Source organism: Triticum urartu, chromosome 1A (genome assembly GCF_056163025.1).
Source record: "Triticum urartu cultivar PI428250 chromosome 1A, HENAU_Tu73, whole genome shotgun sequence".
Lineage (NCBI taxonomy): Eukaryota > Viridiplantae > Streptophyta > Magnoliopsida > Poales > Poaceae > Triticum > Triticum urartu.
In genome coordinates this window covers 577,337,884-577,482,062 of record NC_141873.1, presented here as the reverse complement: position 1 = coordinate 577,482,062, position 144,179 = coordinate 577,337,884, and the positions used below count along the sequence as shown (strand labels likewise).

The following is a 144,179-nucleotide window of genomic DNA, read 5'->3' as shown; positions in this document are numbered from 1 at the left end:
GGCCCATGACCCCTGGGGGCATAGGTTTAGTCTGGCGTGCTTGACCTCTCTATTAAGCCTAGGTCGGGTTGCGGCGTATTGTTTGGCCGAGGCCAGGCATGACCCAGGAAAGTGTGTCCGGCCGGAGTTAATCGAGCGTGGTGGGTAAGGTGGTGCACCCCTGCAGGGAAGAAAACATCTATCGATAGCCTGTCCTACGGTAACAGACACTTGGAGTTCTATCCCGATCGATACAACTAGAATTGGATACTTGTGATGAGAAATGAATTGTGAATGAGAAATGGATAGTATGGCTCTGGGATTGTTTTCTCGCAGGGAGTCAAGAAAGGATCTCTGGCCGAGGTTGATAACACTACTACTACTTTACATTATGTTGATCTGTACTCTTCTAAATGCTGCAAGATGCTTGAAGATGCTTAAAGATGCTAGTCTTCGATAGGCTAGGCTTCCCCCTTCTCTTCTGGCATTCTGCAGTTTAGTCCACAAATACAACCCATTTCCTTTGATACAGATGCATACTTAGTTTAGATCTTATGTAAGTCTTGCGAGTACTTTGGATGAGTACTCACGGTTGCTTTGCTACCTCTTTTTCCCCCATACTCGATTGTTGCGACCAGATGACAGATCCCAGGAGCCAGACGACACCACTGATGATTACCACTACCCCGAGGGTGTCCGCTACTACGTGATGGCCGCTGACGACCTGGAGTAGTTAGGAGGCTCCCAGGCAGGAGGCCTTGCCTTTTCGATTGTTGTTATTTTTGTGCTAGCCTTCTTAAGGCAAACATGTCTAACTTATGTCTGTACTCAGATATTGTTACTTCCGCTGACTCTTGTGTTTTCGAGCTGATGTATTTGAGCCCTCGAGGCCCCTGACTTGTAATATAAAGCTTGTATTATTTTAATTTGTGTCTAGAGTTGTGTTGTGATATCTTCCCGTGAGTCCTTGATCTTGATCGTACACATTTGCGTGTATGATCAGTGTACGATTGAATCGGGGGGCGTCACACACCCTCCTGGGCGCGCCTCCCTGCCTAGTGGACAACCCGAAGATCCCCCTCACTTGTTCTCGACGCAGAAACCTCTTATATATACAGAAACATCTAGAAAGAAACCTAGATCGGGAGTTCTGCCGCCAGAAGCCTCCGTAGCCACTGAAAACCAATCTATACCCATTCTGGCACCCTGCCGGAGGGGGGAATCCCTCTCCGGTGGCCATCTTCATCATCCTGGCGCTCTCCATGATGAGGAGGGAGTAGTTCTCCCTCGGGGCTGAGGGTATGTACCAGTAGCTATGTGTTTGATCTCTCTCTCTCTCTCTCTCGTGTTCTTGAGTTGGCACGATCTTGATGTATCGCGAGCTTTGCTATTATATTTGGATCTTATGATGTTTCTCCCCCTCTACTCTCTTGTGATGAATTGAGTTTTCCCTTTCAAGTTATCTTATCAGATTGAGTCTTTAAGGATTTGAGAACACTTGATGTATGTCTTGCATGTGCTTTTTTGTGGTGACAATGGGATATCACGTGATCCACTTGATGTATGTTTTGGTGATCAACTTGCGAGTTCCATGACCTCGTGAAGTTATGCATAGGGGTTGGCACACTTTTTCGTCTTGACTCTCCGGTAGAAACTTTGGGGCACTCTTTGAAGTTCTTTGTGTTGGTTGAATAGATGAATCTGAGATTGTGTGATGCATATCGTATAATCATACCCACGGATACTTGAGGTGACATTGGAGTATCTAGGTGACATTAGGGTTTTGGTTGATTTGCGTCTTAAGGTGTTATTTTACTACAAACTCTAGGGTTGTTTGTGACACTTATAGGAATAGCCCAACAGATTGATCGGAAAGAATAACTTTGAGGTGGTTTATACGTGATACGTCTCCAACGTATCTATAATTTTTGATTCCTCCATGCTATTATATTATCTATTTTGGATGTTAATGGACTTATTTTTACACTTTTATATTACTAGCACACTTGTCCGTGCGTTGGAACGGGAGAGAATTTATTAGGAGAAGCAACGGGAGAGAAATGATGAGTGCTCCGAAAACAGTCTCCGCAGTGGAGGCCGACGGAGATAGGAGCTGCGATTTCTCGTGGGTCATGTTTGGCGTACGAGATCTCCATAGTGGTGGGGTTTGTTGGCATCTCCTATCATGGTGTAACTGGATGCATTACTAATGGCAGCACATAAATCCAAGACCCGACGATGTGCTGCTAGCTAATCGAAGAAGCACGTCCTAATAACCAATGGCCAGCGTGAAGCGTCAGTTTTGAAACATTTTTTGAATTTTTTGAACTTATCATAAAAAATAAGAATGAATTTGCGTATATTCTCCGAAACTTGAAGAATTTTTCAAATTCCAAATAGCTTTATGAAAATTCTGAATATTTCAGAAAAATGTGAACAAAATTTTAAATTGGAATATTTTTTGAAATTCACAAATATTTTTTGAAAACATGAAGCTTTTATAATAACTTAAAGATTTTTTGAATTAGCGAACAATTTTTTAAATGGTAAAATGTTTGAACATTCAGAACAAATTTGAATTTTTTTTATTTAATAAAATTATTTAGTTTCATAAAAATTTCGGTAAAACAACAACATTTTCAAATTTGAAACATTTTTTCGAATGCAAAAAAAATATTGGAAATAATGAATAATTAAGGAAAATAAAAACATTTTTTGAAAATTGGGAACATTTGTTTATATGAAAAAAGTTAGAAAAAAATAATGTCCTTAACATTTTTTAAAATAGAAATATTTTTAGAATTTGGAACATTTACCGAAAACTTAAAAAACTGAATTTTGAGATTTTTTGAACAATTCAAATTTACTAAAAAAGGAAAAATGAAATTAAACTTGGAATGGGAAAAAAGTAAAAAGAAATAGGAAAGAAAAGGAGAAATGAGCTGAAAAAAACACAGGATAAAACAAAACTGGGCCGGCCCAGTACTGGGCATCCTGTGCGAAGCTTTGAGTATTTGATGCTCCGTGCACTAAATAGGGTTCTGCGAGCTGTATGGGCTGGAAAATAACGGTCTGGCTTGGCTGGGCCTCAGCGCACGGCCCAAGTACGAAATCTTGGACAATCCTTTTTTTCTTTTGCACAAAAATTTAATACCACCTCGGATAAAATATATGTTTTCGTCGGTGAACGGATGAAAAAATCGGAGAAACGCACCTTGCTTTTTTAGTAGAAGATTTTTGGGACTAACCTATTGTAACGCCCTCGATGCGGCTATATCTCCCACGTGTCAAAGCACGACTTAGAGGCATGACCGCGTTGAAAGCAATGTCGCAAGTGAGGTAATCTTCGCAAACAACCCATGTAATACATAAAAGGAAAGACATACATAGTTGGCTTACAATCGCCACTTCACACAATACATGAATAAAGCATTACATCATCCAAATACACTCAAGGTCCGACTACGGAACCAAAATAAAAGAAGACTACCCCAAATGCTACACAGATCCCCGATCGTCCCAGCTGGGCTCCACTACTGATCAACTGAAAACAGAACAACACAAAGGACAAGATCTTCATCGAGCTCTTCCTTGAGCTTGGTTGCGTCACCTGCATGGTCTCATCGGCACCTGCAAGCTGGTTTTGGAAGTATCTGTGAGTCACGGGGACTCAGCAATCTCACACCCTCGCGATCAAGACTATTTAAGCTTATAGGTAAGGTAAAAGATATGTGGTGGAGCTGTAGCAAGCGAGTAGCATATATGGTGGCTAACATACGCAAATGAGAGCGAGAAGAGAAGGCAAAAGCACGGTCGAACAACTATGATCAAGAAGTGATCCTAGAACAACCTACATCAAACATTACTCCAACACCGTGTTCACTTCCCGGACTCCGCCGGAAATAGACCATCACGGTTACACACGCGGTTGATGTATTTTAGTTAAGATCAACTTCAGGTTTTCTGTAACCGGACATTAACAAATTCCCATCTGCCCATTACCGCGAGCACGGCTTTCGAAAGATCAAATCCCTACAGGGGTGTCCCAACTTAGCCCATCACAAGCTCTCGCGGTCAACGAAGGATACTCCTTCTCCCAAGACAATCCGATCAGACTCGGCATCCCGGTTACAAGACATCCTTGACAATGGTAAAACAAGTCCAGCAAGACTGCCCGATGCGCCGACATCCTGAAAGGAGCTGCACATATCTCGTTCTCAGGGCAACACCGGATGAGACATCCTACGAGTAAAACCAGCCCTCAAATTTCCCCGAGGTAGCCCCGTAGTCTACTCAGTTCGGACCAACACTTCGACAAGCACTGGCCCGGGGGGGGGGGGGTTAAAATAAAGATGACCCTTGGGTTGCCTAACCCAAGGGAAAAAAGGCTAGGTGGCGAATGGTAAAACCAAGGTTGGGCCTTGCTGGGGAGTTTTATTCAAGGCGAACTGTCAAGGGGTTCCCATTATAACCCAACCGTGTAAGGAACGCAAAATCCGGGAACATAACACCGATATGACGGAAACTAGGGCGGCAAGAGTGGAACAAAACACCAGGCATAAGGCCGAGCCTTCCACCCTTTACCAAGTATGTAGATGCATTAATTAAATAAGAGATATTGTGATATCCCAACAAAATATCCATGTTCCAAGATGGAACAAACTCCAATCTTCACTTGCAACCAACAAGACTATAAGAGGGGCTGAGCAAAGCGGTAACATAGCCAAACAACGGTTTGCTAGGACAAGGGGGTTAGAGGCTTGGCTTAACAATATGGGAGGCATGATAAGCAAGTGGTAGGTATCGCAGCATAGGCATAGCAAAAGAGCGAGCAACTAGCAAGCAAAGATAGAAGTGATTTCGAGGGTATGGTCATCTTGCCTGAAATCCCGCAAGGAAGAAGAACGAGTCCATGAAGAAGACAAACGGACGTAGTCGAACGGGTCCTCACAAACGCGACATAATCGGAACCAACCCGAAGAAGCAACACCGGAAAGAAGCACACAACATAGTAAACAACCAACACATGAACATGGTATGATATGCGGGATGCGGTATGCGGTATGCGGTGCATATGCATGATTTGGAAAGGAATGATAGAACCTGGCCTCAACTTGGGAATCCAAGAGTGCCACTGGAAAGGTGAGGTGATTTCGGTTGAAATCGATATAAAGATCACCGGAATCGGATGCACGGTTTGGAAATGACAAGCAAAACAAAATGGCACCGGTCTGCGATAAACATCAAGTAGCCATCTAAATGCATCAAGATAATTATGCTACAGCACTCAAACATGGCAATAAAATACATGGAAGGGATCCACTCATGATGCTTGACAAAAGATGAACACTGAGCTACGGCTAATTCAATCATTAACAGGTTCAAACAAGCATGGCAAAAGTGCAAATGATAACAGGTTACAGACTTAGAGTAATAAGCAACATGTTAGGAATTTATCAGCAGGAAGCAATCTTTAGAGCACGAAAACTACATGCTACAGGAACATATGATGGCAAAGAAAGGCATGGTATGAAGCTACTCAAAACATATAACAAAAGTCCCTTAGTGACCATGGGCCAAAAGGGATCAGAGAATACAATTGCAAGCATGTGAACATAGCAAAAACATAAACAGATTCAGACTTAGTGAAAAACTGGAGCATGCAAAACAGATTAACAAGTAGACATGTTTACGAGCTCGATGCAGTTACTACAGAGCATGGCATGACAAACTAAGCATACACCCATCAAGAAAACATGGCATAGAAGCTAGACATGTCAAGAACAACAACATAGCATGCACGGATCAATAGCAACATCCTCCGCAAAATCGCTAAACATGTCAACAATCTGTCAGGATCATTTTATAGCAAAAGTAGAGCTCGATTGACTCAAGCTAGGGTGCTCCATAATTGCAAACAAAGACATGGATGGATGGAGCACCACAATGTTAACAAAACATCCTTACTGATCATCTTCAAAAGAGGCACGGATCACTAGGAAACAACATGAACATATGACATAAAGACAAAAACAGGACATAGCCCTCTTCCAACAGCATTTCGGGCATCCAGATGAGCTCAAATGAAAATGATGCAGTAATATGAAATGATGTACTCGTCGAGGCGAATATTTTGATATGCTACACGCACGAAACGGAGCTACGGATGCAGAGTTATGATGCGATGAATATGCTCAAAAAAATACTGAAATCTAGGGTACTTAGTGAAATTTGGACCTTTCCGGAAAAAGTCAACCCGGGACGAAGCGGTACGGGACGGAGAGATCCGGATCTGGACGGAGGCTGTTTGGATGGAGGGTGTGGTGGATCTCATCCATCTTCTCCGGATCTGACCTGAGAAGAACTCCGGCGAGGCGTGGTCTCCGGCGAGGCGCTCCGGCGACGGGGCGGCGCGGTTCAGCGGCCGGAGAAGGAGCGAGGCGGCCGACAGAGATGTCGAGGTGGCGCGGCACTCAGGGCAAGAGGCAGGCGACCGGCGACGAGGCCCGGCGGTGAGGGGCGGCGCGGCTTGCCGGCGAAGGGCGGCGGTGGACGGAGCAGGCGACCCGCGGCGGAGGAGGCAGCTCGCGACGGCTCGGGCGCGGCTCGGGCGGAGCCTGGTGGCGGAGCTGACTCCGGGTGGCGGTGCGAGTAGATGGGCCCCGCGGGCCCGATCCGGGCAGCGCGGGCCGGGGGCGGGGCTGAGGAGAGAGAGAGGGCGGCGGGAGGTGAGGTGGCGGCGCCCGGTTGGTTGGAGGCAGTGGCGGGGTGACGTGGCATGACGCCACTGGTCGGAGCGAGGTGGAGGGCGGACATGTCTGTCGGTGGAAGAAACGTCCGGGAGCGAGGTGGAAGAGGACTAGGGTTTGTATCGCGAATTTTGGGGAGGGGATCGCATATTTATAGGTAGAGGGAGCTAGGAAAGTCCAAATGAGGTGTGGTTTTCAGCCACGCGATCGTGATTGAACGACCGAGATGATGGAGGAGGTTTAGGTGGGTTTTGAGCCACTTTGGAAGGGTGTTGGGCTGCAACACACACAAGGCCTTTTCGGTCCCTCGGTTACCCGTTGGAGTATCAAACGAAGTCCAAATGGCACGAAACTTGACAGGCGGTCTATCGGGGGTAAACCAAGGCCGCATGACAAGTCTCAGTCCAATCCGAAAACGTTTAACACCCGCACATGAAAAGAGGTAGAAAGAGATATCGGGTGACATAGGAGCACCAGATTGCAAAACAGACAACGGGGAAAATGCTCGGATGCATGAGAGGAACATGTATGCGAATGAAATGCACATGATGACATGATATGACATGCATGACACGCAAGCAATGACAAGGCAATAACAGCGAATAACTGGAAGACACATGGCACATCGGTCTCGGGGCGCTACAACACTCCACCACTACGAGAGGATCTCGTCCCGAGATCTAGAATGGTACCGGAGGGAAAACGAAAGAGAAAGAGAAGAGGTACAACTAAGTTGCTTCTTTGACAAACGAGTGAGACCAAGGAACCTTGAAAAGTTGAACAACTTGAAAGGAAGAATGCAACTAAGAAGAACAAAGTTGCAACACTCCGTTAGAAAAGAGGAACAAGGATCATTATGGGAACCTTGTAGGTTGACGGACATAAGAAAAGGGTTTCAATGGACAAGAAGTACATGCAAGCACTCCGGTTGAAACAAGATGTACAAGGAATGATAAAGATCCATTACGGCAACACTCCGGTTGGAAATGGAAGTAATTGAACATGATATTGACAAGATGAGAGGATACTTGAAAAGAGGACGCGACACTCTGGTTAAAAGGATAAGCATGAAAAGAATAAGGTCCTGACAAGAACAAGAAGAAGAGTTGAAGAGAGCAACATCACAATGCCTTCGGAAGAAAGAAATATAAGATAGACAATTGAAATAAAAGAATGGAGAAGATAATGCCAGCTTCTGCCACAAAAGAGCTTGAAAAGGCATCCTTAGGAGAAAGGTCGAACGGAGTTGTTTGAACACCAACAACGGAAGGACAAGCTTGAAGTGGGCTTATAGAAGGCATCTCAACATTATGAGGTGACAACTTGCCACTCACAGAAAAGATTTGATTGGATTTATAAGACAAGGAGACGAGAAACTATTTCACCGGGATGAAAGATGAAGAACTTCGGTCATTTATGAGCACCATAAATAGCAATAATCCTTAGGGAAGGCTTTAGGTGAACTATAACCCAAGATAACTCCAAAGAAGAGAATGATGGATTTAAAATACCTCATTCTTAACCACATGTGAATCATGAAACATGAACTCAAATTATCAAGAATGACATAATACCACCTCCAATGACACGGAAGAAAGAATTGCACTCCGGATTGCAAGATGAAGAAAGCTTGAGCTTCTTAGAAAAGAATCTCGATGAAAAACTTGGAGAAGGAATTAAATCCTTTATGAACCATCATGTAGAGCCTCCATGAAGAACTCCGGTAACAAAAGAATGATCAAACGGGAGGAAAGAGAAGTTGAAGACACAAGGTGAAACCTCGTAACGATTTGGATGGATCTTCGCGATGAAATAATTGAGAGAACTTGGAACTCCGGGAAAAGAAAAGATGAAAAAATGGAAACAAGAATTTGATGAGCCTCCTAAATAGGAAATTGAGTTCACTCGATGAAACAAGAATAAGAATTACATTATGCTTATCCTTCACCAATTAAATTGATGACAATCAACGGATTTGACATATTACTCATTCTCGTAGAAAAGATTTAGATAGATATAGCGCAAACTTAATGGACCACCGGTAGGATTGAAACAACGAATGAATTGATACAATAATAAAGGAAGAGAAATCTTGAACGAACCACCGGTAAGAATTGAAAATGAACGAAGAAAAATAAAGAAACACCGGGAAGAATTGGAAAACGAATGACGATACTTGAGGGGATTTGCTACATGAGGACGAATAGATCGCGAACTAATTAGAGAATACTTGAATGATGCACCGGTAAGATTTGGAGAATGTGAGTAGAAGGCTGAAAATGAATAAACCTGAACTGATGGACTCCGGATAACAAACTCGTAAGACTCTTGAATTGCTCCGGATAGGTGAAAAGAATTCTCACAATCAAAACAAATTATAAGAGGATGGCAACAAGCTAGAATCACGAATCTTGAAGAGAATGGAGCAAGATTGAGAGAAAAATCTTATTCGGTCTTCCAATCTGAGAATGACGACGAGAAACACCACCAAGAATTATTGAGGCACACCGGAATGAAGAATGGAAAAGGTTGAGCCAACGATGAAAAGATTTTGAAGGATCTTGGAGAAATACATATGACTGATGATGAATCATTCTTACGTCAAACTTTAGAAGATTTAAGAATAGCTCCGGGAGAATCAGAAGAGTCAGGTAAGATCCTGGGAAAAGACCTGTGGGTTAGGGCCCACTCAAAAGATACACTGTTGAACGATTTTGAAGAGAGATTGCGCCGGTTGAGTAAAAGGCTTGAATGAGATAACCTCCTCGAAAGAGTTTGAACGAAAGCAGAGTGAAAATACGAATCTCCGAAATATCTAGAGCACTCCGGAACAATTAAATAGCGAGAAGTGGATGATTAAGAGGTGCACCGGCACGAGAAAACATTTGAAACAAGGAAAAGGATATGATCAAGAAAGTTTGACTTGAAACCACCGGAGAAGAAAGAGAACGAATAATGATGAACTTGAGGCTCCGTTAGGATCTTCATGAGAATCACCGGATAAGAACATAGAAAGAAAATAATGAAGAGACTTCACACGAATAAAATGGATACTTGATTAAGAAATATGAGTCCTTGAAGAAAAAGGGGTGGGTGGGTGGGAAAACAAAGGCAACTTGGAATGAATGAAGCAAACACCATTGAGAAGAACTGATAATTGATCTTGGTAATGTTGAAATGATCGGATCCACTTGAAAAGAAACATGCTGGTGAAAAGGATTGAGATGACAATCTCGATTATCAAGAAGGATTGGTATTCACATCGGAGTATGAGAACCTCGCTTAGGAAAGGTATGGGATCAATATTTGACATCGAAGCAACTCGAATACCACAACTAAAAAAACAAAGTATTGGCTAGCAAAAAAAGCCGGAACAAACATATGATAGAGATTTTGTCCGAAGTTTTCGTGGTGGGGCCTACACGGGCTCGATCGTACAGCACCATCATGTACAAGGCAGTGCACATGACATACGAAGCGTCCCCGAGTCGGCATAGCCAAGGACTCTTTAAGACACAACGAGACCACTGTAAAACCAACCGTGGATAGGCGAACCACTAGATGTCGAACCCCAATATCATATCATACATTTTTCGGAAAGATATCCTAAGAGCTACTTGAATTCCCACTTATAAACTCTCGAAAATTTCCGGTTATGCAATCAGGTGTTGGGGATACAGGGGAAGCATAATATCTCACCCAAAACTAGCAAATCCTACATCCAGCTGTATCCATCCTTCAACACATAACCAAGATGTTGGAAATATGCCCTAGAGGCAATAATAAATTGGTTATTATTATATTTCCTTGTTCATGATAATCGTTTATTATCCATGCTAGAATTGTATTGATAGGATACTCAGATACATGTGTGGATACTTAGACAACACCATGTCCCTAGTAAGCCTCTAGTTGACTAGCTCGTTGATCAACAGATGGTTACGGTTTCCTGACCATGGACATTGGATGTCGTTGATAACGGGATCACATCATTAGGAGAATGATGTGATGGACAAGACCCAATCCTAAGCCTAGCACAAGATCATGTAGTTCGTATGCTAAAGCTTTTATAATGTCAAGTATCATTTCCTTAGACCATGAGATTGTGCAACTCCCGGATACCGTAGGAGTGCTTTGGGTGTGCCAAATGTCACAACGTAACTGGGTGGCTATAAAGGTACACTACAGGTATCTCCGAAAGTGTCTGTTGGGTTGGCACGAATCGAGACTGGGATTTGTCACTCTGTGTAAACGGAGAGGTATCTCTGGGCCCACTCGGTAGGACATCATCATAATGTGCACAATGTGATCTAGGAGTTGATCATGGGATGATGTGTTACGGAACGAGTAAAGAGACTTGCCGGTAACGGGATTGAACAAGGTATCGGGATACCGACGATCGAATCTCGGGCAAGTATCATACCGCTAGACAAGGGAATTGTATACGGGATTGATTAAGTCCTTGACATCGTGGTTCATCCAATGAGATCATCGTGGAACATGTGGGAGCCAACATGGGTATCCAGATCCCGCTGTTGGTTATTGACCAGAGAGTTATCTCGGTCATGTTTGCATGGTTCCCGAACCCGTAGGGTCTACACACTTAAGGTTCGATGACGCTAGGGTTATAGGGAATAGATGTACGTGGTTACCGAATGTTGTTCGGAGTCCCGGATGAGATCCCGGACGTCACGAGGAGTTCTGGAATGGTCCGGAGGTAAAGATTTATATATGGGAAGTCCTGTTTTGGTCACCGGAAAAGTTTCGGGGTTTATCGGTAACGTACCGGGACCACCGGGAGGGTCCCGGGGGTCCACCAAGTGGGGCCACAAGCCCCGGAGGGCTGCATGGGCCAAGTGTGGGAGGGGACCAGCCCCAGGTGGGCTGGTGCGCCCCCCCACAAGGGCCCAAGGTGCCTAAGGGGAGGAGGGGGGCAAACCCTAAGGGCAGATGGGCCTTAGGGCCCATGCCTGGTGCGCCTCCCTCTCCCCTCCACCTGGCCGCCACCTAGATGGGATATGGGGGCTGCCGCCACCCCTAGGAAGGGAACCCTAGGTGGGGGAGCAGCCCCTCCCCTCCCCCTATATATACTTGAGGTTTGGGCTGCCCAAGACACACGAGTTCCTCTCCTTCTGGAGTACCACGCTCCTCCACCACCACCATGCCATTGTGCTGCTGCTGGATGGAGTCTTCCTCAACCTCTCCCTCTCTCCTTGCTGGATCAAGGCATGGGAGACGTCATCGGGCTGTACGTGTGTTGAACGGGAGGTGCCGTCCGTTCGGCACTAGGATCTCCGGTGATTTGGATCACGACGAGTACGACTCCTTCAACCCCGTTCTCTTGAACGCTTCCTCTTAGCGACCTACAAGGGTATGTAGATGCACTCTCCTTCCCCTCGTTGCTGGTCTCTCCATAGATAGATCTTGGTGACACGTAGGAAAATTTTGAATTTCTGCTACGTTCCCCAATAGTGGCATCATGAGCTAGGTCTATGTGTAGTTTCTATGCACGAGTAGAACACAAAGTAGTTGTGGGCGTTGATTTTGTTCAATATGCTTACCGTTACTAGTCCAATCTTGATTCGGCGGCATTGTGGGATGAAGCGGCCCGGACCAACCTTACACGTACGCTTACGTGAGACCGGTTCCACCGACTGACATGCACTAGTTGCATAAGGTGGCTGGCGGGTGTCTGTCTCTCCCACTTTAGTCGGATCGGATTCGATGAAAAGGATCCTTATGAAGGGTAAATAGCAATTGGCATATCACGTTGTGGTTTTTGCGTAGGTAAGAAATGTTCTTGCTAGAAACCCATAGCAGCCACGTAAAACATGCAAACAACAATTAGAGGACGTCTAACTTGTTTTTGTAGGGTATGCTATGTGATGTGATATGGCCAAGAAGAATGTGATGAATGATATGTGATGTATGAGATTGATCATGTTCTTGTAATAGGAATCACGACTTGCATGTCAATGAGTATGACAACCGGCAGGAGCCATAGGAGTTGTCTTTATTTATTGTATGACCTGCGTGTCATTGAACAACGCCATGTAATTACTTTACTTTATTGCTAACCGGTAGCCATAGTAGTAGAATTAATAAGTTGGCGAGACAACTTCATGGAGACACGATGATGGAGATCATGATGATGGTGTAACACCCCAGATGTAACTTTCCCAATTTGTACTCCAACTCTTGTCGTTTCCGGCGTTAAGTTATATTTATTTTCTCGGGTTCGGGTTTTTGTCTCCGTGTGTTTTTTTCGTTGTCATGCATCTCATATCATGTCATCATGTGCATTGCATTTGCATACGTGTTCATCTCATGCACTCGAGCATTTTCCCCGTTGTCCGTTTTGCATTCCGGCGCTTCGTTCTCCTCCGGTGGTCATTTCTAGCTTTCTTTCGTGTGTGGGGATTAAAAATTTCCGGATTGGACCGAGAATTGTCATGCGGCCTTGGTTTACTACCGGTAGACCGCCTGTCAAGTTTCGTATCATTTGGACTTCGTTTGATACTCCAACGGTTAACCGAGGGACCGAAAAGGCCTCGTGTGTGTTGCAGCCCAACACCCCTCCAATTTGGCCCAAAACCCACCAAACTCTGCTCCATCATCTAGAGCGTTCGATCATGATCGCGTGGCCGAAAACCGCACCTCATTTGGACTCTCCTAGCTCCCTCTATTCCTATTTAAAGACCCCTCCATTTTCGGATCTCTCCCCCTCTCCGAAACCCTAAAAACCACTCGCGCCGCCGTCGGACATGTCCGCCTCCTAGCGGATGAAATCGCCGCCGCCGCCTCAGCCAGTCCGCTGCTGCCACGTGGCCCCTGCGCCGCCTCCCACCGCCCGGGCCCGAGAGCCCAGATCTGGCCCCCGCGGCCCGTCTTCTCGCCGCCGCCGCCCGCGGGAGGCGCGCCACCGGACGCCGCCGCCTCTTCCCTTGCCGGCACCGCGCCCCGCCGCCTTCGCTTCCCCGCCGACGAGCCGTCGCGCGCCGCCGCCTCTCCACGTCGGCGACGAGCGCCCCAACTCCGCCACCCACCGCCCGGCAAGCCGCGCCGCCGCCTCGCCGGCCGGTCCCCGCGCCGCCACGCACGGCCCTCCTCCTCGTCGGGAGGCCCGTCCCCGGCGACCCCTTCGGCCGTCTACAGCTCCGGCGAGCTCAGACCCGCCGCCGCCTCGTAATCCGTGCAGATCTGAGATCTGTTTATTTTTCGGTTGACTTTTGTCTCTCTAACCCTAATTTTTTATGCTATCTTTGACCGGCTATATCTCCGCATCTGTAGCTCCGATTTGGGCATATAGCATGTCAAAATGTTTGCCTCGATGAGTACATCATTTCATTCCATTGCATCATTTTCATTTGAGTTCATCTTGATGCCCGAAATGCTGTTAGAAGGAGCCTTGGTGAGTTAATTGTCAGATCTGCTAGTTCATCTTAGACATTTGTCATTTTTGCCATGATTATTGTGTGCATGCTATGCCCGTGAGTCCTTCATATGTTTTGTTAAGGGTTTTTTCATCTTTCTAGAGGTGCCACCCATGTATTTTTAGGATGTGTGTAGTGTCTTGTGCAAGCTTGCAAAGTGAGGCACCCGGTAAATCTGTTTTCTGGGACTTAGTAGTTTTCACTAAGTCTGGGTTTGATTAGTTCACGATGCCATATGTTCATGCTGTTTCCTAGTGATCCGTGCCTCTTTGGAGGATGATCAGTAAAGGAGTTTTGTTAATATTGTAGTGCTATATCCATACATGCCTTTTTTTGCAATTATGGAGCACCCTAGCTTGAGTCAATCAAGCTCTACTTTTGCTTCGTTGTGAATCTGGGCAGATCGTCAACTTGTTTGCGATTTTGCCGATGTTGTTGTAGTTGATCCGTGCATGTTATGCCATTGTTCTTGCCATGTCTAGCTTGAATTTTGTGCCTTCTTAATGGATGTATGATTTCCTTGCCATGACTTGCACCGTAGTGAGTGCATCGAGCTCGTTAACATGCCTTCGTGAGTTATATTTCAGCATGTCTCAGTTTTCACCAAGTGTGAAAACTGATTATGTTTTAGCTATGTTCGTGTGCTTGTTAGTATATTTTGTGATCCCTTTTGGCCCAAGGTCACTTAGGGACTTTTGTTAAGATTGATGAGTAGCTCCATGCCATGTTCTTCTTTGTCTTAATCAGGTCCTGTAGCATGTTGTTTTGTTGCTCCGAAGAGGGCTTCATGATCTGAAATTTCAGACAAGTGTTAATTTCACTAAGTCTGAGATCTGTTTACCATTTGCGTTTTTGCCATGCTTGTTTGAACCTGTTAATGGATGAATTGGCCGTAGCTCAGTGCTAGTATTTTGTTAAGAATCTTGAATGATTCCCTGCCATGTATTTTGTTGCCATGTGTGAGAGCTGTAGCATGTTCATTTCGTTGCATTTAAAGGCCTACTTGCTGTAAATCGCAGACCGGTGCCAATTTTGAATCGCTTGCCATTTCCAAACCGTAACTCCGATTCCGGCGTTCTTTATATCGTTTTCAAGCGATTTCATCCCATCTTTCCAGTGGCATACTTGGTTTTACAAGTTGAGGCCAGGTTCATACATTTCCTGTCATATCTTGCATTTTGCATCCCGCATTGCATCCCGCATAGCATATCATCATTGCATCTTTTTGTTTGAGCTTGCACGTGGTTGATTGTATCCTTGTTGCTTGTTTTTCTTGTTTGGGTAGAGCCAGGAGACAAGTTCGCTAACGAGGAGCCCGTTGAGATTGCTTTTGAGGATCCAGACAACTCTGACAGCTTTGCAGGCAAGATGATCATACCCTCGAAATAACAACTATCTTTGCTATGCTAGTTTGCTCGCTCTTTTGCCATGCCAATGCTACGATGCCTACCATTTGCTTGTCAGCCTCCCAAATTGCCATGTCAAACCTCTAACCCACCATGTCCTAGCAAACTGTTGATTGGCTATGTTACCGCTTTGCTCAGCCCCCTCTTATAGCGTTGTTAGTTGCAGGCGAAGATTGGAGCCGTTCCTCGTTGGAACATTTATTTACTTGTTGGGATATCATTATATTGCTATGTTATCTTAATGCACCTATATACTTGGTAAAGGGTGGAAGGCTCGGCCTCTCGCCTAGTGTTTTGTTCCACTCTTGCCGCCCTAGTTTCCGTCATATCGGTGTTATGTTCCCGGATTTTTGCGTTCCTCACGCGGTTGGGTTATAATGGGAACCCCTTGATAGTTCGCCTTGATTAAAGCTTTTCCAGCAATGCCCAACCTTGGTTTTACCATTTTCCACCTAGCCTCTTTTTCCCTTGGGTTTCCGGAGCCCGAGGGTCATCTTATTTAAACCCCCCCGGGCCAGTGCTCCTCTGAGTGTTGGTCCAAATAGAGCCACTTGCAGCGCCACCTCGGGGCAACTCGAGGGTTGGTTTTAGTTGTACGTAGTGTTCATCTGAGTGTGCCCTGAGAAAGAGACATGTGCAAGTCCTATCAGGATTTGTCGGCACATTCGGGCGGTGTTGCTGGTCTTGTTTTAACCTGTCGAAATGTCTTGTTGTACCGGGATACCGAGTCTGATCGGAACGTCTCAGGTGGAGGTCTATTCCTTCGTTGACCGTGAGAGCTTGTCATGGGCTAAGTTGGGACTCCCCTGCAGGGATTGAACTTTCGAAAGCCGTGCCCGCGGTTATGGGCAGATGGGAATTTGTTAATGTCCGGTTGTAGATAACTTGAACCTTAATTTAAATAAAATGAACCAACCGTGTGTGTTACCGTGATGGCCCCTTCTCGGCGGAGTCCGGGAAGTGGACACGGTGTTGGAATTATGTTTGCGCAGGTTGGTCTTTTAGATTCTCGCTCGCGCTTCGCCTTCTCTTCTCGCTCTCTTTTGCGAATAAGTTAGCCACCATATATGCTAGTCGCTTGCTGCAGCTCCACATATATTTGCCTCACCCCTTCCTATAAGCTTAAATAGTCTTGATCGCGAGGGTGCGAGATTGCTGAGTCCCTGTGGCTCACAGATACTATTACTCCAGATGCAGGTCCAGGTGATTCTGCTCCAGGTGATGCGTATGAGCTCAAGTGGGAGTTCGACGAGGACTCTCAGCGTTACTATGTGTCTTTTCCTGATGATCAGTAGTGGTGCCCAGTTGGGGTTTGATCGGGACCGTGTCGCATGTTGGGTTTTCTTTTATTTTGGCGCCATAGTCGGGCCATGAGTGTTTGAATGATGTATGTTATTTATGTACTTTGATTGACGTGGCGAGTGTAAGCCAACTATGTATCTCCCCTTTTATTACATGGGATGTTGTGATGATTGCCTAACTTGCGACATTGCTTTCAATGCGGTTATGTCTCTAAGTCGTGCCTCGACACGTGGGAGCTATAGCCGCATCGAGGGCGTTACAAGTTGGTATCAGAGCCGACCCTCACGGTTACACGGATGGTTGCGGACAGGTGCGTGGTCATGTTGTTCATGACGTTTGTGACCCATCGTGGCACCCGGCATGGCACATGTACCGGACTGGAAGCACAGACGTTTGTGCCAAGAGGGAACGTTCCTGTGGCCTGACGAGGACGTCGGTTCCTCTGAGTGGGGGTGTATGTGATGGCCTGGCTTATTAGGGATGATAGACTACTCATATCAATAAGGAATTCCTTCTTTTCCGATAGCCCATTCGGACAGAACTCCAAAGTTAAGCGTGCTCAGCTTGGAGTAGTGTCAGGATGGGTGACCGATCGGGAAGTTGCTCCCGGGTGCGCATGAGTGAGGACAAAGTGCGCAGAAAAGACCAATATTGATCTGTGGGGACAGTCTAGATCCCACCAGGAGTAACGACCACCGGCGGGTGTGTCCGGGGCGTTACAGATGGAGATCATGGTGTCATGCCGGTGACGATGATGATCATGGAGCCCCGAAGATGGAGATCAAAAGGAGCAAAATGATATTGGCCATATCATGTCATTTTTTGATTGCATGTGATGTTTATCATGTTTATACATCTTATTTGCTTAGAACGACGGTAGCTTAAATAAGATGATCCCTCACTAAAATTTCAAGAGAAGTGTTCTCCCTAACTGTGCACCGTTGCGAAAGTTCGTCGTTTCGAAGCACCACGTGATGATCGGGTGTGATAGATTCTTACGTTCGAATACAGCGGGTGTTGACGAGCCTAGCATGTACAGACATGGCCTCGGAACACATGTGAAACACTTAGGTTAACTTGACGAGCCTAGCATGTACAGACATGGCCTCGGAACACAAGAGACCGAAAGGTCGAGCATGAGTCGTATGGTAGATACGATCAACATGAAGATGTTCACCGATGTTGACTAGTCCGTCTCACGTGATGATCGGACACGACCTAGTTGACTCGGATCATGTAATCACTTAGATGACTGGAGGGATGTCTATCTGAGTGGGAGTTCATAAGATGAACTTAATTATCCTGAAGATAGTCAAAAGGTCTTCGCAAATTATGTCGTAGCTCGCGCTTCAGTTCTACTGTTTAGATATGTTCCTAGAGAAAATTTAGTTGAAAGTTGATAGTAGCAATTATGCGGACTAGGTCCGTAAAGTGAGGATTGTCCTCATTGCTTCATAGAAGGCTTATGTCCTTAATGCACCGCTCAGTGTGCTGAACCTCGAACGTTGTCTGTGGATGTTGCGAACATCTGACATACACATATTGATAACTACGTGATAGTTGAGTTAAACGGTTTAGAGTTGAGGCACCGAAGACGGTTTTGAAACGTCGTGAAACATATGAGATGTTTCAAGGGCTGAAATTGGGATTTCAGGCTCGTGCCCACGTCAAGAGGTATAAGACCTCCGACGATTTTCTTAGCCTGCAAACTAAGGGAGAAAAGCTCAATTGTTGAGCTTGTGCTCAGATTGTCTGAGTACAACAATCATTTGAATCGAGTGGGTCTTCCAGATGAGATAGTGATGTTTCTCCGAAGTAATTACCACCAAGCTGCTAGAGCTTCGTGATGAACTATAATATATCAGGGACATATATGATGATCCTTGAGATATTCGCGATGTTTGACACCACAAAAGTAGAAATCAAGAAGGAGCATCAATTGTTGATGGTTGGTGAAACCACTAGTTTCAAGAAGGGCAAGGGCAAGAAGGGATACTTCATGAAACGGCAAATCAGCTGCTGCTCTAGTGAAGAAACCCAAGGTTGAACCCAAACTCGAGACTAAGTGCTTCTTTAATAAGGGGAACAGCCACTGGAGCAGAATTACCCTAGATACTTGGTAGGTGAGAAGGCTGGCAAGGTCGATAGAAGTATATTGGATATACATTGTGTTAACGTGTACTTTACTAGTACTCCTAGTAGCACCATGGTATTAGATACCGATTCGGTTGCTAAGTGTTAGTAAAGTCGAAATAAAAGGCTGCGGAGTAAACGGAGACTAGCTAAAGGTGAGCCGGCGATATGTGTTGGAAGTTTTTCCCAAGCTTGATGTGATCAAGCATCGCACGCTCCCTCTACCATCGAGATTGGTGTTTGCGTTGAGCATAGACGTGATTGGATTATGTCTATCGCAATACGGTTATTCATTTAAGGAGAATAATGCTTACTCTGTTTATTTGAATAATACCTTCAATGGTCTTGCACCTAAAATGAAAGGTTTATTGAATCTCGATCGTAGTGATACACATTTTCATGCCAAAGGTATAAGATAGTAATCATAGTACCACACAAATGTGGCACTGCAATTTGAGTCATATCGGTATAAAACGCATGAAGAAGCTCCATGTTGATGGATCTTTGGGCTCACTCGTTTTGAAAAGTTTGAGACATGCGAACCATGTATATTGGTGTATATGCATGAAGAAACTCCATGCAAATGGACCGTTTGGACTCACTTGATTTTGAATCACTTGAGACATGCAAATCATACCACATGGGCAAGATGACTGAAAGCCTCGTTTTCAGTAAAATGGAACTAGAAAGCAACTTGTTGGAAGTAATACATTTTGATGTGTGCAGTCCAATGAGTGCTGAGGCGTGTAGTGGATATCGTTATGTTCTTACTTCACAGATGATTTGAGTAGATGTTGAGTATATTTACTTGATGAATCACGAGTCTGAATTATTGAAAGGTTCAAGTAATTTTAGGGTGAAGGTGAGAGATCGTCGTGACAAGAGGATAAAATATCTATGATATGATCATAGAGATGAATATCTGAATTACGAGTTTGGCACAGAATTAAGACATTGTGGAAATTGTTTCACAACTAATACAGCCTGGAACACCGTAGTGAGATGGTGTGTCCGAACATCATAACTGCACCCTATTGGATATGATGCATACCATGATGTCTCTTATCGAATTACCACGATAGTTTATGGGTTAGGCATTATAGACAACCACATTCACTTTAAATAGGGAACCATGTAATTCCGATGAGATGACACCGTATGAACTATGGTTTAGAGAAACCTAAGCTATCATTTCTTAAAAGTTTGGGGCTGCGACGCTTATGTGAAAAAGTTTCAGGCTGATAAGCTCGAACCCAAAGCGGATAAATGCATATTCATAGGACACCCAAAACAGTTGGGTATACCTCATGTCTCAGGTCCGAAAGCAATAAGGGATTGTTTCTAGAATCGGGTCCTTTCTCGAGGAAAAGTTTCTCTCGAAAGAATTGAGTGGGTGGATGGTGGAGACTTGATGAGGTTATTGAACCGTCTCTTCAACTAGTGTGTGGCAGGGCACAGGGAGTTGTTCCTATGGCACCTACACCAATTGAAGTGGAAGCTTATGATAGTGATCATGAAACTTCAGATCAAGTCACTACCAAACCTCGTGGGATGACAAGGATGCGTACTACTTCAGAGTGGTACGTAATCCTGTCTTGGAAGTCATGTTGCTAGACAACAATGAACCTACGAGCTATGGATAAGCGATGGTGGGCCTGGAATCCAAAATGGCTCGAGGCCATATAATCCAAGAGAGGATCCATATATGAAAAAAAAGTATAGACTTTGGAAGAACTACTTCATGGTCGTAAGGCTGTTAGGTACATATGGATTTTAAAAGGAAGACGGACAATGATGGTAAGTATCACCATTAAGAAAGCTCGACTTGTCGTTAAGATGTTTTCCGACAAGTTCAAGGAGTTGACTACGATGAGACTTTCTCACTCGTAGCGATGCTAAGAGTCTGTTGGAATTATATTAGCGATTACTGCATTGTTTATGAAGTCTTGCAGATAGGATGTCAAAACATTATTTCCTCGACGATTTTTGAGGAAAGGTTGTATGTGATACAACCGGAAGGTTTTGTCAATCCTGAAAGATGCTAATAAGTATGCAAAGCTCCAGCAATCCTTCTAAGGACTGGAGTAAGCATCTCGGAGTTGGAATGTATGCTTTGATGAGATGATCAAAGATTTTGGGTGTATACAAAGTCTATGAGAAACTTGTATTTCCAAAGAAGTGAGTGGGAGCACTATAGAATTTCTGATGAGTATATGTTGTTGACATATTGTTGATCAGAAATGACGTAGAATTTCTAGAAAGCATATAGGGTTATTTGGAAAGTGTTTTTCAATGGAAAGCCTGGATTAAGCTACTTGAACATTGAGCATCTAGATCTATAAGGATAGATCAAAACGCTTAATGGTACTTTTGAATGAGCACATACCTTGACATGATCTTGAAGGTGTTCAAGATGGATCAGTCAAAGAAGGAGTTCTTGCCTGAGTTGTAAGGTATGAAGTTAAGACTTAAAGCTCGACCACAGCAGAAGAAAGAGGAAGGACGAAGGTCGTCCCCTATGCTTTTGTCATAGGCTCCATACGGTATGCCATGCTGAGTACCACACCTGATGTGTGCCTTGCCACATATTTGGCAAGAGGGTACAAAGGTGATGTAGGAGTAGATCACCAGATAGCGGTCTGAATTATCCTTAGAGGAATAAGGATATGTTTCTCGGTTATGGAGGTGATAAATAGTTCGACGTAAAGAGTTACGTCGATGCAAGCTTAACACCTATCCGGATAGCTCTGAGTAGAGATACCGGATACGTATAATGGAGCAACAATTTAGAAAAGCTCCAAGTAGAACAGTTATTTGAAATAGCTCCAAGTGGAACGTGGTAGCAGCATCTATGATATGACATAAAGTTTTGCGGAATACATAGGGATCTGAATGTTGCAGACCCGTTGACTGAAACCTCTCTCACAAGCATAACATGATCAAACCCAGAACTCTTGGGTGTTAGTCACATGGGGATGTGACCTTGAGTGTTAATCACATATCGATGTGAACTGGATTATTGACTCTAGTGCTGCTGCTGGATGGAGTCTTCCTCAACCTCTCCCTCTCTCCTTGCTGGATCAAGGCATGGGAGACGTCACCGGGCTGTACGTGTGTTGAACGCGGAGGTGCCGTCCGTTCGGCACTAGGATCTCCGGTGATTTGGATCACGACGAGTACGACTCCTTCAACCCCGTTCTCTTGAACGCTTCCGCTTAGCGACCTACAAGGGTATGTAGATGCACTCTCCTTCCCCTCGTTGCTGGTCTCTCCATAGATAGATCTTGGTGACAAGTAGGAAAATTTTGAATTTCTGCTACGTTCCCCAACACAAGAAACCTTCGGAAATCGTTTACCTCAACCTTCGAAAAGCATCCGTTATACGAGTTATGGCAATACTCCCGAACTCCCACCCCAGTACTGGGTGGCGTCGAGGTTATCTCACCAACAACTGCATAAAAGAGATTTTCGATGTCGGCAAAACTCGGGTATTCCAGAGCTGCAACGATAAAATTGTGACAACAACACCTCGGAGCTCAACTCCCCGGGACACTGCCACAACCCCTAAATGTCAGGAGGCACCAAGAACAATGTTCTCGTCACAAAACCATCGGAACGATTCCAAGATACCCGCGTGATCCTAAAAACAATTTAGTGAAATTTGAGAAGAGAAGAGTCAAAACTCTACGTCAGGATGCCTCACCAGAGCGACGAAGGGACTGAGGAGTAAAAAGAATCCTACTCTCCGATATATATAATCCTATAAGACTCAAAACATTTTTCTAGACTCAACAATGCCAGCGATTCGATCAAGCAGGGGGCTCCTAAGTCGGGGAAGGCTCTGATACCAACTTGTAACACCCTCGATGCAGCTATATCTCCCACGTGTCGAAGCACGACTTAGAGGCATAACTGCATTGAAAGCAATGTCGCAAGTGAGGTAATCTTCGCAAACAACCCATGTAATACATAAAGGGAAAGAGATACATAGTTGGCTTACAATCGCCACTTCACACAATACATGAATAAAGCATTACATTATCCAAATACACTCAAGGTCTGACTACGGAACCAAAATAAAAGAAGACTACCCCAAATGCTACATAGATCCCCGATCGTCCAAACTGGGCTCCACTACTGATCAACTGAAAACGGAACAACACAAAGGACAAGATCTTCATCGAGCTCCTCCTTGAGCTTGGTTGCGTCACCTGCATGGTCTCATCGGCACCTGCAAGCTGGTTTTGGAAGTATCTGTGAGTCACGGGGACTCAGCAATCTCACACCCTCGCGATCAAGACTATTTAAGCTTATAGGTAAGGTAAAAGGTATGAGGTGGAGCTGCAGCAAGCGACTAGCATATATGGTGGCTAACATACGCAAATGAGAGCGAGAAGAGAAGGCAAAAGCACGGTCGAAAAACTATGATCAAGAAGTGATCCTAGAACAACCTACGTCAAACATTACTCCAACACCGTGTTCACTTCCTGAACTCCGCCGGAAAGAGACCATCACGGTTACACACACGGTTGATGTATTTTAATTAAGATCAACTTCAGGTTTTCTACAACCGGACATTAACAAATTCCCATCTACCCATAAACGCAGGCACGACTTTCGAAAGTTCAAATCCCTGCAGGGGTGTCCCAACTTAGCCCATCACAAGCTCTCACGGTCAACGAAGGATATTCCTTCTCCCAAGACAATCCGATCAGACTCGGCATCCCGGTTACAAGACATCCTCGACAATGGTAAAACAAGTCCAGCAAGACCGCCTGATGCGCCGACATCCTGAAAGGAGATGCACATATCTCGTTCTCAGGGCAACACCGGATGAGACATCCTACGAGTAAAACCAGCCCTCAAGTTTCCCCGAGGTGGCCCCGCAGTCTACTCAGTTCGGACCAACAATTCGACAAGCACTGGCCCGGGGGGTTAAAATAAAGATGACCCTTGGGCTAGCCTAACCCAAGGGAAAAAAGGCTATGTGGCGAATGGTAAAACCAAGGTTGGGCCATGCTGGAGGAGTTTTATTCAAGGCGAGCTGTCAAGGGGTTCCCATTATAACCCAACCGTGTAAGGAACGCAAAATCCGGGAACATAACACCGATATGAAGGAAACTAGGGCGGCAAGAGTGGAACAAAACACCAGGCATAAGACCGAGCCTTCCACCCTTTACCAAGTATATAGATGCATTAATTAAATAATATATATTGTGATATCGCAACAAAATATCCATGTTCCAACATGGAACAAACTCCAATCTTCACCTGCAACTAACAACGCTATAAGAGGGGCTGAGCAAAGCGGTAACATAGCCAAACAACGGTTTGCTAGGACAAGGGGGGTTAGAGGCTTGGCTTAACAATATGGGAGGCATGATAAGCAAGTGGTAGGTATCGCAACATAGGCATAGCAAAAAAGCGAGCAACTAGCAAGCAAAGATAGAAGTAATTTCGAGGGTATGGTCATCTTGCCTGAAATCCCACAAGGAAGAAGAACGAGTCCGTGAAGAAGAAAAACGTACGTAGTCGAACGGGTCCTCACAAACGCGACGTAATCGGAACCAACCCGAAGAAGCAACACCGGAAAGAAGCACACAACATAGTAAACAACCAACACATGAACATGGTATGATATGCGGGATGCGGTATGCGGTATGCGGTGCATATGCATGATTTGGAAAGGAATGATAGAACCTGGCCTCAACTTGGGAATCCAAAAGTGCCACTGGAAAGGTGAGGTGATTTCGGTCGAAATCGATATAAAGATCACCGGAATCAGATGCACGGTTTGGAAATGACAAGCAAAACAAAATGGCACCGGTCTGCGATAAACAGCAAGTAGCCATATAAATGCATCAAGATAATTATGCTACAGCACTCAAACATGGCAAGAAAATACATGGCAAGGATCCACTCATGATGCTTGACAAAAGATGAACACTGAGCTACGGCTAATTCAATCATTAACAGGTTCAAACAAGCATGGCAAAAGTGCAAATGATAACAGGTTACAGACTTAGAGTAATAAGCAACATGTTAGGAATTTATCAGCAGGAAGCAATATTTAGAGCACGAAAACTACATGCTACAGGAACATATCATGGCAAAGCAAGGCATGGTATGAAGCTACTCAAAACATATAACATAAGTCCCTTAGTGACCATGAGCCAAAAGGGATCAGAGAATACAATTGCAAGCATGTGAACATAGCAAAAACATAAACAAATTCAGACTTAGTGAAAAACTGGAGCATGCAAAACAGATTAACAAGTAGGCATGTTTACGAGCTCGATGCACTCACTACAGAGCATGTCATGACAAACTAAGCATACACCCATCAAGAATACATGGCATAGAAGCTAGAAATGGCAAGAACAACAACATAGCATGCACGGATCAATAGCAACATCCTCGGCAAAATCGCTAAACATGTAAACAATCTGTCAGGATCATTTTATAGCAAAAGTAGAGTTCGATTGACTCAAGCTAGGGTGCTCCATAATTGCAAAAAAATACATGGATGGATAGAGCACCACAATGTTAACAAAACGTCATTACTGATCATCCTCAAAAGTGGCACGGATCACTAGGAAACAACATGAACATATGGCATAAAGACAAAAACAGGACAAGGACTTTGTGAAATTCTAAGTCCCTGAAATCAGCATCATTGAGTAAGCTACTTTGCATGCTTGTGCTAGTCACCACAAAGATCAGAAAAATACATGGCATACACCCCTTTAAAGATGGCATGGCATATAACAAAACACATGTAGAGCTCAGGGTCATAGCATGCACACATTAATCATGGCAAAAATGACAAAAGTGCATTTGCTGAAACAGATCTGACATAAACATCACATAGCCCTCTTCCAACAGCATTTCGGGCATCCAGATGAGCTCAAATGAAAATGATGCAATAAGATGAAATGATGTACTTGTCGAGGCGAATATTTTGATATGCTACACGCACGAAATGGAGCTACGGATGCAGAGTTATGATGCGATGAATATGCTCAAAAAATACTGAAATCTGGGGGACTTAGTGAAATTTGTACCTCTCTGGAAAAAGTCAACCCGGGATGAAGCGGTACGGGATGGAGGGATCCGGATCTGGACGGAGGCCGTTTGGATGGAGGGTGTGGTGGATCTCGTCCATCTTCTCTGGATCTGACCCGAGAAGAACTCCGGCGAGGCGTGGTCTCCGGCGAGGCGCTCCGGCAACGGGGCGGCGCGGTTCCGCGGCCAGAGAAGGAGCGAGGCAGCCGGCGGAGATGTCGAGGTGGCGCGGTGGCACGGCGCTCGGGGCAAGAGGCAGGCGACCGGCGACGAGGCCCGGTGGCGAGGGGCGGCGCGGCTGCGCGGCTTGCCGGCGAAGGGCGGCGGTGGCCGGGGCAGGCGACCCGTGGCGGCGGAGGCGGCTCGCGATGGCTCGGGCGCGGCTCGGGCGGAGCCTGGCGGCGGAGCTGCCTCCGGGTGGCAGCGCGAGTAGATGGGCCCCGGGGGCCCAATCCGGGCCGCGCGGGCCGGCGGCGGGGCTGAGGAGAGAGAGGGCAGCGGGAGGTGAGGTGGCGGCGCCCGGTTGGTTGGCGGCGACGGCGGGGTGACGTGGCGCGACGCCACTGGTCAGAGCGAGGTGGAGGGCGGACATGTCCGTCGGTGGAAGAAACGTCCGGGCGCGAGGTGGAAGAGGACTAGGGTTTGTACCGCGAATTTTGGGGAGGGGATCACATATTTATAGGTAGAGAGAGCTAGGAAAGTCCAAACGAGGTGCGGTTTTCAGCCACGCGATCGTGATCGAACGACCGAGATGATGGAGGAGGTTTAGGTGGGTATTGTGCCACTTTGGATGGCTGTTGGGCTGCAACACACACAAGGCCTTTTCGGTCCCTCGGTTAACCGTTGGAGTATCAAACGAAGTCCAAATGACACGAAACTTGACAGACGGTCTACCGGGGGTAAACCAAGGCCGCATGACAAGTCTCGGTCCAATCCGAAAACGTTTAACACCCGCACACGAAAAGAGGTAGAAAGGGATATCGGGTGACATAGGAGCGCCGGATTGCAAAACGGACAATGGGGAAAATGCTCGGATGCATGAGACAAACATGTATGCAAATGAAATGCACATGATGACATGATATGACATGCATGAAATGCAAGCAATGACAAGGCAACAACAGCGAATAACTGGAAGACACATGGCACATCGGTCTCGGGGCGCTACACCTATTAACCGGAGGCCCAGCCCAAATTGCTATTTTTTGCCTATTTTAGAGTTTCGACGAAAAGGAATATCAAACGGAATCCAAATGGAATGAAACCTTCAGGGGCGTTATTTTTGGAACAAACGCGTTCCAGAAGACTTGGAGTGGACGTCAAGAATCAATCGAGGAGGCCACGGGGTAGGGGGGGCGCGCCCACCCCCCTGGGCGCGCCCTGCACCCTCATGGGCCCCTCGTTGCTCTACCTACCTACTTCTTCCTCCTATATATATCCATATACCCCGCAAACATCCAGGAGCACCATGAAAACCTAATTCCACCGCCGCAACCTTCTGTACCCAAGAGATCCCATCTTGGGGCCTTTTCCGGAGCTCCGCCGGAGGGGGCATTGATCACGGATGGCCTCTACATCAACTCCATGGCCCCTCCGATGATGTGTGAGTAGTTTACTTCAGACCTTCGCGTCCATAGCTGGTAGCTAGATGGCTTCTTCTCTCTCTTTGGATCTCAATACAAAGTTCTCCTCGATTCTCTTGAAGATCTATTCGATGTAACTCTTCTTTTTGCGGTGTGTTTGTTGAGATCCGATGAAATGTGGGTTTATGATCCAGATCCGATGAATTCGGCTAGCTTTGACCGGTCACCATGCATGCGTCCTACGGCGGTTCAAGTTGCGACATGTGGGTGCAGGGCCCACTCGTGGGGAAGACGTTTCTTTATCTTCGTATCTTCCCTCTCAGCCGCTCATCTCTCTTTGTATTTTCTCTCCCACCACGTACATGTCGATAAGGTCATGTCCTCAGAGGCTTTCTTCCCCGAGCTGCCACTGTGGTGCACCACCATCAGCTAGCCTCCCCCGCTTAGACCTGCCCGAGTGTGGTGGCGTTGGCCTTTTTCCCACGCGGAGCATGCTGTCCCCTATGAGTTGCGAGAGTCCACCCCTGGCCATGTCGGCGTTGGTGGTTGTGCCCATGCGCCCCGAACTGTTGCAGCCGTTGTTGTCCAAACTGCAAGCTATGGCACTGCAACCATACAAGCTTTGACGAAAAAAGTTGCAACTTTAATGCGGAGATGCTGGAATCATCAAGCTGAAAAAGCTGTGACCAACCCCCGTCGGTGCTGGAGAAGACGCGCCCCGGACTCCACAGTGCTACAATCGGCACCGCTGTTCCTGGAATAGTGGTCCACATTTGCTGCAGCCGGCCGGCACTTGAGGTGACGACGCCGCATGCTGGAATCGACAGTCACCTCGGGGCGGCAAGCTACAATCGTTGACATAAAAGTTGCAACCTTTGTCTGGCGTTGCTGGAACCGGCAATGGCGAGAGCTGTGATCGGGAGACGTTTTGCTGGGACCGGCAAGACTACAGGCTGCAACCGGCAAGACAATTTGCTAGAACAGGCGACGCCAGAACTTGCAACCGTTGGGGCAGGGAGCTGCAACCATCGAGTTGAGAGAGCTGCAACTGTTGGGACGCCGTGCTCTCTCACGGCTAGGAAGCGTGGTTGATGTTACGTGCGGAGCTTGCATGGCCACGGTGCGCTGAAACCTGCCGCCCTGGATGCTGCGTGCCGGAAAGCTCTCCGTGCCGGAACGGGCTGACAATGATGATGCAGAGTCGCCGGCGTGGCGTGCAGTGAGCACAATTCCGGTCGCTGCAAGCTCCGGCGGTGGAGCGTGCCGTGACGGGTCGGGGCACTCTCTGCTACGAGATCGTCGGCTGCCATTGAAGGGGGGAGAGGGAAGCTAGGTAGATGTGTTGCAGGGGATCTCGGTTGTGCTGTGATCTCAAACGGTGATTTTGGGGGATGCGTGCGTTAACCTTTTTGTTTTGTTTTGACATGTGGACCAACGTATGCCATGCGGTGCGGTGCGTTGACTTTGCCAGACAGGAGGAGTCGATTCGAAGGAGTACGAAGCAATAGAAGAGCGAAAAACAGAACGGGCTGTGCGTGGCCGGTTCGGATAAGAGGTGTGGCGTTGGAGGTGGTGTCAGAGACGGAAGCCGAGCACCCAGCCGTGATAAGAGGGACCGGCCCAGATCGGCAAGAGAAGCGAAGCAGAAACAACAAATCAATCGACTCGCCGTCTTGATTCAAGGCGATGGCGGCGGCGATGCGATGCGCGGTGAGGAGGCTCATCGGCGGCCAGCGACCCCAGGCATTGTACAAAGCCGTCGTCTCGCCGCTGGTCGAGCAGGGGCATGGCCGGCTGATGCCAAGGCTTATCAACGGCGGCCGACCTTCCTGTTTTCCTCTCAGATCTATGTCCTCCGGCGGCGCAGGTTGCAAAGACTTTTCCGATGCCGCCGCTGCTGCCCACCCAGCAAACGGCAACGCCGCCCTGATGGTATAAGTTCGGCAACTGTTTTCTTTTCATGCATGTTCATTCCTGCTGCACTTCCCAGATAAAAGATCGATGGTTACATGCATCTTCGATCTGTCCGCCAGCAACCCTGTGGAGAACCTGCGCCAGACCTCGACCCAGAGAGAGCATGGGCCTATCGGCAGTACTGCGAGATCGAGACCAAGAAACACGACCTCTTCTACCTGATCGCTGAGTTGGAGAAGAGGCACCCAGATCGTAGGTACACGGGAAAAAACATGGAGCTCCTCTTCCATCTTTTCGGACACGTTGATCCTAATCCCAGCGATCCCCTCTGGTATGATCATAATCCGAAAGAATTTTAGTGCACACGATTGATAATTTGCTCTTCTTAGTTGGTATCTACACTGATATCTAATTTTCTATTTTTCGATAAAGGACGACTTTATTATCTCGGAATTGATATCTAATTTTCTATAATCTCCCCTAAAAGAAATCTAATTTTCTATAATCTCTGGGTCTTTGTAGGTGCCGCGCTCGTTCAAGAGAAAGACTCAACAATTGTCTGCCATATGGAATGCCTACCGCGATGGCCACTTGGATGTACATGGATTGGGAGAGTTGGAGAAGTATGTTTGCCTTTGCACTTGGAATTGGTCACTAGTACATTTCACTATGTCATGAGTCCAGATATTATAAGTGGAGTAAATTTCGTTAAAGTACACTTTTTGTTGGCTAAATGTCAAGGAATTGCACTTCACTATGTCATGAGTCCAGATATTATAAGTGGAGTAAATTTCGTTAAAGTACACTTTTTGTTGGCCAAATGTCAAGCAATTGCACTTCTATTTTTTTGTGGTCTCTTGTTTCAAGAGGCTGCACTTTCTAAAGCACAATTCTTTTGGTAGCTTAAAAAATAAGCTGCCCCCTTCACGGCCTCTCCTGTGCTGTCTCCTCTATACGTTGGACCTTATACGCTAGTTATGGAAAAATTAGTCCATATAAGCCCCAACGAATAAAGGAGACGGCTTATGAGATAAGTTGGGGAGGGGGTGCTTATTTTTTTGACGTCGATATTGGACTGACGTTTCGTCTGCGAGCTCCCAGAATGAACGAAACATTCGCCCAGGGAGGGAGGTTCAACTGAACGAAATCGTTCGATGGAAGAATCCCTCCAGCCAGAGCAATCTAAAAAGGCCTAACAGCCCATTTTGCTGGGCCTTTTCTCAGACATGAATAAAAGCACAAAAAAGGTAAAATATGAAGAAGAAAAAGGAACTCCTTGCCATAAAAAAATGCTCAGTGTAAAAATACCAAGATTGCCGATCCACTTTCAAGTGAACACAAAAAATGGACAAAAAACACCTTCAGCTGCTGATCCACCTTCTTGTCACTGTCGTCGTTGGTAACATGAATGAAAAATGTAATGGATTTGCCATGAGACCTTAAATGAATTTGCCATATGACCATAAATTAATTTGCTATGTTATGGACAATTAACCTATAGAAAAGGCTAATGTTGAGAATGTGCCATGTGACAACAATAGGTATAATTTCCCGTATGAACAAAATATAAATTTGCCATGTGACGATAAATGGACTTTATCTTATGAACAATAAAATGAATTTGCTATGTTATGACATAGGAGAATAATTTGCTTTTATACATGGCAAAACCTGTATGATTATGCAAAACATGGCAAAAATGCCATGGGTGAAAACAACTAAAATGGAGCACGAATTTGCCATGGAAAAAATCATCATTAGTTGATGTTGTGTCATTACAAAAATTTCCAGAATTTCCATGGCAATAAAATTATGTTCGGAAAATGTCATGGCGAAGAAATACAATGAATAGAATGAACATTACACAAACAAAATTAGGACCAAAACTTCCCATGGCAGATGCATATTTAAAATTTCCATTCTTATATAAAATAAATTTTCCATGCATAACAAAAATTATGATTAAAAATTCCCACTGCAAATCTATATAATAATTGCCATGGCATTTTAGCTTAAAATCAATGCCATGATTGGTAATGGCATTTTAAGTTTTGAACTTGCTACGGGAAATGTTATAAGATTTTGCCATGGCAAAATTTGTTTTGGTAACATGGCAATTTTTGTATTGTTAACATGGCAAAAGTTGTAAGATTTTTGCCATGGCAAGTTTATCTATTGGTGACATGGCAAAGGTTTTAAGTTTTTTTGCCATGTTATGTAGTATGAATTTGCCATGTCCTGTAAACTACAATTTCCATGCCCCCACATAAATAAGGTTGCCATGTTATGATGTATGAATTTGCCATGGTTCAAATATAAAAAACCATGGTCAGGAAGATTTCTTTGCCATGGTTAAGAAAGTAAATTTTCCATGGCAACAAAATGTTTTTGGACATTGTCTATCTTACAAAAATTGCCTATCCAAACAATTACTTTGGCATGGTTGAAGAAAGAAAAATAGACATTAACAATCAGTTTGCCATGGTTAAAAAAGGTTAAATTACCATCTTTCAGAAATAAATATGCAATGGTCACAGAAAAATAACATTGCCATAGTTTAACAAATAGTAATTTGCCATGGCAAAAAATACAAATTTGTCATGGTGTAACTTAAAAAATTTCCATGTTCAAAAACAATAACTTTGCCATGTCAAATAAACATCTTAAGTAACCATGGCAACATTCCACGAATAAGATAAAATGTTTCTCTAGACACATGGAAAATTTTGAAAAAAATGAAGAAAACATCTTAAGTTGTAGTGATATCGTACATGTAATCACACTATGGCAAAAAATATATCAAAGGATCAACTTCTTTTTGCCATGGAGAAACAAATTTGAAAGATCAAACTTGTTGCGTTCTCAAACTAAGTTTTAATTGCCATGACAACATTCTTCGAATAAACATGGCAAAAGACATAGCGAATTATGGCAACACATGTTTTGTTGCGATGGAAAAAAAACACATCTATAAAATTTACTGATTTTAATTGTCATGGTAAGTTCAAAAACTTTTGATATCTAGGCACCAGCAAATGTATGAAAAACAACATGGCAAGTTACTGATTTCTTTTTGCTATGAACAGTCGTGGCAAAATGTATCAAAAAGTTTTGTTTACCCCCTAAACATGTCATGTTTATTGATTTGAAAAAAAAATGTTCTTCCTAAGCAAAAAACATGGCAAGAATGCAGTCGGTGCGGATATCAAACTTGCCATCACTACATAATGGGAATGCCCATGGCAACTACAAATTATCCATGCCAAAATGTAAAACCAATAGCTAAGATTATTGTATGAGTATTTTCCCCCTAAGGCTACGACCTAGGGTTCTCTAGTGCCCTCGGCGTGCCGCCGCCATGGGTTTCCCCCCTTGTAGCCGTCGGACGGCGTCCATCAGTGCTACCCCTGTCCCCAAGACTGTGCTTTGCATGCATGCTTGGGTTCACCCTCGAACATCTCAGATTGGAACTCGTCTAGGGTTTCCGGAAACACATGAGATCGCCGACATGGCTTATTCTATGGATGCATGCAAGTGCCGGTAGAGGAAATGATTCAGCGGATCCGAGTGTCCTTCTAGGAAGGTTGCATCTAGAAGATGACGAACTCGACAAATTAGTCTGGGAGGATGAAGCAGACGAACCTGAAGAGAGGCCCAAGTGGTTCACACTTGCTAGGGTTCTAACAGAGAAATCTTTTGGCCAAGGGGCTCTAATCGCGGATATGAGGGCTACATGGAACCCAACACGTGAAGTGATCTGCCGCAGAATTAACTCCAACCTATTCTCGGTGCAGTTGAACTATCTGGTAGATTGGAACAAAGCAATGCATCAAGGACCATGGGATTTCAAAGGTATGGACCTTGTGATTGCTGAGTATGATGGGTTTAGAAAACCAGAAACGGTGAAGCTTGACAGGATTGAAACATGGTGTCAAATCCACAAGCTCCCAGATATGGTGCTGAAGCGAGAGAGATTTGTGAAATCCATGGCTGAGCGTTGGTACGTCTCCAACGTATCTACATTATTTTATTGTTCCATGCTATTATAGTATCAATTTTGGATGTTTTATATGCAATTACATATCATTTTTGGGACTAACCTATTAACTTAGCGCCAAGCGTCAGTTGCTGTTTTTTTTGCCTGTTTTTGGTTTTCTAGAAAATAAGTACCAAACGAAGTCTAAATGCCACAAAACTTTTTGATGATTTTTTTCTGGACATAAGAGACACTAAAAGCTTTGGGAGGAGGCCAGATGACAAAGGAGTGGCCCACAAGCCACCAGGGCGCCCCCAAAGGGGATAGGCTGCCCTGGTGCCCCGTGGGCCCCTCATGGCTCCGTTTGATGCAGAGATCTTCGCTGACGGCTGATCAATACTTTCTTGAGCTTTGCGCTTGAATCACTTGATTTTCTTTTTCTTGGCTTGTGCCACAAGAGTGATAGCCAAGATAATGTTTCAAAATTAATTTACATCTCTCTAACCCTTTTTTGCAGATATATGAGGAGACATGCTCACGATGCTTGCTGCATCATCTCTCGCTTGAGAGCAAGTACTATTTACTTATGTGATGTTGATGCACCGGAAGCGAGTCTCCGACCAAACTTTGCTTTGAGGTGTTCTGAACCTCGATCGACGGTAAGAACTACACTTTGGGTCGATATCTCTTGGGATATGGGTGTATGAATTAATGGAGCATCGAAGCCTAGCTACATGGCGATAAAGAAAGTGTTGCCTTAGAGGTAACTCAGAAGCGAATTGACGCATGTCTTAGTTTTATATATCTTTGATTTTAGTTGCATCCATATTTAAATTGGCATTTTTATTTTTTACATCAGCTACTACTAGAGTTGGCTTTAGTCTAATCATTGGGATTTCAGAAGATGGTTTGAATTGAGAAAAATCATGAATTTGAAAAATGTAGTTGGATTTCAGAAAAAAATAGGTATTTGAAAATTCTTCCTGATCTAATTTTTTTCATGAATTTGAAAATTCTTCCCGTATTATGAATTGAAAAATGTTCACAGGTTTTAAAAATATTAATTTTTTTGAATATGTTCCTAAGTTTCAAAAAATATTTATGAATTTGAAAACATTCTCTGATTTCAAAAAAATATTGCAAAATTAAATTAACATTCACAAATTTGAAAATTGTTGGGACATTTCAAACAAATGTTGGAATTAAAAAAATCACAAAAGGAAAAAAATGGAAAAAGAAGATGACCAGAATAAATAAAAAAGAAACCAAATTCAAGGAAGGTTCAGAACCTTCCTAACACTGGTGGCCACGAGCATCTACAGTCGGCCTCCTCAAATCCTCCTCAAACATCCACAGACCCGGACGGTAGTGGCTGGATATAAGAGAGATGGAAAACTTTTACTCAACTAGACTCCTCATATCATCCATATACGCCCGGGCTGTCCGAAAACCCATAGATTGATACCAAATCCGAGGAGAATATGTGGGCCCACTAAGCGTCCGGTCAGTTCGCTATGTAGGACATGGCCCATTCTAGACCACCTTTTCTCTTTATTTGTTCTTACTTTTTTTTCTCTACATCTCCATCAATCACATGAGTGACCGGACATATATAAGAAAAAAAGAGGAGTATGGCTACATGGACAGACAAATAGGGGCTCAAAGCGGACAAGCCCGAACATTGAAATGGTGCTTCTACGAGTGTTTAGAGGGCCGGATTTGCTAGTCCGTGTGTAGATGCTCTTACATGGGGAATAGATCCACCTCATCTTGGTAGGTTGCTAAAAGAAACCTCGTCTCTGTTGGTTGAAGATTTTTTTTGCTCCAGCAGGGCCGTACTTACCAACTAATAGAATCGGTTGTGGGGTTAGGACTGCTGGCAGTTCGGTCCGGATAGTGGTGCCAGCAGAGAAGGAACCCAACCTCTCTCTCTCTCTCTCAACTAGTAAGCGTTCATGTGCAACGCACGTCTCGACTAAATATTATGACAATTCATGTTTATAGAAAGATAACGTAATACTTTACCCTCAAAAGATAGCATACTACTAAAATGTTGTGAAGTCCCAAACACCAAATAACCCCTCGCACGTGATGATATCATCAAGGAACAAACATTGTTTCGTTTGCAATTAGGACACAAATAGAAGATTAACGGTCTGGAAGATACACTAACCAGTGGTTGCGTTCAATAAGTAGTTCAAAAAATAAGCAAACTTGCAAAAACGCGGTTCAAGAAGCAAGCTAAGTTGAATGGTTCAGTATGTGTCAGTTCTTCTATGGGTTAATACCCTCTTCTATTGTCAATACCTTTTAACTGTATATTCGAGTACACCGAGAGTCGATGTACGCGTGTGCAAGAAATCCATGTACAGAATTTTGTGAAGCCAATTGAAATGCATCCATATCTCGTGTCGCCCCCGCGGGCGACCCAGGGGGAACCCTAGCCGCCGTCCTCTCGTCCCTCCTCCCGCCTCCACCTCCCCTCGCCGCCGTCCGCAGCGCCGCCGGGCAAAGCTTGGCCGGCTGGGCGGCGGCGGGGCGTCTCTCCCTCTTGTCTATCTCGGCTGGTGCAGGGCAGCCAGATCGGACGGGGCGCCGGACTAGCGCGGGGTTGGGCGGCGTGGCGCGGCAGGTTTCTTGGCGACGTCGTGTGTGGCGCGGCGGCGGCGGTGGCCTGCTCGCGGCGTGGTGACGGCTGCGTGGTGGGAAAGATCGGTGGTCGCGGGCGCTGCCGGGTTCAGATCGGATCCAATCTGGGTCTTGGGCTTGAACGCCATCAGCCGCCGCGGGGTGGTGGTGGTCGTCGCTGACCACGCCGGATCGCTGGATTCGGCGCTTGGAGATCTACGATGGAGTCTTCTCGATCCTCCTTCATGGTGGGTTGGACCCCATGGCTCCTTCATCTCTGCAGGTTCCAGTTCGTGGTCCAGCCGGATCCGGAGCCGATGGAGTTTTGGTGGTATAGGATGGGGACCGGAGGAAACTTTGATCGGCTTGTTCGGTCCGGCATCGGCGATGTCTCTCGACGCCGTTACCCTCCGTGGAGGCGATGTCGAGGTCTCTCCTATCCATCTTCGAACCCCTCCCGGACGAAAGTCCAAAATTCAGTCTGGATTGGGCGGCGGCGGCGTCCTTCGCGTCGTACCCTCCATGGAGGCGCCGTCTTGGGAGGTTCTGATGTTCGGCGGAGAGATGCTGTGGGTGATGGACTCCGGTAGCTCCAGCAGTGGCGATGGTGTGGAGGTTGCCAAGAGTGCAGCGTTGTTTCTACCGCGTGGATGATGACGAGTATTGGCGGCATGGTGCAGCTGGATATCGACGACAGATGCGGCTAGATGGACGAGCGCAGGGCGGCGGCGCTATCTGGCGTCATGGTGGCGTCGACAGCTGACCTAGCAAGGTCTTTGTGTCGGTACCTGCTCTGAAGATGGTTAGGTGGATGACGGCTACGGTAGCCTCGGTGAGTGCGCCGGACCGGTGTGTGACCCATTCCCGGTAAGTGGCTGGGATGGGGCAACCGGCATTAGATGTTAGGTTTTTGTGCGATGTCTGTTTGGTATTAGGCTCGGACATTCGGCACCCCTACATCATGGGAATAGGAGTAGCGACAGGTGTCGCGAAGATGGTGGCTTCAGGCTTACTGATGTAATGATTTGTAAGGTCTCTGAGAATAATTAATAAAATGGCTGCATGCATCGCTCAGATGCAGAGGCCGGGGGTAATCCTCCTTTTCTAAAAAAAAAATATCTATATGTCAAACACATTAAAGTTGTTTGATAAATTATTTACATAGGGTTAGGCCAGGGACAACTATAGATGACAGAAATATGAGATTTACCAACAAAAAAGATTCATTCTTTAATACCATCCGAAATGAAGATATTGCTATCTAGGGTATCATAGTGGAAAAATTGTACATGTAAAAAGGAGCTTACACTTATATTAACGGAAGTCAGACATAATCAAGTTAGCAATTAAGATTATCTTTGGGTTCTACATCCTTACAGTTCTTCCAGTTTAGTTCTAATGCCCAGGCTTAGACTAAAAAGATACAATCATTAGAATTGTGTCACGCCTGCATCCAGTGATGTAGTGGACTCAGAGATGCCCAGGGCATAGCGGCCGTGAGTCGTAAGGTATTGAAGGAAAGAACAATCTGAAGCTTCTCACGTATCTATCTGAACTCACCTATCCTCTTGTCTTCCTAATCTTCTACCTACCCTATTACGCCACCGCAACCTTTGCCGATCCCCTTCCTTCTAGGTCTGCCACACTATGTTTGCCCAAATGTTGAGTGAAACCTATGGTGTTCCCTCTTTAGCATCCTAAAATACAAATACTTAATGTGGCAGATAGAGAAACAAACAGAGAAGAGATCCCAAGAAATTAAAAGGAAAAGGTAATATTAATTTCAACGTGGCATCAATAGCATGGTTGGGAAATACAAATGCAGTTGTTCGAGACCAACTAATATCACAGGTAAATCATGTGCATTGAAGTTCGCAAATGACATCATTTGCATATTTGAGCAAGGGAACCTATAAACTCGACACATGAACAAATGTTTGTTTAAGGTTTAATAACCATCTTGATAGAGATGAGTTGTAATAACCATTTGCGCACCAAGCCTCTATAGAAATTTAGATACAACAATCCTGCACCAGCATGGCTAATGGAAATTGTGGCTTGTCCATAAAGCATACCAATTTGATCTTAAATATTTTAAATCATGAAAAATACCAATGGCAAAAAAATGAACTGATTACAGTATCCATATGAGTGACGCAGAAAGAACTAAAATTGAAGGAAAAAGGATAAATAGAACATGCGCAACAACTAAACAAAGGCAAAACTAAACATTTACCAAATGGAAACAAAATCAAAAATCGCGTACACATAGAGCTAGAGGTATAGTTTGGAGGACAAGATCAAATCTAAAAGAGGGAAATTTTGAGAACAAGGAAAGGTACCATGGTCCACAACCGAGCAAGTGAACAAAGTTATCTTGATTAGCCAGTGACGACACCCCCTCCGCTGGCTTCTCACCTGCACTGCTACCCTTTGGTAATGATCGCCGCTCCAGGAGACAAAATCGGGGCATTTCTATATGTTAGGAAACTCAAATAAGACAACCATAAAAAATACAAACATTGTTTTTTGTATACTTCTAGTCAGTTCCATCTAATAGCAAAATTCGTCTCCCTACTTGTCCATGTGGCATAGCGAATAATAATTTATGTGCAGAGGACAATGAAGAAGTTACAGAATACAGGGAATGTGTGTGTGCCATGTTATCAAGATGTTAGCAACAGAAAAATAAAAGGGTTGGCTATAGTAAGTAAACACACACTGTTCCCCTGATACTTACAATCTAAAATAAAATGATAACTGAGTCACTCGTTTCTACAGCCTTGTGATATTTGCAACACCTAGAATGAAGCACCAGCAGCCACCCTACACGTCACCGGGACAATAGCATAAATCTGCACAAGATCAACATATGACATAATTCTTAATTCAGATCCTGAACGCAAGGATTGATGGAGATCCATATACCATATAATAGTAGAATTTTCCTTCAAAGATAAATAGAACAATAGAAATCTACCTGCAGGAGTCCCATGAAGAGAAGAAAACACCAGTAAGTTCCCTTGATTCAGTTGAGCCACTCCACTTAAATCTTCAGTATCATGTTGTAGGGCATCATGGTCGTCTCATGGTACTTGGCCACCACTGCATAGTAAGTCGACAAAGAAGGTGGGGATAAAAAGGAACTCCTAAAGTGAACGTTGCTGAGAGCCATCTGATGGTGATTGAAGTTCACCTTTGCATGCATAACTAATCCGCTTCACAAACAACTCACTGTTTCCAGTAAAGTTACATTCTCGTACGAAAATTTAGATGAAATCCACTAAGGAGACGAAGATCATCTACCACCGCTGGCCACCTCCAGGGCAGTGCCAGCGGCACCCTGTACATTTGCACTGACCAGCTGCTGCATCACCCATCTGCTGACTTTCTTCCCCGACCATCTCCTCGCTGGTAGAGATGCTAAGGTGGACCCAAGGGCTACCCTACTAATGGATAAGACAATCACGGTTATTTCATAATCTTCTATATAAGAGGTGTTCTAATCTAAAGATCAAGATCCTATTATGTTCATGTTAAGGAATTATTTCTAACATTTGGTATCAGAGCACGATTGATCTCTGTTTAGAACCCTAACTAGACCATGTTAAATATTAATTATTAATGCAATGGTCTATTTTTTGTATTAGTGCTACTAATTGGTCATGATTAGATTATAACGATTTACTGTTAGCAACTCATTAGGATAGGTGGTTAGAGAGGGACTTGGCCTTACCGTGCAGATCGTTAGTTAGCACGGGAGGGGTCCTTTTTTCCTTATATATATCAGGTGCTAAGGAGGCGGGACCGAGACCAAAACATTTTCTTTGGTGCCCCCAATCAGGGCACATGTGTGGGAGTTGAGATCCCTCTTTTTCTCTCGATTTGTTTTGACCGATATCAGTTCCAACAACATGGCTTCTAATTGTAGGTGGAAAAGGAAGTACAAAGGCCTCTTCATAGTGTGCGCCATGGCCGTGCTCCTCTACCGCTTCTATGGATCCAGATTGAGATTGGGGCAGATTTCGCACCGTGGCATGAAAAGAAGGAAACTCAGCGGCGAGGGGTGTTGTGCTAGGCATGCTCCGTGCGGTGCCGTGATCTAGGGGCACAACTGGTTCAACGATGGGCAGCCGGGAAAGAGTACATAGAATGGAAAGAAGAGAGGAGTTGCTGCAGGTGGGTGTACATGCGCTGCACATTGCCAAGGGAAGAGGGGAAAGAAGGTTTCAGGGGTGGTGGAAGAACTCACCTGCGACGCCGTTCTCATCCTGGCCACGCTCCATGGCGTCAAGCTCGTGCGCTGGCACCAGCGGCCCATTGACAGTCTCGGTGGCGGGGATCTCGAGCTGCTGCTCCAGGTCTGCTCCGCGCTCACCGCACTCGTGTGCTGGATGGAGGATGTCCTGCCGCCGCTCAACGCGCACCCGTCCACCGCCGCCAGGCTCACTGACCTCGACCTCAGCCTCGCCGGCGCCTCTAATGGCTTCCATGCTGCCGAGCTCAGGGCCATCACGGCCGCGTGCCCCCGCCTCCGGTGGCCATGGCGTCCTGTAGTGTGGGCGTCCTGCAGGATGGGAATGGAGAGAGGGAGAGATATTAGTCCGGAGATGGATAGAGAAGGGAGGGCGCTGGTCTTGGCTGACCGGCAGAGGAGGTCGTCGTCGGCTTGCAGGAGCACGGGCGACAACAGAGGAAGTGTCGACTCGGGGTGGATTGGGGGAAGCGCAGGAGGAGGGGAAGGGAGGAGCAGCGGCGCAACGTGTGGATTTGTTCTTCTCGAGGGTTGGGCAGGCAACGAATTCAGATGGAATCTACGCGAAAAACCAGGGAGCTGCGAGCGGGGCCGTCGGGATCGGGGACGCGGAGCAACCGATTGTGGCAGTGTCTACTGGGCAGAACATTTAATCTACAAACGTTGATTAGATGGCCATAATATGGACGGCAGGATGTGTTTAAATTTATTTGATCGAAGGGTCTTGGTTGTCCCGTGTACAGTTTGTCGTGTAGCTTTAGGAAAACTTATGTTTGCTCTTTGTAGTAGATAGATAGATAGAAGATAGAAGAAAAAGGAGGAACGCAACCCTAGTTCGGTAAGAAACGCAGGCAGCAGACGAGCGATGGCGGCGGCGATTCGACAAGCAGCCAGAAGGCTCAGCGGCGGCAAGGTGGTTTACAAGCCCGTCGTCTCGCCGTTGGTCGAGGATGAGTGTCGCCGGCTGATGCCAAGGCTCATCTACGACGGTCGTCAGCCTATCCCTTTTCGTTTCCGGCCTTTGTGTGCCTCCGCCGGCGGCGGTGATGTTGGCAACAGCACCCTGCATGTATGGTCGATACAACCCAATCTTTTCTCCCCGTCGAGTTCTAATTAACTAGATTAGTGATTGACTTGTTTTTCTAGTAACTGTGCAAATTACCCACTCCATGCTGGATCTAACAACCCTTGCTTACTGCCTTCCTAATTGGTCAAATCTCCCCGTCGGGTTCTAATTAGATTGACTTATTGCTCTAGTCACTGGTAGAAAAAGGGCCTGTTGTCCTGGTTCGTAAGGGCCTTTTGTCCCGGTTCTGAAACCGGGACTAAAGGGTCGGTACTAATGCCCTGTCCCTTTAGTCCCGGTTCAATCTAGAACCGGGACAGATGGGCCTCCACGTGGCCTGTGCGTGGAGCCCAGGAAGGAGACCCTTTGGTCCCGGTTGATGGCACCAACCGGGACCAATAGACATCCACGCGTCAGCATTTCTGTGGTTGAGGTTTTTGTTTTTTTTGAAAGGGGGGGGGTTGGGGGTTTTGGGGGGTTAATTTAGGTGTTTCATGTATTGTGTTAGCTAGCTATAATTAATAGAGAGAAGTGTCCTCTCTTATGTCCGTGCTTGGTCGACGCTACGTACTATACATACGTATGGAGAGGACTAGACACGCTAGCTAGCTAGTAAGCAAACGAAGGAAACAGAAGATCGTCATGAACATATATGCATGCAGAGAGAAGTGATATCGACCACCTCTCCTTCTCCAAGAGATTGGTCGAACAACAAGTTCTCGTATATCTATCCGACACTACCGGCTACATATATACAATAATTATCTCTTACAAATATAATCATACGGACTCAGGGTCCACATAGTATTCTCCGTCTTCAGGGACCACGTGGTCAAGAAATAATGCCGCCAATTCCTCTTGAATTGCTTGCATGCGAGCTGGTGCTAGGAGTTGATCCCGCTTCCGAAACATCTAATTTAAAGAAGGGGGTCAATATATATATATATATATATATATATATATATATATATATATATATATGAATGAATGAATGAAACTCAACACAAATGATGGTAATAAAATAAAATTGTGAATGTTGTTATTTACGTACTTCATATTGTTCGTCAGTGTAGCCCCGCTCACAGATCGTGTGGCGGATGGACTCGCGAACGTAGTATCCACAAAAATCATTCCCTTATTCCTGCCACAACCACTTTACAAGAAATAGAGGTCAATCAAACTGATAAGCAAGAATGTCTAATGGTATTGATGAAACTAGCGCTTGAATGACTAGTAGATGCGCGGAACATGCTACTATAGTACTTAACTTCGGGTGTCTAAATTGCAGCTCCTTCGGCAGTCCCGGAGCTTTTCTGGTGAATTTTCTCCAAACCCTGCCGGACAAAGAAAACAATTACTTGATATATCAGGAAATGAACAAAGTTGCTGATATGGTGGATAATGATCGATTTAACTTACTTCTCGAGTATTTGAGTCATGTCTGCATAGTCCTGGGGATCTTTTCGTCTTGAGTCTAAGACGGTTACTAGTCCCTGCTCAAGCTTAATCTCTAGGAGAATATAGTGGAAACTGCACACACATGCATAACTCATCAATTACATTACTATAACCTTGACTAATATATAAGGGAAACCGAATACGCACAAGACAGTAAGACTCACTTGAAGTTGTAAGGAAAGAGTATTATATCTTTGTTTTCATTTATTACCAACGATCATAGCAAGTTGGCCTCGGTAGCTGCGGCATGAAATTTAACCTGAGTTGCATCTATGAGATATGTGTTAATGAACCCAATATCACCGACTTGTCTTTTCTTCAATTCGGCGATCTTCAATCTGCATAATATAGTGAGGATGATTATAAATACATGCAATGAAAGAGCTGAGCTATATAGAGAGACTTAATGACAGAAGTAGTACTACTTACAGACAGTAGCAGGCGACTGTTGTTTTATCGAGGGTCAATTGATTGAAAAACTGATAGAACTCCTCAAATGGAACAGGCAACAGTTCAATTCCAATGAGGTCATGCTCCTTTTTTTTACTTTCACATACAAAGTACTCCTCCCCCCAGAGTCTCTGCAGATTTTCAAGTACCAATCATGCAATCTTCGCATCATCGTTGATAGAGATCTTTCATCTTTGACGAGAGGCTTCCCGTACTCGTATCTTTGTATCTGCACCTCCATGGGTTCATAATGTACATCGTCGGGCAGGTAATCTGCAAGATTGCTATAACTGGGCACCAACCTTGGATCATTAGCGACGTTGTGGCTAGGCACCTTGAGTGGGGGGCACGATTGCTTCGCTTGTTCGCCGAGCTGGGCAATTTGTTTCCCAGCTCGTCGTTCTTTCAGCCTTTGATCACTGACAGTACTTCCCGACCGCTCCGCTTCGGCAAATTCCTTTCCAATAATGCGCTCATAGTTTCCTTTCGGCGGAGACTTGGGTGGTTTTGTCAGGGCAGCAAGAGTGCGCTTCGCTTTCACCGGATCTACCTTCTCCTCCGGAAGTGGATGTCTCTTTGCTTTCAACCCTTGAAACCAGTCATCCACTTCGGTTCGTGCGATCTCGGCGTTCTCCTCCAGGGTCCTCTCGTATGGTAACTTCTCTGGAGTCTTCAGAGAAGGACCGAATCTGTATGTCCTCCCGCCTCTGGCTGTACTGCTAGACGCCGGCCGAGCAGACGGAGCGGTTGTCTTCTTTACTTGCTTACGAGGCGGAGGAGAAGGACTACGACGCACCGGAGCAGCCGGAGTGGCGGCAGGTCTCTTCCGCCCTTGCTGACGAGGCGGAGAAGGAGGAGGCTGGCTGCTCGGGTGCGTCGGCGCAGGCGGAGAAGGAGGCGGAGTGCCGCCACGCGCTGGAGAAGGAGCCGGTCGAGTGCCCTGATCGTCACTCGCCAGAGGAGGAGGCGGTGGAGGAGGCGGAGTGCCCTGACTTGCCGGAGGAGGAGGCGGTGGAGGAGGCGGAGTGCCATGACTTGCCGGAGGAGGAGGAGGAGGCGGAGGCGTCCAGTTCGGAAGGTTGATGAGCTCCTTCCTCCATAGGCATGGAGTCTTCAGAGCAGACCCCAGCCTAGTCTCCCCTTCACCGGTAGGGTGGTCAAGCTGGAGGTCCTCAAATCCCTCCGTTATTTCATCCACCATCACCCTAGCATATCCTTCTGGAATCGGCCGGCAGTGAAAAGTTGCGCCGGGTTCAGTAGGATAAACAGAGCCAACAGCCGCCTTGACATTCAAATTCATCCATTGCGTCATAAGGTGGAAATTTTGAGACTTCGTGATAGCATCCACGGGATAGCTGGAAGGAGCCGTCAAGGCATGCTCCGGCTGAAGCAGGTCGGTGGAAGCCACGCTGCTTCTGCGCTGAGATGGTGGGGTAGCTTCGGGGGAAGCTTCGGCAGTACGTTTGCTGCGATTTGCTTCTCGTTCCTCTATCGCTTGTATCCTTGCTTGCAGCAGCGGCATTTGGGTCTGCTGCACTTTTTTCCTCCTCTCATGGGATTTGTAACCGCCTGCGTCCGGAAACCCAACCTTCCATGGAATGGAGCCTGGCGTGCCTCGTGTCCACCCAGGGTGCTCAAGATTCCCAAGGGCCATTGTGAGCTCGTCGTTCTCTCTGTCTGGAAAGAACATCCCTTGCCGCGCTGCTTCGATATAGTGCTGAAGCTTCCTGACTGGTATGTCCATTTGATCGTTCGTCCAAATGCACTTCCCTGTTACAGGGTCCAAGGTTCTGCCAGCCCCGAAGAACCAAGTCCGGCAACGGTCTGGCCAGTTAATTGTCTCTGGTTCGATCCCTTTATCAACCAGATCATTCTCAGTCTTGGCCCACTTAGGCCGGGCTACGAGGTAGCCACCTGACCCCGTGCGATGGTGATGTTTCTTCTTCGCAGCATTTTGCTTGTTTGTTGCCAACATCTTCTTACTCTTTTCCGATGTCTTGTGGGCCACAAATGCGGGCCAGTGATCTCTGATCTTCTCATATCTGCCCTTGAATTCTGGTGTCTCATTATTTTCGACAAACTTATTCAGCTCTTTCTTCCACCTCCTGAATAGTTCTGCCATCCTCTTAAGAGCAAAAGACTTGATTTATTGCTCTTTAACTGGCTTCTCTGGATTATCCTCTGGCGGTAGGGTGAAATTTGACTTCAGCTCAGTCCAAAGATCATTTTTCTGCATATCATTGACATAAGACATCTCAGGGTCTTCTGTAGCCGGCTTAAACCATTGCTGGATGCTGGTCGGGATCTTGTCCCTAACCAAAACTCCGCACTGAGCAACAAATGCGCTCTTTGTCCGGAGGGGTTCAATCGGTTGGCCGTCGGGCGCGATTGCTATGATCTCAAACTTTTCATCCGAGCTCAACTTTTTCTTCGGGCCTCGTCTCTTTACCGAAGTTGTGCTCGATCCGAAGGGCTAGAAAAAAGAACAAATACTTAATTAATATGTGTACATACCAAAATAATGAATGCATCAATTAGCTAGTCAGCAGAAGCTTAACTAATATATATACCTGGCCGGACTCGGTTCGGTCACCGGAGACGTCATCATAGTCTCCTTGCACCGGCATTGGGTCACCGGAGCCGTCCTCACGGTCTCCTTCATGCACCGGCAATAGGTCACCGGAGCCATCATAATCAGCTGCTTCCAGACCATCGGTCTCGTTGAGAAACAACAAGCAGATGGCATCACTTCCTCGTGCGATTATGTCCCCCAACAACTCTTCTTGTACTTCGTCTTGGGCGGTGTCCATAGTTTCTACAAATATTGACAACATGGCAATTATTATTCAAACATGACAGATGGATATATTAGTGGCAAAAACGTAGAACTAATATTAATTAGTGGCCTCGACGCTACTTCTCTAGGGTTTGGGGTGGCCTCGACGCTGTTTCTCTAGGGTTTGGGGTGGCCTCGACAACGCTTCAAGGATAAAAAAAGAAGAGGAAGAAGAAAAAAAAGAGGAGAAGAAAGAATAGAGGAGTAAGAACTCCTACTCCTCTATTCTTTCTTCTCCTCTTTTTTTCTTCTTCTTCCTCGTTTTTTTTTATCGGGAACGAGGGTCGTCGAGGGTCACCGAACGGTAGAGGAAACCCTAAATAGAAAGTATCGTCGGTGTGAGATACATGTGGCTGTCGGTGTCGGACACTACATCCACGTCCCACAAGTGACGTGGGCGTCGAAGCCCACGTCACTTGTGGGACGTGGATGTAGTGTCCGATACCGACGGTACATGTATCTCACACCGACGATACTTTCTATTTAGGGTTTCTCCTCTACCGCTCGGCGACCCTCGACGACCCTCGTTCCCGATAAAATAAAGAGGAAGAAGAAGAAAAAAAAGAGGAGAAGAAAGAATAGAGGAGTATTCTTCTCCTCTATTCTTTCTTCTCCTCTTTTTTTTCTTCTTCCTCTTCTTTTTTATCCTCTTCTTCCTCTCATGTTCGAGAGGATCGCCGAGGGGTCGGGTGGTTGCCTAGTGTCAAAGAATTCAACAAAACCATGTCTTCATCATTAGGCAAAAGTAACAGGTGCATGATGGTACGAAGCTCTCCAAAGTTATTTTGGAACGGAGTCCCAGATAAGATAATTCGCTTTTTGGTACAAAGTTCAGCAAGAACCTTCCAAATATCGTTATTTGGAAGGCCTTTGCTGAAATTCACACAAAAAGGCAAATTATCCTATCCGGGACACAATTCCAAAATAACTTTGGAGGACTTCGTCATGCCCTGGTTACTTCCGGCTAAGCCATGGATTTCTTCAATACTTTGACACTAGGAAACCTCTCTCGACCCCTTGGCGATCCTCGACCCCTCGAACCCTCGACGACCCTGGACCCCACGACCCCTCAAACCCTCGACGACCCTAGACCCCCTCTCGACCCCCTCATGTTGAAGTTATCGGGTTGGGGTTATATCGACAACGACATACCCAATACATGCATACATACATATCACATGCATCCATACATATATGAACAAAATTAATATCTACTAATCAACAACCTAAATAAAAAAACTAATACATATAGGAAGAAGAAGAAAAAAGAAGAGAAGAAAGAATAGAGGAGAAGACTTCCTCTTCTTCCTCTCCTCTTCTTCTCCCTCTTCTTCTCCCTCTTCTTCCCCTTCTTCCCTCGACCCCCTAAACTAGTTCTCAACCCTCGACCCCCTAAACTAGTTCTCGACCCCCCCTCATGTCGAAGTTATCAGGGAGGGGGTATATCGACCCCCCCTCATGTCGAAGTTATCGGGGAGGGTTATATCGACCCCCCCTCCTGTCGAAGTTAACGGGGAGGGGGTATATCGACAATGACATGCATACATGGAAAAAAATGCTATCCATCTATACATACATAGCCACATACATATATACATGGAAATAATGCTATGAAAAAAAATATGAACAAAAAATGCTATGAACAAAAAAAATAATACACATAAGCAAAAAAATACATATATGAACAAAAAATGCTCTGAACAAAAAAATAATACACATATATGAACATCTATACATACATATAGCCACATACATATATACATTATATATACGTACAAAAAAATGAAAAAAATGATAAATAGGTGGCGGCGGCTCATAGCAGCGAGGTTGACTGGCGAGGGCGACGGCGGGGGCGGCGAGGGCGTCGGCGAGGGCGGCGGATGGCTCGGGGAGGAGGGCGGTGAGAGCGGCACGGGCTCTGGGAGGAGGGCTCGGGGACGACGGTGAGATCAGGGGCGGCGCGGGCTTGGGGACGACGGCGAGCTCGAGGGGCGGCGTGAGCTCGAGGGACGGCGTGGGCTTGGGGACGACGGCGAGCTCGAGGGGCGGCACTGTTGGAAATATGCCCTAGAGGCAATAATAAATAAGTTATTATTATATTTCCTTGTTCATGATAATCGTTTATTATCCATGCTATAATTGTATTGATAGGAAACTCAGATACATGTGTGGATACATAGACAACACCATGTCCCTAGTAAGCCTCTAGTTAACTAGCTCGTTGATCAATAGATGGTTACGGTTTCCTGACCATGGACATTGGGTGTCGTTGATAACGGGATCACATCATTAGGAGAATGATGTGATGGATAAGACCCAATCCTAAGCCTAGCACAAAGATCGTGTAGTTCGTATGCTAAAGCTTTTCTAATGTCAAGTATCATTTCCTTAGACCATGGGATTGTGCAACTCCCGGATACCGTAGGAGTGCTTTGGGTGTGCCAAACGTCACAACGTAACTGGGTGACTATAAAGGTGCACTACGGGTATCTCCGAAAGTGTCTGTTGGGTTGGCACGAATCGAGACTGGGATTTGTCACTCCGTGTAAACGGAGAGGTATCTCTGGGCCCACTCGGTAGGACATCATCATAATGTGCACAATGTGATCAAGGAGTTGATCACGGGATGATGTGTTACGGAACGAGTAAAGAGACTTGCCGGTAATGAGATTGAACAAGGTATCGGGATACCGACGATCGAATCTCGGGCAAGTATTGTACCGATAGACAAAGGGAATTGTATACGGGATTGATTAAGTCCTTGACATCGTGGTTCATCCGATGAGATCATCGTGGAACATGTGGGAGCCAACATGGGTATCCAGATCCCGCTGTTGGTTATTGACCGGAGAGTCATCTCGGTCATGTCTGCATGTCTCCCGAACCCGTAGGGTCTACACACTTAAGGTTCGGTGACGCTAGGGTTATAGAGATATTAGTATGCGGTAATCCGAAAGTTGTTCGGAGTCCCGGATGAGATCCCGGATGTCACGAGGAGTTCCGGAATGGTCCGGAGGTAAAGAATTATATATAGGAAGTGCTTTTTCGGCCATCGGGACAAGTTTCGGGGTCACCGGTATTGTACCGGGACCACCGGAAGGGTCCCGAGGGTCCACCGGGTGGGGCCACCTGCCCCGGGGGGCCACATGGGCTGTAGGGGGTGCGCCTTGGCCTATATGGGCCAAGGGCACCAGACCCAAGAGGCCCATGCGCCAAGAGAAGAGGAAAAGGAAGAGTCCTAAAGGGGGAAGGCACCTCCGAGGTGCCTTGGGGAGGAGGGACTCCTCCCTGGCCGCACCCTTCCTTGGAGGAAGGGCCAAGGCTGCGCCCCCCCTCCCTTGGCCCTATATATAGTGGGGGGAAGGGAGGGCAGCCCCACCCCAAGGCCTGGCGCCTCCCTCTCCCTCCCATGACACATCTCCCTCCTCCCACAGCGCTTGGCGAAGCCCTGTTGGAATCCCGCTACTTCCACCACCACGCCTTCATGCTATTGGATCTCCATCAACCTCTCCTCCCCCTTTGTTGTATCAAGAAGGAGGAGACGTCGCTGCTCCGTACGTGTGTTGAACGCGAAGGTGCCGTCCGTTCGGCGCTAGGATCATCGGTGATTTGGATCACGACGAGTACGACTCCATCAACCCCGTTCTCTTGAACACTTCCGCGCGCGATCTACAAGGGTATGTAGATCCACTCCTCCCTCATTGCTAGATGACTCCATAGATAGATCTTGGTGACACGTAGGAAAATTTTAAATTTATGCTACGTTTCCCAACAATGGCATCATGAGCTAGGTCTATGCGTAGTTTCTATGCACGAGTAGAACACAAAGTAGTTGTGGGCGTTGATTTTGTTCAATATGCTTACCGTTACTAGTCCAATCTTGATTCAGCGGCATCGTGGGATGAAGCGGCCCGGACCTACCTTACACGTACTCTTACGTGAGACTGGTTCCACCGACTGACATGCACTAGTTGCATAAGGTGGCTAGCGGGTGTCTGTCTCTCCCACTTTAGTCGGATCGGATTCGATGAAAAGGGTCCTTATGAAGGGTAAATAGCAATTGGCATATCACGTTGTGGTTTTTGCGTAGGTAAGAAACGTTCTTGCTAGAAACCCATAGCAGCCACGTAAAACATGCAAACAACAATTAGAGGACGTCTAACTTGTTTTTGCAGGGTATGCTATGTGATGTGATATGGCCAAAGGATGTGATGAATGATATATGTGATGTATGAGATGATCTTGTTCTTGTAATAGGAATCACGACTTGCATGTCGATGAGTATGACAACCGGCAGGAGCCATATGAGTTGTCTTAATTTATTTATGACCTGCGTGTCAACATAAACGTCATGTAATTACTTTACTTTATTGCTAACTGTTAGCTGTAGTAGTAGAAGAAATAGTTGGCGAGGCAACTTCATGGAGACACGATGATGGAGATCATGATGATGGAGATCATGGTGTCAAGCCGGTGACAGGATGATCATGGAGCCCCAAGATGGAGATCAAAGGAGCTATGTGATATTGGCCATATCATGTCACTATTATTATTTGATTACATGTGATGTTAGTCATGTTTTCTACATCTTGTTTACTTAGAACGACGGTAGTAAATAAGATGATCCCTCATAATAATTTCAAGAAAGTGTTTCCCTAACTGTGCACCGTTGCGACAGTTCGTTGTTTCAAAGCACCACGTGATGATCGGGTGTTTGATTCTAACGTTCACATACAACGGGTGTAAGACAGATTTACACACGCGAAACACTTAGGTTGACTTGATGAGCCTAGCATGTACAGACATGGCCTCGGAACACAAGAGACCGAAAGGTCGAGCATGAGTCGTATGGTAGATACGATCAGCATGAAGATGTTCACCGATGTTGACTAGTCCATCTCACATGATGATCGGACACGGCCTAGTTGACTCGGATCATGTAATCACTTAGATGACTAGAGGGATGTCTATCTGAGTGGGAGTTCATAAGATGAACTTGTTTATCCTGAACATAGTCAAAAAGGATTTTGCAAATTATGTCGTAGCTCGCGCTTCAGTTCTACTATTTAGATATGTTCCTAGAGAAAATTTAGTTGAAAGTTGATAGTAGCAATTATGCGGACTAGGTCCGTAAACTGAGGATTGTCCTCATTGCTTCTTAGAAGGCTTATGTCCTTAATGCACCGCTCAGTGTGCTGAACCTCGAACGTTGTCTATGGATGTTGCGAACATCTGACATACACATTTTGATAACTACGTGATAGTTCAGTTAAACGGCTTAGAGTTGAGGCACCGAAGACGTTTTGAAACGTCACGAAACATATGAGATGTTTCGAGGGCTGAAATTGGGATTTCAGGCTCGTGCCCACGTCAAGAGGTATGAGACCTCCGACGATTTTCTTAACCTGCAAACTAAGGAGAAAAGCTCAATTGTTGAGCTTGTGCTCAGATTGTCTGAGTACAACAATCGCTTGAATCGAGTGGGAGTTGACCTTCCAGATGAAATAGTGATGGTTCTCCAAGGTCATTACCACCAAGCTGCTTGAGCTTCGTGATGAACTATAATATATCAGGGACATATATGATGATCCTTGAGATATTCGCGATGTTTGACACCACAAAAGTAGAGATCAAGAAGGAGCATCAATTGTTGATGGTTGGTGAAACCACTAGTTTCAAGAAGGGCAAGGGCACGAAGGGATACTTCATAAAACGGCAATTCAGCTGCTGCTCTAGTGAAGAAACCCAAGGTTGAACCCAAACCCGAGACTAAGTGCTTTTGTAATGAGGGGAACAGCCACTGGAGCAGAATTACCCTAGATACTTGGTAGATGAGAAGGCTGGCAAGGTCGATAGAAGTATATTGGATATACATTGTGTTGATGTGTACTTTACTAGTACTCCTAGTAGCACCAGGGTATTAGATACCGGTTCGGTTGCTAAGTGTTAGTAACTAGAAATAAAAGCTACGGAATAAACGGAGACTAGCTAAAGGTGAGCTGACGATATGTGTTGGAAGTGTTTCCAATGTTGATATGATCAAGCATCGCATGCTCCCTCTACCATCGAGATTGGTGTTTGCGTTGAGCATAGACATGATTGGATTATGTCTATCGCAATACGGTTATTCATTTAAGGAGAATAACGGTTACTCTGTTTATTTGAATAATACCTTCAATGGTCTTGCACCTGAAATGAATGGTTTATTGAATCTCGATCGTAGTGATACACATGTTCATGCCAAAAGATAGTAATGATAGTACCACCTACTTGTGGCACTGCCACTTAAGTCATATCGGTATAAAACGCATGAAGAAGCTCCATGTTGATGGATCTTTGGGCTCACTCGTTTTTGAAAGGTTTGAGACATGCGAACCATGTCTATTGGTGTATATGCATGAAGAAACTCCATGCAGATGGATCGTTTGGACTCACTTGATTTTGAATCACTTGAGACATGCAAATCATACCACATGGGCAAGATGACTGAAAGCCTCGGTTTCAGTAAAATGGAACTAGAAAGCAACTTGTTGGAAGTAATGCATTTTGATGTGTGTAGTCCAATGAGTGCTGAGGCGTGTAGTGGATATCGTTACGTTCTTACTTCACAGATGATTTGAGTAGATGTTGAGTATATTTACTTGATGAATCACGAGTCTGAATTATTGAAAAGGTTCAAGTAATTTCAGGGTGAAGTTGAAAGATCGTCGTGACAAGAGGATAAAATATCTATGATATGATCATAGAGATGAATATCTGAATTACGAGTTTGGCACAGAATTAAGACATTGTGGAAATTGTTTCACAACTAATACAGCCTGGAACACCATAGTGTGATGGTGTGTCCGAACATCATAACTGCACCCTATTGGATATGATGCATACCATGATGTCTCTTATCGAATTACCACAATAGTTTATGGGTTAGGCATTAAAGACAACCACATTCACTTTAAATAGGGCACCACGTAATTCCGATGAGATGACACCATATGAACTATGGTTTAGAGAAACCTAAGCTGTCATTTCTTAAAAGTTTGGGGCTGCGACGCTTATGTGAAAAGGTTTCAGGCTGATAAGCTCGAACCCAAAGCGGATAAATGCATCTTCATAGGACACCCAAAACAGTTGGGTATACCTCCTGTCTCAGATTCGAAAGCAATAAGGGATTGTTTCTAGAATCGGGTCCTTTCTCGAGGAAAAGTTTCTCTCGAAAGAATTGAGTGGGAGGATGGTGGAGACTTGATGAGGTTATTGAACCGTCTCTTCAACTAGTGTGTGGCAGGGCACATGAAGTTTTTCCTGTGGCACCTACACCAATTGAAGTGGAAGCTTATGATATTGATCATGAGACTTCGGATCAAGTCACTCCCAAACCTCGTGGGATGACAAGGATGCGTACTACTTCAGAGTAGTATGTAATCCTGTCTTGGAAGTCATGTTGCTAGACAACAATGAACCTACGAGCTATGGAGAAGCGATGGTGGGCCCGGATTCCGATAAATGGCTTGAGGCCATAAAATCCGAGAGAGGATCCATGTATGAAAACAAAGTGTAGACTTTGGCAGAACGGCTCGATGGTCGTAAGGCTATTGAGTACAGATGGATTTTAAAAGGAAGACGGACAATGATGGTAAGTATCACCATTAAGAAAGCTCGACTTGTCGTTAAGATTTTTTCCGACAAGTTCAAGGAGTTGACTATGATGAGACTTTCTCACTCGTAGCGATGCTAAGAGTCTGTTGGAATTATATTAGCGATTACTGCATTATTTATGAAATCTTGCAGATATGATGTCAAAACATTGTTTCCTCGACGATTTTCTTGAGGAAAGGTTGTATGTGATACAACCGGAAGGTTTTGTCAATCCTGAAAGATGCTAATAAGTATGCAAAGCTCCAGCAATCCTTCTAAGGACTGGAGTAAGCATCTCGGAGTTGGAATGTATGCTTTGATGAGATGATCAAAGGTTTTGGGTTTATATAAAGTTTATGAGAAACTTGTATTTCCAAAGAAGTGAGTGGGAGCACTATAGAATTTCTGATGAATATATGTTGTTGACATATTATTGATCAGAAATGACGTAGAATTTCTGGAAAGCATATAGGGTTATTTGGAAAGTGTTTTCAATGGAAAGCCTGGATTAAGCTACTTGAACATTGAGCATCAAGATCTATAAGGATAGATCAAAACGCTTAATAGTACTTTCAAATGAATACAAACCGTGACAAGATTTTGAAGGAGTTCAAAATGGATCGGCAAAGAAGGAGTTCTTGGCTGTGTTATAAGGTATGAAGTTAAGACTTGAAGCTCGACCACCACAGAATAGAGAGAAAGGACGAAGGTCGTCCCCTATGCTTAAGACATAGGCTCTACAGTATGCTATGCTGTGTACCGCACCTGAAGTGTGCCTTGCCATGAGTCAGTCAAGGGGTACAAGAGTGATCCAAGAATGGATCACAGGACAGCGGTCAAAGTTATCCTTAGTAACTAGTGGACTAAGGAATTTTCTCGATTATGGAGGTGGTAAAAGAGTTCGTCGTAAAGGGTTACGCCGATGCAAACTTTGACACTAATCCAGATTATTCTGAGTAGTAAACTGGATTCGTATAGTAGAACAGTAATTTGGAATAGCTCCAAATAGAACATGGTAGCTGCATCTAGGAGATGACATAGAGATTTGTGAATTACATACGGATCCGAATGTTTCAGACCCGTTGACTATAACCTCTCTCACAAGCAACATGATCAAACCCAGAAATCATTGAGTGTTAATCACGTAGTGATGTGAACTAGATTATTGACTCTAGTAAACTCTTGAGTGTTGGTCACATGGCGATGTGACCAGTGAGTGTTAATCACATGGCGATGTGAACTAGATTATTGACTCTAGTGCAAGTGGGAGACTGTTGGAAATATGCCCTAGAGGCAATAATAAATAAGTTATTATTATATTTCCTTGTTCATGATAATCGTTTATTATCCATGCTATAATTGTATTGATAGGAAACTCAGATACATGTGTGGATACATAGACAACACCATGTCCCTAGTAAGCCTCTAGTTAACTAGCTCGTTGATCAATAGATGGTTACGGTTTCCTGACCATGGACATTGGATGTCGTTGATAACGGGATCACATCATTAGGAGAATGATGTGATGGACAAGACCCAATCCTAAGCCTAGCACAAAGATTGTGTAGTTCGTATGCTAAAGCTTTTCTAATGTCAAGTATCATTTCCTTAGACCATGGGATTGTGCAACTCCCGGATACCGTAGGAGTGCTTTGGGTGTGCCAAATGTCACAACATAACTGGGTGACTATAAAGGTGCACTACGGGTATCTCCGAAAGTGTCTGTTGGGTTGGCACGAATCGAGACTGGGATTTGTCACTCCGTGTAAACGGAGAGGTATCTCTGGGTGTTGGAAATATGCCCTAGAGGCAATAATAAATTAGTTATTATTATATTTCCTTGTTCATGATAATCGTTTATTATCCATGCTATAATTGTATTGATAGGAAACTCAGATACATGTGTGGATACATAGACAACACCATGTCCCTAGTAAGCCTCTAGTTGACTAGCTCGTTGATCAATAGATGGTTACAGTTTCGTGACCATGGACATTGTATGTCGTTGATAACGGGATCACATCATTAGGAGAATGATGTGATGGACAAGACCCAATCCTAAGCATAGCACTAGATCGTGTAGTTCGTATGCTATAGCTTTTCTAATGTCAAGTATCATTTCCTTAGACCATGAGATTGTGCAAATCCCGGATACCGTAGGAATGCTTTGGGTGTATCAAACGTCACAACGTAACTGGGTGACTATAAAGGTGCATTACAGGTATCTCCGAAAGTGTCTGTTGGGTTGGCACGAATCGAGACTGGGATTTGTCACTCCGTGTAAACGGAGAGGTATCTCTGGGCCCACTCGGTAGGACATCATCATATGCGCAATGTGACCAAGGAGTTGATCACGGGATGATGTGTTACAGAATGAGTAAAGAGACTTGCCGGTAACGAGATTGAACAAGGTATAGGGATACCGACGATCGAATCTCGGGCAAGTACAATACCGCTAGACAAAGGGAATTGTATACGGGATTGATTGAGTCCTTGACATCGTGGTTCATCCGATGAGATCATCGTGGAACATGTGGGAGCCATCATGGGTATCCAGATCCCGCTGTTGGTTATTGACCGGAGAACGTCTCGGTCATGTCTGCATGTCTCCCGAACCTGTAGGGTCTACACACTTAAGGTTCGATGACGCTAGGGTTATAAAGGAAGCTTGTATGTGGTTACCGAATGTTGTTTGGAGTCCCGGATGAGATCCCGGACGTCACGAGGAGTTCTGGAATGGTCCGGAGGTAAAGATTTATATATAGGAAGTCCTGTTTCGGCCATCGGGACAAGTTTCGGGGTCATCGGTATTGTACCGGGACCACCGGAAGGGTCCCGGGGGGCCCACCGGGTGGGACCACCTACCCCGGGGGCCACATGGGCTGTAGGGGGTGCGCCTTGGCCTACATGGGCCAAGGGCACCAGCCCCAAGAGGCCCATGCGCCTGGGGAAACCCTAAAGGAAGAGTCCCAGCAGGGGAAGGCACCTCCTAGGTGCCTTGGGGGGGGAGGACTCCTCCCCTGGCCGCCGCCCCCTTGGAGATTGGATCTCCTAGGGGCTGGCGCACCCCCCCCCTTGGGATCCCTATATATAGTGGGGTAGGAGGGCCTCTCAAACACACCTTTTGCCTTTGGTGCAGCCCCTCCCTCTCTCCCAAGTTCTTCTCCTCTTCTGCGGTGCTTGGCGAAGCCATGCAGGATTACCACGCTCCTCCATCACCACCACGCCGTTGTGCTGCTGCTGGATGGAGTCTTCCTCAACCTCTCCCTCTCTCCTTGCTGGATCAAGGCATGGGAGACGTCCCCGGGCTGTACGTGTGTTGAGCGCGGAGGTGCTGTCCGTTCGGCACTTGATCATCGGTGATTTGAATCACGACGAGTACAACTCCATCAACCCCGTTCACTTGAACGCTTCCGCTTAGCGATCTACAAGGGTATTTGATGCACTCTCCTTCCCCTCGTTGCTAGTCTCTCCATAGATAGATCTTGGTGACACGTAGGAAATTTTTGAATTTCTGCTATGTTCCCCAACAGTGGCATCATGAGCTAGGTCTATGCGTAGTTTCTATGCACGAGTAGAACACAAAGTAGTTGTGGGCGTTGATTTTGTTCAATATGCTTGCCATTACTAGTCTTATCTTGATTCGGCGGCGTCGTGGGATGAAGCGGCCCGGACCGACCTTACACGTACTCTTACGTGAGACTGGTTCCACCGACTGACATGCACTAGATGCATAAGGTGGCTAGCGGGTGTCTGTCTCTCCCACTTTAGTCGGATCGGATTCGATGAAAAGGGTCCTTATGAAGGGTAAATAGCAATTGGCATATCACGTTGTGGTTTTGCGTAGGTAAGAAACGTTCTTGCTAGAAACCCATAGCAGCCACGTAAAACATGCAAACAACAATTAGAGGATGTCTAACTTGTTTTTGCAGGGTATGCTATGTGATGTGATATGGCCAAAAGGATGTGATGAATGATATATGTGATGTATGAGATTGATCATGTTCTTGTCAAGGGAATCACGACTTGCATGTCAATGACGAGACAACTTCAAGAAGACACGATGATGGAGATCATGATGATGGAGATCATGGTGTCATGCCGGTGACGATGATGATCACGGAGCCCCGAAGATGGAGATCAAAAGGAGCAATATGATATTGGCCATATCATGTCACTATTTGATTGCATGTGATGTTTATCATGTTTATACATCTTATTTGCTTAGAACGATGGTAGTAAATAAGATGATCCCTTACAACAATTTCAAGAAGTGTTCTCCCCTAACTGTGCACCGTTGCTACAGTTCGTCGTTTCTAAGCACCACGTGTTAATCGGGTGTGATGGATCCTTACGTTCACATACAACGGGTGTAAGACAGTTTTACACATGCAAAAACACTTAGGGTTAACTTGACGAGCCTAGCATGTACAGACATGGCCTCGGAACACAGAAGACCGAAAGGTCGAGCATGAGTCGTATAGAAGATACGATCAACATGAAGATGTTCACCGACGTTCACTAGTCCGTCTCACGCACAGATCGGACACGGCCTAGTTGACTCGGATCGTGTAATCACTTAGATGACTAGAGGGATGTCTATCTGAGTGGGAGTTCATAAGATGAACTTAATTATCCTGAACATAGTCAAAAGGTTTTTGCAAATTATGTCGTATCTCACGCTTTAGTTCTACTATTTAGATATGTTCCTAGAGAAAAATTAGTTGAAAGTTGATAGTAGCAATTATGCGGACTAGGTCCGTAAACTGAGGATTGTCCTCAATGCTTCTTAGAAGGCTTATGTCCTTAATGCACCGCTCAGTGTGCTGAACCTCGAACGTTGTCTGTGGATGTTGTGAACATCTGACATACACGCTTTGATAACTACGTGATAGTTCAGTTAAACGATTTAGAGTTGAGGCACCGAAGACGTTTTTGAGACGTCGCGAAACATATAAGATGTTTTGAGGGCTGAAATTGGGATTTCAAGCTCGTGCCCACGTCAAGAGGTATAAGACCTCCGACGATTTTCTTAGCCTGCAAACTAAGGGAGAAAAGCTCAATTGTTGAGCTTGTGCTCAGATTGTCTGAGTACAACAATCATTTGAATCGAGTGGGAGTTAATCTTCCAGATAAGATAGTGATGTTTCTCCGAAGTCATTACCACCAAGCTGCTAGAGCTTCGTGATGAACTATAATATATCGGGGACATGTATGATGATCCTTGAGATGTTCGTGATGTTTGACACCACAAAAGTAGAAATCAAGAAGGAGCATCAATTGTTGATGGTTGGTGAAACCACTAGTTCCAAGAAGGGCAAGGGCACGAAGGGATACTTCATAAAACGGCAATTCAGCTGCTGCTCCAGTGAAGAAACCCAAGGTTGAACCCAAACCCGAGACTAAGTGCTTCTGTAATAAAGGGAACAGCCACTGGAGCAGAATTACACTAGATACTTGGTAGATTAGAAGGCTGGCAAGGTCGATGGAAGTATATTGGATATACATTATGTTAATGTGTACTTTACTAGTACTCCTAGTAGCACCAGGGTAATAGATACCGGTTCGGTTGCTAAGTGTTAGTAACTCGAAATAAAAGCTACGGAATAAACGGAGACTAGCTAAAGGTGAGCTGACGATATGTGTTGGAAGTGTTCTCAATGTTGATATGATCAAGCATCGCACGCTCCCTCTACCATCGAGATTGGTATTAAAACCGAAATAATTGTTATTTGGTGTTTGCGTTGAGCATAGACATGATTGGATTATGTCTATCGCAATACGGTTATTCATTTAAGGAGAATAATGGTTACTCTGTTTATTTGAACAATACCTTCAATGGTCTTACACCTAAAATGAATGGTTTATTGGATCTCGATCGTAGTGATACACATGTTCATGCCAAAAGATAGTAATGATAGTACCACCTACTTGTGGCACTGCCACGTAAGTCATATCGGTATAAAACGCATGAAGAAGCTCCATGTTGATGGATCTTTGGGCTCACTCGTTTTTGAAAAGTTTGGGACATGCGAACCATGTCTATTGGTATATATGCATGAAGAAACTCCATGCAAATGGACCGTTTGGACTCACTTGATTTTGAATCACTTGAGGCATGCAAATCATACCACATGGGCAAGATGACTGAAAGCCTCGGTTTCAGTAAAATGGAACTAGAAAGCAAATTGTTGGAAGTAATACATTTTGATGTGTGCAGTCCAATGAGTGCTGAGGCATGTAGTGGATATCGTTATGTTCTTACTTCACAGATGATTTGAGTAGATGTTGAGTATAGTTACTTGATGAATCACGAGCCTGAATTATTGAAAGGTTCAAGTAATTTCAGGGTGAAGTAGAAAGATCGTCGTGACAAGAGGATAAAAGATCTATGATATGATCATAGAGATGAATATCTAAATTATGAGTTTGGCACAAAATTAAGACATTGTGGAAATCGTTTCACAACTAATACAGCCTGGAACACCATAGTGTGATGGTGTGTCCGAACATCATAACTGCACCCTATTTGGATATGATGCATACCATGATGTCTCTTATCGAATTACCACGATAGTTTATGGGTTAGCCATTAGAGACAACCACATTCACTTTAAATAGGGCACCACGTAATTCCGATGAGATGACACCGTATGAACTATGGTTTAGAGAAACCTAAGCTGTCATTTCTTAAAAGTTTGGGGCTGCGACGCTTATGTGAAAAGTTTTCAGGCTGATAAGCTCGAACCCAAAGCGGATAAATGCATCTTCATAGGACACCCAAAACGGTTGGGTATACCTCCTGTCTCAGATTTGCAAGTAATAAGGGATTGTTTCTAGAATCGGGTCCTTTCTCGAAGAAAAGTTTCTCTCGAAAGAATTGAGTGGGAGGATGGTGGAGACTTGATAAGGTTATTAAACCGTCTGTTCAACTAGTGTGTGGCAGGGCACAGGAAGTTGTTCCTGTGGCACCTACACCAATTGAAGTGGAAGCTTATGATAGTGATCATGAAACTTTGGATCAAGTCACTACCAAACCTCGTGGGATGACAAGGATGCGTACTACTTCAGAGTGGTACGTAATCCTGTCTTGGAAGTCATGTTTCTAGACAACAATGAACCTACGAGCTATGGAGAAGCGATGGTGGGCCTGGATTCCGATAAATGGCTCGAGGCCATATAATCCGAGAGAGGATCCATATATAAAACAAAGTGTAGACTTTGGAAGAACTACTTGATGGTCGTAAGGCTGTTGAGTACAGATGGGTTTAAAAGGAAGACGGACAATGATGGTAAATGTCACCATTAAGAAATCTCGACTTGTCGTTAAGATGTTTTCCGACAAGTTCAAGGAGTTGACTTCGATGAGACTTTCCCACTCGTAGCGATGCTAAGAGTCTGTTGGAATTATATTAGCGATTACTGCATTATTTATGAAATCTTGCAGATAGGATGTCAAAACATTGTTTCCTCGACGACGTTTTCTTGAGGAAAGGTTGTATATGATACAACCGGAAGGTTTTGTCAATCCTGAAAGATGCTAATAAGTATGCAAAGCTCCAGCAATCCTTCTAAGGACTGGAGTAAGCATCTCGGAGTTGGAATGTATGCTTTGATGAGATGATCAAAGATTTTGGGTTTATACAAAGTTTATGAGAAACTTGTATTTCCAAAGAAGTGAGTGGGAGCACTATAGAATTTCTGATGAGTATATGTTGTTGACATATTGTTGATCAGAAATGACGTAGAATTTCTGGAAAGCATATAGGGTTATTTGGAAAGTATTTTTTCAATGGAAAGCCTAGATTAAGCTACTTGAGCATTGAGCATCAAGATCTATAAGGATAGATCAAAATGCTTAATAGTACTTTCAAATGAGCACATACCTTGACATGATCTTGAAGGTGTTCAAGATGGATCAGTCAAAGAAGGAGTTCTTGCCTGAGTTGTAAGGTATGAAGTTAAGACTTAAAGCTCGACCACGGCAGAATAGAGAGAAAGGACGAAGGTCGTCCCCTATGCTTTTAACGTAGGCTCTACAGTACGCTATGCTGTGTACCGCACCTGAAGTGTGCCTTGCCATGAGTCAGACAAGGGGTACAAGAGTGATCCAAGAATGGATCACAGGACAGCGGTCAAAGTTATCCTTAGTAACTAGTGGACTAAGGAATTTTCTCGATTATGGAGGTGGAAAAAGAATTCGTCGTAAAGGGTTACGCCGATGCAAACTTTAACACTAATCCAGATTATTCTGAGTAGTAAACTGGATTCGTATAGTAGAACAGTTATTTGGAATAGCTCCAAATAGAACGTGGAAGCTGCATCTAGGAGATGCCATAGAGATTTGCAAAGTACATACGGATCTGAATGTTGCAGACCCGTTGACTAAAACCTCTCTCACAAGCAACATGATCAAACCCAGAACTCATTGAGTGTTAATCACGTAGTGATGTGAATTAGATTATTGACTCTAGTAAACTCTTGAGTGTTGGTCACATGGCGATGTGACCTGTGAGTGTTAATCACATGGCGATGTGAACTAGATTATTGACTCTAGTGCAAGTGGGAGACTGTTGGAAATATGCCCTAGAGGCAATAATAAATAAGTTATTATTATATTTCCTTGTTCATGATAATCGTTTATTATCCATGCTATAATTGTATTGATAGGAAACTCAGATACATGTGTGGATACATAGACAACACCATGTCCCTAGTAAGCCTCTAGTTGACTAGCTCGTTGATCAATAGATGGTTACGGTTTCCTGACCATGGACATTGGATGTCGTTGATAACGGGATCACATCATTAGGAGAATGATGTGATGGACAAGACCCAATCCTAAGCATAGCACTAGATCGTGTAGTTCGTATGCTATAGCTTTTCTAATGTCAAGTATCATTTCCTTAGACCATGAGATTGTGCTACTCCCGGATACCGTAGGAATGCTTTGGGTGTATCAAACGTCACAACGTAACTGGGTGACTATAAAGGTGCATTACAGGTATCTCCAAAAGTGTCAGTTGGGTTGGCACGAATCGAGACTGGGATTTGTCACTCCGTGTAAACGGAGAGGTATCTCTGGGCCCACTCGGTAGGACATCATCATATGCGCAATGTGACCAAGGAGTTGATCACGGGATGATGTGTTACGGAACGAGTAAAGAGACTTGCCGGTAACGAGATTGAACAAGGTATAGGGATACCGACGATCGAATCTCGGGCAAGTACAATACCGCTAGACAAAGGGAATTGTATACGGGATTGATTGAGTCCTTGACATCGTGGTTCATCCGATGAGATCATCGTGGAACATGTGGGAGCCATCATGGGTATCCAGATCCCGCTGTTGGTTATTGACCGGAGAACGTCTCGGTCATGTCTGCTTGTCTCCCGAACCCGTAGGGTCTACACACTTAAGGTTCGATGACGCTAGGGTTATAAAGGAAGCTTGTATGTGGTTACCGAATGTTGTTCGGAGTCCCGGATGAGATCCCGGACGTCACGAGGAGTTCCGGAATGGTCCGGAGGTAAAGATATATATCTAGGAAGTCTTGTTTCGGCCATCGGGACAAGTTTCGGGGTCATCGGTATTGTACCGGGACCACCGGAAGGGTCCCGGGGGGCCCACCGGGTGGGACCACCTACCTCGGGGGCCACATGGGCTGTAGGGGGTGCGCCTTGGCCTACATGGGCCAAGGGCACCAGCCCCAAGAGGCCCATGCGCCTGGGGAAACCCTAAAGGAAGAGTCCCAGCAGGGGAAGGCACCTCCTAGGTTCCTTGGGGGGGGAGGACTCCTCCCCTGGCCGCCGCCCCCTTGGAGATTGGATCTCCTAGGGGCTGGCGCACCCCCCCTTGGGATCCCTATATATAGTGGGGTAGGAGGGCCTCTCAAACACACCTTTTGCCTTTGGTGCAGCCCCTCCCTCTCTCCCAAGTTCTTCTCCTCTTCTGCGGTGCTTGGCGAAGCCATGCAGGATTACCACGCTCCTCCATCACCACCACGCCGTTGTGCTGCTGCTGGATGGAGTCTTCCTCAACCTCTCCCTCTCTCCTTGCTGGATCAAGGCATGGGAGACGTCACCGGGCTGTACGTGTGTTGAGCGCGGAGGTGCTGTCCGTTCGGCACTTGATCATCGGTGATTTGAATCACGATGAGTACGACTCCATCAACCCCGTTCACTTGAACGCTTCCGCTTAGCGATCTACAAGGGTATGTAGATGCACTCTCCTTCCCCTCGTTGCTAGTCTCTCCATAGATAGATCTTGGTGACACGTAGGAAATTTTTGAATTTCTGCTACGTTCCCCAACACTGGGCCCACTCGGTAGGACATCATCATAATGTGCACAATGTGATCAAGGAGTTGATCACGGGATGATGTGTTACGGAACGAGTAAAGAGACTTGCCGGTAACGTGATTGAACAAGGTATCGGGATACCGACGATCGAATCTCGGGCAAGTATTGTACCGATAGACAAAGGGAATTGTATACGGGATTGATTAAGTCCTTGACATCGTGCTTCATCCGATGAGATCATCGTGGAACATGTGGGAGCCAACATGGGTATCCAGATCCCTCTGTTGGTTATTGATCGGAGAGTCATCTCGGTCATGTCTGCATGTCTCCCGAACCCGTAGAGTCTACACACTTAAGGTTCCGTGACGCTAGGGTTATAGAGATATTAGTATGCGGTAACCCAAAAGTTGTTCGGAGTCCCAGATGAGATCCCGGATGTCACGAGGAGTTCCGGAATGGTCCGGAGGTAAAGAATTATATATAGGAAGTGCTTTTTCGGCCATCGGGACAAGTTTCGGGGTCACCGGTATTGTACCGGGACCACCGGAAGGGTCCCAGGGGTCCACCGGGTGGGGCCACCTGCCCCGGGGGGCCACATGGGCTGTATGGGGTGCGCCCTGGCCTATATGGGCCAAGGGCACCAGCCCCAAGAGGCCCATGCGCCAAGAGAAGAGGAAAAGGAAGAGTCCTAAAGGGGGAAGGCACCTCCGAGGTGCCTTGGGGAGGAGGGACTCCTCCCTGGCCGCACCCTTCCTTGGAGGAAGGGCCAAGGCTGCGCCCCCCCCTCTCCCTTGGCCCTATATATAGTGGGGGGAAGGGAGGGCAGCACCACCCCAAGCCCTGGCGCCTCCCTCTCCCTCCCATGACACATCTCCCTCCTCCCACAGCGCTTGGCGAAGCCCTGTTGGAATCCCGCTACTTCCACCACCACGCCGTCGTGCTATTGGATCTCCATCAACCTCTCCTCCCCCTTTGCTGGATCAAGAAGGAGGAGACGTCGCTGCTCCGTACGTGTGTTGAACGCGGAGGTGCCGTCCGTTCGGCGCTAGGATCATCGGTGATTTGGATCACGACGAGTACGACTCCATCAACCCCGTTCTCTTGAACGCTTCCGCGCGCGATCTACAAGGGTATGTAGATCCACTCCTCCCTCGTTGCTAGATGAATCCATAGATAGATCTTGGTGACACGTAGGAAAATTTTGAATTTATGCTATGTTACCCAACAGGCGCGAGCTCCGGGGCGGCGCGGGCTCGAGGGCGGCGCGGGCTCGAGGTGCGGGCGGTGACGGCGACGGTGACCTCAGGGCGGCGACGGCGAGCACGGGCAGCCTGGCGGCGTCGTCGGGGCGGGATCGAAGAAACTGAACCAAAATTTTCACAAGTGTGGCTTATATAGACAGAGCATTGGTTACGGTTCGTGGCACAAACCGTGACCAATGCCCCCCTTTAGTCCCAGTTGGTGCCACCAACCGAGACCAAAGGCCTCTTTTCAGCAGTCCAAAGGGCGGGAAGCGGCGACATTTGGTCTCGGTTGGTGGCACCAACCGGGACTAAAGGGGGGCATTGGTCACGGTTTGTGCCACGAACCGTGACCAATGGCCCCCTTTAGTCCCGGTTGGTGCCACCAACCGGGACCAAAGGCCTTGTGCGGCTCCTGCGTCGAAAGTTTAGTCCCACCTCGCTAGTTGAGAGGGGTGCGCAGTGGTTTATAAGCCCCACTGCCGCACCCCTCTCGAGCTCCTCTCCATTGCAGGCTTACGGGCCTAATTGTCACTGCTATGCCTGTGGGCCTACTGGGCCTCCTGCGGGCCTGAATCCTGGCCCTTGGATGGGTTTCTAGTCGTATTCAGGCTGTGGGGGCCCAGTAGGTGACATTTTTTTGTTTTTTTGTTGCTTTATTTATTTTCTTTTGTTTTTTGCTTTATTTTTTAATTCTTTATGCTTTTAGTTTTAGAAAAATTATAAACTTTTTGTTAATACCATTAGTTTTCAAATTTGAAAACACTTTTTTTGTTTTTTTGTTTTCTTTGTTGCTTTATTTATTTTATTTTGTTTCTACTTACAACAAAATACTTATTGTTGCTATTTTTTCCAGTTTTTTTGTTTTGTTTTCTGCATTATTTATTTTCTTTTGTTTTTTGCTTTATTTTTTAATTCTTTGTGCTTTTAGTTTTAGAAAAATTATAAACTTTCTGTTAGTGCCATTAGTTTTCAAATTTGAAAACACTTTTTTAGTTTTTTAGTTTTCTTTGTTGCTTTATTTATGTTATTTTGTGATTAACTTTACTATAAAAATAGTTTTTTCCTGTTTTTTTGATTTGTTTTTTGCAGTATTTATTTTCTTTTGTTTTTTTCTTTAATTTTTAATTCTGTTTGCTTTTAGGTTAGCAAAATTACAAACTTTCTGTTAGTGCCATTAGTTTTAGAAAAATTATAAACTTTCTGTTAGTGCCATTAGTTTTCAAATTTGAATAGTTAAAATTTGAATTCTTTGAAAATTGTTTGAATCACAAGTTTGTGATTAACTTACTAAAAAATGAGAATAGATGCGCTTATAGAGAAAATTCAACCTAAATTCCTAGTAAATTTCTATGAATTTCAGAGAAATTCACTATGAATTTAGGTTAAACTTTTCTCTATTAGGGCATCTATTTTCACTTTGAGAGGAGCTCAACAAGGCAGAGAGGGAAGGGCTTATAAACCGGTGTGAGCCCCCTTCGGTTGGCGAGGTGGGACTAAACTCTGCTCGCAACGAGGACCAACCCTTTAGTCCCGGTTTGTGGCACAAACCGGGACTAATGGTCATCGGCCAAGGGCGAGGAGCAAAATTATAAACTTTCTGTTAGTGCCATTAGTTTTAGAAAGTTAAAAGTTGAAAGTTGGCATGGGCCAGGGACTAATGGTCATGGTATTACGAGGGCCGAACCATAAGATATGAAAGCATTTCAAATGAACTCTGAAAAAGTTGAAAGTTGGCATGGTATCATAATTTCACCCACATAGCATGTGCATGTACAAAACGAACAATGGTAGCATGTTCGTGTGTTACAAAGTTGGCATGGTATCATCATAATAGTTGCGGGAGAAAGTCTTCACTTTTTCTTCGCTTGTTTCATTTGCTTATTGCGCCGTAACCATGAATAATCTTCATTGTTTATCAGGATGCTTGGGTCAGCCTTGACATTGAAGGGAGGAATTTCATGAAACTTTTCATAATCTTCAGACATGTCTGTCTTGCCGTCCACTCTCAGGATGTCCCTTTTTCCTGAAAGAACTATGTGGCGCTTTGGCTCATCGTATGATGTATTCGCTTCCTTATCTTTTCTTTTTCTCGGTTTGGTAGACATGTCCTTCACATAGATAACCTGTGCCACATCATTGGCTAGGACGAATGGTTCGTTAGTGTACCCAAGATTTTTCAGATCCACTGTTGTCATTCCGTACTGTGGGTCTACCTGTACCCCGCCGCCTAACAGATTGACCCATTTGCACTTAAACAAAGGGACCTTAAAATCAGGTCTGTAGTCAAGTTCCCATATGTCCATTATGTAACCATAATATGTGTCCTTTCCGCTCTCGGTTGCTGCATCAAAGCGGACACCTCTGTTTTGGTTGGTGCTCTATTGATCTTGGGCGATCGTGTAAAATGTATTCCCATTTATCTCGTATCCTTTGTAAGTCAATACAGTCAAAGATGGTCCCCTGGACAACAAGTACAACTCATCACAAACAGTGTTGTCACCTCTGAGACGTGTTTCTAACCAACTGCTGAAAGTCCTGATGTGTTCACATGTAATCCAGTCGTCGCACTGCTCCGGGTGTTTGGAGCGCAGACTGTTCTTGTGTTCATCGACATACGGGGTCACCTAGGTAGAGTTCTGTAGAACTGTGTAGTTTGCTTGAGACCAAGAATATCCGTCCCTGCATATTATTGAGTCTCTTCCAAGAGTGCCTTTTCCAGTCAGTCTCCCCTCATACCGTGATTTAGGGAGACCTATCTTCTTAAGGCCAGGAATGAAGTCAACACAAAACCCGATAACATCCTTGTTTGATGGCCCATGGAGATGCTTCCTTCTGGCCTAGCGCGGTTACGGACATATTTCTTTAGGACTCCCATGAACCTCTCAAAGGGGAACATATTGTGTAGAAATACGGGCCCTAGGATGACAATCTCGTCGACTAGATGAACTAGGACGTGCGTCATGATATTGAAGAAGGATGGTGGGAACACCAGCTCGAAACTGACAAGACATTGCGCCACATCACTCCTTAGCCTTGGTACGATTTCTGGATCGATCACCTTCTGAGAGATTGCATTGAGGAATGCACATAGCTTCACAATGGCTAATCGGACGTTTTTCGGTAGAAGCCCCCTCAATGCAACCGGAAGCAGTTGCATTATAATCACGTGGCAGTCATGAGACTTTAGGTTCTGAAACTTTTTCTCTGGCATATTTATTATTCCCTTTATATTCGACGAGAAGCTAGTCGTGACCTTCATACTGAGCAGGCATTCAAAGAAGATTTCTTTCTCTTCTTTCGTAAGAGCGTAGCTGGCAGGACCTTTATACTGCTTCGGAGGCATGCCGTCTTTTTCGTGCAAACGTTGCAGGTCCTCCCGTGCCTCAGGTGTATCTTTTGTCTTCCCATACACGCCCAAGAAGCCTAGCAGGTTCACGCAAAGGTTCTTCGTCACGTGCATCACGTCAATTGAGGAGCGGACCTCTAGGTCTTTCCAGTAGGGTAGGTCCCAAAATATAGATTTCTTCTTCCACATGGGTGCTTGTCCCTCAGCGTCATTCGGAACAGCTAGTCCACCGGGACCCTTTCCAAAGATTACATAGTGTAAATCATTGACCATAGCAAGCACGTGATCACCGGTGCGCATGGCGGACTTCTTCCGGTGATCTGCCTCGCCTTTGAAATGCTTGCATTTCTTTCGACATTGATGGTTGGTCGGAAGAAATCGACGATGGCCCAGGTACACATTCTTCCTGCATTTGTCCAGGTATATACTTTCAGTGTCATCTAAACAGTGCGTGCATGCGTGGTATCCTTTGCCTGTCTGTCCTAAAAGGTTACTGAGAGCGGGCCAATCGTTGATGGTCACGAACAGCAACGCCTTAAGGTTAAATTCCTCCTGTTTGTGCTCATTGTCGTGGTTCTAACTCTGACAGTGATGTAGGGGGGTGAGTATGGAGAGGCTAGATCCTAGCTATTGGGAAGTTGTTACACGCGAGGTTTACGAGTTCAGGCCCTTCTCGGAGGAAGTAATAGCCCTACGTCTCGGATCTCGGAGGCGGTCGACTGGATTATGCGTGTATGGATTACAGGGGTGCGAACCCTCCATACTGAGGAGGGGGGTGGCTTATATAGAGTTCGCCGGCTCCCTCCTGCCCTCAGTAATGCAGGGTTTATGGTACATTTAAGGTCGGGCGTTACTGGTAACGCCCCTAATAAATTGCCATAATGACCATAAAGACTACTTAACAGCTGACCGTTTGCCTGCGGAGTGACTATTGATCTCCTGGCGGTCGAGTGGTTGGCTTCATGGTCAAGTGATGGCTTCCTGGTCGAGTGTCTTGAATCCGTCGAGTGGGATGCCTTCAAGTCGATTGAAAGGTGACTCCTCCCAGGGGTGTCCTAGAGTAGGACTCTTCGGTCAGGTCCGTGTCCCCACCCTAGGTACATGTCTTCATCATTAGCCCCCGAATGGATCAAGGTTAGAGTGGGGAAAGAGTTGGAGATCTTTCCGACTAGTTCTTCGGGCTATGTGAGCGCCTCGTTTCGGGACAATCGTCACGGATGACGTTGCCAACCTTTTTCAGTCGCCTTGATCCATTCCAGGCCTTCCGTTGAGTGAATATCTTTGCTTGCGACATGCCGAGTGTTGGCGCGAGCGGGATAATATGTTTTTAGCAAGCGGTTCTGCGGTCCGCGGATCTCACGGGATTTGGATTTTGGGAAGCGCGCGGGACGGGAGCAGCCGCAGTAATCGGAAGCGATAAAGCGGAAACTCCTCGATCCTCGCGTCGCCTTTTTCGCCACGTACTGCGTGCGCGTCTGCTGCGGGATTTGACTGGACTGCCTAGGCCTACCGGTCAGCCACTCGGGAGCAGCCCCTTATAAGTTGCCGGCTCGGGGTTTCCAAGCCGCGCGCTTCTCTTCTTCTTCCTTCTTTCTTCCTCTCCCCCTTCGCCAGCCCTCCCGCGACCCTCGGCCGTACCCTAGCGCCGTTAGTCCGTGCGAGACCTCGCCGGCGACGATGGTGAAGGGCAAGACCACTGCTCTGGAACGCGCGAAGAAGGCGGCGGCGGGGGGGGGGGGGGGAAGGAAAGAAGTCTTCTCGAGGTGGATCTTCCTCCCAGACCACCCTGCCCAAGGGTTGGATTCAGGGCGACTGGATGCCATCGGTGCTCCGGCAGGAAGATCTTGACGACATGGTCGAGGGAGGAGCCATTCCCCACGAGGCCGCGCGTCTCCCGGGGAGGGAGATCGAACCGCAACCCCGCGACGGTGAGTGCGTGCTCCTCGCCACCCACATCGACCGAGGGTTTTCTCTGCCTCCCCATCCATTCTTTCGGAGCTTCTTGAATTTCTTCGGAGCGCAGCTCCATCATTTTACCCCCAACTCCATAGTCTATCTTGCCGCGTTCATTTCCATGTGCGAGCCCTTCCTGGGTTGCCGTCCGCATTGATGGCTTTTCAAGCATATCTTTACTTGCCGCTCTCAGTGGGTAAAAAAGGCCAAGTCAAGTGATGAGAAGACGCAAGTGATCCAGCTGTGCGGGGGCCTGGCGATCCAGACGAGGGGGAAGAGCTGTTTCCCCTCTATCACCTTCCCGGAATCGGTCCGCGGCTGGCAGTCGACCTGGTCCGAGGGTGAAGTCGAGTCAAAGACCACCCGACCGACCCCTGAAGTCGAGTCAAAGACAAGTTGCTTCCGAGCAGCTAAGAGAGAAAGACGTCGACGGGATACCGTTCCATTCGACATGGCCCGATCAGACAGAGCGAAGAAACTCAACTACGACTCAATTTAAAGACTACTGTCGACTGCCAGCAGTCGACCGTAGTCTCGGGGACTACACCTAGTGGGTGCACTTAGCGTGCCCCCACTCGTCCAAAAACTAGCAAACACACCCACTGGGTGTACAAACTTAAAGATCTTCGGAAAAGAGATTCTTCAAAGGACATATCAAAATAGACCAAGTGTTGAAGTTGACTGACCTGGACATTGCTCTGAAGAGCCGAGCTTGCGTCATAAGCCGCCTGGCAAGCCTACCGAGCCACTCTCACCTGTTCCATCATGACTCCAGCCTGGCGTACAGCCTCCTTCGCAGCAGCCGCTTGGTCCTAAGGGACGGGGTATGCAGCGAAAAGCGAAGACGGGTCCGCAGTCGACGCTGAAGGCCGCACACTCGTCAGAGGAACAGCGAAAGTCACGGAAGCCCGAGTGGGTTCACCATCGTCCCGAACCACGGCCTCAGGCGCTGGAGTGGATTGCGGAGTCTTGCCAGCCAACGCCTTCTTCTTCCTCTTCACCCTCAGCGGTTCGTTGTCGTCGTCGTCTGGGAGGTCGATAACATGAGGAGGAGCTGCAAGGAAAACATTCAATCGACCAGGGTCGCAATAAAGTTTCAGTCGACTCGAAAGCAGGATGTCAGTAATCATACCAGGGTTGGAAGTGACAGCATCCTCCATCTCTTGGTCGTCGTTCCTTGCGGAGACCTCAGAAGTCGCACCACTGCAAATCTCGAAAGTTAGTCAGTTGGCTTAGTGAATCGACCAAGAATCCGTCCACAGTCGACGAAGGAAAGCAAGTGTTATTGTTACCCGGAAATGGTGGGAACAGCTATCCTCATCTTGGGCAATGCCTTGGGCGGCTTGGATGACGTCGTTCGTGGGTGCTTGGGAGCCTTCCCGGCCGTCGGAGGAGAAGAAGTCCGAGGGCGTTTCGACGACTGCCCAACAGGAGCAGTCGCCTTGCCACGATCCTGCGCTGGATCATGGGAGAGCTTGGACCGCCCCTCCGGGCGGGAGGGTTCAGCCTCCTCCTCCTCTTCACTGGAGAAGATGTCGTCGCCTTCCTCTCCCTCACCGTCGGACTCCCACTCGACCTGGTTGTCCCTGCTCTCGCCTCCGCTCCCCTCACCTTCCTCAGTCGGCCCTTGTGCCCCGTTGGGCGTCGAGTACATCTGAGTGGTAGCCTGGAAGACAATAGACAGAACGAAAGTCAATCGACTTGCCCGAAGAAGACTAATACAGGAGACCGGATATCTGACACAAAAACATACCTGATCCACTTCATATGAGTTGTCGAGTGGAATTACCCTTCTGGCTCCTCGGGGGTTGTCTTTGTTCCCCGTGATGCTTGACAGCCACCCCTCCAGCATCTCGTCGGTGACCTCCTCCGGGTGGATCCGAGTAGTGTCGTCAAGGCCAGAATACAGCCACATCGGGTGGTCTCGTGCCTGGAGCAGTTGGATGCGCCTCTGGAGAAAGACCTCTAACAGGTCCATCCCAGTCACCCCCTCACGGACAAGCTCAACCACTCGACCCGCCAGTACTTTGACTTGAGCACTTTCCTCCGGCGTGACTTTCAGAGAGATAGGCTTCTCAGCTCGGTCGAGGGAAAAAGGAGGAAGGACGGTCGACTGTCCGGGGGTCGCCTAGTCCTGGCAGTAGAACCAGGTCGACTGCCAGCCACGGACCGATTCCGGGAAGGTGATAGAGGGGAAACAGCTCTTCCCCCTCGTCTGGATCGCCAGGCCCCCGCACAGCTGGATCACTTGCGTCTTCTCATCACTCGACTTGGCCTTTTTTACCGACTGAGAGCGGCAAGTAAAGATATGCTTGAAAAGCCCCCAATGCGGATGGCAACCCAGGAAGGCCTCGCACATGGAAATGAACGCGGCAAGATAGACTATGGAGTTGGGGGTAAAATGATGGAGCTGCGCTCCGAAGAAATTCAAGAAGCTCCGGAAGAATGGATGGGAGGCAGAGAAAACCCTTGGTCGATGTGGGTGGCGAGGAGCACGCACTCACCGTCGCGGGGTTGCGGTTCGATCTCCCTCCCCGGGAGACGCGCGGCCTCGTGGGGAATGGCTCCTCCCTCGACCATGTCGTCAAGATCTTCCTGCCGGAGCACCGATGGCATCCAGTCGCCCTGAATCCAACCCTTGGGCAGGGTGGTCCGGGAGGAAGATCCGCCTCGAGAAGACTTCTTTCCTTTCCCCGCCGCCGCCGCCTTCTTCGCGCGCTCCAGAGCAGTGGTCTTGCCCTTCACCATCGTCCCCGGCGAGGTCTCGCATGGACTAACGGCGCTAGGGTACGGCCGAGGGTCGCGGGAGGGCTGGCGAAGGGGGAGAGGAAGAAAGAAGGAAGAAGAAGAGAAGCGCGCGGCTTGGAAACCCCGAGCCGGCAACTTATAAGGGGCTGCTCCCGAGTGGCTGACCGGTAGGCCCAGGCAGTCCAGTCAAATCCCGCAGCAGACGCGCGCGCAGTACGTGGTGAAAAAGGCGACGCGAGGATCGAGGAGTTTCCGCTTTATCGCTTCCGATTACTGTGGCTGCTCCCGTCCTGCGCGCTTCCCAAAATCCAAATCCCGTGAGATCCGCGAACCGCAGAACCGCTTGCTAAAAACAGATTATCCCGCTCGCGCCAACACTCGGCATGTCACAAGCAAAGATATTCACTCAACGGAAGGCCTGGAATGGATCAAGGTGACTGAAAAAGGTTGGTAACGTCATCCGTGACGATTGTCCCGAAACAAGGCGCTCACATAGCCCGAAGAACCAGTCGGAAAGATCTCCAACTCTTTCCCCACTCTAACCTTGATCCATTAGGGGGCTAATGATGAAGACATGTACCTAGGGTAGGGACACGGACCTGACCGAAGAGTCCTACTCTAGGACACCCCTGGGAGGAGTCACCTTTCAATCGACTTGAAGGCATCCCACTCGACGGATTCAAGACACTCGACCAGGAAGCCATCACTCGACCATGAAGCCAACCACTCGATCGCCAGGAGATCAATAGTCACTCCGCAGGCAAACGGTCAGCCGTTAAGTAGTCTTTATGGTCATTATGGCACTTTATTAGGGGCGTTACCAGTAACGCCCGACCTTAAATGTACCGTAAACCCTGCATTACTGAGGGCAGGAGGGAGCCGGCGAACTCTATATAAGCCACCCCCCTCCTCAGTATGGAGGGTTCGCACCCCTGTAATCCATACACGCATAATCCAGTCGACCGCCTCCGGGCTCCGAGACGTAGGGCTATTACTTCCTCCGAGAAGGGCCTGAACTCGTAAACCTTGCGTGTAACAACTTCCCAATAGCTAGGATCTAGCCTCTCCATACTCACCCCCTACATCACTGTCAGAGTTAGAACCACGACAGTTACACCCAGTGGGTGTAGTCCCCGAGACTACGGTCGACTGCTGGCAGTCGGCTGTAGTCTTTAAATTGAGTCGTAGTTGAGTTTCTTCGCTCTGTCTGATCGGGCCATGTCGAATGGAACGGTATCCCGTCGACGTCTTTCTCTCTTAGCTGCTCGGAAGCAACTTGTCTTTGACTCGACTTCAGGGGTCGGTCGGGTGGTCTTTGACTCGACTTCAGGGGTCGGTCGGGTGGGATAGGAACCGGTGGGGGCACGCTAAGTGCACCCACTGGGTGTAGTCCCCGAGACTATGGTGGACTGCTGGCAGTCGACCGTAGTCTTAGTATTTATTGTCTTTGTTGCTCTTCTTCTTTTTTTTACTGAGATTGCAACTCCTCCCCTTTGACTTCAGAAATCTTGCGATCTTGGAAACCGCTTGGCCGACTTGGAGAAGCAGCAAATTCAAATGAACCTCGATCTGGAGCTGGCTAGGACGGAGCTGCAGAAGGTCAGAGACGGCGCCGCAGGTGAGACGCCTTTGTCGACTGGTTAGTTTTCAGGCTTGAGTATCTCTTCGCTTTCTCCGACTCAATCATCATTTTTGCAGAAAAACTGAAAGAAGCTCTGGCGAAGAAGGATCAGGACTTGGCTGCTTCCCGTAAGGAGGCTGATGACAAGACCGCTCTGGCCGCGCAGAAGCTGGCTTCGGTCAACCAGTTAGAAGGGGAGAACACCAAGTTGAAGACCGCTCTGAAGGAAGCCAACAGGGAGTGTTCGCGTTGGAAGAAGGAGAACCTCGCCCTGAGCGAGAAGATGGAAGGCATCGCTCGCAGGAGGGACGACCTGGAGAGCTACTTGAGGAGCTTTGCTAAGAAGCTGTTCATCAAGCTCGAAGGTGCACAATCGGTTCCGACTGGTTCTTTTTGTGTCGACTCAGTTTTATGAAATTTGACTTATCCTTGGGTCGTGCATGCAGAACTTTGCCAGAACTTTGAAGAGGAGACTGGGCGGATTGAAACAGGTTTGGATCCAATCAACTCTCCGGTGCAAGACGAAACTACCATGAACCTGCTCCGACTGGAATCCCGCGTTGACGGCGTTGTGGATTACTTGGCTCGACTGAAGGTCGCCATGACGCGGATCGACCTGACGCTTTGGCCAGAGTCCACGCTCCAGAATGATCTCGAGTCTCTGATGACTCAACACAACGGAATCCCTGACCGAGTGCAAGAGTGGAAGAAGTCTTCAGCTCGGTGTGGTGCCGACGTGGCTCTGTCTCTGGTCCGCGTCCATTGCAAGGAGGTGCGGGAGGAGAAGCTGGCCGCCATCCAAGTCGCCAACACGAGGAAGCACAACTTCCAGGACTTCATGGAGACATTTATTGCTGCTGCTACCCGCATCGCAGATGGGATCGACTTGGATGAGTTTGTCGCCCCTGCCAGTCCTCCTCCTCCTGAGGAATGAAAAAAACTTGCCTCGGGATGCCGAGTGTATTTTGTAATCCGTTAAACTCTGCCTTAAATTTGCCTCGGAATGCCGAGTGGAAGTGTAACAGTTAAACTCTGCCGAGCTGGGGGCTCGAGTATCTTGATCTGAGGTCTCTGGGATCTTTTAGGCTTTATTTGAACTTGATTTGTCGTTGAATCTCTTTGTGGATGACCCGTCGAGTGGGAATTGATCTTCACTCGAAATAACTTTGTGTCTGTGGTGCAGCTCCGAAGGAGAAGGTGGCAGTCGACTCGCGGATTGGGTCGAGTCTTGTACTTAGGCGAGAACTGGACTGCAGCTAAGCCCCCGAGTGGGAGGATCGCTCTCCATTCGGTAGGATTTTTTCAAACTTAGGCGAGTGCCGGACTGCAGCTAAGTCTCTAAAGGAGAGAACTTAGGCGAGTGCTGGACTGCAGCTAAGCTCCCGAGTGGGAGGATCGCTCTCCACTTGGTAGGATTTTTTCAAACTTAGGCGAGTGCCGGACTGCAGCTAAGTCTCTAAACGAGAGAACTTAGGCGAGTGTTGGACTGCAGCTAAGCCCCCGAGTGGGAGGATCGCTCTCCACTCGGTAGGATTTTTTCAAACTTAGGCGAGCGCCGGACTGCTGCTAAGTCTCTAAATGAGAGAACTTAGGCGGGTGCTGGACTGCAGCTAAGCCCCCGAGTGGGAGGATCGCTCTCCACTCGGTAGGATTTTTTTCAAACTTAGGCGAGCGCCGGAGTGCAGCTAAGTCTCTAAATGAGATAACTTAGGCGAGTGCTGGACTGCAGCTAAGCCCCCGAGTGGGAGGATCGCTCTCCACTCGGTAGGATTTTTTCAAACTTAGGCGAGCGCCGGACTGCAGCTAAGTCTCTAAACGAGAGAACTTAGGCGAGTGTTGGACTGCAGCTAAGCCCCCGAGTGGGCGGATCGCTCTCCACTCGGTAGGATTTTTTCAAACTTAGGCGAGCGCTGGACTGCAGCTAAGTCTCTAAATGAGAGAACTTAGGCGAGTGCTAGACTGCAACTAAGCCCCCGAGTGGGAGGATCGCTCTCCACTCGGTAGGATTTTTTCAAACTTAGGCGAGTGCCGGACTACAGCTAAGTCTCTAAATGAGAGAACTTAGGCGAGTGCTGGACTGCAGCTAAGCCCCCGAGTGGGAGGATCGCTCTCCACTCGGTAGGATTTTTCAAACTTAGGCGAGACAGATTCGCAGCTAAGTCACCCACTGGGGGATTTCGTATGTAAACAAAAGTGACAACAATTAATGGAACACTCTTGCCTTTGATAAAAACGAACTGCAGGAATTTTTCTTATTACATCTCTTCCAAGGGAGAGCTCAAGTGTAAAAGGGGCGGAGTAGTTCCGCATTCCAAGCTCGAGGCTCGTCGATCTGGCGATCAACATTGAAGAGGTGATACGCTCCATTGTGGAGGACTCTGGTGATAATGAAGGGACCTTCCCAAGTGGGAGCAAGCTTGTGTGGTTTCTGTTGATCCACTCGGAGGACCAAATCTCCTTCTTGGAAGGCTCGACTCTTCACATTCCGGGCGTGGAATCGACGCAAGTCTTGCTGATAAATGGTCGATCTGATCATGGCCATCTCCCTCTCTTCTTCGAGGAGGTCGACTGTGTCTTGCCGGGCCTGTTCTGCTTCATCTTCGGTGTAAAGCTCGACTCGGGGCGCGTTGTGAAGAAGATCACTGGGCAGAACCGCTTCAGCTCCATAAACCAGAAAGAATGGAGTTCTTCCAGTCAACCGGTTAGGGGTGGTCCTCAATCCCCACAGAACTGATGGAAGCTCGTCGACCCAAGCACCTGCCGCGTGCTTGAGATCACGCATCAGCCGAGGCTTCAGTCCTTTGAGAATCAGACCATTTGCTCTTTCAGCTTGCCCATTCGACTGAGGATGCGCGACCGACGCGTAGTCGACTCGTGTGCCTTGAGAGGCGCAAAAAGCTCTGAACTGGTCCGAATCGAAGTTTGACCCATTGTCGGTGATGATGCTATGAGGGACTCCATATCTGAATGTTAGTCCTTTGACGAAACTGATAGCAGTGCCAGCATCGAGGTTCTTGATAGGCTTGGCTTCGATCCATTTGGTGAACTTGTCGACTGCCACAAGCACATGCGTGAACCCGCTCCTGCCTGTTCTCAGTGGACCAACCATGTCCAGTCCCCAGACAACAAATGGCCAGACGAGAGGAATGGTCTTCAGGGCTGATGCAGGCTTGTGTGACATGTTGGAGTAGAACTGGCAGCCTCCGCACATGTCGACTATCTCTTTTGCCATCTCATTTGCTCTAGGCCAGAAGAATCCCGCTCGGTATGCTTTAGCCACAATGGTCCGAGAGGACGCATGGTGGCCACAGGTTCCCGAGTGGATATCATCAAGGATTATCCAACCTTCTTCTGGTGTTATGCACTTCTGACCGATTCCAGTCGCGCTTTCTCTATACAACTGCCCCTTTATGACTGTGAAGGCCTTAGATCGGCGGACGATCTGTCGAGCCTCTTCCTCGTCTTCTGGGAGCTCTTTCCTTAGGATATACGCGATGTACGGTATCGTCCAGTCGGGAGTTATTGCCAAGACTTCCATGATTAGGTCGACCATAGCAGGAACTTCGACTTCAGTCGGATCTGTGGCACTTTTTGGTTGTGGGGCTTCTTCTGTGAAAGGATCTTCCTGGACTGACGGTGAGCGGATGTGCTCCAAAAACACATTGCTAGGAATGGCTTCTCTGTTGGAGCCTATCTTTGCCAGGTCATCAGCTGCTTGGTTTTTCAGTCGGGGAATGTGATGAAGCTCTAACCCCTCGAATTTCTTTTCTGGCTTTCTCACTGCATTGCAATAACCAGTCACAGCTGGACTTCTGACGTCCCACTCCTTCATCATCTGATTAACCACCAAATCTGAGTCGCCATAGACCATGAGGCGACGGACGCCGAGTGAAATGGCCATGCGCAACCCATACAAAAGTGCTTCATACTCTGCTTCATTGTTGGAGGAATCAAAGTGAATCTGGAGAACATATCTGAGCTTATCTCCTCGGGGGGAGACTAGAACTACCCCAGCACCGGAACCATTCAGCATCTTAGATCCGTCGAAAAACATGGTCCAGTGCTCCGAGTGAACTTGAGTCGGAAGTTGCTGTTCAATCCACTCGGGGATGAAATCTGCGATTGCTTGGGACTTGATAGCCTTCTTTGCTTCAAACATGATATCTAAGGGAAGGAGTTCAATCGCCCACTTGGCCACTGGACCAGTTGCATCTCTGTTATGCAGAATCTCTGACAGTGGGGCGTCGCTGACGACTGTAATGGAGTGGTCAGAGAAGTAATGTGCAACCTTCTTCGTGGTCATGTAAATCCCATATACAAGCTTCTGGTAGTGGGGGTATCTTTGTTTTGAAGGGGTCAAAACTTCAGACAGATAATAGACTGGACGCTGAACTCTGAAGGCCTTTCCTTCTTCTTCCCGCTCGACTGTGAGTACTGTACTGACAACTTGTCCCGTGGCCCCAATGTACAGCAGCAAAGGCTCTTTGCTGATTGGGGCAGCAAGCACCGGCTGGGTGGAGAGCAGAGCTTTGAGTTCTGCAAACGCTGCGTCAGCTTCTGGAGTCCACTCGAACTTGTCAGACTTCTTCATCAGTCGGTAGAGAGGCAAGGCCTTTTCACCGAGACGAGAAATGAATCGACTCAAAGCGGCCAAGCAGCCTGTAAGCTTTTGGACATCGTGCACGCGTACAGGACGCTTTATCCGGAGTATGGTGCCAATTTTCTCAGGATTGGCGTCGATCCCTCGTTCGGAAACGAGAAAACCAAGTAACTTTCCGCCTGGAACTCCGAATGTGCACTTTGATGGATTGAGCTTGATATCATACCTCCTAAGGTTGGCAAAGGTTTCGGCAAGGTCAGCTCGCAGGTCGGAACCTTTGCGTGACTTGACCACAATATCATCCATGTATGCCTCCACATTCCGACTGATTTGAGTGAGTAAACACTTCTGAATCATTCTCATGAACGTGGCTCCGGCGTTCTTGAGGACGAATGGCATAGTGACATAACAGAAGCATCCGAATGGGGTGATGAAAGCTGTTTTGATTTCGTCGGGTCCATACAGACGGATCTGATCGTACCCGGAATAAGCATCTAGAAAAGACAATCTCTCGCACCCCGCAGTCGAGTCGACTATTTGGTCGATGCGAGGGAGAGGAAAATGATCTTTCGGGCAGGCCCGATTGATATGTTTGAAATCTATGCACATGCGAAGTGACTTTTCTTTCTTGGGGACCATGACTACATTGGCGAGCCACTCGGAGTGGTAAATCTCTCGGATAAACTCCGCTGCTAAGAGCCGAGCCACCTCCTCGCCAATGGCTTGCTTCTTCTGGACGGCGGACCGTCGAAGGTGTTCCTTCACAGGCTTGAATTTTGGGTCGACCCGCAGACGGTGCTCAGCCAGCCCCCTGGGAACTCCAGGCATGTCAGAGGGTTTCCATGCGAAGATGTCCCAGTTCTCACGGAGGAGCTGGATGAGCGCTTCTTCCTATTTGGATTCAAGCATCGTTGAGATATGAGTCGGGGCAGCATCGAGGTCGGTCGGGTGAATGTGGACTATCTTCGTTTCACCAGTCGACTGAAAAGCTGACTCTGAAGCGGGCTTCTTGGCCCGTAGCAATTCACTCGGATCGGCAGTCTTTTGGTACTCTTGCAGCTCGACCACTGCCATCTGAGCATCTCTAATCTTTGAGCCTTTCTGAAAGCACTCTTCTGCCTTCTTCCGATTGCCTGTAACAGTGATTACCCCTTTAGGGCCCGGCATCTTCAGTTTGAGGTACACGTAACATGGTCGAGCCATGAAGCACGCGTAAGCTGGCCTGCCCAAAATGGCATGATAAGCACTTTGGAAGTCCACAACCTCGAATGTCAACTTTTCCTTGCGGTAATTCTTTGAATCACCGAAAACCACATCAAGAGCGATCTAGCCGAGTGATTGGGCTTTCTTCCCAGGAATGACTTCGTGGAAACTCATACTACTGGTGCTGAGCCTGGACATCGGAATGCCCATTCCTTTCAATGTTTCAGCATACAGTATGTTCAGGCCACTGCCGCCATCCATTAGGACTTTAGTCAGTCGAGTGCCTTCAACAATTGGGTCGACCACCAAAGCTTGCCTCCCAGGGGTGGCAATGTGCGTTGGGTGATCAGACTGGTCGAATGTGATGGCAGTCTGAGACCACTTCAGGTAACTGGGTGTTGCCGGGGCAACCATGTTCACCTCTCGGTTAATGACTTTCAGTCGACTTTTGCTCTCGACATCGGCAAAAATCATCAGGGTGGAATTGACTTGGGGGTATCCATCGTCACTGTCTTCCTTGTCCTCGACCCTGTCCGACTCTTTTTCCTTATCCTTGGACTGCTTTCCTTGGAACTGCTGGATCAGGAGTCGGCACTGTCGAGTGGTATGCTTTGGGTAAATAAAATTACCCTCTTCATCCTTCTTGGTGTGGATGTGACATGGCAGATCCAAAACATCATTTCCGTCTTGATCCTTGACTTTTTTGGGCTTCCAGGTGCCCTTGGGTTTTCCCTTGAAGTTTCTCTGGGCTACGGCCAGGGCCTCCCCAGGAGCGGTTAGTCAGTCGAGTGCCTTCAACAATTGGGTCGACCACCAAAGCTTGCCTCCCAGGGGTGGCAATGTGCGTTGGGTGATCAGACTGGTCAAATGTGATGGCAGTCTGAGACCACTTCAGGTAACTGGGTGTTGCCGGGGCAACCATGTTCACCTCTCGGTTAATGACTTTCAGTCGACTTTTGCTCTCGACATCAGCAAAAATCATCAGGGTGGAATTGACTTAGGGGTATCCATCGTCACTGTCTTCCTTGTCCTCGACCCTGTCCGACTCTTTTTCCTTATCCTTGGACTGCTTTCCTTGGAACTGCTGGATCAGGAGTCGGCACTGTCGAGTGGTATGCTTTGGGTAAATAAAATTACCCTCTTCATCCTTCTTGGTGTGGACGTGACATGGCAGATCCAAAACATCATTTCCGTCTTGATCCTTGACTTTTTTGGGCTTCCAGGTGCCCTTGGGTTTTCCCTTGAAGTTTCCCTGGGCTACGGCCAGGGCCTCCCCAGGAGCGGCTGGCTCGGCCTTCCGTTTCTGCTTCCGACTGGAATTGCCTCCAGTTTCCTGGGCGACTGCTTTCTGCTTGCCACTCCGGAGTCAATCTTCGTCTTCTCCGTTAGCATACTTGGTGGCAATCTCCATCATCCGATTCAGAGACATCTCTCCAGTTCGACCGAACTTCAGATTCAACTCTCTGTATTTAACACCTTCCTTGAAGGCACAAACTGCTTGATGGTCTGGCACGTTCTCAACCGAGTGATGCAGCGTGATCCACCTCTGGATGTATTCCCTCAGAGTTTCATTCGGCTTCTGCACACAAGACCGTAACTCTGTTAGGCCTGCAGGTCGCTTGCATGTTCCTTCAAAGGTTGTGATAAACACTCGGGAGAGGTCCTCCCAAGTGTAAATGCTGCTGGGTGCCAACTGATTTAGCCATGCTCTGGCCGAGCCCTCTAACATGAGAGGCAAATGCTTCATGGCCACCTCATCATTGCCACCGCCAATCTGTACAGCCACTCGGTAATCTTCGAGCCAGGTGTCAGTCTTAGATTCACCGGTGAACTTGCCGATTCCAGTCGCCAACCTGAAATTGGGAGGTATCACTGCGGCTCTGATGGCTCGACTGAAACACTCTGGCCCTGAAGCGCGTACTCTGCTGCTGGCAGGCGCATCTCTGTTGTGGCCTTCTCGATGAGCTCTGTTCCTGTCAACCAAACCTTGAACGAGGATGGATCTCGCATCAAAGCCTGGGTCCCTGGGGTCGACTGGAATCCTCTGCCCAACACTATGAGGGCGTCTGTCATCTTGCCGTCGAGGCGCATATGACCCACTCCTCGGGGGAGGGGTTGGCACTCGACGTCGATCATCACGGTCGAACCGGCGATCGTACTGCTCATTCCTCCTGTACTGATCATGCTGGTCGCCACGTCCCTCACGCCTCGGGGGCGATCTCGGGATGTGAGCTGACTCGACTGTATCTGTCGAGACGGACCGGCTGTAGATCCTATTCCGCGACTGAGAGACAGCGGAATTCTGGTTTCCCGCCGCCCGGAGCAATGCTCTGATCTGTAACAAGCCCCTGCCAGCCTCCGACTGGGAGGGCTGAATCGATTCTGCTATACGGGCCGCGGCGGCCAGATTCTGAACTGGGGTTCGATATACCTGCATCGGCGGGAAGAGCTGGCATCGACTAGACTCGGGAGCCCGCTGGCGCGCTTGCTCGTCGAGTGCTCGCTGGAGATTCTCCAGTCGAGTGCGCTCGGCCAAGTTGGCCAAACGCGCGTCCTCCAAGGCCCGGGCCTCGGGGGTCTCTCCGACGATAGGAGTGCGGAGCGCGTCCATGTTCCGGCGGCGAAGCTCCTCTCGCTACAATGACGTGAGAGGTTCGGAGAGATACTCATCGTGGGGATGCGACGGATCGCCTCCACCCGCGCCTCCATCAGTGCGAGGGAAACCGGGGGGACTGTGTGTGCCATCGACCGCCAGAACCTCAGCCGCTGGATCGCTGCTGTCGCACCCCTGTAATCCATACACGCATAATCCAGTCGACCGCCTCCGGGCTCCGAGACGTAGGGCTATTACTTCCTCCGAGAAGGTCCTGAACTCGTAAACCTCGCGTGTAACAACTTCCCAATAGCTAGGATCTAGCCTCTCCATACTCACCCCCCTACATCACTGTCAGAGTTAGAACCACGACAATTGGCGCCCACCGTGGGGCAGGAATCTTAGCGCTTAGTTGGAGAAGTTGTGATCTATCCCGATCCCTTTGATCATGTTTTCTTGCGGAGTTTTGGTGGAGGACCGCGAGATCCGTCTCGGCGCGCTCACCTTCTTCGTCGACGACTCCGCCTGGCTTCAGGAGGCACCACTCGACATCGACGCGCTCCCCATCCGCGGTGCGACGCATTTCCGCGCATACGTTCGTGGCGTCCTCCAGCGGCAACCGTCGGTGAGTATGGAGAGGCTAGATCCTAGCTATTGGGAAGTTGTTACACGCGAGGTTTACGAGTTCAGGCCCTTCTCGGAGGAAGTCATAGCCCTACGTCTCGGAGCCCGGAGGCGGTCGACTGGATTATGCGTGTATGGATTACAGGGGTGCGAACCCTCCATACTGAGGAGGGGGGTGGCTTATATAGATTTCACCGGCTCCCTCCTGCCCTCAGTAATGCAGGGTTTACGGTACATTTAAGGTCGGGCGTTACTGGTAACGCCCCTAATAAAGTGTCATAATGACCATAAAGACTACTTAACAGCTGACCGTTTGCCTGCGGAGTGACTATTGATCTCCTGGCGGTCGAGTGGTTGGCTTCATGGTCGAGTGATGGCTTCCTGGTCGAGTGAAAGGTGACTCCTCCCAGGGGTGTCCTAGAGTAGGACTCTTCGGTCAGGTCCGTGTCCCTACCCTAGGTACATGTCTTCATCATTAGCCCCCGAATGGATCAAGGTTAGAGTGGGGAAAGAGTTGGAGATCTTTCCGACTGGTTCTTCGGGCTATGTGAGCGCCTCGTTTCGGGACAATCATCACGGATGACGTTGCCAACCTTTTTCAGTCGCCTTGATCCATTCCAGGCCTTCCGTTGAGTTAATATCTTTGCTTGCGACATGCCGAGTGTTGGCGCGAGCGGGATAATCTGTTTTTAGCAAGCGGTTCTGCGGTCCGCGGATCTCACGGGATTTGGATTTTGGGAAGCGCGCGGGACAGGAGCAGCCGCAGTAATCGGAAGCGATAAAGCGGAAACTCCTCGATCCTCGCATCGCCTTTTTCGCCACGTACTGCGCGCGCGTCTGCTACGGGATTTGACTGGACTGCCTGGGCCTATCGGCCAGCCACTCAGGAGCAGCCCCTTATAAGTTGCCGGCTCGGGGTTTCCAAGCCGCACGCTTCTCTTCTTCTTCCTTCTTTCTTCCTCTCCCCCTTCGCCAGCCCTCCCGCGACCCTCGGCCGTACCCTAGCGCTGTTAGTCCATGCGAGACCTCACCGGCGACGATGGTGAAGGGCAAGACCACTGCTCTGGAGCGCGCGAAGAAAGCGGCGGCGGCGGGGAAAGGAAAGAAGTCTTCTCGAGGCGGATCTTCCTCCCGGACCACCCTGCCCAAGGGTTGGATTCAGGGCGACTGGATGCCATCGGTGCTCCGGCAGGAAGATCTTGACGACATGGTCGAGGGAGGAGCCATTCCCCACTCTCACCTGTTCCATCATGACTCCAGCCTGGCGTACAGCCTCCTTCGCAGCAGCCGCTTGGTCCTCAGGGACGGGGTATGCAGCGAAAAGCGAAGACGGGTCCGCAGTCGACGCTGAAGGCCGCACACTTGTCAGAGGAACAGGGAAAGTCACGGAAGCCCGAGTGGGTTCATCATCATCCCGAACCACGGCCTCAGGCGCCGGAGTGGATTGCGGAGTCTTGCCAGCCAACGCCTTCTTCTTCCTCTTCACCCTCAGCGGTTCGTTGTCGTCGTCGTCCGGGAGGTCGATAACATGAGGAGGAGCTGCAAGGAAAACATTCAATCGACCAGGGTCGCAATAAAGTTTCAGTCGACTCGAAAGCAGGACGTCAGTAATCGTACCAGGGTTGGAAGTGACAGCGTCCTCCATCTCTTAGTCATCGTTCCTGGCGGAGACCTCAGAAGTCGCACCACTACAAATCTCGAAAGTTAGTCAGTTGGCTCAGTGAATCGACCAAGAATCTGTCCACAGTCGACGAAGGAAAGCAAGTGTTATTGTTACCCGGAAATGGTGGGAACAGCTATCCTCATATTGGGCAAAGCCTTGGGCGGCTTGGATGACGTCGTTCATGGGTGCTTGGGAGCCTTCCCGGCCGGCGGAGGAGAAGAAGTACGAGGGCGTTTCGACGACTGCCCAACAGGAGCAGTCGCCTTGCCACGATCCTGCGCTGGATCATGGGCGAGCTTGGACCGCCCCTCCGAGCGGGAGGGTTCAGCCTCCTCCTCCTCTTCACTGGAGAAGATGTCGTCGCCTTCCTCTCCCTCACCGTCGGACTCCCACTCGACCTGGTCGCCCCGCTCTCGCCTCCGCTCCCCTCACCTTCCTCAGTCGGCCCTTGTGCCCCGTTGGGTGTCGAGTACATCTCAGTGGTAGCCTGGAAGACAACAGACAGAACGAAAGTCAATCGACTTGCCCGAAGAAGACTAATACAGGAGACCGGATATCTGACACAAAAACATACCTGATCCACTTCATATGAGTTGTCGAGTGGAATTACCCTTCTGTCTCCTCGGGGGTTGTCTTTGTTCCCCGTGATGCTTGACAGCCACCCCTCCAGCATCTCGTCGGTGACCTCCTCCGGGTGGATCCGAGTAGTGTCGTCAAGGCCAGAATACAGCCACATCGGGTGGTCTCGTGCCTGGAGCGGTTGGATGCGCCTCTGGAGAAAGACCTCTAACAGGTCCATCCCAGTCACCCCCTCACGGACAAGCTCAACCACTCGACCCGCCAGTACTTTGACTTGAGCACTTTCCTCCGGCGTGACTTTCAGAGAGATAGGCTTCTCGACTCGGTCGAGGGAAAAAGGAGGAAGGCCGGTCTACTGTCCGGGGGTCGCCTGGTCCTGGCAGTAGAACCAGGTCGACTGCCAGCCGCGGACCGATTCCGGGAAGGTGATAGAGGGGAAACAGCTCTTCCCCCTCGTCTGGATCGCCAGGCCCCCACACAGCTGGATCACTTGCGTCTTCTCATCACTCGACTTGGCCTTTTTTACCGACTGAGAGCGGCAAGTAAAGATATGCTTGAAAAGCCCCCAATGCGGACGGCAACCCAGGAAGGCCTCGCACATGGAAATGAACGCGGCAAGATAGACTATGGAGTTGGGGGTAAAATGATGGAGCTGCGCTCCGAAGAAATTCAAGAAGCTCTGGAAGAATGGATGGGGAGGCAAAGAAAACCCTCGGTCGATGTGGGTGGCGAGGAGCACGCACTCACCGTCGCGGGGTTGCGGTTTGATCTCCCTCCCCGGGAGACGCGCGACCTCGTGGGGAATGGCTCCTCCCTCGACCATGTCGTCAAGATCTTCCTGCCAGAGCACCGATGGCATCAAGTCGCCCTGAATCCAACCCTTGGGCAGGGTGGTCCGGGAGGAAGATCCGCCTCAAGAAGACTTCTTTCCTTTCCCCGCCGCCGCCGCCTTCTTCGCGCGCTCCAGAGCAGTGGTCTTGCCCTTCACCATCCTCGCCGGCAAGGTCTCGCACGGACTAACGGTGCTAGGGTACGGCCGAGGGTCGCGGGAGGGCTGGCGAAGGGGGAGAGGAAGAAAGAAGGAAGAAGAAGAGAAGCGCGCGGCTTGGAAACCCCGAGCCGGCAACTTATAAGGGGCTGCTCCCGAGTGGCTGACCGGTAGGCCCAGGCAGTCCAGTCAAATCCCGCAGCAGACGCGCGTGCAGTACGTGGCGAAAAAGGTGACGCGAGGATCGAGGAGTTTCCGCTTTATCACTTCCGATTACTGCGGCTGCTCCCGTCCCGCGCGCTTCCCAAAATCCAAATCCCGTGAGATCCGCGGACCGCAGAACCGCTTGCTAAAAACAGATTATCCCGCTCGCGCCAACACTCGGCATGTCGCAAGCAAAGATATTCACTCTACGGAAGGCCTGGAATGGATCAAGGCGACTGAAAAAGGTTGGCAACGTCATCCGTGACGATTGTCCCGAAACGAGGCGCTCACATAGCCCGAAGAACCAGTCGGAAAGATCTCCAACTCTTTCCCCACTCTAACCTTGATCCATTCGGGGGCTAATGATGAAGACATGTACCTAGGGTAGGGACACGGACCTGACCGGAGAGTCCTACTCTAGGACACCCCTGGGAGGAGTCACCTTTCAATCGACTTGAAGGCATCCCACTCGACGGATTCAAGACACTCGACCAGGAAGCCATCACTCGACCATGAAGCCAACCACTCGACCGCCAGGAGATCAATAGTCACTCCACAGGCAAACGGTCAGCTCTTAAGTAGTCTTTATGGTCATTATGGCACTTTATTAGGGGCGTTACCAGTAACGCCCGACCTTAAATGTACCGTAAACCCTGCATTACTGAGGGCAGGAGGGACCCGGCGAACTCTATATAAGCCACCCCCCTCCTCAGTATGGAGGGTTCGCACCCCTGTAATCCATACACGCATAATCCAGTCGACCGCCTCCGGGCTCCGAGACGTAGGGCTATTACTTCCTCCGAGAAGGGCCTGAACTCATAAACCTCGCGTGTAACAACTTCCCAATAGCTAGGATCTAGCCTCTCCATACTCACCCCCCTACATCATGGTCGCCTGGTCCTGGCAGTAGAACCAGGTCGACTGCCAGCCGCGGACCGATTCCGGGAAGGTGATAGAGGGGAAACAGCTCTTCCCCCTCGTCTGGATCGCCAGGCCCCCACACAGCTGGATCACTTGCGTCTTCTCATCACTCGACTTGGCCTTTTTTACCGACTGAGAGCGGCAAGTAAAGATATGCTTGAAAAGCCCCCAATGCGGACGGCAACCCAGGAAGGCCTCGCACATGGAAATGAACGCGGCAAGATAGACTATGGAGTTGGGGGTAAAATGATGGAGCTGCGCTCCGAAGAAATTCAAGAAGCTCTGGAAGAATGGATGGGGAGGCAAAGAAAACCCTCGGTCGATGTGGGTGGCGAGGAGCACGCACTCACCGTCGCGGGGTTGCGGTTTGATTTCCCTCCCCGGGAGACGCGCGGCCTCGTGGGGAATGGCTCCTCCCTCGACCATGTCGTCAAGATCTTCCTGCCGGAGCACCGATGGCATCAAGTCGCCCTGAATCCAACCCTTGGGCAGGGTGGTCCGGGAGGAAGATCCGCCTCAAGAAGACTTCTTTCCTTTCCCCGCCGCCGCCGCCTTCTTCGCGCGCTCCAGAGCAGTGGTCTTGCCCTTCACCATCCTCGCCGGCGAGGTCTCGCACGGACTAACGGCGCTAGGGTACGGCCGAGGGTCGCGGGAGGGCTGGCGAAGGGGGAGAGGAAGAAAGAAGCAAGAAGAAGAGAAGCGCGCGGCTTGGAAACCCCGAGCCGGCAACTTATAAGGGGCTGCTCCCGAGTGGCTGACCGGTAGGCCCAGGCAGTCCAGTCAAATCCCGCAGCAGACGCGCGTGCAGTACATGGCGAAAAAGGTGACGCGAGGATCGAGGAGTTTCCGCTTTATCACTTCCGATTACTGCGGCTGCTCCCGTCCCGCGCGCTTCCCAAAATCCAAATCCCGTGAGATCCGCGGACCGCAGAACCGCTTGCTAAAAACAGATTATCCCGCTCGCGCCAACACTCGGCATGTCGCAAGCAAAGATATTCACTCTACGGAAGGCCTGGAATGGATCAAGGCGACTGAAAAAGGTTGGCAACGTCATCCGTGACGATTGTCCCGAAACGAGGCGCTCACATAGCCCGAAGAACCAGTCGGAAAGATCTCCAACTCTTTCCCCACTCTAACCTTGATCCATTCGGGGGCTAATGATGAAGACATGTACCTAGGGTAGGGACACGGACCTGACCGGAGAGTCCTACTCTAGGACACCCCTGGGAGGAGTCACCTTTCAATCGACTTGAAGGCATCCCACTCGACGGATTCAAGACACTCGACCAGGAAGCCATCACTCGACCATGAAGCCAACCACTCGACCGCCAGGAGATCAATAGTCACTCCACAGGCAAACGGTCAGCTCTTAAGTAGTCTTTATGGTCATTATGGCACTTTATTAGGGGCGTTACCAGTAACGCCCGACCTTAAATGTACCGTAAACCCTGCATTACTGAGGGCAGGAGGGACCCGGCGAACTCTATATAAGCCACCCCCCTCCTCAGTATGGAGGGTTCGCACCCCTGTAATCCATACACGCATAATCCAGTCGACCGCCTCCGGGCTCCGAGACGTAGGGCTATTACTTCCTCCGAGAAGGGCCTGAACTCATAAACCTCGCGTGTAACAACTTCCCAATAGCTAGGATCTAGCCTCTCCATACTCACCCCCCTACATCATGGTCGCCTGGTCCTGGCAGTAGAACCAGGTCGACTGCCAGCCGCGGACCGATTCCGGGAAGGTGATAGAGGGGAAACAGCTCTTCCCCCTCGTCTGGATCGCCAGGCCCCCGCACAGCTGGATCACTTGCGTCTTCTCATCACTCGACTTGGCCTTTTTTACCGACTGAGAGCGGCAAGTAAAGATATGCTTGAAAAGCCCCCAATGCGGACGGCAACCCAGGAAGGCCTCGCACATGGAAATGAACGCGGCAAGATAGACTATGGAGTTGGGGGTAAAATGATGGAGCTGCGCTCCGAAGAAATTCAAGAAGCTCTGGAAGAATGGATGGGGAGGCAGAGAAAACCCTCGGTCGATGTGGGTGGCGAGGAGCACGCACTCACCGTCGCGGGGTTGCGGTTCGATCTCCCTCCCCGGGAGACGCGCGGCCTCGTGGGGAATGGCTCCTCCCTCGACCATGTCGTCAAGATCTTCCTGCCGGAGCACCGATGGCATCCAGTTGCCCTGAATCCAACCCTTGGGCAGGGTGGTCCGGGAGGAAGATCCGCCTCGAGAAGACTTCTTTCCTTTCCCCGCCGCCGTCGCCTTCTTCGCGCGCTCCAGTGCAGTGGTCTTGCCCTTCACCATCCTCGCCGGCGAGGTCTCGCATGGACTAACGGCGCTAGGGTACGGCCGAGGGTCGCGGGAGGGCTGGCGAAGGGGGAGAGGAAGAAAGAAGGAAGAAGAAGAGAAGCGCGTGGCCTGGAAACCCCGAGGCGGCAACTTATAAGGGGCTGCTCCCGAGTGGCTGACCGGTAGGCCCAGGCAGTCCAATCAAATCCCGCAGCAGACGCGCGTGCAGTACATGGCGAAAAAGGTGACGCGAGGATCGAGGAGTTTCCGCTTTATCACTTCCGATTACTGCGGCTGCTCCCATCCCGCGCGCTTCCCAAAATCCAAATCCCGTGAGATCCGCGGACCGCAGAACCGCTTGCTAAAAACAGATTATCCCGCTCGTGCCAACACTCGGCATGTCACAAGCAAAGATATTCACTCTACGGAAGGCCTGGAATGGATCAAGGCGACTGAAAAAGGTTGGCAACGTCATCCGTGACAATTGTCCCGAAACGAGGCGCTCACATAGCCCGAAGAACCAGTCGGAAAGATCTCCAACTCTTTCCCCACTCTAACCTTGATCCATTCGGGGGCTAATGATGAAGACATGTACCTAGGGTAGGGACACGGACCTGACCGGAGAGTCCTACTCTAGGACACCCCTGGTAGGAGTCACCTTTCAATCGACTTGAAGGCATCCCACTCGACGGATTCAAGACACTCGACCAGGAAGCCATCACTCGACCATGAAGCCAACCACTCGACCGCCAGGAGATCAATAGTCACTCCGCAGGCAAACGGTCAGCTCTTAAGTAGTCTTTATGGTCATTATGGCAATTTATTAGGGGCGTTACCAGTAACGCCCGACCTTAAATGTACCGTAAACCCTGCATTACTGAGGGCAGGAGGGACCCGGCGAACTCTATATAAGCCACCCCCCTCCTCAGTATGGAGGGTTCGCACCCCTGTAATCCATACACGCATAATCCAGTCGACCGCCTCCGGGCTCCGAGATGTAGGGCTATTACTTCCTCCGAGAAGGGCCTGAACTCATAAACCTCGCGTGTAACAACTTCCCAATAGCTAGGATCTAGCCTCTCCATACTCACCCCCCTACATCATGGTCGCCTGGTCCTGGCAGTAGAACCAGGTCGACTGCCAGCCGCGGACCGATTCCGGGAAGGTGATAGAGGGGAAACAGCTCTTCCCCCTCGTCTGGATCGCCAGGCCCCCGCACAGCTGGATCACTTACGTCTTCTCATCACTCGACTTGGCCTTTTTTACTGACTGAGAGCGACAAGTAAAGATATGCTTGAAAAGCCCCCAATGCGGACGGCAACCCAGGAAGGCCTCGCACATGGAAATGAACGCGGCAAGATAGACTATGGAGTTGGGGGTAAAATGATGGAGCTGCGCTCCGAAGAAATTCAAGAAGCTCTGGAAGAATAGATGGGGAGGCAGAGAAAACCCTCGGTCGATGTGGGTGGCGAGGAGCACGCACTCACCGTCGCGGGGTTGCGGTTCGATCTCCCTCCCCGGGAGACGCGCGGCCTCGTGGGGAATGGCTCCTCCCTCGACCATGTCGTCAAGATCTTCCTGCCGGAGCACCGATGGCATCCAGTCGCCCTGAATCCAACCCTTGGGCAGGGTGCTCCGGGAGGAAGATCCGCCTCGAGAAGACTTCTTTCCTTTCCCCGCCGCCGCCGCCTTCTTCGCGCGCTCCAGTGCAGTGGTCTTGCCCTTCACCATCCTCGCCGGTGAGGTCTCGCACGGACTAACGGCGCTAGGTTACGGCCGTGGATCGCGGGAGGGCTGGCGAAGGGGGAGAGGAAGAAAGAAGGAAGAAGATGAAGAGAAGCGCGCGGCTTGGAAACCCCGAGCCGGCAACTTATAAGGGGCTGCTCCCGAGTGGCTGACCGGTAGGCCCAGGCAGTCCAGTCAAATCCCGCAGCAGACGCGCGCACAGTACGTGGCGAAAAAGGCGACGCGAGGATCGAGGAGTTTTCGCTTTATCGCTTCCGATTACTGCGGCTGCTCCCGTCCCGCGCGCTTCCCAAAATCCAAATCCCGTGAGATCCGCGGACCGCAGAACCGCTTGCTAAAAACAGATTATCCCGCTCGCGCCAACACTCGGCATGTCGCAAGCAAAGATATTCACTCAACGGAAGGCCTGGAATGGATCAAGGCGACTGAAAAAGGTTGGCAACGTCATCCGTGACGATTGTCCCGAAACAAGGCGCTCACATAGCCCAAAGAACCAGTCGGAAAGATCTCCAACTCTTTCCCCACTCTAACCTTGATCCATTCGGGGGCTAATGATGAAGACATGTACCTAGGGTAGGGACACGGACCTAACCGAAGAGTCCTACTCTAGGACACCGCTGGGAGGAGTCACCTTTCAATCGACTTGAAGGCATCTCACTCGACGGATTCAAGACACTCGACCAGGAAGCCATCACTCGACCATGAAGCCAACCACTCGACCGCCAGGAGATCAATAGTCACTCCGCAGGCAAACGGTCAGCTGTTAAGTAGTCTTTATGGTCATTATGGCACTTTATTAGGGGCGTTACCAGTAACGCCCGACCTTAAATGTACCGTAAACCCTGCATTACTGAGGGCAGGAGGGAGCCGGCGAACTCTATATAAGCCACCCCCCTCCTCAGTATGGAGGGTTCGCACCCCTGTAATCCATACACGCATAATCCAGTCGACCGCCTCCGGGCTCCGAGACGTAGGGCTATTACTTCCTCCGAGAAGGGCCTGAACTCGTAAATCTCGCGTGTAATAACTTCCCAATAGCTAGGATCTAGCCTCTCCATACTCACCCCCCTACATCACTGTCAGAGTTAGAACCACGACAGTTGGCGCCCACCGTGGGGCAGGAATCTTAGCGCTTAGTTGGAGAAGTTGTGATCTTTCCCGATCCCTTTGATCAAGTTTTCTTGCAGAGTTTTGGTGGAGGACCGCGAGATCCGTCTCGGCGCGCTCACCTTCTTCGTCGACGACTCCGCCTGGCTTCAGGAGGCACCACACGACATCAACGCGCTCCCCGTCCGCGGTGCGACGCATTTCCACGCATACGTTCGTGGCGTCCTCCTGCGGCAACCGTCGACCCAATATGGGTCGGCCCCCGTATCGTCTCCCCGCCCTGTCTCCCACCAGCGCAAGCGCTCCGGTCGGTCAAGACTTCAGCGGTGGGTGAGGCACGCCGTGGCCCGCCAATCGGCAGACCCACAAGTCGCGGCGATCGAGCCCGTCGAATCCCTCTACGGCCTGTTCGACCTGTTGACTGGCTCCATGGAGACCGCATCCCAGTGCGACAGCAGCGATCCAGCGGCTGAGGTTCTGGCGGTCAATGGCACACACAGTCCCCCCGGTTTCCCTCGCACTGATGGAGGCGCGGGTGGAGGCGATCCGCCGCATCCCCACGATGAGTATCTCCCCGAACCTCTCACGTCATTGCAGCGAGAGGAGCTTCGCCGCCGGAACATGGACGCGCTCCGCACTCCTATCGTCGGAGAGACCCCCGAGGCCCGGGCCTTGGAGGACGCGCGTTTGGCCAACTTGGCCGAGCGCACTCGACTGGAGAATCTCCAGCGAGCGCTCGACGAGCAAGCGCGCCAGTGGGCTCCCGAGTCTAGTCGACGCCAGCTCTTCCCGCCGATGCAGGTATATCGAACCCCAGTTCAGAATCTGGCCGCCGCGGCCCGTATAGCAGAATCGATTCAGCCCTCCCAGTCGGAGGCTGGCAGGGGCTTCTTACAGATCAGAGCATTGCTCCGGGCGGCGGGAAACCAGAATTCCGTTGTCTATCAGTCGCGGAATAGGATCTACAGCCGGTCCGTCTCGACAGATACAGTCGAGTCAGCTCACAGCCCGAGATCGCCCCCGAGGCGTGAGGGACGTGGCGACCAGCATGATCAGTACAGGAGGAATGAGCAGTACGATCGCCGGTTCGACCGTGATGATCGACGTCGAGTGCCAACCCCTCCCCCGAGGAGTGGGTCATATGCGCCTCGACGGCAAGATGACAGACGCCCTCATAGTGTTGGGCAGAGGATTCCAGTCGACCCCAGGGACCCAGGCTTTGATGCGAGATCCATCCTCGTTCAAGGTTTGGTTGACAGGAACAGAGCTCATCGAGAAGGCCACAACAGAGATGCGCCTGCCAACAGCAGAGTACGCGCTTCAGGGCCAGAGTGTTTCAGTCGAGCCATCAGAGCCGCAGTGATACCTCCCAATTTCAGGTTGGCGACTGGAATCGGCAAGTTCACCGGTGAATCTAAGACTGACACCTGGCTCGAAGATTACCGAGTGGCTGTACAGATTGGCGGTGGCAATGACGAGGTGGCCATGAAGCATTTGCCTCTCATGTTAGAGGGCTCGGCCAGAGCATGGCTAAATCAGTTGGCACCTAGCAGCATTTACACTTGGGAGGACCTCTCCCTAGTGTTTATCACAACCTTTGAAGGAACATGCAAGCGACCTGCAGGCCTAACAGAGTTACGGTCTTGTGTGCAGAAGCCGAATGAAACTCTGAGGGAATACATCCAGAGGTGGATCACGCTGCATCACTCGGTTGAGAACGTGCCAGACCATCAAGCAGTTTGTGCCTTCAAGGAAGGTGTAAAATACAGAGAGTTGAATCTGAAGTTCGGTCAAACTGGAGAGATGTCTCTGAATCGGATGATGGAGATTGCCACCAAGTATGCTAACGGAGAAGACGAAGATCGACTCCGGAGTGGCAAGCAGAAAGCAGTCGCCCAGGAAACTGGAGGCAATTCCAGTCGGAAGCAGAAACGGAAGGCCGAGCCAGCCGCTCCTGGGGAGGCCCTGGCCGTAGCCCAGGGAAACTTCAAGGGAAAACCCAAGGGCACCTGGAAGCCCAAAAAAGTCAAGGATCAAGACGGAAATGATGTTTTGGATCTGCCATGTCACGTCCACACCAAGAAGGATGAAGAGGGTAATTTTATTTACCCAAAGCATACCACTCGACAGTGCCGACTCCTGATCCAGCAGTTCCAAGGAAAGCAGTCCAAGGATAAGGAAAAAGAGTCGGACAGGGTCGAGGACAAGGAAGACAGTGACGATGGATACCCCTAAGTCAATTCCACCCTGATGATTTTTGCCGATGTCGAGAGCAAAAGTCGACTGAAAGTCATTAACCGAGAGGTGAACATGGTTGCCCCGGCAACACCCAGTTACCTGAAGTGGTCTCAGACAGCCATCACATTCGACCAGTCTGATCACCCAACGCACATTGCCACCCCTGGGAGGCAAGCTTTGGTGGTCGACCCAATTGTTGAAGGCACTCGACTAACTAACCGCTCCTGGGGAGGCCCTGGCCGTAGCCCAGAGAAACTTCAACGGAAAACCCAAGGGCACCTGGAAGCCCAAAAAAGTCAAGGATCAAGACGGAAATGATGTTTTGGATCTGCCATGTCACATCCACACCAAGAAGGATGAAGAGGGTAATTTTATTTACCCAAAGCATACCACTCGACAGTGCCGACTCCTGATCCAGCAGTTCCAAGGAAAGCAGTCCAAGGATAAGGAAAAAGAGTCAGACAGGGTCGAGGACAAGGAAGACAGTGACAATGGATACCCCCAAGTCAATTCCACCCTGATGATTTTTGCCGATGTCGAGAGCAAAAGTCGACTGAAAGTCATTAACCGAGAGGTGAACATGGTTGCCCCGGCAACACCCAGTTACCTGAAGTGGTCTCAGACTGCCATCACATTCGACCAATCTAATCACCCAACGCACATTGCCACCCCTGGGAGGCAAGCTTTGGTGGTCGACCCAATTGTTGAAGGCACTCGACTGACTAACCGCTCCTGGGGAGGCCCTGGCCGTAGCCCAGAGAAACTTCAAGGGAAAACCCAAGGGCACCTGGAAGCCCAAAAAAGTCAAGGATCAAGACGGAAATGATGTTTTGGATCTGCCATGTCACGTCCACACCAAGAAGGATGAAGAGGGTAATTTTATTTACCCAAAGCATACCACTCGACAATGCCGACTCCTGATCCAGCAGTTCCAAGGAAAGCAGTCCAAGGATAAGGAAAAAGAGTCGGACAGGGTCGAGGACAAGGAAGACAGTGACGATGGATACCCCCAAGTCAATTCCACCCTGATGATTTTTGCCGATGTCGAGAGCAAAAGTCGACTGAAAGTCATTAACCGAGAGGTGAACATGGTTGCCCCGGCAACACCCAGTTACCTGAAGTGGTCCCAGACTGCCATCACATTCGACCAGTCTGATCACCCAACGCACATTGCCACCCCTGGGAGGCAAGCTTTGGTGGTCGACCCAATTGTTGAAGGCACTCGACTGACTAAAGTCCTAATGGATGGCGGCAGTGGCCTGAACATACTGTATGCTGAAACATTGAAAGGAATGGGCATTCCGATGTCCAGGCTCAGCACCAGTAGTATGAGTTTCCACGGAGTCATTCCTGGGAAGAAAGCCCAATCACTCGGCCAGATCGCTCTTGATGTGGTTTTCGGTGATTCAAAGAATTACCGCAAGGAAAAGTTGACATTCGAGGTTGTGGACTTCCAAAGTGCTTATCATGCCATTTTGGGCAGGCCAGCTTACGCGCGCTTCATGGCTCGACCATGTTACGTGTACCTCAAACTGAAGATGCCGGGCCCTAAAGGGGTAATCACTGTTACAGGCAATCGGAAGAAGGCAGAAGAGTGCTTTCAGAAAGGCTCAAAGATTGCAGATGCTCAGATGGCAGTGGTCGAGCTGCAAGAGTACCAAAAGACTGCCGATCCGAGTGAATTGCTATGGGCCAAGAAGTCCGCTTCAGAGTCATCTTTTCAGTCGACTGGTGAAACAAAGACAGTCCACATTCACCCGACCGACCTCGATGTTGCCCCGACTCATATCTCAACGACGCTTGAATCCAAATAGGAAGAAGCGCTCATCCAGCTCCTCCGTGAGAACTGGGACATCTTCGCATGGAAACCCTCTGACATGGCTGGAGTTCCCAGGGGGCTGGCTGAGCACCGTCTACGGGTCGACCCAAAATTCAAGCCTGTGAAGGAACACCTTCGACGGTCCGCCGTCCAGAAGAAGCAAGCCATTGGCGAGGAGGTGGCTCGGCTCTTAGCAGCGGAGTTTATCCGAGAGATTTACCACTCCGAGTGGCTCGCCAATGTAGTCATGGTCCCCAAGAAAGACAAGTCACTTCGCATGTGCATAGATTTCAAACATATCAATCGGGCCTGCCCGAAAGATCATTTTCCTCTCCCTCGCATCGACCAAATAGTCGACTCGACTGCGGGGTGCGAGAGATTGTCTTTTATAGATGCTTATTCCGGGTACCATCAGATCCGTCTGTATGGACCCGACGAAATCAAAACAGCTTTCATCACCCCATTCGGATGCTTCTGTTATGTCACTATGCCGTTCGGCCTCAAGAACGCCGGAGCCACGTTCATGAGAATGATTCAGAAGTGTTTACTCACTCAAATCAGTCGGAATGTGGAGGCATACATGGATGATATTGTGGTCAAGTCACGCAAAGGTTCTGACCTGCGAGCTGACCTTGCCGAAACCTTTGCCAACCTCAGGAGGTATGATATCAAGCTCAATCCATCAAAGTGCACATTCGGAGTTCCAGGCGGAAAGTTACTCGGTTTTCTCGTTTCTGAATGAGGGATCGACGCCAATCCTGAGAAAATTGGCACCATACTCCGGATGAAGCGTCCTGTATGCATGCACGATGTCCAAAAGCTTACAGGCTGCTTGGCCGCTTTAAGTCGATTCATTTCTCGTCTCGGTGAAAAGGCGTTGCCTCTCTACCGACTGATGAAGAAGTCTGACAAGTTCGAGTGGACTCCAGAAGCTGACGCAGCGTTTGCAGAACTCAAAGCTCTGCTCTCAACCCAGCCGGTGCTTGCTGCCCCAATCAGCAAAGAGCCTCTGCTGCTGTACATTGCGGCCACGGGACAAGTTGTCAGTACAGTACTCACGGTCGAGCGGGAAGAAGAAGGAAAGGCCTTCAGAGTTCAGCGCCCAGTCTATTATCTGTCTGAAGTTTTGACCCCTTCAAAACAAAGATACCCCCACTACCAGAAGCTTGTATATGGGATTTACATGACCACGAAGAAGGTTGCACATTACTTCTCTGACCACTCCATTACAGTCGTCAGCGACGCCCCACTGTCAGAGATTCTGCATAACAGAGATGCAACTGGTCGAGTGGCCAAGTGGGCGATTGAACTCCTTCCCTTAGATATAAAGTTTGAAGCAAAGAAGGCTATCAAGTCCCAAGCAATCGCAGATTTCATCGCCGAGTGGATTGAACAGCAACTTCCGACTCAAGTTCACTCGGAGAACTGGACCATGTTTTTTGACGGATCTAAGATGCTGAATGGTTCCGGTGCTGGGGTAGTTCTAATCTCCCCCTGAGGAGATAAGCTTAGATATGTTCTCCAGATTCACTTCGATTCCTCCAACAATGAAGCACAGTATGAAGCACTTTTGTATGGGTTGCGCATGGCCATTTCACTCGGCGTCCGTTGCCTCATGGTCTATGGCGACTCAGATTTGGTGGTTAATCAGGTGATGAAGGAGTGGGACGTCAGAAGTCCAGCTATGACTGGTTATTGCAATGCAGTGAGAAAGCGAGAAAAGAAATTCGAGGGGTTAGAGCTTCATCACATCCCCTGACTGAAAAACCAAGCAGCTGATGACCTGGCAAAGATAGGCTCCAAGAGAGAAGCCATTCCCAGCAATGTGTTTTTGGAGCACATCCGCTCGCCGTCAGTCCAGGAAGATCCTTTCACAGAAGAAGCCCCACAACCAAAAAGTGCCACAGATCCGACTGAAGTCGAAGTTCCTGCTATGGTCGACCTAATCATGGAAGTCTTGGCAATAACTCCCGACTGGATGATACCGTACATCGCGTATATCCTAAGGAAAGAGCTCCCAGAAGACGAGGAAGAGGCTCGACAGATCGTCCGCCGATCTAAGGCCTTCACAGTCATAAAGGGGCAGTTGTATAGAGAAAGCGTGACTGGAATCGGTCAGAAGTGCATAACACCAGAAGAAGGTCGGATAATCCTTGATGATATCCACTCGGGAACCTGTGGCCACCATGCGTCCTCTAAGACCATTGTGGCTAAAGCATACCGAGCGGGATTCTTCTGGCCTAGAGCAAATGAGATGGCAAAAGAGATAGTCGACAAGTGCAGAGGCTGCCAGTTCTACTCCAACATGTCACACAAGCCTGCATCAGCCCTGAAGACCATTCCTCTCGTCTGGCCATTTGCTGTCTGGGGACTGGACATGTTTGGTCCACTGAGAACAGGCAGGAGCGGGTTCACGCATGTGCTTGTGGCAGTCGACAAGTTCACCAAATGGATCGAAGCCAAGCCTATCAAGAACCTCGATGCTGGCACTGCTATCAGTTTCGTCAAAGGACTAACATTCAGATATGGAGTCCCTCATAGCATCATCACCGACAATGGGTCAAACTTCGATTCGGACCAGTTCAGAGCTTTTTGCGCCTCTCAAGGCACACGAGTCGACTACGTGTCGGTCACGCATCCTCAGTCGAATGGGCAAGCTGAAAGAGCAAATGGTCTGATTCTCAAAGGACTGAAGCCTCGTCTGATGCATGATCTCAAGCACGCGGCAGGTGCTTGGGTCGACGAGCTTCCGTCAGTTCTGTGGGGATTGAGGACCACCCCTAACCGGTTGACTGGAAGAACTCCATTCTTTCTGGTTTATGGAGCCGAAGCGGTTCTGCCAAGTGATCTTCTTCACAACGCGCCCCGAGTCGAGCTTTACACCGAAGATGAAGCAGAACAGGCCCGGCAAGACGCAGTCGACCTCCTTGAAGAAGAGAGGGAGATGGCCATGATCAGATCGACCATTTATCAGCAAGACTTGCGTCGATTCCACGCCCGGAATGTGAAGAGTCGAGCCTTCCAAGAAGGAGATTTGGTCCTCCGAGTGGATCAACAGAAACCACACAAGCTTGCTCCCACTTGGGAAGGTCCCTTCATCATCACCAGAGTCCTCCACAATGGAGTGTATCACCTCTTCAATGTTGATCGCCAGATCGACGAGCCTCGAGCTTGGAATGCGGAACTACTCCGCCCCTTTTACACTTGAGCTCTTCCTTGGACGAGATGTAATAAGAAAAATTCCTGCAGTTCGTTTTTATCAAAGGCAAGAGTGTTCCATTAATTGTTGTCACTTTTGTTTACATACGAAATCCCCCAGTGGGTGACTTAGCTGCGAATCCGTCTCGCCTAAGTTTGAAAAATCCTACCAAGTGGAGAGCGATCCTCCCACTCGGGGGCTTAGCTGCAGTCCAGCACTCGCCTAAGTTCTCTCATTTAGAGACTTAGCTGCAGTCCGGCACTCGCCTAAGTTTGAAAAAATCCTACCGAGTGGAGAGCGATCCTCCCACTCGGGGCTTAGCTGCAGTCCAGCACTCGCCTAAGTTCTCTCATTTAGAGGCTTAGCTGCAATCCGGCGCTCGCCTAAGTTTGAAAAAATCCTACCGAGTGGAGAGCGATCCTCCCACTCGGGGGCTTAGCTGCAGTCCAGCACTCGCCTAAGTTCTCTCATTTAGAGACTTAGCTGCAGTCCGGCGCTCGCCTAAGTTTGAAAAAATCCTACCGAGTGGAGAGCGATCCTCCCACTCGGGGGCTTAGCTGTAGTCCAGCACTCGCCTAAGTTCTCTCATTTAGAGACTTAGCTGCAGCCGGCGCTCGCCTAAGTTTGAAAAAATCCTACCGAGTGGAGAGCGATCCTCCCACTCGGGGGCTTAGCTGCAGTCCAGCACTCGCCTAAGTTCTCTCATTTAGATACTTAGCTGCAGTCTGGCGCTCGCCTAGGTTTGAAAAAATCCTACCGAGTGGAGAGCGATCCTCCCACTCGGGGGCTTAGCTGCAGTCCAGCACTCCCCTAAGTTCTCTCATTTAGAGACTTAGCTGCAGTCCGGCGCTCGCCTAAGTTTGAAAAAATCCTACCGAGTGGAGAGCGATCCTCCCACTCGGGGGCTTAGCTGTAGTCCAGCACTCGCCTAAGTTCTCTCATTTAGAGACTTAGCTGCAGTCCGGCGCTCGCCTAAGTTTGAAAAAATCCTACCGAGTGGAGAGCGATCCTCCCACTCGGGGGCTTAGCTGCAGTCCAACACTCGCCTAAGTTCTCTCGTTTAGAGACTTAGCTGCAGTCCGGCACTCGCCTAAGTTTGAAAAAATCCTACCAAGTGGAGAGCGATCCTCCCACTCGGGAGCTTAGCTGCAGTCCAGCACTCGCCTAAGTTCTCTCCTTTAGAGACTTAGCTGCAGTCCGGCACTCGCCTAAGTTTGAAAAAATCCTACCGAATGGAGAGCGATCCTCCCACTCGGGGGCTTAGCTGCAGCCCAGTGCTTGCCTAAGTACAAGACTCGACCCAATCCGCGAGTTAACTGCCACCTTCTCCTTCGGAGCTGCACCACAGCCACAAAGTTATTTCGAGTGAAGATCAATTCCCACTCGACGGGTCATCCACAAAGAGATTCAACGACAAATCAAGTTCAAATAAAGCCTAAAAGATCCCAGAGACCTCAGATCAAGATACTCGAGCCCCCAGCTCGGCAGAGTTTAACTGCTACACTTCCACTCGGCATTCCGAGGCAAATTTAAGGCAGAGTTTAATGGATTACAAAATACACTCGGCATCCCGAGGCAAGTTTTTTTCATTCCTCGGGAGGAGGAGGACTGGCAGGGGCGACAAACTCATCCAAGTCGATCCCATCTGCGATGCGGGTAGCAGCAGTAATAAATGTCTCCATGAAGTCCTGGAAGTTGTGCTTCCTCGTGTTGGCGACTTGGATGGCGGCCAGCTTCTCCTCCCGCACCTCCTTGCAATGGACGCGGACCAGAGACAGAGCCACGTCGGCACCACACCGAGCTGAAGACTTCTTCCAGTCTTGCACTCGGTCAGGGATTCCGTTGAGTCGAGTCATCAGAGACTCGAGATCATTCTGGAGCGTGGACTCTGGCCAAAGCGTCGGGTCGATCCACGTCATGGCGACCTTCAGTCGACCCAAGTAATCCACGACGCCATCAACGCGGGATTCCAGTCGGAGCAGGTTCATGGCAGCTTCGTCTTGCACCGGAGAGTTGATTGGATCCAAACCTGTTTCGATCCGCCCAGTCTCCTCTTCGAAGTTCTGGCAAAGTTCTGCATGCACGACCCAAGGATAAGTCAAATTTCATAAAACTGAGTCGACACAAAAAGAACCAGTCGGAACCGATTGTGCACCTTCGATCTTGATGAACAGCTTCTTGGCAAAGCTCCTCAAGTAGCTCTCCAGGTCGTCCCTCCTGTGAGCGATGCCTTCCATCTTCTCGCTCAGGGCGAGGTTCTCCTTCTTCCAACGCGAACACTCCCTGTTGGCTTCCTTCAGAGCGGTCTTCAACTTGGTGTTCTCCCCTTCTAACTGGTCGACCGAAGCCAGCTTCTGCGCGGCCAGAGTGGTCTTGTCATCAGCCTCCTTACGGGCAGCAGCCAAGTCCTGATCCTTCTTCGCCAGAGCTTCTTTCAGTTTTTCTGCAAAAATGATGATTGAGTCGGAGAAAGCGAAGAGATACTCAAGCCTGAAAACTAACCAGTCGACAAAGGCGTCTCACCTGCGGCGCCGTCTCTGACCTTCCGCAGCTCCGTCCTGGCCAGCTCCAGATCGAGGTTCATTTGAATTTGCTGCTTCTCCAAGTCAGCCAAGCGGTTTCCAAGATCGCAAGATTTCTGAAGTCAAAGGGGAGGAGTTGCAATCTCAGTAAAAAAATAAGAAGAGCAACAAAGACAATAAATACTAAGACTACGGTCGACTGCCAGCAGTCCACCATAGTCTCGGGGACTACACCCAGTGGGTGCACTTAGCGTGCCCCCACCGGTTCCTATCCCACCCGACCGACCCCTGAAGTCGAGTCAAAGACAAGTTGCTTCCGAGCAGCTAAGAGAGAAAGACGTCGACGGGATACCGTTCCATTCGACATGGCCCGATCAGACAGAGCGAAGAAACTCAACTACGACTCAATTTAAAGACTACAGCCGACTGCCAGCAGTCGACCGTAGTCTCGGGGACTACACCCAGTGGCTACACTTAGCGTGCCCCCACTCGTCCAAATACTAGCAAACACACCCACTGGGTGTACACCCAGTGGGTGTACTTAGCGTGCCCCCACCGGTTCCTATCCCACCCGACCGACCCCTGAAGTCGAGTCAAAGACAAGTTGCTTCCGAGCAGCTAAGAGAGAAAGACGTCGACGGGATACCGTTCCATTCGACATGGCCCGATCAGACAGAGCGAAGAAACTCAACTACGACTCAATTTAAAGACTACAGCCGACTGCCAGCAGTCGACCGTAGTCTCGAGGACTACACCCAGTGGGTGCACTTATCGTGCCCCCACTCGTCCAAAAACTAGCAAACACACCCACAGGGTGTAGCCGGTGCTTGCTGCCCCAATCAGCAAAGAGCCTCTGCTGCTGTACATTGCGGCCACGGGACAAGTTGTCAGTACAGTACTCACGGTCGAGCGGGAAGAAGAAGGAAAGGCCTTCAGAGTTCAGCGCCCAGTCTATTATCTGTCTGAAGTTTTGACCCCTTCAAAACAAAGATACCCCCACTACCAGAAGCTTGTATATGGGATTTACATGACCACGAAGAAGGTTGCACATTACTTCTCTGACCATTCCATTACAGTCGTCAGCGACGCCCCACTGTCAGAGATTCTGCATAATAGAGATGCAACTGGTCGAGTGGCCAAGTGGGCGATTGAACTCCTTCCCTTAGATATCAAGTTTGAAGCAAAGAAGGCTATCAAGTCCCAAGCAATCGCAGATTTCATCGCTGAGTGGATTGAACAGCAACTTCCGACTCAAGTTCACTCGGAGCACTGGACCATGTTTTTCGACGGATCTAAGATGCTGAATGGTTCCGGTGCTGGGGTAGTTCTAGTCTCCCCCCGAGGAGATAAGCTCAGATATGTTCTCCAGATTCACTTCGATTCCTCCAACAATGAAGCAGAGTATGAAGCACTTTTGTATGGGTTGCGCATGGCCATTTCACTCGGCGTCCGTCGCCTCATGGTCTATGGCGACTCAGATTTGGTGGTTAATCAGGTGATGAAGGAGTGGGACGTCAGAAGTCCAGCTATGACTGGTTATTGCAATGCAATGAGAAAGCGAGAAAAGAAATTCGAGGGGTTAGAGCTTCATCACATCCCCCGACTGAAAAACCAAGCAGCTGATGACCTGGCAAAGATAGGCTCCAAGAGAGAAACCATTCCCAGCAATGTGTTTTTGGAGCACATCCGCTCGCCGTCAGTCCAGGAAGATCCTTTCACAGAAGAAGCCCCACAACCAAAAAGTGCCACAGATCCGAATGAAGTCGAAGTTCCTGCTATGGTCGACCTAATCATGGAAGTCTTGGCAATAACTCCCGACTGGACGATACCGTACATCGCGTATATCCTAAGGAAAGAGCTCCCAGAAGACGAGGAAGAGGCTCGACAGATCGTCCGCCGATCTAAGGCCTTCACAGTCATAAAGGGGCAGTTGTATAGAGAAAGCGCGACTGGAATCGGTCAGAAGTGCATAACACCAGAAGAAGGTCGGATAATCCTTGATGATATCCACTCGGGAACCTGTGGCCACCATGCGTCCTCTCGGACCATTGTGGCTAAAGCATACCGAGCGGGATTCTTCTAGCCTAGAGCAAATGAGATGGCAAAAGAGATAGTCGACAAGTGCGGAGGCTGCCAGTTCTACTCCAACATGTCACACAAGCCTGCATCAGCCCTGAAGACCATTCCTCTCGTCTGGCCATTTGCTGTCTGGGGACTAGACATGGTTGGTCCACTGAGAACAGGCAGGAGCGGGTTCACGCATGTGCTTGTGGCAGTCGACAAGTTCACCAAATGGATCGAAGCCAAGCCTATCAAGAACCTCGATGCTGGCACTGCTATCAGTTTCGTCAAAGGACTAACATTCAGATATGGAGTCCCTCATAGCATCATCACCGACAATGGGTCAAACTTCGATTCGGACCAGTTCAGAGCTTTTTGCGCCTCTCAAGGCACACGAGTCGACTACGCGTCAGTCGCGCATCCTCAGTCGAATGGGCAAGCTGAAAGAGCAAATGGTCTGATTCTCAAAGGACTGAAGCCTCGGCTGATGCGTGATCTCAAGCACGCGGCAGGTGCTTGGGTCGACGAGCTTCCGTCAGTTCTGTGGGGATTGAGGACCACCCCTAACCGGTTGACTGGAAGAACTCCATTCTTTCTGGTTTATGGAGCCGAAGCGGTTCTGCCAAGTGATCTTCTTCACAATGCGCCCCGAGTCGAGCTTTACACCGAAGATGAAGCAGAACAGGCCCGACAAGACGCAGTCGACCTCCTCGAAGAAGAGAGGGAGATGGCCATGATCAGATCGACCATTTATCAGCAAGACTTGCATCGATTCCACGCCCGGAATGTGAAGAGTCGAGCCTTCCAAGAAGGAGATTTGGTCCTCCGAGTGGATCAACAGAAACCACACAAGCTTGCTCCCACTTGGGAAGGTCCCTTCATCATCACCAGAGTCCTCCACAATGGAGCGTATCACCTCTTCAATGTTGATCGCCAGATCGACGAGCCTCGAGCTTGGAATGCGGAACTACTCCGCCCCTTTTACACTTGAGCTCTCCCTTGGATGAGATGTAATAAGAAAAATTCCTGCAATTCGTTTTTATCAAAGGCAAGAGTGTTCCATTAATTGTTGTCACTTTTGTTTACATACGAAATCCCCCAGTGGGTGACTTAGCTGCGAATCCGTCTCGCCTAAGTTTGAAAAATCCTACCGAGTGGAGAGCGATCCTCCCACTCGGGGGCTTAGCTGCAGTCCAGCACTCGCCTAAGTTCTCTCATTTAGAGACTTAGCTGCAGTCCGGCACTCGCCTAAGTTTGAAAAAATCCTACCGAGTGGAGAGCGATCCTCCCACTCGGGGGCTTAGCTGCAGTCCAGCACTCGCCTAAGTTCTCTCATTTAGAGACTTAGCTGCAGTCCGGCGCTCGCCTAAGTTTGAATAAATCCTACCGAGTGGAGAGCGATCCTCCCACTCGGGGGCTTAGCTGCAGTCCAGCACTCGCCTAAGTTCTCTCATTTAGAGACTTAGCTGCAGTCCGGCGCTCGCCTAAGTTTGAAAAAATCCTACCGAGTGGAGAGCTTTCCTCCCACTCGGGGGCTTAGCTGCAGTCCAGCACTCGCCTAAGTTCTCTCATTTAGAGACTTAGCTGCAGTCTGGCGCTCGCCTAAGTTTGAAAAAATCCTACCGAGTGGAGAGCGATCCTCCCACTCGGGGGCTTAGCTGCAGTCCAGCACTCGCCTAAGTTCTCTCATTTAGAGACTTAGCTGCAGTCCGGCGCTCGCCTAAGTTTGAAAAAATCCTACCGAGTGGAGAGCGATCCTCCCACTCGGGGGCTTAGCTGCAGTCCAGCACTCCCCTAAGTTCTCTCATTTAGAGACTTAGCTGCAGTCCGGCGCTCGCCTAAGTTTGAAAAAATCCTACCGAGTGGAGAGCGATCCTCCCACTCAGGGGCTTAGCTGCAGTCCAGCACTCGCCTAAGTTCTCTCATTTAGAGACTTAGCTGCAGTCCGGCGCTCGCCTAAGTTTGAAAAAATCCTACCAAGTGGAGAGCGATCCTCCCACTCGGGGGCTTAGCTGCAGTCCAACACTCGCCTAAGTTCTCTCGTTTAGAGACTTAGCTGCAGTCCGGCACTCGCCTAAGTTTGAAAAAATCCTACCATGTGGAGAGCGATCCTCCCACTCGGGAGCTTAGCTGCAGTCCAGCACTCGCCTAAGTTCTCTCCTTTAGAGACTTAGCTGCAGTCCGGCACTCGCCTAAGTTTGAAAAAATCCTACCGAATGGAGAGCGATCCTCCCACTCGGGGGCTTAGCTGCAGCCCAGTGCTCGCCTAAGTACAAGACTCGACCCAATCCGCGAGTTAACTGCCACCTTCTCCTTCGGAGCTGCACCACAGACACAAAGTTATTTCGAGTTAAGATCAATTCCCACTCGACGGGTCATCCACAAAGAGATTCAACGACAAATCAAGTTCAAATAAAGCCTAAAAGATCCCAGAGACCTCAGATCAAGATACTCGAGCCCCCAGCTCAGCAGAGTTTAACTGTTACACTTCCACTCGGCATTCCTGAAGTCGAGTCAAAGACCACCCGACCGACCCCTGAAGTCGAGTCAAAGACAAGTTGCTTCCGAGCAGCTAAGAGAGAAAGACGTCGACGGGATACCGTTCCATTCGACATGGCCCGATCAGACAGAGCGAAGAAACTCAACTACGACTCAATTTAAAGACTACAGCCGACTGCCAGCAGTCGACCGTAGTCTCGGGGACTACACCCAGTGGGTGCACTTAGCGTGCCCCCACTCGTCCAAAAACTAGCAAACACACCCACTGGGTGTACAAACTTAAAGATCTTCGGAAAAGAGATTCTTGAAAGGACATATCAAAACAGACCAAGTGTTGAAGTCGACTGACCTGGACATTGCTCTGAAGAGCCGAGCTTGCGTCATAAGCCGCCTGGCAAGCCTCCCGAGCCACTCTCACCTGTTCCATCATGACTCTAGCCTGGCGTACAGCCTCCTTCGCAGCAGCCGCTTGGTCCTCAGGGACGGGGTATGCAGCGAAAAGCGAAGACGGGTCCGCAGTCGACGCTGAAGGCCGCACACTCGTCAGAGGAACAGTGAAAGTCACGGAAGCCCGAGTGGGTTCACCATCGTCCCGAACCACGGCCTCAGGCGCCGGAGTGGATTGCGGAGTCTTGCCAGCCAACGCCGGCGAGGAGCACGCAAAGAGACTGTGTATATCGAAAGAGAGAGAGCGCCCTGTGCGGAAGAAAAAAGGAGGTGGAGCACCATGCGATGACCATTAATTGGCCGCCGTAATTAGGCACTCACTCCATGGAGTAACTTGCGTTGGAGGAAATCCATACCTAACTGGCCGCTTAATGAGGCGATCACCTCAACGAAACGGCCAACCCACCGCATAGAGAATTATGAGGCTCACGTTATGTAATAGGGATTGTGGGGTACGTACTCTCCGATGTAGACGACGCAGACGAAGGAAAGTAGGAGACGCAGGTGGCAGGGCAGCATGTGCTACCGGCGATGTAGGCAAGGGCCAGCGATCGCGCCGCCTAGCGGCACGTGTGGCGCAGGGCCACAGAGCGCACCGCAAGGCGGGCGAGCACGGCGATGGGCCGACAAGTGCGGCGCAGGGCCGGCGAGCATGATGTAGCACTTCACCGCTCCAATGGCCAGACGGGTCCGATCTCCTCGCCCACTCGTCCGCATGTGCGCCGGCCATGCGCGAGAGAGCGGCGACGGCGTTTGCAGACGAGATCGAAGATGACGAGCCAACGGCGCAGAAGCGCACCGTGATTGAAGAAATAACCATCCACATCATGGCTCGATAGACGCCATGCCCCACGGTGGGCGCCAACTGTCGTGGTTCTAACTCTGACAGTGATGTAGGGGGATGAGTATGGAGAGGCTAGATCCTAGCTATTGGGAAGTTGTTACACGCGAGGTTTACGAGTTCAGGCCCTTCTCGGAGGAAGTAATAGCCCTACGTCTCGGAGTCCGGAGGCGGTCGACTGGATTATGCGTGTATGGATTACAGGGGTGCGAACCCTCCATACTGAGGAGGGGGGTGGCTTATATAGAGTTCGCCGGCTCCCTCCTGCCCTCAGTAATGCAGGGTTTACGGTACATTTAAGGTCGGGCGTTACTGGTAGCGCCCCTAATAAAGTGCCATAATGACCATAAAGACTACTTAACAGCTAACCGTTTGCCTGCGGAGTGACTATTGATCTCCTGGCGGTCGAGTGGTTGGCTTCATGGTCGAGTGATGGCTTCCTGGTCGAGTGTCTTGAATCCGTCGAGTGGGATGCCTTCAAGTCGATTGAAAGGTGACTCCTCCCAGGGGTGTCCTAGAGTAGGACTCTTCGGTCAGGTCCGTGTCCCTACCCTAGGTACATGTCTTCATCACTCATCCCACGTACGTACGCCGTTTCCATTCCACAGCTGTAAAAGTTCTTCAACTAATGGCCTTAGGTACACATCAATTTCGTTGCCGGGTTGCTTAGGGCCTTGGATGAGAACTGGCATCATAATGAACTTCCGCTTCATGCACATCCAAGGAGGACGGTTATACATACATAGAGTCACGGGCCAGGTGCTGTGATTGCTGCTCTGCTCCCCGAAAGGATTAATGCCATCCGCGCTTAAAGCAAACCATACATTCCTTGGGTCCTTTGCAAACTCATCCCAGTACTTTCTCTCGATTTTTCTCCACTGCGACCCGTCAGCGGGTGCTCTCAACTTCCCATCTTTCTTTCGGTTCTCACTGTGCCATCGCATCAACTTGGCATGCTCTTAGTTTCTGAACAGACGTTTCAACCATGGTATTATAGGAGCATACCACATCACCTTCGCAGGAACCCTCTTCCTGGGGGGCTCGCCGTCAACATCACCAGGGTCATCTCGTCTGATCTTATACCGCAATGCACCGCATACCGGGCATGCGTTCAAATCCTTGTATGCACCGCGGTAGAGGATGCAGTCATTAGGGCATGCATGTATCTTCTCCACCTCCAATCCTAGAGGGCATACGACCTTCTTTGCTGCGTATGTACTGTCGGGAAATTCGTTATCCTTTGGAAGCTTCTTTTTCAATATTTTCAGTAGCTTCTCAAATCCTTTGTCAGCCACAGCATTCTCTGCCTTCCACTGCAGCAATTCCAGTACGGTACCGAGCTTTGTGTTTCCATCTTCGCAATTGGGGTACAACCCTTTTTTGTGATCCTCTAACATGTCATCGAACTTCAGCTTCTCCTTTTGACTTTTGCATTGCGTCCTTGCATCGACAATGACCCGGCGGAGATCATCATCATCGGGCACATCGTCTGGTTCCTCTTGATCTTCAGCAGCTTCACCCGTTGCAGCATCATTGGGCACATCGTCTGGTTCCTCTTGATCTTCACCAGCTCCCCCCGTTGCAGCATCACCGTATTCAGGGGGCACATAGTTGTCATCGTACTCTTCTTCTTCGCCGTCTTCTATCATAACCCCTATTTCTCCGTGCCTCGTCCAAATATTATAGTGTGGCATGAAACCCTTGTAAAGCAGGTGGGAGTGAAGGATTTTCCGGTTAGAGTAAGACCTCGTATTCCCACATTCAGTGCATGGACAACACATAAAACCATTCTGCTTGTTTGCCTCAGCCGCATCGAGAAACTCATGCACGCCCTTAATGTACTCGCGGGTGTGTCTGTCACCGTACATTCATTGCCGGTACATTTGCGTGCATTATATATAATTAAGTGTCCAAATTAATAGAAGTTCATCATCACATTAAAACCAAAGTGCATACATAGTTCTCATCTAACAACATATAGCTCTCCAGAGCATCTAATTAATTAAACCATACATTGAAACTATGTAAAACATTTCAATGCGAAAACAAATGCGATCATAATCGTAACCAAGGTAACAATTGATCCAACGGCATAATGATACCAAGCCTCGGTATGAATGGCATATTTTCTAATCTTTCTAATCTTCAAGCGCATTGCATCCATCTTGATCTTGTGATCATCGACGACATCCGCAACATGCAACTCCAATATCATCTTCTCATCCTCAATTTTTTTTATTTTTTCCTTCAACAAATTGTTTTCTTCTTCAACTAAATTTAACCTCTCGACAATAGGGTCGGTTGGCATTTCCGATTCACATACATCCTACATAAATAAAATCTATGTCACGTTGGTCGGCATAATTTTCATAAGCAATAAATGAACCAATAGTTATAAAGATAATATATATACCACATCCGAATCATAGACAGGACGAGGGCCGACGGGGGCGGATACCAAAACCATCGTACTATATAAAATGCAATAATAAAAGTAAGAAAATAATACAAGTATCTATGTAAACATACAAGTAAGAATATTTTTCCTTTCAGAAAGAAGATAAAATAAGAGGCTCACCACGATGGTGCCGGCGATGAGCTCGGCGCGGGTGATCGACGGCGGTGAAGACGGGGACGGGGCGTGACGGACCGCTAAACCTAGACAAATATTATGGAAAATGGAGCTTGGAGGTCGAGCTTGGAGAGGAGAAAGCTTAAGTAGTGTGGCTCGGGCATTCCATCGAACACCTTGTGTGCATAGGAGGTGAGCTAGAGCACCACCAAGCCCTCTCCCCCTCGGCCAGAGAAATACAGAGCACTGGGGTGCTCTGCTCGCGAGCGAGGGGTATATATAGGCACCTCATTGGTCCCGGTTGGTGACATGATCCGGAACTAAAGGGGAGCCTTTGGTTCCGGTTCAAGCCACCAACCGGGACCAATGGTGGTGGGCCAGGAGCGAGGCCCATTGGTCCCGGTTCATCCCACCAAACGGGACCAAAAGGTCCAGATGAACCGGGACCAATGGCCCACGTGGCCCGGCCGCCCCCCTGGGCTCACGAACCGGGACAAATGTCCACATTGGTCCCGGTTCTGGACTGAACCGGGACTAATGGGCTGACCCGGCCTGGACCAAAGCCCTGTTTTCTATTAGTGAGTAAAATTGCAAATTACCCACTCCATGCTGGATCTAACAACCATTGCTTACTGCCTTGCTAATTGGTCAAATCTCCCAGTGATTAGCCCCAAAAACATGACAGATCAACCAAAAAAACATTGGCAGACACAATGAAATATTTTTTCATATCGTTTGTATTTAGTATTGTAGTTGTTGATAAATTTTCCTGCAAATCTGCTTCAGACAATATGACATGCCTTCTTTCTGAAGTCAGAGGGAGTAGTATAGCTTGATGCCTATAACCCTCATTTTCTGTTGACAGCAACCGAATGCAAAACCTGCGCTTGACCTCGACGCCAAGAGAGCATGGGGCCATCGTCAAATAGCAGAAATTGAGACCAAGAAGCACGACCTCTTCTACTTGCTCGCTGAGCTTCATAGTAGATTCCCCTCGCATAATAAGTACTTCCGAGATAATAGAGAGCTTATTCATCATCTTTTTGGACACATTGAGCCTAATCCCAGTGATGCCCTCTGGTATGATCCACGAAATTACATATACAGATTTATCTGCTCTCCCTATTTTATCTAAATTGATGTATTTTTTTTTTTTTTGGTAATCTCCTCTCTAGGCGCTTCTGTCGTTGGAGAGAAAGATTCAATAATTGCCTGGTATATGGACTGCCTACAATGCTTGCCACTTGGATGTATCTGGATTGGGATGGATGGAAAGAGATGTTTGCTGATATCCTTGGAGTTAGTAGCTAGTTATCTTATCTAGCCCAATGTTTGAAGCCTATGTACTGTGTGTTATCAGAGTAAATTTCTTACTGGTTGAATGTGAAGGAACTGCCCTTCTTGTAGCCTGACTTGTTTCAACAGGGTGCATTTCTCTTAAAGAAAAATTCAGTTTCTAGACCTTTGGCCAATAAAAGGTGTTCTCCTTCAAGAAATTCACCCCAATGTAGAGTGTAAAACTACTACTCCCGCTGATCCGAATTAATTGGCGCAGACTTGGTACAACTTTGTACTCCCTCCGTAAAGAAATATAAGAGCGTTTGTGATCTAAGCGCACTTATAATTTTTTACGGAGAGAGTACTACAGTTGTACCAAATGTGCGTCAATTAATTTGAATAGGAGGGAGTAATAGAAGTGTGGACTGCTGCTTGCCTTATAAGCTGAGTGATTCGTCGTCCTCGTTACCGTAAAGAAGCGACATGTTATCTGGATATTGTAATCCGAATCTGTTCTCATTATATGGTGCCATCCTTTATGTGCAGTGAAGTTCATCGTATTATTGTAGTTCATATTGAAATACACGGAACATATTTGTGAACAGAGGGAGTGCCAGATGTGATAAAACAAACACAGAAAGCGAACTTATTTTTTTCCTCTGAAATTATGCTGATTTGTGAGGGTCTTCCCCTTTTAGCAACCTGATACTCAAATGGTCAAACCCGATCAGTTATATTTTGCTTCTAAAACAAAATTACAACATCTATCAGCCAAGCGGCACTTCAAATTAGAAAGCAATAACAGTCTGACCAATTATATTAGACAACAAGGCAAAAACTAAACTCCCGTCCTCCTGAAAATTTTATTCACCACCAGCTTACAATATTTATTCATCAATGCTATTAGATTCACGTTCAAAAGCTACCCCTGGGCACATCCAAAACAATAAGGTGTGCATCAAAGGAGCTATCTGAGCTATGCCACGTTGGTGATTTTACCGTCGCAGACTACCCCAGGATAACACCTCCCCAAGATAAATATGTCCCACCTCTCCCTCATCTTCGGAAAAAAAAATCTCTTTCTCGTCTTCTCCTCGAGTGGCGGCTAGTGTTCCGCCTCCTTCTCCAATTCCCTTCTCTCTCTTGTCGCCTCCTCCCACCAGCCGCCGCCTCTTCCGCCACACTCGTCTCCTCCTTGCCATGTGTGCCGCCTCCACCCACCATCCCTCGCCTTCTCCCCTCTGGTCTCGTCCTTCGATGGCCGCAAATTGAGAGCCGGCGATGGTGGTGCTAGCGCGAGGCTGGCGGCGCCGCGAGCTCCCGTCTGAGGAAGTCGCAGGAGGCTTGAGATGGAGATGGTCGTGCCGGCGGTATTTTGAGCAGCGCCGCCTAACGAGCTCCACGCGCAGGGAGGCGTCTCCATGGGCATGCGCAGCCACGTCCCCTCGCTGACGTCGGCCTCGCCGCAAAAGGGGGCTAGCCCGCCCGGGCAGCCGGTCAAGTTACGTTTGGAGGCGAGGAGGGGGAGCAGCCACGCCCAGAGGAGGTCGTTCCTGCTGCTGGCCGAGGTCGCCCAGGTCATCACTGCCCCCGCCGCCTGCAGCTCATCCTACCCAAGGGCAGGGTATGTACAACCGCTTGCTCCCCCTTCCTCCCCCTGTCGATCTCCAGATGTGTTGATTTGTTTGGGTTGTTCGATTCAGTGCTTTCGAGCGAGGATTACTGTGAGTGGTTGGGCATGGGATAGCCTAGCACCCGTAGATACATGATATTGCGCTTCACTAATTGTTACGTAGCTATGCAATTACCCCAAGGGAAATTAAATTACTTGTAGAATGATAGCCGTAATGTTATAGTGCTAATCCCAGTATCCGGTTATCCTTTCATAAAAACAATTTGTTGCAAAATTGCAAAAATAAGTATGTGCACTTGTTTTCTTGGATGAATGCAAGAGGGCTTGCATAGTTCTCAGACTGGCATATGTGGAATATGCTATGTGCCCAGCATCTCTATCTACTCTACCGTGATCTAACTCACATGCCAAAGAATCACATAATACATTTTGCGTGAAGGAGGTGCAAGAACCTACTTATCTTGCAACAGAAAGTAGTGCAACACATGTTTATCCAGAGGATATTGTCTTGGATGCTTACTTCAAATTAGCTAATCTAACTCTTCTGATAGATAATTACAGACCAATCAGCAATGTTATGTATTTGGACCAATGTCACCTAATTTCCAGCTATAAACATGCAGGTATAATTTAATCTTCATTTTCATAGACTTGAATCTGAATATATTTTGGTTTAGTACATTATCTGAACTGTTACTTTTGGGGTCTGCTATGAGGCATTGGGTTTAAATAGCATTCTTAAGAGTTGTGTGAAATAGCGTTTATTCAAAGAAATTGCAATGTATACAGTGCTAATTTCTTTTATATTTTTATTTTAAAAAAATTTCCTCAACACTTCAAACTCAGAAATTTTACAATTAACTCTTAAATCGGAAATTAGCTGCCATGGCCTGAATTATCATGGATCGAGTGTGTTTTGTGAAAGATTTTTCTATTGAAAATCCTTTTATATGTACACCTTCTAGGAAGTATGTGCATTCCTTCTTGTAGACAGATACATTCTGTCAATGAACATGAGGAGGAATTGTTGCTTGTATAGCTTTGTTCTACATGGATGATAGTTTTCTCGGGTTGTTGAATGCTGGAAACGAAGGATTCTTAGTCACAAAATACATAGCAGGCCTCCGGATCCATCGATGTAGCCAGCAAGGGCGCCATCAACCTGGCTGCCTTAGAGCTTAGGCAACCATGCTGTATTTGATGTGAACAGTTCATATCAATATCTCGATTAACTTGTGTGTGTTTCATGTGTAGTTGAATACTAATTCTAACCCTGTTGCAGTCGGTGCTGCCATTTGATCTAAAAAACTGAACCATGAAAGGTTCACTGTTAAATCAGTATGCGACATGGTGACGGTTGCAAGATACTGGAATGTCACAATCATCGTGCCGTACATGGATAAAACTTCATTTTGGGTTGCCCAGTTTAGCATTTCTTTCTACAGTCAATGCAATTCTTAACATTTCAGTTAAGGACTGCCTTTGTCTTACCCCTTTCTCTTCCTTTCCCTACAGTGATTTTCGAGATATATTTGATGTAGACTACTTCATAGCATCATTGAGAGATGAGGTCCTGATACTGGAAGAGCTGCCTCCAAGGCTGAAAAGGAGAGTTGAATAGGGATATCTTTGCTCCTTTTCACCCTTCAGTTGGTCTGATACATCCTATTACCATAATCAGGTTTCTTTGCATCTCTCCATTTCTCGTGATGTATCTAAATCATATGCGTACCCAAATAAATATTGTAAGCAGTAATTTATGGGAAAACATATTTTACCAATGATAAAGAAGTACATGGTCCTTCATATGAATAAAACACGTGCACGGCTTGAAAATAATGGGCTACCCACGGAGATTCAGAAACCGAGGTGCCATTTCAGTTTTCATGCACTTGGATTTACCCCTGAAATAGAAGAGTTGGGCAGGCGTCTGGTTCAAATTCTTCGTCGGAATGGACCCTTTTGTGGTTCTCCACTTGCGGTATGAGATGGACATACTTGCCTTCTCTGGGTGTACACATGGTAGCAGGAAATATGAGGCTGAGGAGGTCAGAAGGATGAGATATTGCAATTCTGGCAAGTGGATCTGCACAAACGAGTATGTGTTTGACTGTGCAGGTGATGAGGGAGCTGAAGCTGCCGGACGGCGTCGATCTTGCAGAGGTCATCACAATCCTTGTTCCAAATAGGTCCGTCGGGCTTCGCTCCCTTGCCTTGCTGCACTCTCCTGGAAGATAATGTTTGTCACTTAATGTGTGTGTGTGTATGATACGTTGTGATGAAAATGATATTCTTAAACAACCCTTCATGTCTGGGCACAAGTTGACTCTTCCCACCCGTGTACAGAGATGATTGAATTCTCAAGTCCCGTCAATTGCTTTACCATGTTTTGTAAGAGAAGATGTATGTGTTGATTACTACTGTGTTTTTGGTTAGTTGTTGAACCTGGCAATGTGTGTGTATTACTTGACACTGTACATTTGATGCTTCATGGTGTTCCAATACAGCCCCATCTAGCTTAGCTTGTTGGTAGTATTGGACGAAAACAATAGATATTTCGACTTTGACAAACTAGTATATGTCTATTTCAAGCGTGTTGTGCTTATGTTTAATTTACTCTTGTGCGTGAGGTTTTTTCATTGTCCCTAGCTCTGTACATTGTTCCTAGGAATTGTTCCTGTTGTTTAGTAAAGCTTTATAATGATGCATTGGGTACCAACCTACGATCTCTTCCTATTTTTTATCATCTTCTTGTTTAGTACCACAACCTACAATCTCTTCCTATTTTTTATCATCTTCTTGTTTAGTACCACAACAGATAAGCATTACTTGAGACTTCTTCTCTAAACAGGTAAGCATCATGGGCAGTGGGTATGAGGAGGATGTTGGAAAAATGATATTTGGGGTGGTGATTTCCCCAATGCTGCTTGGTTAGATGATATATCTCCTGATAATGCAGTGTGTTTTCAATTTTGTGAGTTTGACCTTTTTCATAAAGCTTTCCAATTGCATGTCTGTCTCTTATGGATGGATGGTCACATGGGAGTAATCAATTGACTAGCTATGAAGATTGCTGGGATTGACAAAACTGCAAAAATGATCTAGTTGGTGGAACTATTGTAAAACTCCTGAAGGAGGTAACCCTTTACAAAAGGGTGCAAATGTTACTGTCTCCTACATTTGACAGTAAAAAAACCAGTCAACAAGTAGTCAAGTATTCTTAATTGAAAGTCTACAAGTAGTCAAGTAGTCTTACGGAAGGCTATTCTAGAAGATCTTTACTTGTTGTAGCTATATCATTTACCTCAATTTTTTCCAGTAGCTAGCACCGTATTTTAATCTTCGTGGCTTTGGCGAGGATTTTTCTGTCCGCTTTTTTTCTTGTACCAAATTAACACTTTTGACTGAGGCGATTAAGCTTTGTTATAATAATATGTTGAGAGCAGGCTAGCATTGCTTCTTTGCAGTTGGGCATAAATTGCAAACAACAAATAGAAAGGGGCGCCTTTCACCTGGCATCGCCCCAACTAAACTAAAACTTAGGCAGACAGGTGAATGTGCACAAACATGAATGTGCACAAACAAGATAAGTGCGCACAGGCACACCTTAGGAGGCGCCACTAGGTGGCGCCCCAGCCTCTAGTGCACACCAAAGAAGAAGAATTGCCATCGACAAGCCTGATTCAGAGAGGCCATACATCTAACATGAACTATTAACACGTCGAATTAGGGATGTGCTTGGCTTGGGTGGCATAGCACGGTGAGAGGTTTCCTCCGAATCATCAAAGGTGATAGGTCTCTCTCCACCTTGAGGATGTGGCTGCCGTCTATGTGGGTTTCCGTGTCGCGTGGATCGCTATAGGCCTCGATGTCCATGATTTCTTTGCGTCGCAAGACGTCGATCAAGACGTCTTCGTCCGGATGTGGTCTACGGTCTCCAGGACATGGCTTATCACCTCCACATACTGCAGACAAACCGCGAAGAAACGAAGTCGTCGCATACGTGGGCGATGGAGCTTCAATCAGAGTTTGGGAAGATTTTAAGCTGTACATGAACTCAGAGCACTTGAACTGTTGATCATGGAGGTGATTGAGGCGAATTTTGCTGCACCTGATGTGGATGCTATATGCAGATGCCAGTTGAGAATTTTTGTGAGGTTAGGTGGGCTTGGGATCTCAAGAAATTTGGAAAGTTCACCGTACGATCTGCGTACAGAACGTTGGAGGCATGGCAAGAAGTGTGGATAATGGTAGGACCTCGAGCTTCAGGGGAGAGGGTGAACAAATGCTGGATAATGGCTCTGCAAGCTAGCGGTGCTACCGAAAGCTTGTAACTTCTCGTTGAGGGTGATCCACAAATATGTTCCATGCCGGACGATCCTACGAGATAGATACATTGAGTGGATTGAGTTCTGCGAACCATGCGGAGTAGAGGAAGGAAACTATGGCACACATGCCTTCTTTGAGTGCACCTGGGCAAAGTTGTTTTGGTTGGAGTTGAAGACTGAACAACGACCAAGTTCCAGCTCTACATTCGAGTTCATGGCTTACTAATCTGGTTTAGGTGTTAGTGGTCACAAAAAGTTGCTTCCATGATTTTAGAGCAATAATAAGGTGGCGTGGAGAGAGTAGTGGATTGGTGCAACCTTCCGTATGTCAGGGCCTACATGTATATATGTACATGACCATGCAGGGAGATTGATTCAAGCACAGGGGAGATGGTATGAGCATGCTGCTGATCCTCTGGCAATGGAGGCCTTATCTGAAGGTTGTGCAGTATCGGAGGCTTTAAACTACACCCGAAGATTCCTATGCATCATACCGCGCCCATCTCAAACAACACCGACGACTATGCACGAGGAAAGTAAACCAGAGCTTGACCAGGAACCTCAATATGTTAGAATTCTGTTTAAACCTGTTGTAATCTAAACCCCTCTATCTGAACTTCTCTCGTATCCTTCTCTGTCTCCTCATCGATGTATCCTAGCGATCGTCGTAAGCTTGTATGCCACGGCAGGGGTTTTTCCTGTCTCTCATAAATAAATGCAACGCGGCTTCCATCGGGAGTAGGAACGCTTCCACAGATCAAATCTTACATGGTATCAGAGCTAGCCTCTTCCCTTCTATCTAGCAACACAGAAACCAGAAACCCTATCTTCGTCATGGCCGCAAGCTCAAGCGCCGTCATCCTCAACCTCGGCACACCTCCAACAGAAAAGCTTGCAAGGGGAAATTACCTCCTGTGGAAGGCGCAAGTAATGTCGGCATTGCGTGGAGCGCAAGTGACCGGCCTCCTTGATGGAGCGACGCCGCACCACCGAAGATGGTGGAAGTCACCAAGGCGGACAAGACCACTGCCATAGAATCTAATCCTCTATATGGTCCGTGGCTGTCAAAGGACCAGCAGGTCCTAAGCTACTTGCTCAATTCGCCGACCCCGGAGATTCTCGCACAAGTCATCGGTAAGGAGAATACCCATGATGTTTGGATTGCCCTTACTACCTTGTTCGCTGTGCAGTCTCAGTCTCGGATAACAAATCTGAGGATTGCAATCTCCAACACCAAGAAGGGCAACATGTCCAGTAATGCATTCATCGCCAAGATGAAGAGCCTCGGTGATGAACTCGCTGCAGCGGGTCGTCCAGTAACCGATGGAGAGATGGTGGATTACATCCTGGCTGGACTCGATCGGATTATGATCCAATTGTAGCAGCAGTTGGCGCCATCAAGAGTTCTATTACGGTTGATGATCTCTTCTCGCAGATCTCTGCCTTCGACCAGAGGATGGAGATGCTAGGAGATGGACCAGGCGGCTTTCGCTCCTCTGCCAATGCTATTTACAGAGGGCGTGGGCAGTACAGACCAAGAGGTGGCCGTGGGCGAGGAAACGGGGGGCGCGACCGTGGTGATCACGGTGACCGCCCCTCCTATTCTTCTGCTCGCGGTGGCGGCTACGGCGGCCATCAGCAACGCCCACGACAACAACTACAGCAGCCACAACAGCAAGAACGGGATTATCCCGAATGCCAGATCTGCTACAAGCATCACCCCGGCGGCGCAAGGACCTGCTGGCATCGGTATGATGAGGATCACGAAGAAAAGAAGGCCAACATTGTCACAAACTCCTACGGGATTGACACCAACTGGTACGCAGACTCTGGCGCTACGGAGCACATTACAGGGGAGCTTGACAAGTTGACGATGAGGGAAAGATACCACGGAGGTGACCAAGTGCACACGGCAAGTGGTTCAAGTATGGACATTACCCATGTTGGAAATTCAATTGCTAAAACCCCCTTAAAAGACTTGCATCTAAACAATGTTCTACATGTCCCTGATACATCCAAGAATCTTGTCTCTGTTCATCGCTTTACCCTCGACAATAATGTTCTCATAACTTTTTACCCTTACTCTTTTGTGGTCAAGGACTTGGCAACGAGGAGAATCATCCTTAGAGGAAAGTGTGAGGGAGGCTTATATCCACTCATATCATCATCTTCATCATGGTCAAATAAACAAGCTTGGAGTGTCACCAAACCATCTTCGGCAAAGTGGCATAGTCGGTTGGGTCATCCTTCTTCAGTTATAGTTCAGCATGTCCTTAATAAAAATAAGCTCTCTTATGAGCCTAGTTCTGAGTCAGTTTGTGATGCTTGTCAACAAGCTAAGAGTCATCAGTTACCCTATCCTATCTCTACTAGTATTTCCACTGCCCCATTGCAACTTGTTTTCTCAGATGTATGGGGACCAGCCCCTACCTCAGTTGGAAGATTTTCATAATATGTGAGCTTTATTGATGATTATAGTAAGTTTACCTGGATTTATTTGCTAAAGAAACGATCCGATGTTTTTCAAGTCTTTAGCAATTTTCAGAACCTTGTTGAACGACAATTGAATTCCAAAATTCTCGCCATGCAAACCGACTGGGGTGGTGAGTATGAGAAACTAAATTCTTTCTTTCAAAATATTGGAATTTCTCATCATGTCTCACGTCCCCATGCTCACCAAAAAAATGGGTCTGCTGAACGCAAGAACCGCCATATTGTTGAAGTTGGACTAGCATTGCTAGCAAACGCCTCCATGCCTCTAAAATTTTGGGATGAAGCTTTTCTTACTGCCACATATCTCATAAATATTCGTCCTAGCAAAGTCATCAACTTTGAGAATCCCATTACTCGTCTTTTTGGTATTTCACCAGATTACAAGTCTCTTAGAGTTTTCGGATGTGCTTGTTGGCCCAACCTTCGGCCTTATAACACACGCAAACTTGCGTTCCGTTCAAAAAAATGTGCTTTCATAGGCTATAGCCCTATGCACAAAGGAGTCAAGTGTCTTGACATCTCTACGGGGCGAGTATATATCTCCAGAGACGTTGTGTTTGACGAGTCAGTATTTCCTTTTGCATCTCTTCATCCCAATGCCGGTGCCCTCCTTCGTCAAGAAATACTTCTCCTTCCATCCATGTCTCCTAGTTTTGATCAAGGGGGATATAACAATTGTACTAACCACCATGATAATGTTCCTGGAAACAGTGCTTCTTCTGTACGTGTGCAGGTCTCTGAAGAAAACGGGGCAGAAAACGGTGTTCAAATTGATCAAAACGCTCCGTTATTTCATGTGCCAGAAGAAGAGGGAGCAGGCGCAGTATTCGAGGGCGATCTGGCGGCGCCTGCTACGCTCGTGCGGGAATCCTCCTCGGATCACGGGCGCGCATCTGCCTCGGATCAGGAGCCCGCCAGTCAGGGGCGCGGGCGCATGCAGCTGCGACGCATGCAGCCAATCACTGTGGAGCGCCCCTCTCACATGCAGCAGACCGCGCCAGGGTTCGGATCAGATGCGGCTGCCGACTCTGCGACCACAGAAGAAACGGCCGCCACACCAGAGGCCACTGGATCGTCTGCGGCAAGTTCTGAGAGCTCTCCGGGATCTTCTGTATCTAGACAATCTGTTCATGTTCTGCGCAAAATTCAGCACGGCCACAACCTGATGCTACACGAGTCATGACTCGACTTCAAAAAGGTATTAGAAATCCTAAAAAGAGAACGGATGGCGCAATATCATATGGCATGTTGTGTATTTCAGGTGAACCGGCAAAATTAGATGATGCATTTAGAGATCCTAGGTGGAAAAGAGCTATGGATGAAGAGTATGGTGCACTCATGAAGAACAAGACATGGCACTTGGTACCGAATCAGAGAGGTAAAAATATTATTGATTGCAAATGGGTTTATAGAATAAAAAGAAAGGCAGATGGCTCCATTGATAGGTACAAGGCACGTCTAGTTGCAAAAGGGTTTAAGCAACGATATGGTATTGACTACGAGGATACATTTAGTCCGGTTGTTAAAGCTGCTACTATAAGACTTGTGCTAGCCATTGCTATTTCAAAAGGATGGAGTCTTAGATAGCTAGATGTTCAGAACGCGTTTTTGCATGGTGTTCTGAAAGAGGAGGTCTATATGAGGCAACCACCAGGGTATGAGAATAAACAAACACCTCATTATGTTTGCAAACTTGATAAGGCTCTTTATGGTTTGAAACAGTCACCTAGAGCATGGTTCTCTAGGTTAAGTTTACAATTGAAGCATCTTGGATTTGTTCCATCCAAAGCAGATACATCTCTCTTTATTTATAATAAGGCAAACACAGTGGTTTTTGTGCTCATATATGTTGATGACATCATAGTTGCAAGCTCATCACAGAATGCTACTAATGCTCTCTTGCGTGATTTGGGTTTAGAGTTTGCATTGAAGGATCTAGGTGACTTACATTTTTTCTTAGGCATTGAAGTTAAGAAGACTCAAGATGGCATAATGTTAAATCAGGAAAAATATGCTACTGAGCTTCTAACTCGTATGGGAATGAAGGATTGGAAGCCTTCACCCACGCCATTGTCTTCTTCAAAACAACTTTCGGCATATCAAGGAGAACCACTTAATGAACAGGAAAGTACAAAGTATAGAAGTGTTGTTGGAGATTTACAATATTTAACCTTGACACGGCCAGACATATCATTTGTTGTAAACAAGGTTTGTCAATATTTGCATGCTTCTAGCTCCACTCATTGGACGTCTGTCAAAAGAATTATAAGATATATCAAGCACACTGTGAGTTTGGGACTTCAGTTCAAGCGTTCGAATTCTACACTTGTTAGTGCTTTTTCTGATGCTGACTGGGCAGGATGTAGTGATGACAGAAAGTCGACTGGAGGATTTGCAGTGTTCTTTGGGTCAAATCTTATTTCTTGGAGTGCCAGAAAGCAAGCCACAGTGTCAAGGTCAAGTACAGAGGCTGAGTATAAATCTCTTGCAAATGCAACTGCTGAAATTATTTGGGTGGAATCATTGCTTCATGAGCTAGGGATTAAGCAACATCGTACATCTTGTTTATGGTGTGACAATTTGGGTGCTACTTATCTGTCTGCTAATCCAGTTTTTCATGCTAGAACCAAGCACATTGAGATAGATTTTCACTTTGTACGAGAAAGAGTTGCTGAGAAAAAGTTAGAGATACGGTTCATTCCATCCAAGGATCAATTGACAGATGGATTTACTAAAGCTCTTTCAGCAAGGCCATTTGAGGAATTCAAGAGAAATTTGAATGTAGGGTAGTTTAGATTAAGGGAGGGTGTTAGAATTCTGTTTAAACCTGTTGTAATCTAAACCCCTCTATCTGAACTTCTCTCGTATCCTTCTCTGTCTCCTCATCGATGTATCCTAGCGATCGTCGTAAGCTTGTATGCCACGGCAGGGGTTTTTCTTGTCTCTCATAAATAAACGCAACGCGGCTCCCATCGGAAGTAGGAACGCTTCCACCAGATCAAATCTTACACAATAAACACACCACCAGCACTAGGACACGCGCACCCCTGTTCAAGGTTTGACACACAACGAACGCGCCCGACCCGAGCATTTTCTCCAAGGTCTGATGTGCATGCTCTACTCGTTCTCATCACCCCAAGGTGTCTCACTCGTGTCAGGAGGACAGCCTGATGGAACTGGCGCTGATGAGATCCTTTGAATGGTGACACATGAGTGAAGTTCCACCCCCTCTCATTGCCATGAAACAATCGGCCGGACAGTCGTGTTCCCATAGATTAGCAAGTTGCTCGACTCTTTGTAGTTTTACAAGCTCTTTTTTTTGTTTTGCGGATGGTAGTTTTACAAGCTCGGTTGAGTAAGATTTCTTTGGCGAGGGCCGAGAGCGGGGACATGCATGAGGTTAAGTTGCTCGACTCTTGGACGATTTTTTGACACGGTCCAGCAAATACATCAGCGTCGGGCTGCCAAAAAAAAAACCTTGTGCCGATAACACTAGCTCCGTGGTTCTGCATCAGTTATGCTGTGATGCAATGGCACAAATGAATTAATATGGTATTTGGTCCATGTCTGCAACAAATTGCTACTCTATGTGATGGCTAAACTTTTTTGTTTAGTAATAAATTGAAATCAACTACCGATGGTTCCTTTATGATCGTAGCATGTCTTTAAACATTAAAATATAGGATGATATGATCCTCTAAAAACACTACAGCAAACACTTTTGAATCTCTTTGCGGCACATTGCAAGCAAGATAGATAGCAATCTCCTCCCACTTTTATTAGCAACATAGTTTATACACAACATTTCTTGAAACTAGCAACACAAATTACATAAAAGAAAACACAACCACCGTTGAAGCACATTTTGTAGGACATAGCTTATAGCTTGGAGGAGAATTAAACCACATATCAAGGCTTGGTGGAGGATTCAGTTCCATTGGCCATCACGCGGCCGAACCCACAACACCAGGGGTCCCTAGGGCAACAGGGTGGATCATGTCCCATAAGCCTGCCGGCTGCCTGCACTATTGGCGTGGCCATCATCATGACTAAGCAGGCTTGCGCGATGAGAAAAACAATGAAGACTTGGAGGATGCTATTATTTGCCATTGTCTAAGCTCACAAAGAGCGATAGAGAACACTATGCAATTCTCCTTTCACTGGTATCTCCGTGTTTGGTCCAAGAAAATGCTCGATATATATAGATACAATGGCATGAAGCTTGTGCTTCTCCTAATAAATTCCACTGAAACCGAATATCTGAATATTGAGGATATCATTTAATAGTAAAGAGAATAGGAAATATAATATATTTATTTATAATAATAATCAATGCCTCCTAAAAATATATGAAATTTATTGGGAGGATGAACCTAGACACGTTCGCTGCATCTCGTGACCACCGAATTGGATATAAAAACGAATCCACAAGATATGATAATTAATGGGGAGAATTAACCAAGCAAAATCCTCTTGTATTTAGGGTTAATGTTGGATAGAAAATAATAAATGTACAAGATAAATTCACAATTAGTCAATGTATCTTGTAGATATAGGATACAATATCTAAGGGATGCCAACTTTTGGATCTTGTCAAGACAGAGAGATATGCATTGAGACAGGTAATATATAAAAATCTCCTCCCACTTTTATTAGAAAAATAGCTTGTACATAATATTTCCTGAAAATAGTAACACAATTACATATATGAAACAACACAACCACGTTTAAGCATATTTTATAGGCCTAGCTTATAGCTCGGAGGAGAATGAAACCACATATCAAGGCTTGGTGGAGGATGCAGTTCCATTGGCCATCACACTGCCAAACCCACAACAATAGATGTCTCTAGGGCAGCAAACTGGATTGTATCCCATAAGCCTGCCTGCTGCCTGCGCTATCGGTGTTGCCATCATCATGAGTAAGCAAACTTGCGCAATGATAAAAACAATGAAGACTTGGAGGATGCTAGTATTTGCCATTGCCTAAGTTCACAGAGAGCGGTAGAGAACACTATGCAATACTCCTTTCACTGGTATGTCTGTGGTTGATCCTAGAAAACACTCGATTTATATAGATACAATGGCATCAAGCTTGTGCTTATCCTAAAAAAATCCATTAAAACAGAATATCTCGATATTTAGGATATCATTGGTAGTAAAGAGAATAGGAAAGATAATATATTTCTTGAATAGTAGTAATAATAATAAATGCCTACTAAAAGTATATGAAATTTAATGGGAGGATGAATGTAGACACGTTCACTACTTCTAGTGCCCATCGAATTGGATATAAAAACGAATCTGCAGGATTTGATAATTACTGGAAGAATTAACCTTGCAGATCCTCTTGTATTTAGGGATTACTTACGAATGAAAAAATTGTAGAAGATGAATTCACCATTAGCCATCGTATCTTGTAGATATATGACACGATGTCTAAGGATGCCAACTTTTGTAAAAAAAAAGTGAACACAGTACAATCGCATATGCCCACATACACGTATATACATTCACCCATATGAATGTGCGCATGCACACACACACTACATCTATGAGCACCTCTGAGATACTAAGGCGGCATGGCATCTTGAGATTGACGAAGTCATTACAGGCGCCTCGTAAATCATAATTGACAGAAACATCTTCTCCCACAGAACGTACATCGCGAGAAAGCATAACGTAAATCCAAAAAAATATGAGCACCAGTGCCAAATCTAGGACTTGAACTCTGATGGGCTAGTTCCACCACATGAAACCTAACCATCTAAGCCTCACTCAGTTTGCGTCAACTTTTGGACCTTGGCAGGACAAAGAGATTTCCATTGATGTCTACAATTAATACACAAACATAAGTAAAGATACATATATTGTATTCAGGTGCGGTACACAATATAGGGGGTCTGATCCTCTTATGCATCACCACACAATTCCTCACACTATTTCCCGGTTCAAAGTACATTACTACATATTATGCATTGTATACTCCGATAAAAGTTAGCTGAGTTGGTGCTATCTTGTAACTTTGGAATTTGAAGCTAGGGTCGACATGTCCCATGGATAATACAAGCTGACGATTTGTTTTGTCATATGTGAGTGCTTTGTTTAATAATCAAATCAAAATATTATCCAACTTGGTTGCATATATAAAATCACACTACATGTCTCTTACAAACTATGAAATTTATATTCGCATTAGCAATGCCAGATTGCAATTTTTGTTTTCATAAATGTAGTAATATATGACAATATTCTTAACATTCGTGGTAATGAGAAAAGATGTTGCACACATAGTCACAACATTCGTCTGTCTAAGACTAGTTTTTTTAACTAATATATCCTTACTGCCTCGATACACATACTTAAATTCATTTATTTATTTATTCATAGAGTGGAACATATATACTCAAATTCAATATATGATTGATAGAAAGATGAATATGGACACAAATCTACCATATGGGAGATATCACACATCTAGTTCCTCTCTTTCGGCCCATAAAAGCACATTTTGCGAGAGATGACTTTGTGTGGGCTAGAGTTTCTCATGTTTCCTATGTGATCACACGGTTGGAAAGGCTAGAGCCAAAATCTTACATAGAATATTTCATGATTTCTTTTGCACGTTGAAACTGAAGCCAAGTGGACCAATCAAAATGTTGCATTTCTAATAACTTTTGTAAAGAATTAAGATTTTGTTGACACACACGCGACTCTTCTCCAAAAAGTCATGTTAGTTCTCTAATCCGATATTTTCACTAAGCTCAAGCACCCTACCCTGGTCGACTACCTACGTAGATACTTGTGAAATCTTTCTCAATTGCACATATACATACTAGTTCTCAAATTTGATTAATTATGTTGCATATATATGCAGGAAGACATATAATTTTTACTTTTGTGTTTCACTCATATACGTAATTTAGTTATGAGATGATTGTAAGATTACCTTGGGTGAAAAATAACTTATTCTGCACCCTAGGTGATGAATAGTATCATTATATATTATATCTAAATTACTCATATTCACATGGCACCTTTTGCTTTTTGGCAGACAACAGCACTTGGAAGCTCAAGCCTGGTTTGGAGTTTGGACGCTGATCACCGTCGTTTGTTGGTTTGCTGGTTGAATGACCTCATCAAGGCACGAGCAGATCTTCGTGTACTTAAACCGGCAAAAACATCAGCTCCTCATCGGGAAGCTCATCATCATATCCATCCTCCCCAACAATATACAACGCATTTGATCATGGCATGTATAATAAAGACCTACCTGGGAACATGTCAACAATCATATTACTATTATTATTTGCTCGGCCTTGTGGGGAAGGAGATTAGACAATGACAAAACAACATGGTAGCAGTAACGTTGGCGCACACCTAGTTGATGTATTTGGTACTACAGTTTCTGTAACAAACGAACTATCATTCCTTAAACATTAGACAGACATGGAGGCGGGACGACAAGGACCTCCCCGTGTTGAGGTTCTAGGAGTTGAGCTCTGCTTCACAAGGAAGGACCTTGTGTCCTTGTGTGTGTATTGGGGAAGAAGGTGCGAGAGAGTGCAAGATACATAAAGAGGAGGCCAGGGAATGCGAATCTGATATGGCAATCAATCAAGTCAGGGTATACTCTTTATCTCTCCCTCATCTCTGTTTCATCACTCTTTTGAGATATAATTCACCGCCTATCCTCAATTTCTAATTTCTTTCTAATCACCATGCTATAGAAATTTGAGAGAACTTGACCTGGAACACAAGTTACTTTCCAGAATCCTTCTTGTCTATACTTTTGTTTTTCATACTTACAGAGGGAGGTCAATTTCACTGTACCTGAGCGGCTAGTGAGCAGATGTCGCCACCTCAAGACTCTAAAGCAGAACGATGATATCTCTCTTGACAAGGTTGCATGGTCCTTTTCCTTTATGGTGGGTAGCAGCACCCGATGTCCAAGCCTAGTGTGGATGGCAATCGTCGCCGTTTTACTGGTTGAACGACCTCATCAAGCCACGAGCAGATCCTCCTGTACTCGTCAAGGAAGCGTATGGTGTATTATGGTCAGGTTGTTCAACCGGCAAAAACACTGGCTCCTCGTCAGGAAGCTCATCATCGTATTCATCCTTGCCAACAATGTGCAGTCTGATGTCTTGGCATTGACAGTAAAGTTCAACCTGGGAGTGGGAACATGTCGACAATCAAACTGTTATTATTGTTAATTTCCTCGAATGAACAATCATTGATGAAAGATGAGACATACATACTTGCTGGTGTGAGGTGTAGCGAGGCGAGGCGACAAGTATCCTCTCATAACCTCGTTGTTGAACATTGAGGTTCTTGTTGTTAGAGTTGTGTCGAATATTATTATACGAGATAGGTTATAGTTGGACTTGGTTTTGGACTGTGTGTAGACAGGGTAGAAGTTGTGTCCTAACAGGACACTTATCCTACGCCTCTCATATATATCGAGGGTAGACACACGATGTATCTATGCCAACATAATAGCACAGGCACGCAAGGGACGGTGTGTGCCGGCACCCGGGTGACCGGTGTGCGGTATTGTGATGGTGTCACGGAGGAGGAGCGCCTGTAGCCATACCTCGAGGATGTAGCCATCATGATGAACCTCTTTAACAAATCTTGGCGTCGTGCCTAATGTGATTGCTTGGTCCTCGGATGATTGATAATAGTCTCGAATTTATTCTAACAAGTGATATCATGAGCAAGGTTTGATTTGAGGTTGCGGTTGTTGATCTAGAGGTGGATCAGAATTCATTGAATCGGCGGTGGTCAAGATCGACCGGAAAAGATCGATTGGCGGCGGGAGTTTCGTTCGCGTCAGAGAGCAATCGGAAGACAGCCACACATGAAAAAAAAAGAGCGATCTCGTCGAGATCGGACGTGTGCAGGCAGATTGATGTGTGCGGCGGCGTGAGGCATGTACGCGTGGGAACCTTAGCGCAGTAGCGTGTGCGCGATCAGGCGGCTCGGTCGATGAGGCTGGCTAATCGCACGGACACGTGCGGGGCAGGCCAGGAAAGCGTGCAGACCCACGGACTGGAGACATGCGCAAGGAGCAGCAACAGGTCAGGAGGCTAGGTGCGAGCGCGGGAGGTGTCTTGGAGTATCTCCAACAGCTTTCAAAAAAAGCTCCGCGCGCTAAAAATTTATTTTTTGGGCGCCGGACAGCTTTAGCAAAAGCTGTAGCGCTAAAAGTTTTTAGACGCGCGTTGAAAAACGCTATCGCGTGTAGCATATTTTGGGCGCCGAATTGCGCGCGCTTTACAATTTGCATTGTCTGCTTTTTAGTCGCGTGTTTTTAGACGCCTGCCAAAGTAAAGTTGGTACTGACATATTAAAAATGCTACAGTGACACGCTATAATATTTATTGGGCGCGAAATTTTTATGCGACCGTTGAAGATGCTCTTAGGAAGAGCCGATGCTTCAATAAAGCAGCGAGCTAAGCTAAGCAAGGTCCAGGGTGCAGCACCGGTGGTGGTAAATTTTCATTCAACTGTACTGGAGCAAAGCCTACACACTGATTGACATGTCATTGAATAATGGAATAGACATGCATGCTACGCTTTGGCATTGGCTTTACTTCGTCGCCTCGAACGCGAAGATGGTGCAGACCTTACCGCCATTTTTATGTTATAACGACGTGATGATGCAGTTAAATCCTACCGGTGTAGACCACGGTGGTAGGCAGTGTTACCCTATCACTAAAGACCATAGTGGTAGAAAAAGAATCAGATTCTGAACTTTTTTTCAACTGGGGTCAGATCCCACTAAAGTTTAAGAAAAGGGTCAAAACACGAAATTTAGCCACCGGGGATGGCCAATATGTCAAATCCAAAGGGGAGCATCATTTCAAGCCACTAGTATCAAGCTAGCAAATGAAGACAAGGAAAATCATATGCAGAAGAATCCATCGATGGGCAGGTTTGCATGAAAGGCACAAGAGTGCACCAGGATGTACGTAGGTGGTTGAACGAAGCTACAAAGGGGGTCCAACACACAAGCTGGTTGGTGGTTGCGCAAGCGTACATGGAAGCTACAAACAAGCATAGATAAGCTGCAGGGCACGCATGCACTGACGTACCGTCGTGCAGGATCATGCATGCGCGCAGGGCGTCAAGCAATGCACGAAGAAGTGCGGGGCGGACACGACGCAAGGTGAAGGATGATTGCAGTCGAATATTTTTCGGCTGGGTCGGACTAGACAGTCTTGTGGATCAACGGGGTTGTTGGTCAATGCAAAAGACGGTGGTGATTTCGGCGACGATGACATAGGAGCGTGATGCTGATGGTGACCGACTTCTGAGGCATGAAAACACGTGATGCAGGCCTGAGGGCTTGTGCGGCTTCGACAAGACTATTACGCGGGGTTGATTCAAGGCGGTATACACATGAGAGCTTGAAGTCGACAGGCGCAGGGTAGCACAACCAGCTACATGGAGTCATGTTGATGGTGGAGCTCGAGTCTGATGGACGACTTCACTCTGTGTTGATGGAGGGGCTATGGCGTAAATGCATGGAGAGTCGAAACCTATTTCAGCAAGAAAAGCGAGAGACACGTGGATCGGACTGGGGCACAATGGTCTGATGGAGACGTGATACTCGGCATCGGTCGGTGATGATCGGTGGTTCTCTGCGGTAAGGGTTTGAGTGGTGTAGGTTCGTGACCCAGGAGACTCGACCGGGACAGTAGAGACTCGGCGTGGTGATAACGACGAGGCGTGCGGTAAGCAAGGGACACAACGACAGGGCAAGGCACTGGTGGTCAGACATGTGGTCAGACAAATTGTGCAAGGGGTGTTGAAGCAGTGTTGACGAGTATCGGATTCAAGTTGATGACTGGGTCTATCGGTGCTACTTGATGGATAGGAGTTGACCATGAAGAATCTGATAAAGTGGCGGAAAGTGTGAAATTGTTAAAAGCTAAGAGAGTACATGACCGTATATTATGTGGTCTTCGGTGCACATGGCAAAGTGCGGATGACAAATACAGAAGGAGGCGGAGTGCTATAGCTGTGGGACATGCCAGAGACTATCCGGAAGAAGGGTGGGAAAACTACGAATTTGACTCAGGGTGACACAGGGCGACGGTGAAATTCCTTCAAGTTTCAGACAAGCAGTCAAGAAAGAGCGGTGATGTTTCAGTTCAGGTAACTCTTATATGTGGCGTCCAATATGTGAATTATTCACTTTCACACAGACAGTTGTCGATGTGTGATGGCGTTGAACGGATTCTCCAAAAGTTAGGAGCACAAAGTAGAGTAACGAGGAACTTAATTTTGCTCGAGTGTTGACTGTGAAGAAGATGAGAAGGGACTACAGTTGCAGGTGGAGTCACATGGAGTCTGGGAGTAGCAGCGGTGCTCATGGCATATCTCAAGTCCAATGTACATGGAGGTTCGACGCATGGATGAATCCAAGGTGGTGAAGAATATTCGCCAAGGTAGAGTTTGTTAGAGTTGTGTCGAATATTATTATACAAGAGTTGGATTTGGTTTTGGACTGTGTGTAGACATGGTAGGAGTTGTGTCCTAACAGGACACTTATCCTAGGCCTCATATATATCGGAGATAGACACACGATGTAACCTATGTTAACATAATAGCACAGGCACGCAAGGGGGAGCCGGCGGCGTGTGCCGCTGCCCGGATGGCTGGTGTGCGGTATTGTGATGGTGTCACGGGAAGGAGTGCCCGTAATCAGCCCCAAGAAATGTAGTCATATCGATGAATCTTGTTAACAAATTTTAGTGTCGCGCTTAGTGTGATTGCTTGGTCCTTAAATGATTGATGATGGCTTCGGATTTATTCTAACACTCGCAGAGCTCTGCTTCACGAGGTGCGTGTATTGAGAAACAAGATGTTGGTGTCGAGCCCTTGGCCTAGCTGGTTCTAGCTCTACCTCTCTCCGTCTCTCTGCACACTTCTCTCTCTAGCACACACTGAAGAAAAAGAAGGAAGAAGAAGCAGCTGTGGACGCGGTGGTTTTCCTGGCGCATGAACGCGCGCCGTGACAACGACGTTTTTTCCTTGAGCTCGAACTCAGCCCACGGCTGAACCAGCTCGAATTTGGCCGTCCGGTGATCTACGTACTATATTGCATGACTTTATATAAAATACGGGGTGCCAGAGATGAGATACATGATTGCGGACACGGGAAATTATGAATTGCCTGGTCACTGTCGCGGACGTGCCTATAGGGTGTGAGATATGGTAAGTCTGGTTGTAGATGTTCTAAATGCGAAAAAACAATCGGCTGAACGAAGTGTTCAAATACATGAGCAGGCATGACGCCTTGACAATTGTTCCTCATCTAAATTGGGTCGGTACACATGTATGGTTTGGGTGTTAAGAGCATCTCCAATCGCGCCCCAAACACATCCCTTCGGTGTTTTTTTTCGCGCCAGCGCTCAAAATCGGCTCAGTCGTGTCTCGGGAGTCCGTTTTTCGCCGGTTTAGGCCGAAACTGGCACTGGCGGACCCAAGCCGAACCCAGCCCGCTGGGGGACGCTAGGGCAAGCTATTTTGGCGCGAACAAACTGCGGGCCTGCCGAGTTAGCGACACTCGCCTCGTCGTCCTCATAAACGCCTCGGTTTCTCGCGAGGAATCAATGCCAAGGCTGCCGCCGGTCAGCCTTCCATTAATTCCTCATTGGCGGCGCTCCCTCACGGGCGACGCGGCAACGCCCCCCTCCCGCCACGCGTACACACGGCGCCCGGCTATAAAAGTGACGCCTCCCCCTCGTCTCTGGCCACACCCGCCCACGGCTGCCGCCGAGCTCTGCCTCTCTCCCCGTGCGCAGCCGCCGCCGATGTCCCCCCTCTCTCCCCAAGCATGCTCCCTCTTCCCCGCCATGTCGATGGGCGAGCGATTCCACATCAACGGGGCGGCGGCCAACGGCTTCGGCCGTCGCTCTCTGCACGAGTGGGAAGCATACCTGCTCTTCGAGGCCCACATCTCGGCGCCTCTCGACATGCGCGCAGGGCCGGGGGGGGGGGGGGGGGTGGAGGCTCAGCACCGGTGGCGTCCCCATTCCTCCGGTGCCCAACGTCGACGTGCGCCCCGGCTACTTCGCCGTCGAGGTCGACCGCGTGCGGGCGTCGCTGACGGACGAGCAGCGGGTCCTCTCGTAGTACGTCGCCGACAACCACGAGGCATGGGCGGTGTACTTCCAGCACCGGCAGGCGTGGCGGCTCGCCTCCACCAACGCGGCACCGGTGGTGCAGGGCACCAAGAACAGCGAGGGGCGCCACTTGTGGTGGGCGCCCCGGCTGCTCGCTTCACGCCGTTCTCGAGTACCTCAAGGGTGGCAACGACCCGCCCTTGAGGTACCCTGCCGCCCTGCCCCGTAGCGGCGGCCACTGGATGCCGAGGAGGACGGCATCTTCTTCTCCCTCCTACTCCGGGTCGCCGGCGTTGCTCAGCGTCAAGGCCGAGCCCGCCGATACGCCGCTCGGCCGGCATCAGTATCAACGATGGCGGTCGCGCTTCCTCCTCGGCTCCTCCCCGCTTCGTCAGGCCGAAGATGGAGCCGGGGATCGCCGCCGTCAAGACGGAGCCAGGCCTCACGGTGGTGAAGACGGAGCCAGGGCTCTCCGACGAGGCGGCCTTGAAGTGGGCGCGCGAAGACTGGGAGTGGACGGAGATAGAACGCCAATGCCACGCCCTACAGTAGTTCGCCGCTCATCGTCGCGGCCGCGAGGGAGGCGTCGTCATCCTCGAGGACGACTACGCGCCGCCACCGGTCCGCCAGGGCGACCCTGGGCAAGGGTCCAACACGGGCGGCCACATCAAGGAGGAGAAGGACGACGACGAGGACAACGGCGATGGCGGCGACGGCGGTGACTTCGCCACGCTCAGCGCATTCTTCCTGTAGACTAGGCCTTTATTTTTTAAGTTTGCTATGTAAAAAACTCTTTAAAGTCGCCCAAGTTTATGCCCGTTTGCCGAAATTTAGCCGAATGTCTTAAAAATAAATTAAAATCGCCTTCTGGGGCGACCCTAGGGCCGGCGGCTGGGAACCAAATCTTCCCCAAGCCGACTTTTTCGCCGGGTCGCCCCCAGGAAGTGATTTTTTGAGCCCCCTGGGATACCAACGGCTGGAGATGCTTTAAGGCATTGGGAGGAACGCTAAAAATGAGATAAAGCATAATTGGGCTAGAAAAAAGAAACACCGGTGAAAATGCAAAATTTGAAAATTACAAAAGAGCAAGGACACCTTAAGAAAAAGTGAACTGTCGTAAAAAACTGCTATGTTTAGTCATAAACTGGAATCAACTACTGATGGTACCTTTATTATCGTAACATGTGTTTAACCATGAAAATATAGGATGATATGACCCTCTCAAAATACTAAATTAAACATAATTTCAAATCTCTTTGCGGCACATTGCAAACAACATAGATAACAATCTCCTCCCACTTTTATTAACAAAATAGCTTACACATAATATTTCTTGAAACTAGTAACACAAATTACATATAAGAAACAACACGGCCATGTTGAAGCATATTTTATAGGCCCTAGCTTCTAGCTCGGAGGAGAATGAAACAACACATCAAGGATTGGTGGAGGATACAGTTCCATTGGACATCATGCCACCGAATGCACAACAAAAGATTTCCTTACGGCAGCAAATTGGATTGGGTCGCATAAGCCTGCCAGCTGCCTGCGCTACCGGTGCTGCAATCACCATGAGTAAGCAAACTTGCGCAATGAGAAAAACTGTGAATACTTGGAGGATGCTATTATTTGCCATCGCCTAAGATCACATAGAGTAGTAGAAAACACTATGCAATGCTCTGTTCATATGTTTGTGTTTGATCCTAGCAAATACTCAATTTATATGGATACATGGCATGAAGCCGTGCTTATCCTAATAAATTCCATTAAACAAAATATCAGAGTATTGAGGATACCACCCGTAGTAAAGAGAATAGGAAAGATAATATAATCTTTAAATAATAAATTCCTCTTAAAAATATGAAATTTATCGGGAGGATGAACCTAGACACGTTCACTACATATAATGACAAAAAACAAATCTACAAGATAATGGGAAGAATCAACCAGGCAAATCCTCTCCTATTTAGGGATTAACTTTGAATAGAAAAATGTACAAGATAAATTAACCATTGGTCACTGTATCCTGTAGGCCCGGCCCTGAGGGGGGCAGGGGCGGCCGCCCCAGGCCCCCCACACCAATGGGCCCCTACTACCTCTTGAGCTCTGCGTTGGTTTTTCCTTAAAAAGGAAAGAGTGATGCAGCAAAGTAGTGTAAGTATTTCCCTCAGTTTTTGAGAACCAATGTATCAATCTAGTAGGAGGTCGCGCACGAGTCCCTCGCACCTACACAAACAAATAAATCCTCGCAACCAACGCGATAAGGGGTTGTCAATCCCTACACGGTCACTTACGAGAGTGAGATCTGATAGATATGATAGGATAATATTTTTGGTATTTTTATGATAAAGAGAAATAAAAGATGCAAAGTAAAATAAATGGCAAAGGAAATAACTAAGTATTGGAAGATAGACCCGGGGGCCATAGGTTTCGCTAGTGGCTTCTCTCAAGAGCATAAGTATTTACGGTGGGTGAACAAATTACTGTTGAGCAGTTGACAGATTGAGCATGGTTATGAGAATATCTAGGTATGATCATGTATATAGGCATCACGTCCGAGACAAGTAGACCGACTCCTGCCTGCATCTACTACTATTACTCCACATATCGACCATCCAGCATGCATCTAGAGTATTAAGTTCAAGAGAACAGAGTAACGCTTTAAGCAAGATGACATGATGTAGAGGGATAAACTCATGCAATATGATATAAACCCCATCTTGTTATCCTCGATGGCAACAATACAATATGTGCCTTGCTGCCCCTACTATCACTGGGAAAGGACACCGCAAGATTGAACCCAAAGCTAAGCACTTCTCCCATTGCAAGAAAGATCAATCTAGTAGGCCAAACCAAACTGATAATTCAAAGAGACTTGCAAAGATAACCAATCATACATAAAAGAATTCGGAGAAGATTCAAATATTTTTTATAGATAAACTTGATCATAAACCCACAATTCATCGGTCTCAACAAACACACCACAAAAGAAGATTACATCGAATAGATCTCCACAAGAGAGGGGGAGAACTTTGTATTGAGATCCAAAAAGAGAGAAGAAGTCATCTAGCTAATAACTATGGACCCGTAGGTCTGAAGTAAGCTACTCACACTTCATCGGAGGGGCTATGGTGTTGATGTAGAAGCCCTTCGTGATCGATGCCCCCTCCGGTGGAGCTCCGGAAAAGGCCCCAAGATGGGATCTCGTGGATACAGAAAGTTACGGCGGTCGAATTAGGGTTTTGGCTCCGTATCTGGTAGTTTGGGGGTACCTAGGTATATATAGGAGGAAGGAGTACGTCGGTGGAGCAACAGGGGGCCCACGAGGGTGGAGGGCGCGCCTGGGGGGGGGGGGTAGGCGCGCCCCCTACCTCGTGCCTTCCTCGTTGATTTCTTGACGTAGGGTCCATGTCCTGTGGATCATGTTCGTTCCGAAAATCACGTTCCCGAAGGTTTCATTCCGTTTGGACTCAGTTTGATATTCTTTTTCTGCGAAACCCTAAAATAGGCAAAAAAAACAGCAATTCTGGGCTGGGCCTCCGGTTAATAGGTTAGTCCCAAAAATAATATAAAAGTGTATAATAAAGCCCAATAATGTCCAAAACAGAATATAATATAGCATGGAACAATCAAAAATTATAGATACTTTGGAGACGTATCAAGCATCCCCAAGCTTAATTACTGCTCGTCCTCGAGTAGGTAAATGATAAAAACAGAATTTTTGATGTGGAATGCTACTTGGCATAATTTCAATGTAATTCTTCTTAATTGTGGTATGAATATTCAGATCCGAAAGATTCAAGACAAAAGTTCAATATTGACATAGAAATAATAATACTTCAAGCATACTAACTGAGCAATTATGTCTCTTCAAAATAACATGGCCAAAGAAAGTTATCCCTGCAAAATCATGTAGTCTGGCTATGCTCTATCTTCACCACACAAAGTATTTAAATCATGCACAACCCCGATGACAAGCGAAACAATTGTTTCATACTTTTGGTGTTCTGAAACTTTTTCAATCTTCACGCAATACATGAGCGTGAGCCATGGACATAGCACTTTAGGTGGAATAGAATGGTGGTTATGGAGGAGACAAAAAAGGGGGAAGATAGTCTCACATCAACTAGGCGTATCAACGGGCTATGGAGATGCCCATCAATAGATATCAATGTGAGTGAGTAGGGGTTGCCATGCAACGGATGCACAAGAGCTATAAGTATATGAAAATTCAACAAAAGGAACTAAGTGGGTGTGCATCCAACTCGCTTGCTCACGAAGACCTAGGGCATTTTGAGGAAGCCCATCATTGGAATATACAAGCCAAGTTCTATAATGAAAAATTCCCACTAGTATATGAAAGCGATAACATAGGAGACTCTCTATTATGAAGATCATGGTGCTACTTTGAAGCACAAGTGTGGTAAAAGGATAGTAACATTGTCCCTTCTCTCTTTTTCTCTCATTTTTTTTATTTGGGCCTTTTCTTTTTTTATGGCCTCTTTTTTTTATTTATTTGGGCTTCTTTGGCCTCTCTTTTTTATTTTATTTTATTATTCGTCCGGAGTCTCATCCCGACTTGTGGGGGAATCATAGTCTCCATCATCCTTTCCTTACTTGGGACAATGCTCTAAAAATGATGATCATCACATTTTTATTTACTTACAAGTCAACAATTACTACTCAATACTTAGAACAAAATATGACTCTATGTGAATGCCTCCGCCGGTGTACCGAGATATGCAATGAATCAAGAGTGACATGTATGAAAGAATTATGAACGGTGGCTTTGCCACAAATACAATGTCAACAACATGATCATGCAAAGCAATATGACAATGATGGAGCGTGTCATAGTAAACGGAACAGTGGAAAGTTGCATGGCAATATATCTCGGAATGGCTATGGAAATGCCATGATAGGTAGGTATGGTGGCTGTTTTGAGGAAGGTATATGGTGGGTGAGGGAGTCCTGGATTAGGGGGTCTCCGGACAGCCGGACTATCTTCATTGGCCGGACTGTTAGACTATGAAGATACAAGGTTGAAGACTTAGTCTCGTGTCCAGATGGGACTCTACTTGGCGTGGAAGGCAAGCTAGGCAATACGTATATGGATATCTCCTCCTTTGTAACCGACCTTGTGTAACCCTAACCCTCTCCGGTGTCTATATAAACCGGAGGGTTTTAGTCCGTAGGACAACAATCACAATAGACAATCATACTGTAGGCTAGCTTCTAGGGTTTAGCCTCTCTGATCACGTGGTAGATCTACTCTTGTAACACCCATATCTTCAATATTAATCAAGCAGGACGTAGGGTTTTACCTCCATCAAGAGGGCCCGAACCTGGGTAAAACTTCATGTCCCTTGCCTCTTGTTACCATCCAGCCTAGACGCATAGTTCGGGACCCCCTACCCGAGATCCGCCGGTTTTGACACCGACATTGGTGCTTTCATTGCGAGTTCCTCTGTGTCGTCGCTGTTAGGCTTGATGGCTCCTACTATCATCGATAGCGATGCGGTCCAAGGTGAGACTTTTCTCCCCGGAAAGATCTTCGTATTCGGGGGCTTTGCACTGCGAGCTAATTCGCTTGGCCATCTGGAGCAGATTGAAAGCTACACCCCTGGCCATCAGGTCTGATTTGGAAGTTTGAATTACACGGCCAACATCCGTGGGGACTTGATCTTCGACGAATTTGAGCCATAGCCGGGCGCGCCGCACTGTCACGATGGGTATGACCTAGCTCTGCCATCGGACGGTACCCCAGAGGCCGCACCCGCATCAGCTCCGACCCTTAGCTCGGAGCCAGCTGCGCTAATCGAGGACGGGTGGCTAGACACCACCTCAGGGGCTGCAGTCTCAACGGCGATCGATCCGAACACCAGCATAATCCTCTGCGCAGCCCATGACTCCAAGGTGCCGGACTCTCCTCCGGACCCCGAACCATCCGCGCCCCTGCCAATCGAATCCGACTGGGCGCCGATCATGGAATTCACCACTGCAGATATCTTTCAGCACTCGCCCTTCGGCGACATTCTGAATTCACTAAGGTCTCTCTCTCTGTCAGGAGAGCCCTGGCCGGATCATGGCCAACAGGACTAGGATGCGGACGACGAAGAAATTCGACGCCCACCCACCACCCACTTTGTAGCCACTGTCGATGATTTAACCGACATGCTCGACCTCGACTCCGATGACATCGACGGTATGGACGACGATGTAAGAGATGAACATGAGTCAGCACCTATAGGGCACTGGAAGGCCACCTCATCGTATGACGTATACATGGTGGACACACCAAAAGAAGACAACGAGGAACAGAAGGACGCACCGAAGGCTTGTTCCCTCGAGAAGCAGTCAAAGCGGCGGCGCAAGCGCCGCCCCAAATCCCGCCTCGCCAGAAATAACGATCACACAGACCCAACGTTGGAGCAGGGTGAATCACTGCCGGACCATGGCAATACGGAGAATCAAGCCGAACAAACAAATTCGGTCAAATATAATAGTCCGGACGACACAACGCCGCACAGGCACCCGGAGCAGCAGAATGCCCGTCAAAGGCTTGTTGCCACCGCGAGGAGCCTAAAAAAGCAGAAGCAAAGGCTCAAGGCTGCGCAGGACACACTCCAAATTAGATGGAGTAAAGTACTCAACACAACAGCGAAGTACGGCGACAATCGCCCCACCAAGAGCTACCCAAAGCGGAAGTTGCTACCTGAATTCGATGAGGAGGCCTTAGACCCCTCACAACCAAAAATTAAAACAGCCACCTGGCCGGATAGACGACCTCACGACCAACATAGAGCGGCAAACAATGCCACCTACAAGACAATAAGCGATTCACGCGAGGGCTTGCACCAAAAGGACAGCGCAACCAGATCCATCTATGGACCACGCAAGCACGCCCCAGCATACGATATAACATCCGAACAACGCGGTACACCCAGATACAGGGGTGCCGCACACCCCCTATGTTTCACCGATGAGGTGCTGGATCATGAATTTCCAAAGGAATTCAAACCTGTAAACATAGAGGCATACGACGGAACAACAGACCCTGGGGTCTGGATCGAGGACTATATCCTCCACATCCATATGGCTCGAGGAGATGATCTCCACACCATCAAATACTTACCACTCAAACTCAAGGGGCCAGCCCGTCACTAGCTCAAAGGCCTCCCCGAAAACTCCATTGGAAGCTGGGCAGAACTCGAAGACGCGTTTCGGGCAAACTTCCAAGGGACTTATGTCCGACCTCCGGACGCGGATGATTTGAGTCATATAACTCAACAGCCCAGAGAGTCAGCCCGAAAGCTCTGGAACAAGTTTCTTACTAAAAAGAACCAAATTGTCGACTGTCCGGATGCTGAAGCCTTGGCAGCTTTTAAGCACAGCGTCCGTGACGAATGGCTTGCCCGACACCTCGGCCAAGAAAAGCCGAGAACGATGGCAGCATTAACAAGCCTCATGACCCGCTTTTGCGCGGGTGAGGACAGTTGGCTAGCCAAATGCAGCACCAGCGACCCCAGTACATCCGAAGTTAGAGATGGAAACAGGAAATCACGGCACAACAGCGATAACAAACGCCGGAACAAAGGAGACAGCACGAAGAACACGGCAGTAAACGCCAGATTCAAAAGCTCTCGGCCAGGTCAGAAGCCACCCTCTAAAGGCGGCAGAGACGAACTATCCAGCCTGAATAAAATTTTGGACCAAATATGTCAGGTCCATAGCACCCCTGGCAAACCAGCCAATCATATCCACAGAGAATGTTGGGTTTTCAAGCAGTCCGGCAAGCTCAACGCCGTACACAAGGGGGAGGATACACCAAGTGAAGATGAGGATGAGCCTCTCAAGGGAGACGCTGGGGAACAAAATAAATTTCCACCAGAGGTCAAAACAGTAAACGTGTTGCACGTGATCAATGGAAGAAACAAAACGGCACTCCCAGAAAAATACGCCCAAAGGCCTGTCACCGCGGAGTCCTGCCACTGGTCGTCTCAACCGATCACTTTTGACCATCGTGATTACTCAGCAAGTATCCGGCATGCGGGATGGGCTGCCCTGGTATTAAACCCAGTAATTGATGGATACCGCTTCGCACGAGTCTTGATGGATGGTGGCAGCAGTCTAAATCTGATATACCAGAATACAATCCGCGAAATGGGGATAGACCCAACAAAAATTCGCCATAGCAATATTACCTTTAAAGGAGTAACGCCAGGCCCAGGGGCTCGTTGCACGGGCTCTCTGCTACTAAAATTTATATTCGGCCTCCCCGATAACTTTCGTAGCGAACATCTAATCTTCCACATCGCTCTGTTCCAAAGTGGCTATCAAGCACTAGTCGGACGCGAAGCTTTCGCTTGCTTTAATGCAATACCACACTACGCTTCCCTCACACTCAAGATGCCCGGTCCACGTGGCATCATTACACTGAACGGAAATGTTAAGCAATTCCTGCGCGCCGAAGAGCGTGCCGCTGCCTTGACAACCGCACACTAAAAACGGCCTCACCAACTAACATATTTAGCAGGCCGTCACGACCTCGCACACGGTTAGACGAGTCCAGTGCAGCTATATGCAATTTATACCGGATCAATGATCACACCCCTATTACAAATACAAGGGGCTCAGCGTGCGCAGACAAGTGGCAATTCTTACTCACTTTGAATTATACATGGTTTATTTAAAAACTACTTTTTGCACGACAACTTTTTTACCTAAGCTCCTCTCTTCTACAGATAATCATCATGCTACACCCGTCCAGGATACGGCACAACGGAGACACAGGCGCAGACGTGCAGCAGGGACCCGCTCCAAGGATTCTTTTTAGATTAAGACCCTGCGTAAACCTTTTTTACTGTCTCTTGTTGATACATATCCATCGAATTCTCTGCACCATTGAGAAGGATGCTGATGTCTTGGCATGTGGTCACATCAGAATAATGCACGTACCTGGACACAAGGGGCTTCTTACAAGCGGCACTATTTCGGCCCGGTTTATACCATGAAGACCGAATACCTTAGGGAGTGTTCGGTGTCGCGAGTTCGGCCTTATATGCATCAGCTCCGAATCATTATCTTTGGTCAAATGTTGGGTTTGCCCGGCTCCTGTGTTTTGGTGCCTTACGTTCCGCTTTACCGGCTAAGGTAGCACCAGGAGAACTACTGCGATTGTGCCCTGGTTCATCCGGACGAGCGCCTCAGTAGAGAAAGCCGAAAACTGACTGTCATGATATAGCGTGAGACTGGTCAACCACTCGATGACCTATCGGAATGCTAGAATTCATTCGCCTTAACGAAGGGCCATTTTTCGGCCAAGGCATATACACCCTTGATGCGACTATATCTCCCACGTGTCGAGGCACGACTTAGAGGCATAATCGCATTGAAGGCATATGTCGCAAGTTAGGCAATCTTCACAACATCCCATGTAATATGATAATAAAAGGGGAGATAACATAGTTGGCTTACACTCGCCACGTCAATCAAGTACATAAATAA

General features: G+C 47.9%; 2 protein-coding genes and 1 pseudogene across 2 annotated transcripts; all 3 read left to right on the top strand.

The window, feature by feature from the left end:
* Window positions 1-29,194: 29,194 nt before the first annotated feature.
* On the top strand, window positions 29,195-30,330 carry LOC147992971 (uncharacterized). Its single transcript, XM_087542027.1, has 3 exons — window positions 29,195-29,582; window positions 29,684-29,895; window positions 30,087-30,330. Exons 1-3 carry the CDS (start codon window positions 29,337-29,339, stop codon window positions 30,220-30,222), a joined length of 594 nt encoding a protein of 197 aa, XP_087398153.1. The 5' UTR covers window positions 29,195-29,336; the 3' UTR covers window positions 30,223-30,330.
* Window positions 30,331-41,288: 10,958 nt separating this feature from the next.
* LOC147992970 (uncharacterized) lies at window positions 41,289-113,113 on the top strand. The gene is made up of 3 exons (XM_087542018.1): window positions 41,289-41,492; window positions 112,668-112,882; window positions 112,978-113,113. Exons 1-3 carry the CDS (start codon window positions 41,289-41,291, stop codon window positions 113,111-113,113), a joined length of 555 nt encoding a protein of 184 aa, XP_087398144.1.
* A 6,858-nt stretch (window positions 113,114-119,971) lies between these two features.
* LOC147992969 (uncharacterized) lies at window positions 119,972-124,324 on the top strand (annotated as a pseudogene).
* The last annotated feature ends 19,855 nt before the right edge of the window (window positions 124,325-144,179 follow it).

Bases quoted from the DNA above. Each gene is read 5' to 3' on its own strand.
- LOC147992970 (XM_087542018.1), top strand. From the start codon at position 41,289: ATGGCGGCGGCGATTCGACAAGCAGCCAGAAGGCTCAGCGGCGGCAAG. The intron at 41,493-112,667 runs GTATGGTCGATA...TTCTGTTGACAG, and splicing joins TTGGCAACAGCACCCTGCAT to CAACCGAATGCAAAACCTGC. The intron at 112,883-112,977 runs GTATGATCCACG...TCTCCTCTCTAG, and splicing joins AATCCCAGTGATGCCCTCTG to GCGCTTCTGTCGTTGGAGAG.
- LOC147992971 (XM_087542027.1), top strand. From the start codon at position 29,337: ATGGCGGCGGCGATGCGATGCGCGGTGAGGAGGCTCATCGGCGGCCAG. The intron at 29,583-29,683 runs GTATAAGTTCGG...TCTGTCCGCCAG, and splicing joins ACGGCAACGCCGCCCTGATG to CAACCCTGTGGAGAACCTGC. The intron at 29,896-30,086 runs GTATGATCATAA...GGGTCTTTGTAG, and splicing joins AATCCCAGCGATCCCCTCTG to GTGCCGCGCTCGTTCAAGAG.